Source organism: Macaca mulatta, chromosome 9 (genome assembly GCF_049350105.2).
Source record: "Macaca mulatta isolate MMU2019108-1 chromosome 9, T2T-MMU8v2.0, whole genome shotgun sequence".
NCBI lineage: Eukaryota > Metazoa > Chordata > Mammalia > Primates > Cercopithecidae > Macaca > Macaca mulatta.
This window is the reverse complement of record NC_133414.1, coordinates 61,748,804-61,866,144: the sequence shown is the minus strand read 5'-3', so window position 1 is coordinate 61,866,144 and position 117,341 is coordinate 61,748,804. Positions and strand designations below refer to the sequence as shown.

Genomic DNA, 117,341 nt, shown 5'->3' with positions numbered 1-117,341 from the left:
CTTCTTTTGAAGAATCTGAAGTTGAGCAGCCCTGGCCTGCATTCGTGCATGGCTGCCTTTGTGGGATCTTGGTCACAGCTGGCCCTTTGCGTGGGCACGCTACTCTTCAGTTAGTTGGACCCTCTTCACTAATTTTTAGCCCTGCTTGCTCCTGTTCGCAGGTGTGGACTTTTACCTGAGCACACAGATTAGAAAGAGATGGAAAAACCACATGGCCTTGCAGAATAAGTGAGATCTCATCTCCATGCAATGAAGAATCAGTGGCAGGCCTCTTTGCAGAACCTCCCTGGAGGGGGATTGCTATGGTTGCATGTGTCCCACAAAGTTTATGTGTTGGAAACTTAATCCCCAATGCAGCAGTTTTGAGAGGAGGGAGTAACGTAGAGAAAAATATCCAGAAATCTGTACAGGTGATATGGTTTGGCTCTATGTCCCCACCCAAATCTCCTGTTGAATTGTGGTCTTCAGTGTTAGAGGAGGGGCCTGGGGGGAGGTGATTGGATCATGGGGGCGGATTTCCCCCTTGCTGTTCTTGTCATAGTGAGTGAGTTCTCATGAGATCATCACTCTTCCTCCTGCTCCAACATGTGAAGGATGTGTTTGATTCCTCTTTCCCTTCTGCCATGATTTTGAGTTTCCTGAGGCTTCCCCAACCATGCTTCCTATACAGCCTGTGGAACTGTGAATCAGCTAAACCTCTTTTCCTCATAAATTGTCCAGTCTCAGGTCATTCTTTATAGCAGTGTGAGAATAGATTAATACAACAGGGTTCCCCATGGATCTGTTATAAAAATTAGGTTGTGGATGTCTATCATGAAACTCCAGGAGGATGGACAAAGGGTGACTGGAAAGCAGAGAGCGGGCACTTTCAGAGTTCATGTGGGGCATGGGGGGACTCCTGCATTCCTACCAGCCAGAGTGGAGCATCCTTGTAGAAAATCTGGTGCGTTCAGTTTAGATCCCAGGAAAGTCATATCTTGGCAGGAGAAGTAAAGAAGCCCTAAAATAAAGTCTAATCCAACCCCTTTCCTTCAGTCAAAGCTTCAAAACAAACCTCAAAAGCGTCAAGGTAATTTGTAAGTAACTTAGTTGGCTGCCAGAAAAATATCTACCAGTCTTTACAGGAGGACAACAAAATCCAGCATTAAGTAAGGTATAATTAACAATGTTCAGTATCATATAAGAAACAGAGACATGTAAAGATGCACAAAAGTGCAACTCCTACCAGGAGAAAAACCAGTCAATAGAAATATACTCAGGAATGATGGATGTTGGAAATAGCACACAAAGGATTTAAAACACCAATTACAGATATACACATGAATTTAAAGGAAACATGAAAGTAATTATCAAAGAAGGAGAAAAATTAAAAAGGAAATACTAGAGCTGAAAATAAAATATCTTAAATAAAAAATGTCTTAATGAAATGAACAGATTAGACGTGAAGAAGAAAAGATCAGTGAACTTGAATGTTGCAATAGAAACTTTCGAAACTAAAACTCAATCAAAAGAGACTTAAAAAATGTAAGTGAATCTTTAGTAACCTGTGGGAAAATACCCATACAAGTATGGGTCACATACTTGTAATTGGAAGCTGAGAAGGAAAGGAAAGAGGGAAGAGAAAAAAATATTTGAAGAAATAATGGTAAAAAATGCTCCAAATTTGATGAAACATATAGACCCACCCATCCACAATGCTCAATAGATCTAAAGCAAGATAAACACAATGAAAATTATGCAAGGTAAAACATAATCCAATTGCTAAATACCAGTGCTAAGAAATGTGGGTGGGCTTCATCAAATCTAATGAAGACCTGAATAGGACAGACAGACTGACTCTCCTGCAAGTTAGAGAGAAGTTCATCCTGACTGACTGCTTTGATCTGGGACATGGTTTTTTCCTGCCATTGGACTTGAACTGAAGTATCAGCTTTTTATGAGTCTTGGGCCTGCCAGCCCTTGAACTGGAAGTACACCATTGGCTCTGCTCTTTTCAGCTTACTAACTGCAGATTTTGGGACTTGTCAGCGTCCATAATCATAGGAGCCAATTTCTTACACACACACACACACACACACACACACACACGTTATGTATATGTATAAAATTATATATAATTATATATTTAAGTATAATCATATCTATCTATTCCAAAATTGGTTCTCTAATCTGATTACATTTAAAGTTGCTAATAACTTTATTTCCAGTTGTAAAGAGAACACTAATAGTCCATGGCATGATCTAGCAATAAAGATATCACCAATGGATACTCCTAATCAACCCCTTATAAGAGACAAGGAGCTGGGTGACTGTGTATACTTTCAATTATTTTCCTCAAACTAACAAATATAGTAAGACTGTCTAGGTGTTTCTAATGTGAAGTGATACTAAGTGGACAAAGGATGAAAAACACTTAATAGTAAGTATGTGGGTAAATACAAAGACTTTTCTCATTTTTAAATTTCCTTAAAAGATGATTGTTTAAACAAAAATAATAACGACATACTGTGTGGTTTATAACATATTAAAGCAAAATATGTAATGATAGCACGATGGACAGAATGGAGGAAATGGAAGTATATGATTGTAAGGTCTTACACTGTACATAAAATGTTATAATAGTATATTTGTGATGAGCTAATGATACATATTGTGTACCCTAATGCAACCACTAAACATGAAGCCAGAGTTATAGCTAATGAACTCACAGTGGAGATAAAATAGAACCATAAACATTTTAATTCCTCTAAAAGAAATCAAGAAAAGAGAAATAAAGGATGAAGAACAGATGAAATGAACAGAGAACAAATGACAAATGGTAGATTTATACCCAACTATACTGATAATTATATTAAATGAAACTAGTCTAAAAATTCCAATAAAAAGACAAATGTTTTTAGATGGTATAATAAGGCAAGATTCAACTCTATGTTGTCTAAAGACCCCAATAATTTAAAGGCACATGTAGGTTAAAAGTAAGAGGATGGAAAAAAATATACAATGTAGCACCAATTACAAGAAAGTTGGAGGGGCTAGTTAAATACCAGAAAAAGTAAACTTCAGAACAAGAAATAAAAGAGATCATTTCATAATGATAAATTTATCAGGAAGAGAAAAATTCTAAACATGTATTCACCTAATAATAGAACTTCAAAATACGACAAAGAAATGGACAGAACTGAAGGGGGAAGTACAGAAATCTATGCTTATATTTACAATTGTCATACTTGTCTCTCAGGAACTTATATAACAAGTAGAAAAAATGAAAAAGGAGTAGGACACTTGAACAATACTATTAACCAACTTGATTTAATTGACGCCTATAGAACCTTCTACCTAAATACAGATTTTTAGGTGGAGTGTTCTATATCCTAGGAATGCAAAGTCAGTTTAATCAACAGTGCAATAAATCAATCAATGCAATTCACCATATTCATAGAATCCACATTTTTTCCAACTGAACACAAAACATTCATTAAAATGGACCATATCTGGGGCAGAAAACAAGTTTTTATACATTTAGGAGGACCAAAGTAATATAGAACATGTTATCTAAATTCAATGGAACTAAAATAGAAATTAATAGCAGAAAGATATCTAGAAAATCCCCAAGTATTTGGAAATTGAGCAACATACTTTTAAATAATACATGGATCAAAGAGAAAATCACAAAAGATCTTTTAAAATAATTTTTTCTAAATAAGAATTAGAACACAGAATGTCAAAATTTATGTAATGATTAGAGAACGAATTTATAACTTTAAATAATTTTTATTAGAAAATATAAAAAGTCCAAGGTCAATGATTTAAGCTTTACTTTAAGAAGTTGGAAAAAGAGGAACCAATTAAACCTAATGTAAGTAGAAGAAAGGAAATCAAGTTAATAGCAGAAAACAATGTAATAGAAAAAGGAATAATAAAGTCAATAAGACAAAAAGCTATTTGAAAAGATCAATAAAATTGATAAACTCCTAATAAAAAGTCATAAAACAAATTACCAACATCACTAATAAAAGAGGGAATAAAAATTACAGACAATGCAGAGATTACAGAAATAATATGAGGATATTACAGAAGCTTTATGGCAACAAATTTGACAGCCCAAAGGAAATGGGAACATTTTTCCAAAGAAAAATTACTGAAGCCCACTGAATAAAAAAATAGATAACCTGAATAGCTCTATAACCACTAAAGAAATTAACTTTGTAATTAAAAACCTTCACACAAGGAAAATTCCAGGCTCCAATGACTTCACTAGTGAATTCAATCAAATATTTAAGGAAGTAGGAGTATCACTTTTATACAAACTTGCAGAAAGTAAAGGAGGAGGAAAGACTTTCTAACTTAATTTATGGGGTCAGCATAACCCTGGTATCAAACTCAGAGAAAAAATACTACAAGAAAAAAATCTTATAGGCCAATGTCCACAAGGAATATACATGCAGCTGGGCACCATGGCTCATGCCTGTAATCCCGGCACTTTGAGAGACTGAGGCGGGTGGATCACTTGAGGCCAGGAGTTCAAGACCAGCCTGGGCAACATGGTGAAATCCCATCTCTACTAAAAATACACAAAATTAGCTGGGTGTGGTAGTGTACGCATGTAATCCCCACTACTCAGGAAGCTGAGGCAGGAGAATCACTTGAACCTGGGAGGTGGAGGTTGCAGTGAGCTGAGATTGCACCATTGCACTCCAGCCTGGAAGACAGAGTCTTGCTCTGTCTCCAACAAACAAACAAACAAAGGAATATACATGCAAACATCCTTAAAATATTTTAGTATGGTGAATCTGGGAATATATGTAGAGGGTAACACACCATGACCAAGAGTGCTTATCCTAGAAATAAAAAGTTAATCCGTGCAATTGATCAATCAATGAATGCAGTTCTAGTAGTTTAAAGCTGAAAACCCATGTGATGATGTAGATAGATGTTATAAAAGCATATGATAATATGCAATACTCATTCATGATGTACTTTTTTTAAAAAATAAAATCCTCTTAAAATACTGGAGTAGAAGGGAACTTCATCAACCTGACAAAATGCAGTCATGAAAAACCTACAGGTATTATCAAATTTAATAGTGAAAGACATAATGTTTTCCTCCTCAGGTTGGGAGTGAGGCAGGAATATCCACTTTTGCCATGGTCATTCAACATTGTATCAGAAGTCCTAGGTGGTGCAATAAGGTAAGAAGAAACACCAACATAAGATTCGAAAGGAGGAAGTAAAACTGATTCCATTCATAGAAGAAATAATAATGTACTTGAAAATCCTAAGGAACTTACAAAAAAGTTACTAAAATAAGTGAATTTAGCAAGGTCATAAGATACAATGGTCAACAAACAAAAGATCAGTTGTTTTCCTAAATTCTGGCACATTGGAATATTAAATTCTATAAATAATACTGTTTATAGTGCCATTTGAAAATAGTTACAAGGTGAGCAAAACCACTATGTAAAAAACTATGAAACGTTGTGGAGACAAAGTGAAGCAGGCCTAAATAAAAGTAGAGATGTACCATATGTATGGATTGGAAGCTCAGTATTGTCAAGAAGTCAGCTGTCCTGAGTTTTGGTGGAAATTGGCAAAGCGATTCCAAAATCTACATAGAAGTAGAAATAATCTAGAATAGTCAAAGCAATTTTTAAAAAGAACGAATGTTGAATACTTACCTACTTTATTTCAAGATTATAGGAAAGTCAGTAATTAAGACATGTGGTATAGGTTTTAGTTTAGACAAGTCGGTCAGTGGAACAGAATCAGATGTCCTGTTTCTGGATATACATAATATGTTGATTTCTGACAAAGTTACCAAAGTAATTTGATAGGGAAAAAGATAGTTTTTGAATAAATGGTGCCAAAACAAATGAAGATCTATATGTGAAAAAAGTGAACTTCAACCCTTACCTATACCATAACTTGAAATGGATCACAGACAAAATAAAAGCTAAATTTGTAAAGCTTCTAGAGAAAAACATAAAAGAAAATCTTCACAACTTGGGCAAGCAAAGATTTCTCAGGGCACAAAAAATTTTCAAGGAGAAAAATTGATAAATGGGCCTTATTGAAATTAAAAGCTTTGGTCTATAAAAGGCACCATGAAGGGAAAATGAAAGGGCAAGTTGGAGACCAGGAGAAAATATACACAGGTATCTGGCAAAGTAATGGTATGCAAATTTAAAAAGAACCCTGGAAGATCAATAAGAAGAAGACAACATAACTTGATCAAAATGGGCAGAAAAGTTTGAGTAGACACTTCCCAAAACAACCAATAAACACATGAAAAGATGCACTGCAGCATTACGCATCAGGGAAATGTGACAGCCCCTCACACCATGAGCATGCCTGAAATTAAAGATCAACAATTCCGAATTTTTGTAAGAATCGGGAGCAACTAGAACTCTTGTACAATGTTAGTGGAAATTCAGAATTAATACTGTCACTTCGAAAAACAGTTTGGAAGTTTCTTATGAATTTAAATATATACTTACTATACAAACCAGAAATTTCCACATCAAGTTAAAAAGCTGCACAGCAAAGGAAATGACAAAGTGAAGAGACAGCCCACAGAATGGGAGAAAATATTTGCAAACTACCCGTTTGATCAATAACCAGAATGTATGCAAAGCTCAAACAACTAAATAGGAAGAAATCTAATAATATAATTAAAAATGGCCAAAGTATATGAATAGCCACTTCTCAAAAGAGGTCATACAAATGACACACAGGCATATGAAAAGGTGCTCAACATCATTGACTATCAGAGATATGCAAATCAAAACTACAATGGGATATCATGTCAACCGGGTTAAAATGGCTTTTATCCAAAAGAAAGGCAGTAACAAACGCTGGCGAGGATGTGGAGAAAAGCAAACCCTATACACTGTTGGTGGGAATGTAGATTAATATAGCCACTAGGATGAACAGTATGGAGGTTCCCCAAACAACTGAAAATAGAGCTACCTATGATCCAGCAATCCTACTGGTAAGTAAATACCCAAAAGAAAGGAAATTAGTATATCAAAGAGATGTCTGCACTCTCATGTTTATTTCAACACTATTCACAATAGCCAAGATTTGAAATCACTCTAACTGTTCACCAATAGACAAATGGATAAAGAAACTGTGGTACATATATACAATGGAGTACTACTCAGCCATAAAAAGAGAATAAGATCCTGTCATTTGCAACAACATGGGTGGAATTAGATGACATAATGTTAAATGAAATAAAAAAGGCACAGAAACACAAATTTTGCAGGTTCTTACTCATTTGTAGGAGCTAAAAATTAAAAATATTGAACTTATGGAGATAGAGGGTGTGATGGTCACCAGAGCCAGGAAAAGGTTGTGGGGGTTGGGGGGTAGGAAACAGGGATGGTTAATGGGTACAAAAGTATAGTTAAATACAATGAATAAGATGTGGTGTTAACAGGCTGGCCAGTCAATGATAATTTTTAGCATATTTAAAAATAAGTAAACGTGTATAATTGGAATGTTTGTATCACAAAGAAATGATAAATGCTTGAGGTGATGGACACCTTATTTACCTGATGTGATTATTACACATAGTATGCCTGTATCAAAACACCTCATGTACTCCGTAAATATATACACCTACTATGCACCCAAAAAAATAAAAATTAAAACCCAGAAATTCCACTCCTAGGTATTTATTTACTCAAGAGGAATAAAAACACCTGTGTTCACAAGGACTTATAAACAAATATTTATAACAATTTTAGTAGCCTCAAACTGGGGAAGAACCCCAAACAGTAGAATGGATAAGCAAATTGTGATATAGCTGCAGAATGGAACACTACCCAACACTAAAGCAGGAGAGATTACAGATACACATGACAAGGAGAATGGAGCTCAGAAACACTATGATGCGTGAAAGGAGCCCACACAAGAGACGACAGTCATAGTGATATAGTTTGGCTGTGTCCCCACCCAAATCTCATCTTGAATTCCCATGTGTTGTGGGAGGGACCCAGTGGAGGGTAATGGAATCATGGGGTCAGATCTTTCCTGTGCTGTTCTCATGATAGTGAATAAACTTCATGAGATGTGATGGTGTTGTAAGGGGGAGTTCCCCTGCACAAGCGCTCTCTTTGCCTGCTGCCATCCATGTAAGATGTGACTTGCTCCTCCTTGCCTCCCACCATGATTGTGAGGCGTCCCCAGCCACTTGGAACTGTAAGTCCATTAAATCTCTTTTTTTTTGTAAATTGCCCAGTCTTGGGTATGTCTTTATCAGCAGCGTGAAAACGGATTAATACACAAGGGATGCTCGATGACAGTGATGCATTCTCAGAAACACATCACTAGGGGATTTTGCCATTGTGTGAACATCATAGAGTGTACTTACACAAACCTAAATGGTACAGCCTACTACACACCTGGGCTCTATGGCATAGTCTACTGCTCCTAGGCTACCATGTTTTATTTCCTAGCATGTGACTATACTGAATACTGCAGGCAACTGTAACACAGTAATATTCGTATATCCAAACATAGCTAAACATAGGAAGGGTAGAGTAAAAATACAGCATAAAAGATAAAAAGTAGTGCACCTCTGTAGGGCATCTACCATGAATGAAGCTTGCAGGTCTGGAAGTTGCTCTGGATGAGCTAGTGAGTGAGTGGTGAGTGAATGTGAAGTCCCAGGACATCACTGTACACTATTAACAGATTTTATAAACACTATACCCTTAGGTTACACTAAATGTATTTAAAATTTTTTTTCTTCCTTCAATAATAAATGAACCTTAGCTTTTTTATGTTATCAAGTTTAATTTTTTAAATTTTTTGAGTTTTTTATAATAATAATTAGCTTAAGACACAAACACATTGTACAGCTGTACAAAAATATTTTCTTTCTTTATATCCTTATCCTATAAAGTTTTTTCTTTTTTTTAAATTTTAAATTAGAAAAAAATTAAAATGAAGACACACACACTAGCCCACACCCACCCAGGGTCAGGATTATCAATATCACTGTGTTCCACCTCCGCATCTTGTCCTACCAGATGGTCTCCTGGGGCAATCATGCACATGGAGTTGTCATCTCCTGAGATGAGAGTGCCTTGTTCTGGTATCCCTCCTGAAGAACTGCCTGAGGATATTTTACATTAACTTTTTTTTTTTTTTAGTAAGTAGAAGGAGTGCATTGTAAAATAATCATAAAAGTATAGTATAGTAAATACATAAGCTGCTAGCAGTCATTTTTTACTGCCAAGTACTATGCACTATAAATAATTGTATGTGCTAGATTTTATACAACCGGCAGTGCAGTAGGTTTGTTTACACCAGCATCACCATAAACACCTAAGTAATGCATTGCACTAGGCTGTTGCCAAGTGATAAGATTCTTTCAGCTCCATTATAATTTAATGGGAGCACTGTCAAATACGCAGTCTGTAGTTGACTGAAGTGTCACACAGCATTTGACTGTATGCATATTCACCTCCTAGAACCCAGACTCATATGAAGAAGTAGGGAATGCCCTACTCTCAACCATGATTTATTTCCCAGTTTCTTCCATTGGCCGCTTTCTTTTTCAGGCTGGAGACTTCCCTCCCATCCCCACTCGTGTTCCCAGTCTCTCTGCCTCCTAAGTCTTCCTCTGTTGCTCTCTGGTGACTAGCTTGTGCAGCAGTTTTGTATCACTGTAGGGTAGGGCTTCAATGAACCCTGTCCTGTGTCCTTCCCTGGCTCACTGTGCCCTGCCTTCCCTTCCTCGCACAGCCCAGGGCCTGACACTGCCTCCTGCAGTTGGTCATTCAGGAGCAGGGCATTCAGGGAACGAGAGAGATACTTGCTCTGCTTCGAGTATAGCCTGGGCACCATCCACAAATGCCCTGGTGTTTGAACTCACCTGTGCATCTCAGATACGGGTATAGTCTCTCCAAAAGAAAAGGTGTAAGAAATATTTTTGCTTTCAAGTATCCTTCCCTTAGTATCTCAGCAACCGTCCCCGGAGAGGCTGTTTGGGCTGTGGATGTAGTACCCAGCATCCTGGGCTACAGACTCATTGATTTTCTACGTTTGATTGGGTGTAAGGGTGCTCAGAGGAGCAGGGTTGGCTGTGCGTGGGCCACTGACATCAGCTTATGAATATTCATGATCTCTCTGGGCTCCAATTCTGACATGAACTTCCTTTTCTTTCCCAGAGGAGATAGATTTCAAGGTTGTGAGCCTGAGGATGGACTGGCATGCACATCAGTTGTGTCTCTGAGGACTAGAGATGGCCAGGACCCAGGACCCCAGCTAGCCTCCAGATGCTGCTGGCTGTTGGGGACCTGTGACCTAAGGCACTCCCCTCGACACATTTCTTTCATTCTTGTCAATCTCCTGTGCTGGTGACTGGGCTGGGACCTCCTGCTGGCCTCCAGGGCCCCACCTGAGCCTCTGGTCCCCGGTCTCAGTCAGGCCCAGGCCTAGGGGGCCGGCTTCTTGTTTCCTTTCCCCAGAGCTCTCTGTGGGTCCTTACAATAGATTCCAACCCGGGCACTTTTGACAGTGAAAGGAGATTTGTATTATTTTCTTAGTGCTGCCGTAACAAATGGCCACAAACCTCATGGTTTAAAAGAACAGAAATGTATCCTCTCACGGTCCTGGAAGTTGGAAGTCTGAAATCACGGTGTCACAGGGCTGTGTCCCCTACTTAGGCTCCAGGCGAGGTCCTTCTTTGCTTTCCTGCTTCTAGTAGCTCCAGGCTTGGCTCATGGCTCTGATCTCTGCTTCCAGCCTCCCACGGCCTTCTCCTCTGTGTGTGTCTCTCCTTTCTGTCTCTTACAAGGACTGAGCGCTCAAACTCATATCTAACAAAGCACTGGTATCAAAAACATAAAAATTACTCCTGTAATTCAATAACAAGACAAACAATTTAATTAAAAACGGCAAAGTCAGGATGAACTTACCTGAAGATCCTTAATTTAATTACATCTACAATGACCTTTTATCCAAATAAGGTTATAGTCACAGGATCCGGGAGTTTGGACCTGGACCAACCTTTTGTGGGGGCCACAATTCAACCCACTCCAGGATTTTAATAATAATTATTCCAGAACAAAAGGCAGAATACCACGACTGTCCCGCCATTGGCCCGCATGGCCTTCCAAACCTAAGGACACCTTAGAAGTGGCATCTCCGGCTCAGCATGGTGGTTCAAGCCTGTAATCCCAGCACTTCGGGAAGCCGAGGTCGGCAGAGCACTTGAAATCAGGAGTTTGAGACCAGCTGGAGCAACATGGCAAAACCCCGTCTCTACTAAAAATACAAAAATTAGCCGGATGAGGTGGTGCATGCCTGTAATCCCAGCCATGTGGGAGGCTGAGGCGGGAGAATCATTTGAACCCAGAAGGTGCAGGTTGCAGTGAGCCAAGATCGAGCCACTGCACTCCAGCCTAGGCGATAGAGTGAGGCTCTGTCTCAAAAAAATAAAAAATAAAAATAAGTGGCATCTCCACCACTGGCTCCCTGTGCCACAGACAGGCAGGGAGGAAAAGGACTTAGATCCCTCGTGTGTCTTCCACCGATGGCTTTGCCTCCTCCTCTAACAGGCCTGTGGTCTGATGTTGAATCCATGTGGCCCCCGGTCTATGCTGGAGGTACTCCCCGGCTTTCCCTAGAAGCCAGTTATATTAGTCCTTTTTCACGCTGCTGTGAAGAAACACCCAACACTGGGTAATTTCTAAAGAAAAGAGGTTTAATTGACTCACAGTTCTTCACAGGGCAGCAGGAGAGAGAATGAGTGTTAGCAGGAGAAATGCCCGGCACTTGCAAAGCCATCAGTTCTCATGAGACTCACTCACTATCATGAGAACAGCATGGGGGAAACCGCCCCCACTATCCAGTTACCTCTGCCTATCTGGTCCTGACTTTAACACGTAGGGATTATGGGGATCATAATTCAAGATGAGGTTTTGGGAGGGGATGCAGCCAAATCGTATCATCGATGTTATCCTCTCAGAACTCAAGAGAGGGGTGAGGGCTGGGAGAGGGCCGGTGGATGAGCGCATCTGAAGGGGCCAGTAGAAGCAGTTGACCTTTTAGAGAAGGAGGCAGGAAAGGCCGGGGAGGTAGGTGGCCTGTGAGGCCCAGAGGGTGGGGGAAGAACGTAGGGGTGGAGTGACAGTTGGGCATCCCGAGGTAGGGACTGGAAAAGAAGATCTAGGGAGTTCCAGATGTACCCACCTTTCTCTTTGTGACTTAATGCTGGTTGCATGACCTGTAGGTCACATTGCAGGGGATTGGGGGTACAGTATGAGCTCTGTGGTTCCCTGCTTTGAGAAAAGGGATCCTCCTTACCAACTTTCTATGTGATTGTGGTGGGGGTAATAATAAAGAGAGCTCTCCACTGCCCACCACAAGGGCAGTCAGAGGACCCCCATTGGCCAGAGTGTGTCACACATTGGACGTGCTTATTTGGGATCAGCACGTGGAAAACAGGGCCAACCAGGGTCTACTGTTAGGAAACTGAGTGCTGGGAGAGGAAATGTCTCTCCTTCTGCATGTGCTCTAAGGACTCTGAGCTTGGACCTGCTGAGCACCATAGCTGTCTCCTGGGGAGCCTGTGTCTGAAGCTGAAGCCCAGGAGAGCCCTGCAGAGGCCAGAGACGGGGAGGGAAAACCAAGGACCTTGCTTGGACTCCTGGATCCAACCTCACTTCAAAGTCATGATCACGGATTTCCCAGTTAGAGAGCTCACCTTGAGAGGTGGGGTCTCTGTCCCATCCCCTGGAATCAGGTGAGCTCTATGACTTCTCTGACCCATAGAGTGAGGGACATGGTGCTGTACCTGCTTCTAAGCTCGGGGCTAAGAGGCTGTCAGCTTCCACTTCCTGCCTTTCTGATCCAGATGCCATGCAGTGAGAAGCCCAAGCCACACGGAGGAGCCGTGCCTAGGCCTGCAGACCACAACCCTCGCTTGGTTCCCAGCTGCCAGCTATGTGAGGAAGCCACTTGGGATATCCAGCCCTGTCGGGCCTTTGGATGACTCAGACGCCATCTGACTAACCCAGGGAGAGACCCCACACAACACCTCCTTGGCTTAGCCAAGCCAACTCCCTCAACCGTGAAAGATAGTGACAAATTATTGTTTTAAGCCACTAGGTTTTGAGGTTGTTTATTATGCATTATTAAAAATAATTAAAATTATTTCAAAAATTGTTTATTGTGACTGATACGGATGCTTAAGGTCCTAGCATAAATGTGTCTTCACTTGATTTAGATGTCAAAATAGGAATCTGCACCTTGAGTCTCATCATAGAGCTCCATGAAGCTTTGGGTAGTCTCAAGAATTCTAAAGTGCAGGAGCTTAAATTCAAGTAACTCTGGCAGAACACTGACGGCCTCCCTCCTCCGGCTGTATCATGCACAGCCCGCTTCAGCTAAGGGGACAGAATGAGGGAGCCAGCATTTCTCTGAGAACCAATTCTAAACACCTTGGGGCAACTCTCGTGATCAATAAGATGCTTTCTGAGCATTGCTTTACGCCTATGCTAAGAAGCTGAGACAACAGTAGCCTTTTTTTTTTTTAAATAGGATATTTTATGTAAATTTTTATTCAAGTGAACAGACATATACAAAAATATACAAATTATAAGTATATGATTCGATTAATCTTTGCCAAGGGAACCATGTCACCGGCACTCAGATTAAAGAATTGAACACTGTAAGCATCCAAGAAACCTACTTGCACCCTGTGTTGGTCATGCTCCCCCAACAGTGATAGTCACCTCATTCTCCAGAGGCCTTAGGCATTGCCTCAGGATCGTGGTGGAAGCTTCTCTGGGTGGGGCTGCTTGGGGACCAGCCATCCTGTGGTGGGCCCATGATAAGCACCTGTGGCACCACACCCCTGGCCAGCAGGCCTGCTGGGAACACCTGTAGGAAGACCTTGGCAGGATCATTGGCCCTTGAGTCAGCTGCTTGCTCAACCACATGACCAGAGCTAAAGGTAAATGCAAATACTGTGGCCATGCCATGCTTAGGACTCGAGCATGGTGCAGCCTCTCTGTAGGCCAGGGGAGGACCATTAATATGGCTCCCAGTCAAGGGTCTCAGGGATTCTGAATGGCACAGTCACTGCAGACCTTGCACTGTGTGACTTCAGGTCATCCAGGAGAACTGAAATGTGTGGGCCCTGAGGGTGCCTTTGGGTGCTCATAGCCTCATTAAGGAGATGGAGAGGTGAGCAGATGTCACACATGCCAGGACAGTGGAAGCATCAAGAAAGGAGAAAGGATGGGGAGGATATCATCCCAAAGGGATGGGAAAGGGCCTGGTATGTCTGGAAAGTGAAGAAGGCCAGAGTGACTAGAACAAAAGACACCTGGCCAGAGAGCTGGGAGATGAGGGCAGGCAAGGAGGAAGGGGCTTTCCAGGCAAGGCTGAAGCCTGGATTTACCCAGAAGGCAATGAAGAGCCACCAGATACTTTAGGGGGCCCATGGTGTTGTAAAATGAAGAATTTGGGCTTTGTCCCAGGTTCCTGGAAGGGAGCTTCTGCACCCTTGGCATTTTCAGGGTGGCAGGAGTGTCTTTGCTATTCCTCGTGGGTCCCTGGGCCACACCGGAGTTTATGCTGACCAGGTGATTCATGGTGGGATTCCATAGTTTCAGGATGCAGGCTGGCCAACCTTGGAAAAACTAGCCATGTGAATAGAGGGTCAGGACTTTGAGCCACATGGTATCAGCCTGACCTCTGGGGAGAGAGTGGGTATCAGAATTGAGTACAAAGGTGTAAGCAATGATTTCATCAGTCATGCCTACGTAACAAAACCCAAATAAAAACTCTGGACATTGTAGCTCAGTGGAGCCACCCTGGTTGGTAATCCTATAACCACATTCTGGGAGGTTTCACATTTGGGAATCTCCCCAAACCTCTCCCTGTGCATCTTTTCATTTAGCTTGTCCTGACTTGTACCGATCAATAAAATCAGAATTGTAAGTACAGAGGTTGGTGAGACATTCTAGTGAATTATTTATTCAACTTGAAGCCCTGAGTGGGAGCCTCTATCTTGGCAGCCAGTGATCAGAAGTGTGGGTGCACTGGGAAAGCAGCTAGTGTCCTGCGGGGCCCTAAGCCTGTGGCATCTGTGCTAACATCCGGTGGTTACTGTCAAGACTTTCTTTACTCCGTCAGGTCTGTGCTTCAGATGCACTGCTCTGTGGAGTGGGGAGGGGACCTGGAGTGCATTTCAGCTCATGGGGCTCATGATTTGAACTCAGGCCTAATATGTTAATGAGCAGACACCTGGCCAAGCCCTGGGGGACCTCAAAAAACCAAGAGAGGGGAAGCATCAAGAATGTGATGAGAGAGTATGCGGCCATGGGAGTGTCACCTTTGCCTCCTCTTCTCCCTGTGCCTGGAAAGGCTGGCCTGTCTGGCTGCCCAAGGATAGATGGGGAGAGGTTTAATTGAATCACCTACTGTGTTGGGTAAAGTAAACTGTCGTCATTGCAAATATAATCAAGACTGTATTTTAACAATAAAAAAAAGTGATTACAATGACGTAATGACCTTTCACCTGGGTGGATCTGAGGACATTTCAGAACATAAGTGATTGGAATTGCTTGGCCTACCTCACATACACACACACACACACACACACACACACACTCTCACACACTCACAGAGACACACACTTATAAACACACACAGTCCTGTGCATGCACACAAGTGTGTACACACCCACACACATGTGTGTGCACACTCACATACACAAACACACAGAGACACATGCTTACAGGGCATCTGGCACTCCGGCCGGCTCTGACACGCAGCCCCTCCCGAGAGTGGGCAGTAAGCACTGGGGGGCCATGTAGATCCTCCCTGGGGAAGCTGGAAGGCTGACCACCTGGCGAGCAGCAGGGCCCACTCACTGGAGCCCCTGCCTGGATGAGCTGGCTTTGCTCAGCTCCAGCTGCGTTTCCCTCTGTAGACTGTGGGATCGGAAAGCCCTCATCACATGATGTAGCTCTCACAAGGCTGTAATCTGCTTCCCTGTCCAGGTCCCAGAGGCACCAGGCTCTTTGTGGAGTCACCTGCTTGGGCAGCCACGGTTCTGTGGGGCTGCTTGTCAGAGAGTGCACGGGCTCGGGTCAGTCAGACCTGGGTTTGACTGCTGACTCCATCTTTTACCTGCCATGTGGCTGTGAGCAAATGCCTATTCTCGCTGGGACTCAGTTTCCTTATCTACAAAGTGAAATGTGTTCATACTTCCCTTATGGTCAGTGAGGATGGAATGGGAGAACGTTCTGCATCCTGCCTGGCACCACAGGCGTATGAGGTGTTCCATAAGTGAATGTTTGATTGTGTCAGACAAGAAAGCTGCCTGCCCTCCTCCTCCTTGGCCCCGTGCAGGGGCTGGGGTGGATGAGAAAGCCCATGTTTCCTGAACACCTGTTGGCACCAGGCACCTCTTTGGCTGCTGTCTGAATGTCCGTCTTAGGTTCCAGCTCAGGTCTCTTGGACCAGTCCCCTGGTGTGGGGTAGGGATGCCTGGAACGGCTCTAGCGGCAAGGCCATATCTTGCCAGGTTGCCAGGATGAGCTGAGCATTGTGTCCATGGTGACTGTCTGAAGGAAATAATGTACACAGTGGTCCATTTCCAAGACCAAGTGCCTTGAATCGGCTTAGGTCAGCAAACTATAGAAGACACAGGACACACGAGGCCCCTGCTTGGATAGCCTCCTCCTTCCTCCTTCTTCCCCACCCCCTTAGTTGCCCTCACCCGAACCAAAGAAGTTTAAGTTAAAAGTTTACTAGTCTGCAGAATAGCTTGATTTGTCTGTTCTTGTCAGCCTGCCTCGCTACTTAGGTCATAAGTCAAGTACTTGAAGAGCCCCTGAGCTGATTAGGATTGCAATGCATTGTGAGCTGCAACAAAATGCAGCAAGACAACCCTAAAAAAAAACACCTAAAGCCCAATCAATTGGCAACATCTGGGAAGATCGTGATCCCATAGTACTCAGTCTATGAGCAACTGGGGGAGGGACCCGTACTCTACGGATAAACTACTTGTCGAAGCTTCTGGGCGTGCCTGTCCCTCAGACACCCCATCTTGCAAGACCATCATTAAAAGTTTCACTTTCGCTGCTCTCCAGGTCTCTGAGTCCATTCTTTGGGTTTGAATGGGTAAGTTTGTTTCTCACATGTACAAGCCAGAGGTCCATGGGTGAGAATCGGGGGCCAAGGAGCTTTGTCCATGGGGCTGTAATGGAATGAGAGGGCAGAGGTTATCCGACTCTGAGGGCTGGAGGAAGATATGGTTTCTACCTCTTGTCTCATTTCCTACTCATTTAGCCTTCGGAGGCAGGCGCTACTACTATCCCATCAAGGAGTCTGACACTGTGGGCGGGGAAGGCTGCAGTTACCCTGTGAGTAGCCGGGCTGGACTCCACCCTTGCTCCCTCCTACAATCGACCTCCTGCTCCTCCCAACAACCTTCCTGAAGGAGGCAGTGACCACTGTTCCCTTGCAGCCTCCCTGACAACCGACTTCTGAATCATCCCACTGCAGAGATCTCATTACCGCAGCGAGCGTGGCTCCAGCTTCCCCTCCCTTGGCCGCTAATGAGCGCCCTAATTTGATTGCCTCCAAATGAATGTGATGCAAAATTAAAAGATGCCAGAAGACATGACCATAAATCCAGTGAGTTGGCTTCAATTTATTATGTTTGAATTCAATTAGATTTCTCCTCCGATCTTTTCCGAATATTTATCTAACTGCTGACTACAGAGCGATAACTGGAAGGGGCTATTCTTGTTTAATTCCAGCCTCCTCCATTCAGCTTGGGCTCTGGCAATACCGTTGGATGGAAAATCTCAGCCTGGATGTGGGGAGGTCAAGGGAGTTCAAGGTCAGCTGCTAAGCCTTCTGCCAGTCAGCCAGCATATTTCCTGTTGGTGAAGAGATTCAAAGCAATATACTCGATGAAAATGTTTTAAAAATGATTTTTAGTGCATAAACACTTGAAGAGACTCCACAGAAGGGAGTGTTGGTGTCAAGGCCTTTGTTGTGTGACAGGCAGCCAGGGGGATGGGGATCTAGGGTCTGGGCTCAGCCTGGCCACAAATTTGTGTGACTCGGGAAAATCACTAACCTTTTCCAGCCTTGGCTTCTCCATTTGCAAAATGAAGAAGTTGGACTCTGGGAACTGTTTTCAGTGACCCTGGATTCTGCACTGCTACTCTCCTTTTAGTTTCAGGGTGTTTGCCCACTCTCCTTTCCCACCCCCACAGCCATGTGTCCTGTTTGACCCTGGGAACCTGACTTCTTTAAGCTGCCTCTCAGGCTTTCTTACTGACTGGACAGAGGTTGGAATTAGCCCGTGGGAGACTCTAGCTGGAAGGCAAAAGTATAGGAAGAGAGAGAGAGTGATCAGGGTATTCCCCCACCCCGTCCCCACTGGCCCTGCCCAAGGCTATGTCTCTCCAAGACATCAGCTCCTGCTGGAAGCCCCTTCTCCACATCTCTAGCTCTTACTGGCTCTGGCAACACTATTCCTCTCTGTCCCTTTAGTCCCATGGGTAACAGCATCCTAGAATTGTCTTCGTGCTTCTCAACATCCCTTGTTCATCCTCTTCACCTGGCCACACTTCTGTAAGGACTACTGACATTAAAGTCTCATCATCTGAACCATTCGATGCCATTTCTTGCCATGATCCTGAGCAATGCATATGCTAAATCCACTTTTCCACTGCGGTTTTCCATGGAGGGCTCCCTGAGTCTCGAGGGGAGATGAGACAAAAGCAGTCCTGGCTTGGGAGCCTGTTGTGCAGTTGGGGAGGTCCCAGAGCAAGGGAGATGCTGTCTCTATGGGCACGGCCAGGCCTCCAGCCTCAGGGAGGCGAGGGAGACGGTGACCGTCTCCTGGGAGTGAGGAGCTGGGGAGATGGTTCCACCCCGCCCCTCCCCCCACCTCCAGAGAGTGAAAGACAATGGGATGTGGAAGGAGGGCAAAGGGGAGGAGGAACAGGCTCCCTGTCCTGCTGGGTCCTTAACCAAGTTTGAAGTGAAAGAGTGAGAAGCCCCCACCTAGAGTAAAATCGTGTGCCCTCAAGGGAGGGGAGAGAGGCTGATGACACAGAAGGCTCATTGGCTCTGAAATGGGCCTCCCAATGGAACAGTGACGAGGAGGCAGAGTCAGCGGTGGCGGAAGAGCAGGAAGGAGAGGAGTCCCAGAGCAGGATGGAGGGAGTGGCAGGGAGATGGGATGGTCAGGGCTGGCCTATGGGGCGATGACCAAAGGTTGCAGGGATGCGTTCAGGAATGAGACCAATGAAGGCTCCTGATTTATGGCTCCCAGCTTTGATGTAAGTCGATGACCCGAACCCCTGGAAGAGGGTGGAGAATCTGACTCCGAATATGTGGCCCACGGCTCTGCATGAAGGAGCTGGGGCCTGAAGAGTAACTCTACATTGAGCACTAGGCCTGGGTCATGGCAGACCAGCATCCTAGGGCCACAGCTGGCTGCCTGGGGCCTCTGCTGGCAGGGCAGGCTGAGTTCTGCCTCAGTGGCTCCCACAGCTTGGACCTAGTGCTGCCCCTTGCAGGAGGGAAGCCTGGCGGTGAATGTTGATTTACCTGGAGACGTCTGGGGATGAGCAGCCACCAGGAGGATGGTGCTCCCGGCCTTCTGAAAGACCAGGGCTGATAAAGAAGGGATGTGAATGTAAGAGATGGATGCAGATGGGAGCAGGTGGCCTTAGTGAGCTTCCTAGCCTTGGGGCTTTGGGTGGCTGTGACCTGTGAGTCGGTAGGAAACTTGAGTACCAGGTAACCAGGCCAAGACTTCTGGGCAAGCAGAGTTGGGATCTAGGGAAAGAGTCTGGGCTCCAACCCAGATCCCAGAGATGCAAAGGCGAATCAGATCCTGGCCGGCTGCTCTCTCTGATGGCTCCCAGTCCTCCCCCAGACCCAGGGCTATAGGCCAGACTGGCAGGGGCAAGAGGCAGGAGCTGAGTGGGACATGTCCAGTGTCCTGACCAAACATACACTAGACGCAGATGAACCATATGCCTGGGAAACAGAGAAATGGGGCGAGGCCAGGTCTTCTTGTGAGAATGAATGTGCCTTACTCTCTCCTGAAGAGAGGGTGAGGACAAGAGTTCATTCATTCATTCGTAATTGCTTTTTGATTTAAGCAGGCGAGTTTGTTTAACAGGCTGGGAACATCTCTCTTTTATTGAAACATGTGACATAGCAGGTTAAACTCCTAAAGATTCAGCACAGCAGATGAGAATCGAGGAAGTTTCCTTCTTAAAAAGCGTAACTTGCATGTGAAGAAAGATGGTTCCAAATTATGTTTTTTCCCCATGACCCTAAAATTTTATCCCAAATGGAGTTACAATATTAGATATTGATCAGATCAGCACTTCATATCAAAGCTCAATCCATCCAAATATTTAAAAATCTTTCACTCTCACAGCACATCTTGTGATCAACATAAAACAAACAGATAGCAACAAATCAAATATGAGAGAAGGGTTTATGGTGAGAGAAAACAGTTTCTAACCTCTCCCCTCCCCAGTCCTGGCCTCACTCTCCAGAGCCAACTTCTTGTAAACATTTCCATTTTTAGTACTTCTGGTGGGTGCCTCCACAATGCTTAGTGGCATGTATAGGCACTTATTTTTTTATTCATCAGTAGCAAATGTTTCTACTTCCTATGACGGAACATAAGAAATGGCCTCATTATGCACCTCTTCTTCCTCCCTTCATCCTTCCAAAGTTTTATCGTTTTGGCATAATTATTTTTAGTTTTCTGTTATTTACTTTTAAAACTTTAAACCATATAATTGTACTTTGATTCTGCATTCCATCCACCTCAGGGAGGGTAACGGTCTGGGGCAGCCAGGTTGGGTCTGTTCCCATACCCTCCCCTTCTTCTGAAAGGACTCTCCCCTCCTTCTCAGGGGCCTAAGCCCATGACCGGCCAGTCACAGGGCCAGGCATATGTCCTGGGCCCTGGCCACTGTGGGATACAGGCATGCTCCCCAGTCTTGACCACTAAGAATCCTCCAGGACTTTCACTACGAAAACTGCTCTCTTTTGTTCTAGGATTACCTCTAGGAAGGAAATGTAAAATCGGCTGTAATAGGGTGCCTCCAGGCCCCTGACATGTGGAAAGATGGTGCAGGAGAAAACCAACCCAAAGGTCAGTGGAGGTGGAGAGGAAGTTGTGAGAGAGATCAAGCTGTGGTGGTGAGAAAGGCGGCCGCTCCTGCTCACTGACGCCTCCATTGCTTCCACACTGTCACAGTTACACTGGCCTGACAATTTCAGTATTAGCATAGAGAATTGTTTCAGCTTTCCAGTTAATGCAGGGTGTATTGTACACCCCACCTCAGGTAAGATGAGAATTAGCACATAGGCTGCCTGTGCTAGTTTTCTATTGCTGCTGTAACAAGTTTCTACAAATTTACGATTTGCTTAGAGCATCACACATCTTACAGTTCTGGAGCCAGAAGTCCAGCATGGGTCTCACGGGGCTAAAATCAGTGTCACAGGGCAGCTGTGTTCCCATGAGGCAGCTGTGTTCCCACGAGGCTCCGGGCAGAGACCGTTTCCTTGCCTTTTCCAGCTTCTAGAGGCTGATGGGGTTCCTTGGCCAGCCACCTTCTCCCTCCATTGTCACAGCAGGCGTGGCTTCACTCTGACCTCTTCTGCTTCTCCTTTCCACCAAAGGGCCTTTGTGGTTACACTGGGTACACCTGGGGGCTTAGCCTGTCTAATATTGCCACACCCTCTTGTGAATCTTCTTTTTTCTTTTTTAAGAGAGAGAGTCTCGCTTTGTTGCCTAGGATGGAGCAGAGTGGTGTGATGGTAACTCACTGCAGGCTTGAACTCCTGTCCTCAAGTGATCCTCCTGCCTCAGCCTCCCAAAGTGCTGGGATTACAGGTGGGAGCCACAGTGCTAGGCCTCTCATGAACCTTGTCTTCCAGAAATGTGTTGGACTCTCATCCATTAGTAAGCCATCTTTCTCTCTTTTTTAATGCTTTTCCCTTATAGATTTATTCCATTTCAAATTTATAAGCTTAAATTTCAGTGATGTCTTAGGAAGAACAGGAGAGGAGGAACAAAGGAACAAACCTCTTTAATGGGAAGGTGAAAGGACCCTTTTAAAAGTGTGCAGTGGGGACAGCCTGGGCTTGGGCTCTGGTAAGACCTGGTGAATGGTGGGTTAATACTCCCTCCCTCACTCGGTGTTGCTGGGAGGATAAAACAGAACATGTGGTGAGCAGGTGTCCAACAGCTGCCTCTTGCTTTGTGCAGCCGGCGCCACATCCAGGCCGAGTGCTGTGGGGAGTGTGGCTCATCCCGCTGGGGCCACCCCAGGCCTCACTCACTGGAGACTCTGGAATCAGGGCTGACTGAGCAGCCTGTGGCACCGCAGAATGTTCTAGGAAAGGAGGTGTGTCCTCCTTGGAGGGGGAAGCTTCATGGTGGCTGAGCTGAGGGTAAGGGGTGGGTGAGGGCCATTTGAAGAGTCACCGCCCCTACACTCTTTTATATTTTGGAGCCTCCACCCACGCCACTTCAAACAACAAAACACACACATTTAAGTCAGTAAGTGCACTTCGTGTATATCTATATAAGTGATGTGCAATTACTATACAATGGTTCACTAGCTGACCTGACGTTATTCACATATCGTAGACATGTGACTAATTGTAGGCGTGTAATGAAGTGTTCACATCTTATTACACATTTAATTCCTAAGGCATTTCTACAATTTTATTTGAGAATTTTAGAACTGCCAACCTTTTTTTCATGTTTCAAACCTTTTTACAGGTGCTGAAAAATCCCAAAGGCCCTATATTCTGGGACCGTAATGGACAAAACAGCCCTAGGAAGTAAGCTTGGGAGGATGGTGAGGGCTGGGCTTGCTGAGGGAGGTGCCAGCTAAGGTGCTGGGCACACCAGAGGCAGGGGATCTGGACCACAACTGTTAGTTTGATGAACACACTAACAGCGGAATGACCCCACTGGGAGTGGCCAGCAAGCAGGGTCCAGCAGGAAAGACATCTGGGAGGCCAGCAGGTGGAATCCTGGCTCTGCCACCTTCGTGCTATGTGATATCAGCCAAGTTACTTGTCCTCTCTGATTCTCAAATGCTTGGAGGCCCTTTGACCTCTAGAGTCTATGGGATCAGAGTGACCCCAAGGCTCTGGTGTGTTGGTGGCTGCCTCTTTATTTAACCCCTTTTCTCAAATATGGTCTATGGACTTTGCTTAAAGTCAGGTGTCCTGTGCACACTCTTCTCCCTGACTTTGAGGGCATGAAGAAGCCTGCCCTGCAGAAGGACTGAGGAAACTAGTGCTGGAACCTCCTTTCTTGTATCAGTGAAAGGAAGGGGAGAGAGGAGATAAAGTGCTCAGGTTACAGAATGTGAGGATCGTGCCCCTTTTCTCCAAGCAAAGACATTCCTAGGCGCTTTATCTCCCCTGTTGCAATTCCCACATCACAAAAGCCTTATGCATCCAGTTTGGCTGACATCCACCCCTAATGGGAGTGAGTGAGATTGAGCCACTCCTCAGGTGAATGGAAAATTAAGGCCAACCGAGGCCCACCCAGCGCCCCACTGTGGGGCCTAAAAGGAGCAGGCACTGGCCAGAAAGCTCTTTGGGGACCCAACAGAAAGAGCAGAGGTGGGGATGCGAGCTTCCGCCTGCATTTGTTCCAGGGTGGTCCAGTGAGGATTTGGGAGGAATGGTGTGGAAGGACCCTGCCCAAGAAGGTTGGATGCTGGCTGGGAAATGCCCAGGCTGCCAGTTCCCTACCCTGGGGAAAGGCCAGGCATTGCACAAGCCGGAGTCCAGAGTCCAAAGTCACAGAGAGGCCACACCTGGGCACCCCTGCCAGCAAGGGAGGGTCCAAGCTGGGAATTACTTCTCTTCGGAAAGTGAGGTCCCAGTATGGGGTCATGATGGGGGTGGTACAGAAATATTGCTATTGTTGCTGTTGTCCTGTCACCTCTGGCACTGGAAATGGTGTTAAGCTTCTATGTGACGGGCATTGGAGGTCAAACCTGAAACAGGGGAGGTCCATCCCTTTATGAGGCTCACATTCTAGGTAGGGAGACAGGTACCTTCTCCACCTAAGAAACAACAAGAGATACAGAATGCAATAACTGTCCTAAAGAGGAAAACCAGGGGATGGAGAGAGAATAATGGTGGTCAGGACGGGTCAGGCTTTACGATGGTAAATAAGGAGTGCTCTCTGAGAAGGGGCGAGGCAGAGGAAGTGAGGCTCAGGGAAGTGAAGCACTTGCCCAAGGCTGCCGGCTGGTCATGACAGAGCTAGCAAGCTCATTCCCTCCTCATTATGTCAACCTTTTAGGACAAGGGTCTGGGCAAGGCAGAAACTACTGCACCAGGGGTGTGTGGCTCCAGCAGAGAAAGCCAAGGTGCCCCATGCAATCCAGAACCTGAGCCTTCTGGGCTCAATCTTCAAAGGAATGACTCTCAGAGTTGTGTCCCCTGCCTTTTCTCCACCTTCCTGAGCTTTTCCCACCTCCACTCTGGTGGGCTTGGGGACAGGACCTGCCCTCTGCAAAATGATGACCGAGAATAAGTTGGGTTTTCAAGGAGACCTTGGAGAACACCACCTGCTGACTGTGCAAAGGAGGAAACAGGTCTGGAGAGGGTGCACCATTTTTTCAGCATCATACACCTGACCTGGAGCAGAGTTTCCTAAAGGCTCCCTCGGTGCTCTTTCCATTGCTGTGGCCAGATCCCTCCACAGGAACTTACAGGAACCCAAAGGAATGAGTCACTCATGGCAGAATCACTAATGTGATGGAGGATGGGAGTGAGAGATGGCATAACGTCAATTCTGGCACACACCTGGCACATGGGAAACTGTCCATGAGTGGTTGCTTCCCACCACTTCCATCGCCTGGTTTGGGACATGTCTAAGCTCCACTGCTGAGCTCAGGGTCTAGCACGTCATGGGAGCTCAGGAGCTTGCTAACTGACTGCATGAATGCTGAGGTGTGGGATGTGCTCCTTCTTGTTTTCTCATTCTCAAAGAACACTCTTATACACCTGGGTAGGGGTACGGTATATAGGCAATCGACTTTTGCCTACCCACTTCCATTATATGATCATGCATGCATGTGAGCATGCGCGCGTGCACACACACACACACACACACACACCTGCCTTCTCAAACTTATGGAACCAGAAAGGATGCTGCAAGGCCTAAGATAATAATTGCTGGTCTCTTTATTCTTATGCTTTAGCAGGAAAAACGCATTCCTCCAAGCACACAGCTGCAGAGGTCTTTCGGAGCAGCATGCAGTCTTTAATCACGTTGTGGAGGACAGGATGATCTGTGTCTCAGGAATCTGCTTAGTTGATAACTCAATTCCATGGTTGGGCCCCATTTGTAAGCAGTCATGGCACATCCCACGGAAACCTATAATCTAATTATGGCTGCTGCATCAGTCCTCATCCTTCATGCTGTCATGCACAGCTCCTCACTACCCATCTTACTTGGATGAAGGCTCTCTGAGGTATGAAGGGCAAACATCTGATCTTCCCACTGGAGGCCTGGGCTGCTTTCCTTATTCGCACAGCAGCCACAAGTATTGGGATCACAGCTTGAAAGGCTCTTCTTGGTCCCTGGGACTGGGGCAGTCAGGACAATTTCAGGCCTTTATGAATGGAGGCATTTCATTACTTCAGATCTCACCTAGTCTTCGAGGTCCTGGGCATTTTTAGAACTCACCCAGCCAGATAGCCACTCAGGCTGAGGCTACCTGGATTGTTTATTGGCAACGATTGTTGAATCAGAGACTGTTAGAAAACCAGAAATGAAGATTTTAACAACACACATAGCGGAACCTAAAGAGGTTTAATCAGTAGGATTGGTACCAGTTCTTCGTACGTCTGATAGAATTTAGCTGTGAATCCATCTAGTCCAGGGCTTTTTGTTATTGTCATTGGTAGGTTTTTTATTATTGGTTTAATTTCAGAGCTTGATATTGGTCTATTCAGGGCATCAGTCTCTTCCTGATTCAATCTTGGGAGATTGTATGTTCCCAGGAATTTATCTATTTCCTCTAGATTTTCTAATTTGTGTGCATAGAATTACTCACAGTATTTTCTGAGGATCTTTTGTATTTCTGCATGTATCAGCATGCCATACTGTTCAAGCACATGGACTTTGCAGTTGGACATTCCTGAGTACAAACTCTGCTTCTGACAGAGCATTTAGGTGACTTAGTCTGCTGACTAAGCTGCAGTATCTTCATCTGCAAATGAAGATAATACCCACGTCACAGGGTAGCTGGGGTCATTAAATGATATCAGATTTCAAAGCATTAGATGCTCACCTTGTAGTAATGATTACTATTGTAATTACTATTGGTGTGGAAACACATACAGGCCTCTAAACTGTCCTGGGTACAGAGAAGGCTCTACAGACAGGCCCTGTTTTAAATTACAAGAGATGCTCAGGCAGTCTTCAGTAGACAAAGGCAGAGGCCATTCAGTGCAGAGGAGGACATTCTGTCCCCTGGTTAGGAAACCTAAACTATGAAAGAGAAAAAAATATTGAGTTAATATTCAGAACAATTTTCCTGAAGTAAATAAATAAATAAAGGAAGACTTGAATTTTCAGACTGAAGGGAAAACTGATTTAGAGAAGTCAATGCTGAGATGACAGATCCGAACAAAATGAATGTTTGACTTTAAGGAAAAGAATCCTAGGGGTATCCAGTAGAAAACCATCTCTCCAAAAACCAATCAAGACAACAACAAAAATAAAAACAACTACCCCCACACAATCACATGAAAACTCAAACCAAGAGAAACACTTGCAGAATGTCAGAATAAGGATTTCTGAAAATCCTTCCTTAACAACGAGTGCACTAGCAAAAATGTCAAAATCAACCTTTTCAGAGTTCTGGAAATTAACCAAAGGCTTTCAGCAATCCAAGTTAGATTCATTCAAGAAACATAGCTGAATCTCAGTAAGAATAGCAAATTTTGTGGTGTTTTAATTTGCCTTATTCATAGTCTTCTTTTCTAAGCTCTATGATAGATTTGAAAATAAATGTTCTCAGTTAGGCATGGTGGCTCACACCTGTAATCCTAGCACTTTGGGAGGCTGAGATGGGAGGGTTGCTTAAGTCCATGAGTTTGAGACCAGTCTGGACAACATAGAGACAACCTCTGTCTCTACACACACACACACACGCAATTAACATTCTCACAACCATGGCAGCTGTGAAAACCAGCAGCCTGGTAGCCACTGGGGAGGACAGAATAGTTTTGGAGCCCTCCAAAAAATCCCATCCTCAGAAGGTTGTCACTACTTGATCCGTCTGACAGCTCCTTGGAAAAGGAACATTCTTAAGGAGTGTCTTTTTTTTTTTTTTTTTGAGACGGAGTCTCACTCTGTCGCTCAGGCTGGAGTGCAGTGATGGATCTCGGCTCACTGCAAGCTCCATCTCCCAGGTTCACCCCATTCTCCTGCCTCAGCCTCCTGAGTAGCTGGGACTACAGGTACCCACCACCACACGCAGCTAAATTTGTTTTTGTATTTTTAGTAAAGATGGGGTTTCACTGTGTTAGCCAGGAGGTTCTCAATCCCCTGACCGTGTGATCCACCTGCCTCAGCCTCCCAAAGTGCTGGGATTACAGGCATGAGCCACTGCACCTGGCCCTTGGGATTGTCTTTGCTTAACATGGTTCGGAGCTTAGTCTGTGTGAACAGCCCTATCCTGAGGGAATCTGTCAAAAACAATCAGCAAAAATTGTTTAACATTGCAACTGCCTGAAATAGCAGTACCAGTTGGGGCTAATGAGAGGCTGACCAAAACACTTGAAAGGGAAAACTGGGGAATGAGGTAATCATAGTGGCTTTGGAAAAGCTCTGACATATTCTTAAGAACCTAGAAGGCCATGTGCATGTGCAGGGTTGTACACATGTCCAAGACAGATCTAACTAGAGCTCAACTTTTGTTTAGCTTTGAGGCTCTGTGCAAACAGGAAGTAAACTCTGAGGCAGAGTTGTCAGCTGCTTGCTGAAGCATTGAAGGCATGGCCCAACATGCACAAAGCTTCTCAGGAAAGGTAGGGAGATTTAGTGGTGCAGGGAATTTAAAGAAATCTCTGTCCAAAAATTAACGGACAACTAAACTGAGGAAAGACTTCACTGGCTACACATGACAAAAAGTATACATTAAAACTTAGTCCAGGTAATTCACTAAACGGAGAGAAACAGCAGCATCAGCAACAACAACAAACAGAAGCAACAACAAATTGTGAAGAGGGGTGAGGTCTGATTTCTAGAGATGCCATGTTATTTATTTAAAACATTCAGTTTTTAAGAAAAAATTATGAGAAATGCAAATAAACAAAATGTGTGGCCTATTCACAGGGGAAAAGCAGCCATTAGAAACTTTTTCTTGAGGAAGCCCAGACATTGTACTTACTATCAAAGACTTTAGAACAAGTCTTAAAAACATGTTTAAACAACTAAACAAAGACATGTTTAAATAATTTTAAAAAGCATGACAATGATGTCTTACCAAATACAGCATATCAATAAGGAGATGGAAAGTTATATAAAAAAGGGAACAAAATAAAATTCTGGGTTGAAAGTGCAACTGAAATAAAAAATTATTAACCAGAGGGGCTTAACAGCCAATTTGAGCAGGCAGAAAAAAGATTCAGTAAGTTGAATATGGGTCAATTGAGATTATACAATTCAGGGAACAGAAAGTCAAAAGAACGAAGAAAAATGAACACAGCCTCAGAGAGCATACCAATATGTATATAATGAGAATCCCAGAAGAAGAGGAGATAAAGGGACAGAAATAATATTTGAAGAAATGATTGCCATAAACTTCCCAAATTTGATGAAGCACATTAATTTACATGCTCAAGAAGTTCAGTGAACTTCAGGTGGTATAAAAACAAAGAAATCTATACCTAGATACATCAGAGTCAAACTATCAAAAGCCAATGACAAAAATAGAATCTTGAAAGCTACAAAAGAAAAATAACTCAGCATATACACTCTAGTTTCAAACACTTCAATAAGATTAACAGCTGACTTCTTATCAAAACCATTCAGGCAAGAAGGCAATGGGATAACATATTAAAAGTATTGTAAGAAAATGACTGTCAACCAAGAATTCTATATTTAGCAAGAGTATCTTTGGAAAAAAAAAGAAGAAATGCCCAGATAAATGAAAAATGAGAGAATCCACCATGAGTAGATCTTACCCACAAGAAATACTAAAAGGAGTACCTCAGGCTGAAATGAAAGGACACTAGATGGTAACTTCATCCACACAAAGAAATAAAGAGCACTGCAAGGTAATTACATAATTAAAAAGACAGTATAATGTATTTTTATTTGTAATTCTTTTCTTATCTGATTTAAAAATAGCTACATAGATGAGTAATTGTAAAACTGGATTGTTGGGCTTATAATGTATAAAGATATAATTTGTATGATAATATTTACACAAAGGAAGGGGGCAGGAAATGGACCTATATTGAAGCAATCTTTTCATATATTGTTGAAATTAAGTTGGATTGATATGGATTAGATTGTTTTAAGATAAAATGTTATAATTCCCAGGGCAAGAAAAAGAAAATAACTAAAAATATATGGTAAAACAAATAAAAGAATTAAGATGATATGCTAGAAAATATCAATTGAATTCAAAAGAAGGTAGTAATGAAGGAATAGAAGAACATAAAAGATGTAGGACATATAAAAATAGCAAAATGGAAGGTGTAGAGTCTATCTTTTCAGTAAATCATATTAAATGTAAATAGAGTAAACATACCAATCAAAACGCAGAGGTTGTCAAAATTGATTTTTAAAAAATGAATCAACCATGTGTTATCTATAAGAGACATATTTTACACTCAAAGATACAAATAGGTTGAAAGTAATAGGATGGAAAAAGATAAACCATGAAAGTAGTAACCAAAGGGATCTGGAGTGTCTGGCTATACTAACAGTAGACCAAATAGACTCTAAGGCAAAAATTATTACAAAAGACAAGGAAAAACATTTTATAATTGCAAAGGTTTCAATCTATTAAGAATACATGACAATTAAGAATATAGAGGCACTTAATAGCAGAGATCCAAATACATGAGGCAAAAACTGAAGTGAGAAACAGAAAATTTGACAATTATAGTTGGAGGCATTATTACTGCACTTTCAACAATGGATAGAACAACTAGGCAGAAGATCAACAAGGACATAGAAGATACGAAAAAAACAGTAAACCAAGTAAAGCTAGTAGTTACCCATAGAACACTCCACCACCACCAACAGAATAGACATTCTTTATATGCGTATATGGAATGTTCTCAAGAATAAATCTTGTCATGAGAAGAACAGTGGCCCCCAAAGATATCCATGCCCTAATCCCTGGAACCACATTATATTACATGACAAAAGGGGCTTTGCAGATATGATTAAGGATATAAACCTTGAGATGCAGAGATTACCCTGGATTGTCTGGGTGGGCCCAATCAAAATACATGAGTTCTTAAAGGTGGAGACACTTTCCTGGTCATGGTAGCGAGATGAAATGGAAGAAGGAGGAGACAATTGAGGTGTGAGAAAGGTTTAAGTGACTACTAAACTGATGGACTTGATCCACCATTGCTGCCTTTGAAGATGGAGGAAGAGGACTATTAATAAGGGAATGTGGGTAGCGTCTAGAAGCTGGGAACAGTTCAGCTGACAGCCAGCAAGGAAGTGGGAATCTCAGTCCTACAACTTGCAGGAACTGAATTCTGCCAACAACTTGAATGAACAAGGGAACTCTCTGAGAATTTCCACAAGGGAATACAACCACACAGATTCCTATTTTTAGCCCAGTAAGACATGTCAGACTTCTAATCTTCAGAACCACAATATAATAAATTTGTGTTAGGTGCAAATTTGTGGTAATTTGTTATGGCAGCAATAGAAAACACAAACGTGTATATTCAGCCATAAAACAAAACTCAGTAAATTTAAAATAATTGAAATCATATAGAATATGTTCTCTTACAACAGTGGAGTGAAATTCAAAACCAAAAACAGAAAGAAATTTCGGATATCCACAAATATGTAGACATTAAACGACACACTCCAAAATAATCAATGGGTCAAAGAAGAAATCACAATGAAAACTAGAAAATTATTTGAAATGAATGAAAATAAAATAACAACATATCAAAGGGGATAAAATAACAACATATCAAAGGGGATGCAGCCAAAGCAACACTTAGGGAGACTTTTATAGCTGTAAATGCCTACATTAAAAAGAAGAAAGATCTCGATAACCCAAACTTCCACATTAAGAAAGTAGAAAAGGAAGTGCAAACTAAGCCCAAAGCAAGCAGAAAGAAGAAAATAATAAAGGTTGTAGTGGAAATAAATAAAATAGGGAATAGAAAAAACACTAAGGGAAAAAACAAGAGTAATTGCTTCACTGAAAAGAACAATAAAATTAATAAACCTTTAGCTTGACTGACAAGAAAAAAGTTATGTGTCCTATTTCATTCCCTATACATTAAATCATTAAATTATTAATGTATAGGGAATTAAATTATTAAATTATTAATGTTTAGAGAATGAAATAGGGCACACCACTACCACCTCATAGAAATAAAAGGATTATAAAGGAATACTATAAACAATTGTAAGACATCAAAATTTTAACTTAGGTGAAATGGAAAAATTCCTAGGAAGACAGGAACTACCAAAACTGACTCAAGAACAAATAGAAAATTTGAATAATAAGTAAGTCCCTTAGTAAGTAAAGGGATTAAATTAGTAATTAAGAAACTCACCATGCACAAAATACTCAGTACCAAATGGTTTTGCTGATTAGTTTTCCCAAACATTTAAAAAAAGATTATTGTCAATTCTTCACAATCTTCTCCAAAAATAGAAGAAACAAACTTCAACTCATTCTATGATGTCCTTATTATTATCATGATACCAAAACAAAAGACATTCTAAGAGAACAGAGCAATATCTTTCATGAATATTAATACAAAAATTATCAACAAAATACTAGCACACTAAACCCAGAAACATATAAAAATGATTACGCATCACAATCAAGCAAAATTTATTTAAGAAATGCAAAGTTGGTTTAACATGATAAAACAAATCTAATTAATGTACCACATTAATAAAATGAAGGACAAAATTCACCTAATCTCAATAGATGCAGAAAAAGCATTTGACAAAATCAATATCCTTTCATGATAAAACACTCATAAAACTAGAAATAGAGGAGAATTTATGAAATCTAATAAAGAGCATCTATGAAAAACCACAACTGACATCATCCCAAAGGGTGAAAGAGTGGATGCTTTCCTTCTAAGACCAGGAAGAAGGAAAGGAAGTCCATGCTCACCACTTCTATTCACCATTTTATTAGAGATCTGAGCTAGGGCAATTATGCAAATAAGTAAGTACATAAATTTTAAAAATAGCATCCAAATTGAAAAGAAAGATGTAAACTATATTTACAGATGACATAATCTAAGAAATTCACAAAATAACTATTACAACTAATAAATGAGTTCAACAAGATTGCAGATACAAGAACAATATGAAAAACAATTATATTTCTACACACTAGCAATGAATAATCTGAATATAAGATTAAGAACACAATTCCATTTACAATGGCATCAGACAAAATAAAAGGCTTCTGAATAAATTTAACAAATAAGCCTAAGACTTGTACATACTGAAAACAATAAAACACCACTGAAGGAAATTAAAGAAGACCAAAATAAATGAAAAAACATCATATGTTCACGGATTTGGAAGACTTAATATTGTTAAGATGTCAATGTTTCCCAAATTGGCCTACAGATTCAATGCAATCTTGATTGAAAGATTGTGTGCCTTTTTCTCAGAAATTCATATTCAGATGCAAGAGACCCAGAATAGCCAACATGATCTTGAAAGAGAGAGGACTATACTTCCTGATTTAAAAACTTACTACAGATTGGATGCAGTGGCTCACACCTGTAATCCCAGCACTTTGGGAGGCTGAGTTGGGAGGATTGCTTGAGCCCGGGAGTTTGAGATCAACCTGGGCAACATAATGAGGCCCCATCTCTAAAAAAAATAAAAAAAGATTAGCTGGGTATGGTGGTGTGTGCCTGTAGTCCCAGCAACTTGGGAGGCCAAGGTGGGAGGATCACTTAAGCCCAAGAGGTCCATGATGCAGTGACCTATGATCAAGCCACTGCACTCCAGCCTGGGCAACAGAACAAGACCCTATCTCAAAAACAAAATGAAACAAAACAACCCCCCCAAACCCCAAAGAAAACCAAACTTACTACCAACGTCTAGTAATCAAGATAGCCCAATACTAGAAATGTAATAGAATTGAAAATCCAATATTAAACCTTCACATTTATGGTTAACTGATTTTTGACAAAGGTGCCAAGACAATTCAAGAGGATTTAAAAAACAGCATTAACAAATGATGCTGGGACAACCGGATTTCCACATGTAAAGGAATGAAACTGGACACTTACCTCACATCATGTACAAAACTTGACTAAAAATGGATCAAAGTTCTAAATGTAAGAGCTAACACTATAAAACCATAGAGGTAAATGTTTATGACCTTGGATTGGTAAAAGGATTCTTAGATATAACACCAAAAGCAGAAGTGACCAAATAAAAAAAAATAAGCAGGACATTATCAAAATTGACAGCTTTTGTGCTTCAAAGGACACCATCAAGAAAGTCAAAAAGCAATCCACAAAATGGGAGGAAATATTTGCAAATCATATATATTTGCGTATATATCACATATATATCATATGATGTATGATATATATCATATATATAATTTGATAAGTGACTTGTATCCAGAATATATGAAGAACTCTAACAACTCAGCAATAAAAGATAATAACCTAATTAAAACATGGGCAAATAATTTGAATAAATATTTCTCCAAAGAAGATATACTCATGATCAAAAAGCACATGAAAAGATGTTTGACATTATTAGTCATTAGGAAAGGGCAAATAGAACCACAATAAGATCCAACTACACACCCATTAGGATGGCTTTCATAGAAAAAGACAGGAAATAAGAAGTGTTGGTGAAGATGCAGGGAAATTGAAAACCCCATTCATTGCTGGTGTGAACATAAAATGGTGCTGTCACTTTGGAAAACAGTTTGGTAGTTCCTCAAAAAGTTGGGTGTAGTATTATCATATGACCAAGGAATTCCACTCCTAGATACATACCCAAGAGAACTGAAAACATATATCCACACAATATCTTGTACAAGTGCATTCAAAGCAGCATTATTCATAATACCCCAAAAGTAGAAACAATCCAAATGTCTGTCAACTAATGAATGGGTAAACAATTGTGGTATTCCTTTCCAGTGGTAGGAGAGAGAATTGATTAGGGAAACGTGGCAGATTCACTAAACTCCACTAAAGGACAGACCTGAGCCAACAGTTCACAGGAAAACAACACAAAAGGCCTTTAAATATATAAAAAATACCATTTTTAAAACTTGACTTGTCATCACGGGAAGTCAAACTGAAACACTGAATTACTATACTTTGTCCATCAGATGAGTGAGGATCAAATTTTGAAGATGTACTGTCTTAGTAAGAGGTTTAGGAAATTGGTATTTTCCTTCTGTACTGATGAGAATGCTATTTTTGGGACATCTTGACAAAAATTTATCTTAAGTACAATTCTACATACCCTTTGATCTAAACACAGTATTTTAGGAGTCTATCGTATGGTGATACAAAGTAATATAAGAATGTTTATTGCAATAATTTCCAATAACAAGTTACCAAAACAGCCTAAACAACCAAAAACAGACTAAATGAGTAGAGATTGGTTAAATAAATTATGGTACATTCACAGTGAAATTTTACACTGCTATTAAAAAGTATTAATTTTTCCCAAAGATATATTAAATACATATAATTTCAAATCGAAAGAAGACTAGCATTAGACAAAAGCTAGAGAAGGAGGGAAAGTACATATATTTTTGCATATATCTAGAGAATTTCTAGAAGCATATACAGGAAACTTAATAACTGAGAGAGTTTGGAGAAGACTTCGGCTGGGGGTTCTGGAGTGGTGCAGATTTATTTTCACCATTTACTCTTTTGTACTTCTTGATTTTCTAGAAGCACATGCAAGATTAATTTCTAGAAGCATATACAAGAAACTTAATAACTGTGAGAGCGTTTGGAGAGGACTTTGGCTGGGGTCTCTAGAGTGGTACAGAGATTTATTTTCACCATTTACTCTTTTGTAGTACTTGATTTTTATCAAGTGCATGCATTACTTTTTTGCCTTTTAGGTTTTTATTTTAGATATGTTTAGACTTTTAAATTTTTAAATAATCGTAAATTGACAAGAATTTGTGAAGGGGTACCAATATCCTTCACCCAGTTTCCCCAATGTTTACGTTTTACGTTCTATAGAACAATATCAAAACAAGGAAACTGACATTAGCACCATGTGTGTTCTTCTATTACATTGTATCACATGTGTAGATTCCTGTAACCACCAAGACACAAAACCATCCCATCGCCCCAAGATCTCTCTTGCTACCTCTTTGTAGTCACACTTCCCCACCACCCCCTCTAACGCCTGCCAACCACTAATCTATTTTCCATGTTTATAATTTTGCCCCTGGAAGAATGTTATACAAGTGAAATCGTATAGTATGTGACTTTTTGAGATTGCTTTTTTTTTCACTTGGCCTAATGCTCTTGAGATTCATCCATTTAGTTATTTGCATCAATAATTTGTTTCTTTTTATTGCTGAATATTGGCATAGATGTGTCACTTAGTCTAAGCATTCACTTAGTGAGGGACATTTTGGTTCTTTTCTAGTTTCTGGCTATGATAGGAAGACACAGGAGAAAATCATCTGGACCTAGGAGATGAGGATGAGTTCACAGGCATGGCACCCAAGTACGATTCATTAAAGAAAGAATTGATAAATTGGACTTCATCAAAATTAAAAACTTTGCCTCTGCAAAATATTCTGTTAAGATGATGAAAGGACAAACTACAGAGGGGAGAAAATATTTGCAAACCGCGTATCTGACAAAGGACTCACATTTACAACGCGTAATGAGCTCTCAAAACTCAAGAGTAAAAAAAATAATCTAATAAGAAATTGGGCAATAGACATGAAGAGACATTTCATGGCTGAGGAAAATAAGCATGTGGAAATATATTTAACATCCTTAGGTTTTGGGGAAATGCAAATTGAGATCATGAGAAATCACTACACACTTATTTGAGCGGCTGAAATAAAAACGTAGTGATAAAACCAAATGCTAGCAAGGATGCAGAGAAACCAAATTTCTCACCCCTTGCTTGTGGGAATATAACATGATACACACAGCTACTCCCAAAAATAGATTGGCAGTTTCTCAAAAAACATGCACTTATCATATTAGTCAACAATCACATTCCTGGGCATTTATCAGAGAAATTATAATTTAAGTTTGCACAAAAATCTACACACAAATGTTCATAACTGCTCTATTCATAGTATTTTTATTGGCAGGTAATTTACATACAATGAAATGTAAAAATCTTAAATTTTACAATTCAATGTGTGTTGTCAAATGCCTGCATTCTTGTCCCTCCCCCACTGTAAGATTTAGAACATTCTAGCACCCCCAAAAAGTCCTTTCATGCCCCCTTCAGCTAACCTCTGCCATGCCACTCCATCCACAAACCCCGACGCAACTATTTTTATTTAAAAAAAAAAAAAGGCAAAAACCGCAATTACTTTTGCACCAACCTAATAGTAGTCTGATTTTTAAACCACAGATTTGTTTTCATATAAATGGAATCATACAATGTATATTCTTTCATACCTGACGTCTTTCATTCAGAAATACGATTCAGACCTTCTGCTGTGTAGTAGGTGGTATCAATAGTTCATTTTCTTTTTATTGTCTGCTAACATTCCATTGTATGGATTCAACCTAGTCTGTTTATTTGTTCTCCTGTGAATGAATATTTAGGTTATTTCTAGTTTTTGTCTTTTATGAATAAAGCTTCTATTTTCATTGTTTTATAAGTCTATTTGTTAGATATGAGTTTCACTTCTTTATCCTTGGATAAAAACCTAAGGATGGACTCGCTGGATTATATAATAGGGTATTTGTTTACATTTACAAGAAAAAACCAAACCATTTTCAAAAGTGTTTGCATTCTTTCCCTTACTCGCCAGAAATATACGAGGTGGGTTTGTTTGAAGTTTGTGGATGTGTATGCGTTTCTCATGTGTGTACTGGCATTTGTCTACGTTCCTTTGTGAATAGTTTACCCAGCCTTTTGCTCATTTTTTTAAAAGAATGAACTTTTTGTTGAGTTATAGGAATTATTAAATACTTCAGAATCAGGAATCAAGTCACTTGTTATGTTTTATGCATATTCTCCTAGCCTTTGACTTGTCTATTGATTTGTTTCTTACTGAAGTTTTTTTTTCTCACGGATTGAGTCCAAGGTGTGTCTTTTTCGTCCAGCCAGGTGGCCCCGGCGGGTCGCTACTCAGGGACCCACGTGGGCCAGGGCGGTGCAACAGTGACCCACAGGGGCCAGTGCAGTGAAGTGGCTTTGAAACCTGATTGGAGAAACAGACTGCTCAGCTGTGAGAACACACAGCGCTCCAGAAAACTGGTGTTCAACAGAACGCGTCACTCCGGCTTCCGCTGCTGCGGCGGAGAGTCAGGTTCTCGCGCAAGGCCCCGCGCCTCCGCCCCCGCGCGCCCGCTTCTCTGTCCGGAGAAAGCCTTTCTGCGGGCGGAAGCCGCTAGGAGAGGGCGCTGCGGGCGCGGGTTTCCAGGCACGCCTGGCGCCACTAGGCGGCACTGAGGCGGCGCTGCGCCCTGACTGCGGGTTGGAGGCGACACAGACTCTGGGGCAGGGTCCGCTTTTAAGAGTTTGCTGGTCACGAGGGGAGGCATGGGGACGCGACCTTGTCCAGGATCTGTCTGCAAGGGACCCTTCCCAGCCTCTGTGAACACAGCCCGGGGAAAGGGGCCGTCCGGGGAGCAAAGGCAGCAAAGGCAGCCCGGGAAGAGGAGGAGGGGCTGAAACCAAAGGCAGCCTGGGTACCCAGTTGTTCCCAGGGGACAAGTCCCCCAGTTAGCTGGGCACAGCGAGGCATGGGGAACGGCAGCGACTGCGTTGGGATGGGGCGGCTGCCCCCAGGTTGGGGCGGTGACCCGTGTTCCACCAGGCCAGGCACGGGGCTGAGGTGGCTGACTCCTGTTTCACAAGTGAAGACCTGGTCACCCCAGCAGCAAGGCATTCCGGAGTGGGAGAATTCCTGAGTCCTGGGAAGGAAGCTTTGGTTACAGGGCTGTGGCCCCGAGCAGGAGCTGGCTGGCCCAGCAGGGTGGGCCGAGCACGTTAGTCAAGGCTGAGCTCCAGGCACCAGGGACTCCGGTCTGAGAGACCTGATGTACATCCTGCTCCAGAGCAGATCACAGAGATGCGCCCGCATGAATCCCCAGGCTGAGCGCAGAATTCCGTGGAAGATGCCCAGGAACACAGGTAGTCACCGCGCTAGGGCATCACGCAGGGCCCACCTTGGCCAAATACCACGAGGGATCTTGGACACCTGCATGGGGCCATGGAAGTGCCTGCAAACTCACACTCAGGCCTAGTGCTCACCGAGGTATTGCAGATATTTGTGGCCTCAGAGTAGGAGCTTGGGGAATCAGTGTCTGCTCTTCACTGCAGGGACAGAGATGCAGTGACCTAGGACACATCACTAATATTTAAAACGACGTCCTTGGTCAAGGACAGAGGTAGCCAAGGCCAGCCTTCTCCCAGGAAATTAACCCAGGACCCCAAAGCGCAGGGCTGTTAGGTGGCAGGGAATTGGTCTGCATGTCTCCCTAGAGTGTTGCAACACTTTGGCGCTGGGCTCCCTGACGCAGACTCACCTTCCATACTTAAGCCAGAGGCTTATGAAAGCCAGGCTAAGATCATCCCCTGCCTATCCCTGTAAAGCCTCCCGACTGTCCCTGGAAATCCTTTGAGCTTCTTAGCCCCACAGCATGAGCCCGCTCTGACTCAGGCCCTGACCTGCTCTTTCTCTTCTGTCTCTCCCTCCTCTGTTGATATGGACACACCATTCCTTTCGCATGTCCAGTACAGACCAGACCCCCTGCTGTTGTTAGCATTCCTCCCTCTCCCTGGAATGTTCTTTCCTATCTGTCTACCTGATAAGCACTGAGTCGTCCTACAAAACTCTGCACAGCTTTCACCTTCCCTGTGGAGCCTCCCCTGGCCAGCCCCACCCTGTTGCAGGCAGAATGCTTGGCGGTGGTAACATTGTGGGTTGCTGACCACAAATCCATTCCCCCTTTATTCCTTGCCAAGGGAATGCTGATTTTGAGGTCTGTTTTCACTTATTGGAATAGTCCTGCATAAAATCTGGTTTTACTACTTTATCGTCTAGCTCTGGTTTTTCTTTGCTGTAGGTATTCCTTGCTTGTAGCCTTACCATAGCTCTATCATCGTTGCTGATGATAGTTGTCAACCCTCCGGAAGGTGACCCTAAACAAGCCAAGTCCAACATGCTAGCTCTACCCCCTGAGAGCATGAGACCAACATGGGTGGGCATGTGCCCGGTTCTGGCCTTGCCCTCATGGACTGCGGGTCAGGGGTGGGAAGCTCTTACAGAGCAGCTCCAGCGGCCATAGGGGCCATCCTGCTGGCCATGCCATGGCAGTGTCAGAACCCCAAACAGCACCTGGGGTGAAGGAGCTGCCGAAAGAGTGGAGCGACCCCACTTTGTCCTGTTAGATCTGTCTGGGAAGTGTTTTTATTAGGGTTGGCTGGGTAAGTTTTCTTCCACAGGGAGCCTAAGGGGGCCCAGAGAGTCTTCTCAGAGAACTGGAGGCCATCAAGGATTGGCTCAGGCTCACTGGCTAGTAGGCTCTCCTGTTCCCAAAGTCCATACTCTCGTTTGTTGTTATTCAAAAATATTCGTTGAATGCCTGCTATCTACTAGGCCCTGAATGTTTAAAAACAAGTTCCTGCCTTCAAGGGGCTCACAGTTTTTCTGAGGGGACACGTAAACAGACAAAATGTCGTTAGGGTGTAGTTCTGCGTAATCAAGAGTGTTCTTAGGTGCTAACAAGAGCATCTACTCTGTAGTTTAAGCAGAAAACAAATGTAGGAAAGGTTATTGGACAGCTCACATAATTCTGTGCGGCACAAACACTGTGTCTCAAATCATGCTGCAGGACAAACTTGGGGCTCAGTATGCTGGACCATGTTGTGCCTTCTCTCCCAGCCAGTGCTGCAATGGAAGAAAAGGAATTCAGCTCCTAGGAAATGCAAAACATTGATCTGTGGATAAAGAGGGAGTATATGTACATATCATCTCTTGGAGGGAATTAAAAAGCAATGATGATAGAGCTATGGCAAGGCTACAAGCATGGAATACCTACGGCAAAGAAAAACCAGAGCTAGACGATAAAGTAGCAAAACCAGATTTTATTCAGGACTATTGCAATAAGCGAAAACAGACCTCAGTATACAGTCAGGCTCATTCTAAGAACAACATGAGAAGTTGAGAGTTGGAGCCATGGGGCAGGTAGGAGTTGAAAGATGGAAAATTACCAAGAGGAAACGCCAGGGGTGAGGGTGATGCTGGCTAAACTGACCTAACAGGATACCTGCTGAAGAAAGGTCAGGGTGACCAGACATCACCTGGGAAGGTGGAGGATGAGGACCCTGATCAGATATTGGGAGTGGTCAGATAGGAACAAGGGGGGTTCTTGCTGAATTGACTTTGTGGGGTTCTTGCTCAAACTGGATTTTACAAGAAAGTACACAGATGAGCCTAGAAGGTTCAGGAGCCTGACTCTAGTTTGCTCAAGCAAAGAATCTTTGTCACTACTCCCTTATTTTTCCCCTATGCTGAAATTAAACTAGGCAGACTCCAAATTATCTTTAAAAATACAGGTGTGTTTTTAAAACATTCCAAAGAGCAATTGCAAAAGCACCTGTGGAATGTGTCTGCTTTACCAGAAGTGCCCGAAAGGTTACTCCAGCAAAAATGATTAGCAGGTGCTGTGGATGCTGCTGGTGTCTTGGCCAGGTCCCCTTTGCTTCCTTCCCCAGGTGCCATGGGGGTCACCTGGTGGGAGTCAGCACAGAGGGCTGTGACCCCCTACACCCATGCTGCTCCAGCTTTGACCCCAGGCAGAGAGAGCTTCCCTCTAATCTGAGGAGACCTCCTGCTTCCAGGCCTGTCCCAGCTTTCTCTGCTGGCAGGAAGGCAGTAAGGGTGATGTCCATTCTGCCCCATCAGGGGAAATTAATCAACTTTATGACTCTGCTTAAGCAGATCCCCTTGCTGGGTACGTACTTGGATGTGACCAAATTTCCTTGGCTGCAGCTCTTCTCAAGGCTCCTGTTTGGCCACATGAGGACTGTTTTGGGGTGGGCTGCAAAAGAACCCATCAAACCAGTGGTCAGGAGGGCTTACGGGGCAGAGAGATCCTCTAAGTCTGCTCCTTCCTTTTCTTTTCTTTTCTTTTTTCTCTTTTCTTTTCTTTCTTTCTTTCTTTCTTTCTTTCTTTCTTTCTTTCTTTCTTTCTTTCTTTCTCTTTCTTTTTCTTTTTCTTTCTTTCTCTCTTTCTTTCTTTTTCTTTCTCTCCTTTCCTTTCCTTTCTTTCACTCCTTCCTTCCTTCCTTCCTTCCTTCCTTCCTTCCTTCCTTCCTTCCTTCCTTCCTTCCTTCCTTCCTTCCTTCCTTCCTTCCTTCCTTCCTTCCTCTTTCTCCCTCTCTTTCTTTCTCTTTCTTTTTTTTCTTTTTTCACTTTCACCCAGGCTGGAGTGCAGTGGTGCGATCTCCGCTCACTGCAAGCTCTGCCTCCCGGGTTCATGCCATTGTCCTGCCTCAGCCTCCCCAGTAGATAGGACTACAGGCGCTGCCACCACGCCCGGCAATTTTGTTTTGTTTTGTTTTGGTTTGGTTTGGTTTTTTTTGTATTTTTCAGCAGAGAGGGGGTTTCACCATGTTAACCAGGATGGTCTCAATCTCCTGACCTCGTCATCTGCCCGCCTTGGCCTCCCAAAGTGCTAGGATTACAGACTGAGCCACCATCCCCGGCCCCTCTAAATCCTTTCTAAAGGGCTTTGGTGGAAAGCAGCTGGGCATTGGCTCAGCACTGAAAGCAAGTCTGCACACAGAGCTTGACTTGAACTGAAAGAAAAGGAAAAAGAATCCTCAGCCAGGGCTGGGATCCAAGAGACACACACTGACACAGCTACTAAAAGGTTGTTAAACTCCCGAAGGGCCCCTGCCTTGCTGTGTTGTGGTCTGATTGTGTGTTGTTGAAGCCTTTACCCCCAGTTTGATGGTGTTTGGAGATGAGCCTTTGGAAGGTAATTAGGGTTAGATGAGGTTGGGAGGGTGGGGCCCTCATGATGGTATAGTGATCTTATGAAAAGAGCAAGAGAGAGAGAGAGAACGCTTCCCCGCCGTGACCATGTGTAAGCACAGAGGAAAGGTCATGGAAGGACGTGTCAAAAAGGCAGCCTTCTGCAAGCCAGAAAGAGACCCTCCCCAGGAACTAAATTGATCTTAGACTTTCCAGCCTGCAGAACTGTGTGAAATAAGTGTCTGTGATTTAAGCCACCTATTTATGGTATCAGTCTGAAAAGACTAAGACATGTTGGTGAATAGCTGCTGCACTCCCAACACCCAGGAGCCTCCCCTGGGGCCCCACAGACTCCCTGCCATCCAGCACTAAGGGTTGAGGCCTGGCCCTGCAGGGGCCACTATTCAAGCTCTGCTCCACCCCTGCAGACAACAGCCATTCAGGTGAGTGGGTTGTGCTGCAGCAGTTGTTAAATATTCTGAGCACCACTTGTGGTGGATTTAAAAACAGTCCCCAGATTCATTGAAACTCTTCTCATTGACAGATGGGGTTTGTGTCCCCTTTCCTTGAAGTTGGGGTGGCTTGTGATGTCTTCAGCTGATAGGGCACCGGGGAAGTGATGCCATGTGACTCCCGACACTAACTCACAGAAGGCAATGTGGTGTCCTCCTTGTCCACTGGGAGACCGTGGAGCCCCACCCCTTGCTACCCTGAGGCCGTCATGCTGGAGAAGCTACATGTAGGAGCTCAGGGGACAGTCCCAGTTGAGCGTGGCCTTTCAGCCATCTCACCAGGGGCCCAATGTGTGAGTGAAGAGGCATCCAGATGATTGCAACCCTTTGCCCTAGAGTCACCCCAAACTTCAGGTCTTCCCAACTGAGACTGAGTCCTCTTATTTGTTGGGGCAGAGACAAGCACCTTACTGTGCCCTCCAGAATTCCTGACCCACAGAATCTGTGAACATTATACATGAGGATTTTACACCACTGGCTCTGGGGTGGTTTGAAAGGCGGCAGTTGTAACTGGGAGCCCTCCCTGCATAGAAAGGTGAGGAAACTGAGGCTGAGAGAGTAAGTGACTCAGTCACTGATACAGTTTGGATGTCACCTCCAAATTTCATGTTGAAATGTGATCCCCAGTGTTGGAGGTGGGGCCTGGTGGGAGGTGTTTAGGTCAGGGGGCGGATCCCTCATGGCCTGGTGCTGTCCTCACCATCTTGAGATCTAACAGGATCTGGTTGTTTAAAAGTGTGTGGCACCTCCCCCCACCTCTCTTGCTCCCACTCTCACTGCGTGATGTTGGCTCCCCCTTCACCTTCCGTCATGACTGTAGGGTCCCTTCAGAGGCCTCCCCAGAAGCTGAGCAGATGCTGGCACCATGCTTCCTATACAGCCTGTAGGACCGTGAGCCAGTAAATTACCCAGACTCAGGTATTGCTTTATGATGCTGGCACCATGCTTCCTATACAGCCTGTAGGACCGTGAGCCAGTAAATTACCCAGACTCAGGTATTGTTTTATGATGCTGGCACCATGCTTCCTATACAGCCTGTAGGACCGTGAGCCAGTAAATTACCCAGACTCAGGTATTGCTTTATGATGCTGGCACTATGCTTCCTATATAGCCTGTAGGACCGTGAGCCAGTAAATTACCCAGACTCAGGTATTGCTTTATGGCAACACAAGAATAGCCTAACACAGTCAAAGTCATGGAGCTGGCACAGGGCAGAGCCAGAATGTGCCTCCCATCCGAGTGAATTCAGAGCCCACACTGTTCCCATCTCCCTGATCAGGCTGGTTCCTGGGCACATGCTTACCCCTCAGGGCCACTTGAGGGGAAGTTCACAAACTGGAGCATGTTCAGGGGTGATGGCCCCAAACCAGGCTCCAGGAGGGACCACTGAAGGGACTGGGGACACCGGGCTTTGACAGAAGTCATCGCAGAATTTGTGGGGCTTCTTCAGATATCCAAACTGTTGTTACTGGGAATGAATAAGTGTTGTGGCCCCAGATGGCAGAGGTGTGGGCTTGATGCGGCTGATTTTGGTTCAGGTAAAGCAAGAACTTTGCCGGTCACATCCACTGGAAAAAGACTGGGCTGTCAAAGGATGCAGTGAGTCCCCATCTTTGGAGGCAGCCAAGTGCACCCGGAGTACTTAACTGCACCCTGAGTACCCCCAGTATACCCTGAGTACCCAAGTGCACCCCAAGCACACCAAGGACCACCCCCGGGTGGATGCCAAGGGGATAGTTAGGCTGCAGGTTGGAACAGGACCTGCTGACTTTAAATCCCTCTCTAACCCTGAGATATGAGGATGTAGCCTACACATCAAGAGGTGAATAGAATCTACCCTCATTTGCAAGGGATGTCCCCAGGGCAGCGGTGGGTGCAGCCCATCCAGTGTTCCCACTGGGAGATGCCCACGGGGTGCTCAGGCTTTGTGGCTCCCCAAAGCTGTTTCTGACAGATTAAATTGGTCCTACTCTGGTGCCTGCTAAACATCCAAAGACACTTTGAGTTGAATACAAATCTTTATTATTTTGAAAACCACAGCAAAGGCACTTCAGAATCTCCAGGTACCCAGTCTCAGTTGCCATTCAGTGGGGACAAGAGTGGTGCTGAGGGCATGGTCACGCCCTTCTGTGCTGCATGCAGAGGAGTGCGAGGCCAGGGCAGCTGACCTGGTCAGCCACCAGGGGAGCCCACGCCGCTTAGAACACAGCGTCCTTAGGTCAGGAATTTGTAGTTTGTTTTGTTATTAAGGTGGTAAGAGAATTTTTCATCCATTTAGAGCCTAACATTTTTAGATGAATGTTAATGGCTTCTTGGTTGGGATGGATACGTGTTCGTTTCTCAGCTGCTGAAGGATGTGTGTTCTAAAACAAAAGGACTCCCAGCCAGCTCTCCGGCTGCCTGATAGAGAAGCGTATCAGTAAGACACTTGTTAAAAACCCATATTCCCTGGCCCCTCTTGTGGAGACCCTGTCTCAGTAGATGGGAATGGGGCCGAGGTCTGTATAACCTGTGCCCAGGAGACTCTGTGACCGCTTGGGAAGCTCCTGCAGGGAGGAAGGAATGACCCACAAGCCCCCAGGCCCTTCATGCCGAGGCATCTGTCTGGCTGGAGAAACGCTAAGGTTGGCGTTGTGCTCACACTGGGAAATGACCTGGAGGAAGTTGGGAAGAGGAGCCCAGGCTGGTTCCACCCTCTGGGTCAGAAACCCAGCTGGAAAGCACTGGAAACAGGGAAATAGAAGACTAAAAGGCTGAGACCCCTCCTCCCCCACACCCAACCTGCGTCCATGGCTGAGGTTGAGTGAGGAGGCTTGGAGACTGCGTCCATGGCTGAGGTTGAGTGAGGAGGCCTGGAGACTGCGTCCATGGCTGAGGTTGAGTGAGGCAGCCTGGAGACTCTGGCTTCATGGCCTTTGCCCTTGTTCTTCTGTGCCTCAGGGGTCGCTGCCCACCAGGCTCAGCAGGGCGTTCTTGTAGTCACCGCTGGTGTCTTCCTGTGGGCAAGAGATGCATGAGCATGAGAAGGGGCTTGTTTGTGCCTGGCTTGGCAATGGCGGCGTGTTGTTATGACTAACAGCTGTGCCCCTGGCCTGCACCTGGCCCTGCCCTCCAGGGTTCCTAGCTGCAGGGGTTGTGCCGTCACCCCTCTTTCCTTGTTTTTAATTTCACGCCATTCCTTTGCATGTCCTTTTGATTCTCTTAGCAACTACATGCAGGAGTGATGTGGAAAATGAATCAGAGACAGTTCCACTTCTAAACAAGGAAGGGGTCAGCTGTCCCAGGGTTCTTCTATTCGGGAGCCAGGGGTGCCCAGCCATTCATTTACACAACACGATGCATCATTATTCAACACCTGCTGTGGCAGCTTGGGAACCAAGGCTGAGAGTGAGGCACCAGCACACACCTGGGGGCAGGGCCGGGGGTGGAAGGAGCCTGGACCATCGCGCCCTGGTGGTGTGGCTGAGGCAAGCCCTTCACCTCTGTGGGACTCATCTGTGAAATGAGATTGATGCTGCACTGCCGTGCATCCTGATGAGACGTGGTGAGGGCAGAGCAGGAGAAAGGCAAGCTGGTCTACCCTGCAGCTGACTCACATCGGGTCCACAGTGTTTGTCTCCTGATGAGACTGACCTTGTGGTCTGATGGCTGAGGAGCCCTGTTTCTTAGATACTGGTAGGTCCTGATGGGACTGGCTAGTCCAGGGTCTGCACACAGAGTTGGGAAATGGGCCAGGTCAGGTCACCCAGATTCTTCTTCATGCAGTTGAGGACAGTGGGGCCAAGAGAGGGGAGTAGATTCATTCACAGCAGCATGGTGAGGAAGGGGTAGGCTGGGGCTAGACTTTCCACACTCTGGAGCAGTTTAGGTCTCATGGTTATTGTCTGTTTTTCACCGCTTAGTAAAATTTGCCTGTTTTGAACCTGAAATCTTGTCACAGTTTTCAAACTACAATTAATTTTTTTTTAAACTTTTTTCTTTCTAGACACAGTCTCACTCTGTCACCCAGGCTGGAGTGCAGCGATGCAGTCCTAGCTCACTGCAGCCTTGAACTCCTGGGCTCAAGCGATCCTCCCGCCTTGGCCTACCAAAGCACTGGGATTACAGGTGTGGGCCACCACGCCTGGTGATTTTTATTATTTTGAAGACAATTTTCGTAATAGTTTTTAGAAAGAGAAGCATTAATTTTGTTTACTTTTTCAAATACATGAGTTATACTTGGAGTGTTTATACATTTGCCTCTTAATTTCAATGCAAGAGTTTTTAACTCATATCAGTATTGAAAACCATTTTTGCTTTAATGACATCTGTGGTCTACACTAAAAAGAAAATGTTTCGTCAAGGTATTCGTGATTCTAACTCAATTTTCTTAAGTTACAACATTAGATAAAATTTGAAGAGGGTGGCTTCATCTATCTCTAGAAATCTCTCTGATGCCATAAGTTACCATGTGTGGTTAAAAGGGTTAATGACAATCAGCTCAGACCGTCTGCAGGTGATAGCAGCAGTCCAGGCTGGTGTGTGCCTTGCCCTCCTGTCTCCCAACAAGATTGGCTGGGGAGCCTAAAGTGAAACCAAGAATAATTCCAACCATCCCTTCCCCATGCCCACCTGCTGCCCCATCTTGAAACATCTGGAAACAGAAATGTCTTTTCCATCTATGGTCAGCTATGTTTCTTGAAAAGTGCACTTAACAACGACATTTGCGGAAGAGCTAGAGACTTGACTTAGTAGCCAAAGAAGACTTAGGGATATATTTGTCCTAATGTGACTTCTGCTAATGAAATCATCAAGACCTCAATTTGCAGACACCCCTAGATGAGCTGTTTCTCCCAATTATCGCAGTGTGATAATCACTCTGTGTTTTGAAGGCTCCAGAACTCTTGCTAATTGGAATCGGGTTAGACAGTCTATTGACACTCATCTGACTTAGAAGTTGGCTGCCAGGACTACTTAAATCTGGATTTGAGCGGTGGGCCCGATTCCTACCGGACTAGTGCATCTCATTGACTATTCAGAGGTGGCTTCTTCTGCAAGGATTTGGTGTCTTTTCCAAGGAGCCACCATAACTCAAATGTGAAACCAACTTTCTGAGTGGGACTCAAGGCAGCCTCTGTGCCCTGGTCTCTGCATCTCCCCTCTGCCCCCAACTCCCCTTGGGATCCAGCCACACTGACCTCTGCTATTCCCTCCACACACCACATGGTCAGGAATGCAAGCTCGTGGTGCCCACTGGGAAGGGAGGGGCTCACGTGGCGTTGGCCACAGCCTCTAGGTCTCCCCGAATGTCTAGGTTTCAGGCTGGCCTCAACATTGGGAATGGCTGCTTACCATGATCATGCTGCTGAGGGTCTTGCCGTACATCTTCTTGAAGTGACACTTGATAAGATTTAAGTCAATCTCACTCCTTGAAACGATGTTTCTTATCAGGGTCCCATCGCGTGTCCCTGCTCCCTGGGCAAGACAGCGGCCATCAAAATCCTGCCTCACCTTTCCTGTCCATCTCTGAGTGATGGACGGATCTGTGTGGTTGGGTTCTAGGGCTTTTAGAGGGAGGGAAGGAGCCTGTGCTTCAGTCAAGGAAGCATTAGGAGGGATGCTTTGGTGGCTTAGGGTGTCCACTCCCTCAATCCCTTCTCACCCACTGCCCAGAACTCTTCCTTTATGATGCCAGGTGCTCCAAACTGCATTATGTTTGGTTTGCCATATCATATTCTAGACACGAAATACTGCTCCAACAAGACTTCCTACTAGAGCAACAGCAGCAGTCAGCTCAGCCAGGAATTTCACAGGCAGGGCCTTCCTGCTCACCTTCATCCCTGACCAGTCTCATGTCAGCTGGGGAATCGCATGCCCAGGGATTCCTGGCCAGGGAACATGGCCAAGGGAATCGCATGCCCGCTCTCATTTCCTAAGCAGAAGTGGCCAGAGGGCTTGGGTTTTGGGTGTGGAACTAACTTCAGGGGATATCAGCAACTATCCATCAGAGAAAACAGGCATTGGTTTTAGTTTCAGGGAATTATTCACCTCCGGACAGGCAGCATCCCTTTCCCAGACTCAATTTCACCCTGAGAACTAAAACCTTTCTGATCCACAACAGGTTGGGGTAAGAGAACTCCCCAGTGTGGAGGATGGTGGTGGCTTTGAGCTCCTTGACTTTGCACTTGGTGCTATGTAGGGTGACTGTCAGGAAGCAGAAGACAGGACAATTACCTTCATGGCATAGTAGAGTCTCTCTGCAAAGTAGCTGTGGAGGTTTCGGGTGCATTTCACTGGCAAACAAGAAAGCTATGTTAATGTCTGGAGCTGGTAGGTGGCACTGCCTACAACTTTATGTCTTGCCTTCGGTCTTAAGAGTTAGTGTTGTGCAAGGCTTGGCATATTTCTTTGTGCCCTGACTTTCCCAAAGTGAGAGGCTTTGTGTCAGGTGGTGTGGGACAGGGAAGGAAGCCCGGGGCACTGGGCACAGCTCCAAAGGCCCAAGCAGGCAGGCAAAGGGTAAAACGTGAAATGCATCGGACTCTGGGGCTTATCTGAAGACACCAGCTCAAACCCATCCAAGGGCAGCTCAGACTCAGGACAGGCCCTGGGCTCTCAACCCAGACTGCCCTCTCTCTGTCACTTAGCAGCAGGAACCCTGCATTTTGAATTCCCATGTGACATGTGGAGTTTGGCCCCAGAGGACTGAGGCACCTGGGGGCGTCTGGTCCAGAGAGTGGGCCCATGCTTGCTCCCATGGGTGCTGCTCAGAGACTTGGCATCTGAGTGGGGAAGGTTGGCGTTTTCACCCAGGGCTGTAGAAGGAGCGTGGGCTTTGAGTGAGGTAGGCATGTATTCACTTCCTGCCTTGATGGTGCAGTATAGTTTCATTACTTGACCTCTCTGACTCATCTGGTTAGAGAGACTGATGCAAGGCTTCAAGGGTAAGTAAACAGGAAGGCCCAGCATGACAGGGCACTGCATGGCTTCACTGTTCCCTGCTGGCAGACTTCATTCATGGCGGGTTCAGGCCAGATCCAGGGGTGAACTTTGGAAGCTGAGATTGGAGCAGGGGTGTGATTAGATGTCCTGACATAGACCGGATTGTGTCACAGCATCCAAGGCCAGCTGGGGTGTCTCAGATGGCCCTGTCCACCCAGAGAGGCAAGGACACAGCAGGGAGCCTGCTGGCTGCTGGCCTCTGCATGGAGGCAGCCTGGTGTGGAGCTGAGAGCTGCAGGCCAGGAGTCCGGACCTGGGCTCTGTGTGTAAGTGGGAGAAGAGACGTCCCTCTGCCCTGGGCCTCAGCTCTCTACTCTGCAGTGACTCTTCTCATTGTGATCTCAGCCCTGGACCCCATGAGAGCTCTGGAGTGGGTCCTCCTGAGTAGCCCTGACTTCCTGCCGTGGGGAAGATCCCCAGTGTTTCTCAGCACCAGACCATCTGTCACTCAATTTGGACTCAAGCTACACATCACTGTTTCTTCAACTGGCAATGAAGGCAGGGGCCAGGCCCCTGGCTCACGTCCAGAAAGGTGACGTTGTGCTGGCCAGGGCTTCATAACTAGAGCCAGAGTGCTCCCTGCATGGCTGCCATGAGTACACAAAGGGTTGGAGCTGGCATAATCACTGGCGTATGTATTCATGTGTGCACACACACACTGTCTCTCTCACACACACATCACACTGTCTCTCTCACACATACTCACATCCCACCCACACAGTCATGCACACACACCCTCAGGCACACTCTCATGCAAACACATTCTCACGCACACACACTCTCATGCACACACACACTCATGCACACACACACTCATGCACACACACTCTCATGCACACACACCCTCATGCACACACACCCACACAGCACCGGGCACCACATGGGCATCACAGAGACCAATCCTTGGCAGCACACACTGGGACTCTAGAGGTGGAGCAGTGCCTGGGTGAAGGGGACAGGCAGAGTGTGCATTGAGGGGACATCCCGTGAAGGTGACGTGGATTATTTCTCTTGCGGTCACATCTCTAGGCCCTTTGTTCTTTTGGTGCTGCCCCACGGTGAGCCCTGTGGCCTGAAAAATGTGCATGTCTGAGCTCTTACCCACAGTGAGCATGGCCTCCTCCAGCGAGCCGTGGGTCTCACTGTTGATGCTGTCCTCAATGCTCTTGTTGGCAATTTTCTCATACTCTTCAAACACTGTGGAGAGGGCTCTGCTCAGGGGATGGTCAGACCTCCTTGCGCTGCCCCTCAGTGTCTCGGATCAGAGACTGCACATCAATGTGCTGCCCTGACCTCCCGCTTGGTGGCCAGGGAAAGAGTCCTGACCTTCCTGGCTCTCTCCCTAACTCTAGACTTGGCAAGGCAGAAGCATGAGGGAGAGACTCATGACCAGGATACCTGCTGTGACCCCGGCCCCAGCCCCTCCCTTCTGGTACCTCTCAGCAGGTGAGTGGCACTGCGCGTGCACAGGATGGTGATGAATTTCATCTCATCAGTCCCACGGATCTTCTCACCTGCTGCATACAGATCCTAGCATTGGAACACCCACAATAAGCCGGTGAGGGAGACCAGGGAGGTGAGGGACTAAGCCCCAGAGTCCCAGAGCTGCAGCCATGGCCGGGCCCTGTCCACTCTGTCAGGCCAGCATGCTCCTCTGCTTGGTCATCTCTGACAGGGAGCTCCCCTTTCTCTAGCAGCTCTGGCTTAGAATCTTTTCTCCATCCTGGGCTACAATCTGCTCTAGGAACTGCCCGGTCCCCAGGCTTCCCTCTGCCAGCAGGCAGACCTATAAAACCCGGACACGTTGTGTCCAGCACTGGGGCTCAGCATCCCCAGGTTCATGGGCTGTTGCTGCCAGGACAGAGCTTTAGTGCTCCCCCATCCCCAAGTCACGCTCCCTACTCCCCAACACCCTCACTCTCCTCCCCAGATACCAGAGGGCAAAGGCCTATAGGGAGCTGAGCTGGGTGGGTCCCAGCTTAGTGTCAGAGAAAGCCCCCATGGGCAGAGGAGCTGGAGTCCAGATGGCAGGGTTGGGGCCACATGGCCAGCTGGGCGCAGCCTCACCTGTGCGTCTTGGAGGGCCAGTCCCGGGTCCACAAAGCTGCTCACATCATCCCTGCTGCCCTAGGAACAGAGGAGGTGGATCTGTAAGGCAGGCCAGCTGACGAGAGCATTAAGGGCAGAGGGGGCATCCTGGGCTTGGAGGGTAGGCATGGCTCTGCTGCTTTTTGGCTATGGAAACTTCAGCAAGCCAGTTATTCTCTTCAGCCCTCGGTTTCCTCATTTGTACAATGGGGGTGGTAAGGACTGTCTCATAAGGCTTGGGGGATTCAGTGAACTAAGGTAAGCAAAGTGCCTGGCATGAGGCCTGCACGAAGGCCCTGCTCTCCTCTCCCTTCCAGGACGCTGTCACATGGCTGAGTAAGGACAGGTGTGGGGGCTCTGCACTCAGGACCCTCTAACCATGCTGAGACACACGCAATGAGCCCTGGCTGCTGGGCTATCCCATGCCCCTGCCTTGACTCTTGTGGCTCTATTCAAGGGCTGCTCCCTGGGGTGGAGCTCTTGGGACCCCCAAACCACGACACTCCCAAGAGCCTAGGCTGTGATACCTGCAGGAGGCACACCAGGATCCTCTCCAGGTAGCCACTTGTGTCTGCTTGGATGTCCTCCTCCAGGCTGGACCCGTAGTCTGCAGGGAAACAGGACCATGAGGCACAAGCAGAGGTCCACAGCCTACCCAGGGCCTGATTTCTTCCTTCCAGCCCTGTTCCCCATACTTCTCCTGATTAAAGCCTTCTAGGAAAGAAAGTCCTTGGCACAGGGCATGGATGCAATGCCCGGGTGTCCAAGTGGCTGCCACCTGGGTGTTGGTTCACAACTAGAAGCGACATGCACACACAGCCAAGCGCAAAGCACAAGATGGACCAGATCAGAGAGCCAGGCCAGGGGCTGCCAGCCAAGCTCCATTTCATCTCAAGGCTTGGCAAAGCCAAAGCCTCCAGCAAAACTCCCCACTGGCTACACACTGTGGAGGACTGACTGGCCTCTGCTAGCCTGGGGTCCACACCCCCTACTAACACCGTCCTCAGCGCAGAGATTTGAGTTGGTCACGTGCCTCTCTCCGCTGTAAGAGGAGCTGGTGAGCTTACAGATCAAGTCTGAGTCAAGTTCAATGTTACCATCAGGCACAGATCTTGGCACACGGTAGGTGCTCAGCACCTGTGGGTAAAAAAGTCCCCAAAGGGTCCTTTCTAGTGTGGTCCAGGTTACTTCTTGATCCTTGTTCCCTGCCAGGCTGCCAAAGCTTGTGGCCACTCCCAAGCCCCTCCATCTGTGCCACCCCTTACCTTCCTCATACGCCTTCATGATCTCCTGCAGCTGGTTCTTGGTCCGAGAGGCCAGGATCTCAATGATGACGCCCTCCTTGGTTCCTAAGCCCTGTGGACAGAAACCTCTGCCTGCTGGAGTGCTCTGCCATGACCTTCTGCTCTGTACACACCTTCTTTTCTCAAGATGCCTAAGCCTCAGGAAGGACCTCACTGCCCTGTCCCACTTGGAGTGGGAGGATGTGATGAGAAAATCACATGCTTGTCTTCAGTGATGGACATTGAGGGCAAGTGGTGTGATGGGGAAGCCCTGTCTCAGCTCTCCCTCCTTAGCTGGGTGGTGTCAGACAGGCTGCTCCAGGTCCCACAGCCTAAGCATCCTGATCCATAAACAGGAATAATTAGCCTCCCCTGCCCCAAATGTAGATTAGGGGACACGGGTGTAAAATGCCTGGCAGTGCCCACGCAGCAAGTGTCTTTTCAAACAAAATGATGATAGTTACTGGGTCCCCATCCCTATTAATCTGCAAAAGCAGAGTAGTGAGAGGTAAAGGGAAACCCAGGGGGCTATGCCTGGGACTGTAGAGGCGGGTTTCCAATACCACTGTACACCTGAGCTTGTGAGGTTCTGAGAAGTACCGATTTTGGCTTCATCATGGCCACTCAACATGTCAGTCAGGGACCAGTGACCCCAGGTGTTGGGTGCAGTCTGGGCACCTGACTGCCTGCTCACTGGGCCCAGCTGTGGCCCATGTGGCCATTCCAAACAGTGGCTCAAGGGGAGCTCTGGGCTGCCGGTGCCCGTTCCCTGCATTGCCCCTACCCAGTCATGTGAGCACCCCTGCCACTTCCCTGCCCTGTTTGCCTGGTTACCTTCATGGCGTCATGCAGCTCCTTGGCTTCGTATCTGTATGGCAGGTACATAAGGGCCACAATGAGCCTCTCAAACTTGCCACTCAGCTCCGACTTCAAGGTCTCAGTGAGGTCCTAATGCAGGAACAGGGAAAGGTGGTATTTGTCATAAGCCAGGCCCACCTGAGTGCAGGCAGCGGCGTGGTGGCTGGGCCCAGGGGCTTGGGCTGGATTCCGCGTGGGCCCTGCCACGTGCTGGCTGGGTTTCTTGGGCCAGCTCCTTAACTTCTCTGAGCATCAGTATCTTTACCAGTTACACGGAGACAAACATGCTCCTGCTTCATCCCATTGCTTTGGGTGTTGATAGAGAGATGTGTGTGACTCAACTCAGCATTCAGTGCAGTGCTGGGCACATTATAAGCTCTCAGTAAAATGAAATTGGCATTGCTAGCTAGACTGCAAGCTCTGAGTGTGGCATCACCATAAAATACGTGTGCCTCCTTCGAAGGGCACATGTTGCTACGAGGAGCCATCAGGCTACATCAGCTGATCTGCAGAGCAGCAGAGAGATCAACGGCTTTGTCAGACCTGGATTTTAATCCCCACCTTGTTGATTACAGGCTCTGGGACCTTGGGCAACTTACAACCGCTCTGAGCACTAGTTTCTCCAAATGTTTGAAGGCAAAGAATAATGTATAGCTGTGAGGACTAAGAGAGGGAAACTGTAAAAATGCACACTGGGTTCTTCAAGAGAATATTTGAGCTGATCTTCCCTTGTTGAATCTCCAAACTAATGATTTGAGTCACTAGAGGCTTCAGGCAACCATGGCTATGTACATATTTAATCCTGTGTTTACTGTGTATCCCCAAATGTCAGGCTTTGCCCTAGGGGTGGAGGGCAGGTGGGAGGAGAAACAAAGGGTCTGGCATACTTGTTCCAGGCTCTCAGAATTCCCAGGTGGCAGAAGGGACGAGGTGTGGGTGCAAGCAGCTGGACCGAGGAAAACGTGCCCACACCCCAGAACAGAGCGAAGCCAGGCCTGCATGCCCGGGGCATGGGAAAGAGAAGGTGGTCTGGGCTCAGGGGGCAGGGCGAGATAGCCTGGGGACAGGGAGAGAGACCTCCAGTGGGGCCTGTGGGGTGCATGAGAAGGAATGCTGTGAGAGAGGAGGCAGGAAAAGAAGCAGGGAAGGCCAGCCCCTGGCCCAGGCACTGACACCTAAAAGTAGGTCTGCCAGATAAAACACAGGGCGGCCAGTTACATTTGAATTTTGATAAAGAACAATTGTTTTCGTGCAAACAGGTTCCATGTGCCCATGCTGCCAGTGTGGGCTGGCTCTTCGGGAAAGTCGTCCAGAATGGAGCTGCCTCCCAGGCTGTACCCCCAACCCCAAGGCTCACCTATCCCCACCCCCACCAGCCTTCCCCTTGCCTTGCCAAACTGAGCCTTGAAGGACTTGGCGATCTGCTGCCGCTGCGCGTTGCTTCTCTTGGTGAGCACATCGATGATAGCCTGCTCGTTGGTCCCTGCAGGGATACAGCGCGAGTGACCCTCTACCCCCAGGGTGATGCACTGGTGAGGGTGGAGGAGGGCAAGGTGAAGACAGCTGCTTGGTGGCTGAGCAGCTGAGACCCGACACCTGGATAGTTCCAAACCCCTGGACCATTTTCGTGGTATAAACAAGGCCCTTAGGAAATCTGCCTCCCCATTTCCCACCCCACACCACCACAATGCTGGGGTGTGCCCAGGGCCCGTCTCACAAGATGGAATCTGAGGTCTGGGTGGCTCTGGACATCAGCCCGGGCCTTTGGAGCTTGGCTGAGTGAGATCTCCGGCCCTGCCCTCCTTTGTGTTGGTTGCAGTAGGGGAAGGTCAAGACTAAGAGTCCAACCCCTGGATTCGAGGCCTGGCCCAGCAACTGCGTGGCATTGGGCAGCCAGCCTCATTTCCCTGGGCCTCCATTTTTTCTCATTTGGGAAGTGGAGATAACTTTCTACTTCACAGAAAGCAGAGGGCATGAGGACGTTTTCTGGACTTGTCAGGAGCGGCAGTTCTCGTTAATGCCCCTGATCCTCAGGCAGAGCCAGCTAAGGGGTCAGTCCCAGCTGGGGTGAGGTCAGGGTGCATGCTCTGCTCTCAGGTCAGGAGGGCTTTCTGGGCAAGCTATTTAAATCTGGCCTCAGGTCAGCCCTCGCCCACTCACGGTAGTGCTGAGGGCGGCACTGGGCAAGTGCTGGAGATGGGAAGGGAGCCGGCTCTGTGGCCATCGACATGCGGCAAGGGGGCCTTCAGTCAGCCCCACAAACTCCCCACACCTCACACTCCCAGCTCTGTTCCTGGCGTTGTACAGCACCATCCCCTTCATACTTCATGTGACACACGAGGCCAAGAATTATTGGGGCCACTTACAAGTGAGAAAGCTGAGACTGATGGGAAGTCACTCACAGGGACACACAGCTGACCTCCCCACCCCCATTACCCAGGGAAGAGCAGCACCCTCCTGTCCAGTCCTGCAGGGTGGGTGCTGACCTCACTGCAGAAACAGAAGGCTGTGTGATTCTCTGGGTAGTGGAGTCAGTCTCAGAGTATCACGGGACACCCCAGCTCCTCAGATGTCCCCTGGCACCTGCTTGCCAGGGCTATGAGCAGAGAGGTCTTGAGCAGAGGTGGCAAGGCTGCCAACACCCACTCACCGATCCCCTTCATGGCTTTGTAGAGGGTCTCTGCATCAGGGTCTGGGTTGAAGTGGGAGCTGCTCTTCACTGTGACACCCTCCTGTTCAATCTGCAAGAGAACCAGGCCTGCTCAAAGCAGGCAGGGATGGGGAGGGCAGAGCAGGCTCCCAGCCCATCTTGTAGCCTGCCCTGACAGGGTAAGCCCCTCCCCTGGACACGGAGATCTGCTCAGCCCTTGCAGGCCAGTACTCAGTCCTTCAGCCCTTTGGCCAACAGGGTGGAGTAGCCAGAGCCAGAGTTTATGGGGAGAAGCCACGAAACCTTTCCTGTCCCTGCCTGTGCCATCTGAGGGCAGATAGCAGCCCCAGCCACACCCAGCTCCTTCCAGCATCACCCACCAGCAGCAGGAAGGGACAAACTCACCCAAAGTTAGGGGAGAAAGAACACTTAAGCAAAGGCTTCCTGGAGCTGCATGCGCTGCCCTCAGAGCGTGCAGATGAGGCTGGAAGGCTGGGCATGGTTCTGCCTTTCTGAGGAATGGTTTGAGCTCAGTCTGCCCTCTTCCTGGGGAGTTAGAACTTACAGTAACTGAGAGGGCGGGGGCTCAGCTGAGCATCCTGATAGTTCAGGGTGTTTGCAAGTCCACAGGCCCATGGGGCTCAGAGCGTCAGGTTTAGAAAAACCCACAGGATGCTCTGCAGATTGTGAAATAAACCAGATAACCAGGTGTCTGAGCCCTTGACTTCCAAGCCTCCAGTTCAGGGCTTGCCTGAGGGCTTTTTAAACTGCAGAATTTCTCAGATGATTAAGACAGACGACTCCTCATAAGTATGTTTTGGGTGGAGGAATGGTAAAGAGTGGAGGGATATTGGAGATAGGTATTGAATTAGAGGGAGACTCAGAGATACTCCAGGACGAAAAAGAGTTTAGTCCCATCCAGTCTTGTCTTCCATTCACCTGTTCACTTATTCCTTCCATCACCTCCATCATTTGCCCTTCTACTTTCTCACCTACCCACTTATCCATTTGACTACCACATCCATCCATCCATCCATCCATCCATCCATCCATCCATCCATCCATCCAGGCCCTGGGTTAGATTCTGAAAATACAGAGATTCCCATGGATGGCATATCTGTAAGTATCTTTTCTTTGAGTAAGAGGTAAGGCATCTTTCTGAACCCTTTGCTTTAATTTCAAATGTCTGGTGACAGATCTTCGTGAGTCATTTCTTAGCACCATGTTGCACAGCAGAAATTGTTAGAAATAATTCCTATGGAAATTCCATCCAGAGACAGCCAATGTGGTCCCAGATATTGCTCATCAGTGTACACACACACGATATCCCTTGCTTGTGGAGTAACACTCTGCTATTACTCCTCTTAGCACTTTGAGCCCCTTGTGTGTGCCAGACCTGGGCCAGGTGCTTTAGATGCAATGCTTATGTCATGGCTTCCTCAACAGTTGTGCTAGGTAAGTACTGATGCCTCACTTTACAGAAAGGGAGCTGGACTCCCTTACGTGGATAGTAAGCAGTGCTACTGGGACTCCCCAGCCTGACTCAGAAGCTGAGCTCTATCTACCTCCCCTGCCCTACTGATGACTCAACCTTTCCCAGGCAATGAGTGTTTCTGGAACGTTCCACTGAAGGAAGCTTCACCCGCAGGAATGCAGGTCGTCTGGGAAGGTGGGGGGCATCTCAGCTCTCAGTGCCTGCCGGCTTCCCTCTGTCCCGGCTCTCTCGGGTGCTGTGGTGCACCAGCTAGTGGCCAGGTTGTGTGACTGCATCCCTCAGGAGCATGCAGTCCAGCAGGGGTGCAGTAGGGCTCAGGTGAAGCATTTGTAAGCAGCTCCCAGGCTGGTTCTTATTTTGCTGCATTAAGAAGCCTGTGTCTCACTTCCCACTCTAAGGTTTTAGAAAATAAGTGTTCTAGGAATTGGAGCCCTGGCTATCAGTGTGGGTTCCTGGAGCTCCAGAACCCCTGCTGAGAAGGAAGGTCAGCCTCAGGCTCCTGCAGGGTCTTGCCCAGGGCCATGCTAGTACAGACAGGCACATTTTCACTGAAAAGGTGATTCAGACCAGCCTGTGACTACATCTATTGATATAACTTGTTCTGTGACAGGCGCGGGGGAGCTGCCACACCTCGGCCTTCCCCCGCTATGTGGCTGCCCAGAGGCCTGGGAGATTGGGTTTGTCTCTATGAGACACAGAGGAAAAGACAACACCAAAAAGAGAGGTGCAAAGGGGCTCTGCCTGCAGACAGAGTCTCTCCAGTGGTTCCCTCATCCCCTCCCATCCCGTTCCTGGTCCAGCTTTGTGCCCAGAGGACACTGGGTCCTCGCTGGAAGCTCAGCTCTTGCAGGTGGGGTCTACCTGTGAACTTGCTGCCCCGAGCCAGCTCTCGCATGGGGCATGGACGGCCAGGGTACAGTTTTGGCCCTGGAGTCAGGCTGTTCAGATTCTCACCCAGACTCTGACACTTACTAGTGAGTTCGGGCACCTGCCTAGCCTACTTGTGCCTCAGTTTCCTCATCTGTGGATAAGAATACTGGTGTCTACTTCATAGACTTCTTTTTTTTTTTATCTTTTTGAGTCAGAGTTTCGCTCTTGTTGCCCAGGCTGGAGTGCAGTGGTGCTATATCAGGTCACCGCAACCTCCGCCTCCCAGGTTCAAGCGATTCTCCTGCCTCAGCCTCCCTAGTAACTGGGATTACAGGCGTGTGCCCACCACACCCGGCTAATTTTGTATTTTTAGTAGAGATGGAGTTTCTCCATATTGGTCAGGCTGGGCTCGAACGCCCGACCTCAGGTGATCCGCCCGCCCCGGCCTTCCAAAGTGCTGGGATTACAGGCATGAGCCGCCACTCCCGGCCTTCATAGACTTCTTGTGAGGTTCAAGGGAGATACCGAATGTGAGGTGCTTAGAGGAGGGCCCGGCACACAGTAGGGACTCAGTGAGTGCCACAGTGATCCTGTCAATTTGGCAGGTCCCTACATGGAGAGCCCTTTGTCCTGCTGCACTGGGTGCAAGGCCCAGTGTCAGACTACCTTGGCCAGCAACTGACTTTGGAAAGCACCCAGCACTGGGCTCTCCCTGCCATGTCCACCTCCTCAAAGGCAGGTTCCCAGCAGCCTGGTTGAAGTTGGAGGCTGCCATGGCCCCTTGTCCTGGAAGATGGCTGCTTCCCTGGGGGCCAGGACAACTGCCCCACCTCACCCTGGCTTCCTCTGTGTCCCACCTCACCCTGGCTTCCTCTGTGTCCCACCTGTCCAGAACCTAGCATGTCTGACCCTGAGGACCCTTGCCTGGGTTGTGACATCTATGATCTAGAGATTCCCTGAAGCTGGACAAGCCCGGTTCCCCACAAAAGCTCACAGAGAGCTTGGGGCTGGGCAGAGAGACCCAAGTGCTCTCTGATTGGAGCCTGCTGGCCATTGGACCCTAGCAAGTCACTCAGTGTCTCTGAGCTTCCATTTCCTCAACTGCAAAACAGCAAGTGCAGCCCTGACACCCTGACATCCTGAGGCTGCGTGGGAGGAAAGGAAAAGGGCGTGCAGAGCCGGCAGCCAGGAGATGTCACCTCTGTCCCCTCCTGGATATTCAACTCCTTAGCACAGCGATGGCCTCAGGCTCAAGCATAGATGAAAAGCTCCTGAGAACCCATCAGTTCTGCTGGGGATGGGCTGTCCTGAGCGCCGGGTTCCTCAGGGCTCTAGTAGGCCAGGTCCTCCTGCTTCCCCTCTTCCCTCTCCAGTCTTGACAAATGAACATCATTGATCCCGGAGGTAAAGGCACTGATGGGTCCCCAACAGCATGTTCAGGTTACTCTCCTGCTCAAAGCCCTTCAATGCTGTCCCACTGCTCTTAAGGTAAAGCCTGAACTCCTCAGCCTGCCAGGCAAGGCCTTTCAGGACCTGGTCCTGCCTGCTTCCCCAGGTCCATCTCCTCCGGAACCAGGACCCTCGAGCTGTGCTGAGCAGCTTCCCTCAAAGCCAAGCTCCCCGCCCTCTGACTCTCTGACACAGTTCCCTCTGCCGGGAGCAGTATGCCTGATTCTCCCCAAATGCACACGTGTGTGCACCCCATACACATTTACACACAAGACTCAACCATGACACCCCCTCCTTTGAGTGGCCTCACCCCTGCAAGGGTCTCCCCTGGACTCCTCTCAAACCTCAGCTTCCCCCTTGCATTTCTAGATTTCTTCATCGGCCTGTCTCCCGGCTCAGGTCCCATCCCTGCCATGGGCACTCTAGGCCTGGGACTGTTTCATCTCGGCCCCTCCCCACCCTCCATGCTTGGCCCAGGAGGCAGCCAAATGTAGAACGAGCCACTCCCAGCCAAGGGCGACTTTACATTTCTCAGGCCTCCCTGGTGACCAGCACCCAACACCATGCAGGAGCCCAACTCTCTTGCCAGCTGCCACTTACCCAGGCTTTCCACCAGGCCATCTCGTTCACCTCGGGAGCACCTTTCCCAGGGAGATGAAGAGACACAGGTCAGCCTCCACTGGGACTCCACACGTCTGGCTCCTGCAGCTGAGGAATGAGCAAGCCGCTGCCTTGGGTGTGGGGGTGCAAGCCCGCCCTGGGCCGCACCCAGCGCCACACCTGCCTATCGCCCCCTTGCCCCTGGGCTCTGCCTGGCTTTGGGCGTCTCCTGTGGCTCCCAGGCCCCACCCAGACACTGTCCAGGCCTGCTCTCGGGAATTATGCAACTCACTGTCAGATATTTGGGCTGTGGCTGTTACGCATACTGGAAATTCTTAGCTCCAGCCTGCGAAATCCCCACTCAGTAAACACAGCTCCATGTTGATCAGGCTGGTCACACACTCCCGACCTCAGGTGATCTGCCCTCCTCGGCCTACCAAAGTGCTGGGACTACAGGCGTGAGCCACCACGCCCAGCCAATTTTCAACATTCCTAATAGCCCTGGAGCATTCCATTTAATCAACTGTATATGCAATATTTTTTTTTCCCCGGGGGCAAGGGGCTCATATTCACCACAATTGGGAGGCCAGTTGGTGAGAAGGTGGCAGGCGGCACAGCCACCTTATACAGCATGCCATACTGGTCCACTGTCAGACAGGTGATGGCCTCAGTCCACCACCCCCCGGCTGACTCCGGCTCCTGCCTGACTCTGCCCGGCCACCACAACCCCTTGGGACCGTTCAGAGGCATCACTGGAGGGTGTGTGGTTAGTGGAGCGCTGGTAGTTCTCCCCATATCCCCTCTGGTCACGGGGAGGTCTCGTTTCTTTGGTGGAAGCCATTCCTCACTCCTCTCATGAACAGGTTTCATATTGCTTTGTGGTGTTCCTGGAGCCTGGAAGGAGTCGGCTTGCTCCCTGGGGCATCAGGAGAGGCTTCTCTGTAGCTTCTCTGTACCCTTCTCTGCTTCTGGCGGGGGCGCCCACATCTGAGCTTCCAGTGGTGCTTCTGAGCAGCTGTAGTAAGTATCCTCCCGTCCTCCCGGCTGTCAGGCCTCTGAGCCCAAGCCAAGCCATTGCATCCCCTGTGACTTGCACAGATACGCCCAGATGGCCTGAAGTAACTGAAGAATCACAAAAAAGTGAAAAGGCCCTTCCCCGCCTTAACCGATGACATTCCACCACAAAAGAAGTGAAAATGGCCGGTCCTTGCCTTAAGCGATGACATTATCTTGTGAAATTCCTTTTCCTGGCTCATCCTGGCTCAAAAAGCTCCCCCACTGAGCACCTTGTAACCCCCACTCCTGCCCGCCAGAGAACAACCCCCCTTTGACTGTAATTTTCCTTTACCTACCCAAATCCTCAGCCCGCCTGCACCCAGGTGATTAAAAAGCTTTATTGCTCACACAAAGCCTGTTTGGTGGTCTCTTCACATGGAAGCACATGACACCGGCTGGCTGGGGAGCCAGCCATTTTGCAGCACTTCCCCGGATCCATCCGCTTGTCCTGGAGCCAGGGCAACAAAGGCTGCCGCCATCCCCCGCCCCGGAGCCACCCCACACCCCTGTATATGCAATATTTGTTAACCAGTCCCTTTTGGTGTCCATCTAGGTACAGGTCTCATTTTTTGAGCTAAAGTATTTAGAATACACTGGAAGTAACAGATGTCACCTCCACATTGCACACCAAACCTAATAAGCAGAGCCAAACTTTTCATCCAAGTGATTTGGCTAACATTTTAGGATGTTTCTAATCTCTCAGTAATACAAATATGCTACAATAGATCTGTGTGTTTATCCTTTGGGCACTTGTGTGTACCTGTGCATACCTGGAGAATAAAGTCCTGGGAGAGGAACTGCCATCCAAAGAGGATGTTTCAGTCTATAATACTGCCACCAACAATATGCTCGTGCTTCTGAGTTTGCGTTTGGATCAGGAGAATTTGAAAGTCATCAGGAACCAAACGAGGCTATAAGATTCAGCTGTAGCTGGAAAGTGGCAAACGTTCCAAAGCTAAGACATTGGCTATTCCTGGGCTGTTCACAAACTGTGAGGCCAATTCTAGATAAGATTCAGAAATACGGTGAGCAACTCACTTATTTTTTAAGCAAAACACCTTTTCTTCTAATTTATGCTAAGAACAAATAGCTTCCAGCAGAGAAATAGGGGATGCAATATTTTTACAAATTACTTCTCTTTTTTTTTATTTAAAAAAATTTATGTTAAACGCTACTTAAAGATATGTTTAACCTCTGTGATACTGACTTGCTCATGAGAAGAAAGAGAGAGGGCCAGGCATCCGCCCACTACTACCCACTATCAACACGTAGGCCTGACATCAGTCGCTAAATATTCTGGGCCGGGCGAAGTGGCTCACGCCTGTAATCCCAGCACTTTGGGAGGCCAAGGCAGGCAGATGATAAGGTCAGGAGATCGAGACCATCCTGGCTAACATGGTGAAACCCCGTCTCTACTAAAAATAAAAAAATTAGCTGGGACTGGTGCCGGGCACCTGTAGTCCCAGCTACTTGGGAGGCTGAGGCAGGAGAATTGTTTGAATCCAGGAGGCAGAGGTTGCAGTGAGCCAAGACCATGCCACTGCACTCCGGCCTGGGCAACAGAGTGATACTCCGTCTTAAAAAAAAAAAAATCAACAGTGGCTTCTAGGATGACTAAGCAGTGACTCAGTCTCTCCTTGACCAGATTCTGTGACTGTCCAGCAGAAATGCTTATCTGATCTCTGCGAGAACAAGAAGCAGCTCAGTGGGGGCCTGCCTTGCTAAATTCTTGATCAAGCTGGTCTGTTATCTGCCCTGAGTCCTGTAAGAACATCTCAAGAAAAATCCCCCAAAACATGCAAGACAGATGAGGGTCCTTCCTTAGCGTGTTCCTGAAGCACTGAGGTGCCTGAAAGTTTGTATAGTTTCTGGGGAAACAGTTTTTTAGGAAATGTAGCACAGACACTAACTCTTCTTCCAGAAAAGCCCCTTCCTGACATGAAAGGTCTTAGCGTGAGAGAGAAGCATCTGATTCATCATGGGAGCCTATCCAACCAGCAGCAGGGGCCCCAGTGCCAGTGTCCGCCTCAGCAGAGGAGACAGGGAGGACATGCAAAGTGTTTCTGTTGAAAAATATTTCACCTAGGGTGACTATAGTTAGCAGGAATGTATTGTATGTTTCAATGTAGCTAGAAGGCTAGGCACAGTATCCCATGCCTATAACTCCAGCATTTTAGGAGGTCCAGGCAGGCAGATCACTTGAGGTGAGGAGTTCAAGACCAGCCTGGCTAACATGGTGAAATCCCATCTCTACTAAAAATACAGAAAAAAAAAATTAGCTGGGCATGGTGGCCTGTGCTTGTAGTCCAAGCTACTCGGGAGACTGAGGCTGGAGAATTGCTTGAACCTGGGAGGCAGAGGTTGCAGTGAGCCAAGATCACACCATTGCCCTCCAGCCTGGGTGACAGAGCAAGACTCTGTCTCAAAACAAAAAACAAACAAAAAAAAGTAGCTAGCAGAGGGGACTTGAAATGTACCCAACACATAGAAATACCAAATATTCAAGGTGATGGACACCCCAAACACTGATTGATCACCACACATTCTGTGCATGTAATAAATACTCAAATGTACTCCATAAATACGTAAAATATTTTATATCAACAAGAAAATACTTTGCCTAGTGTTTCCATCCAAATGGGAATAAATCCAGGGCTTGATGTACTCATTTCATGGTTTTTTATTGAGTCTCAGGAAGGGTGGGCCGTGGTAGCAGGTGCACTCACTGTCCAAGTTTGCCCAGACTCTCTGCTCCATGGGTGATGGCATTTGTGACTGTGTTGGTCACTGTCTCAGTGACTTCCTTCATCTTTTTGTCCGCTGACTCTTGGGCTTTCTTTACGGCTTCGGCAATGGCTGTTGGAAAGAAAGAGGAAGAATGTCCTAGTGATCCACCCGCTGAACTTGTGTCCCCTTGAGTGACCTGTGGGATGTGGCCATCTTAATGGATTAGTCCCTGGAGTGGCCCAATGGGACCAAGGGCAGCAGGACTCCTGGCAGAATGAATTTGAGTTTGGTTTTAATTTCCCCAACAAGTTGTATTTCTTCAACTGTGAGTGAGACTGAGTATCTCATGGGTACATTGCCTGCTTGTCCTTTTTTCTGGAAAATGCCTGCTCATGTCTTTTGACCATTTTTATATTGGGTTGTTATATTGGATTATCATTTTTATTACAAATATTTTTAATGAGTTTTTCTTTTGCCTTGGTTTATAATTTTTTTTTTTTTTTTTTGGCTATAGAAAATTTCGAAGTTTTGGGTTGCCAAATTTACTTAATATTTCCTTTATGGCCGCTGGTTTTTTTTGTCATGGTTCTAAAGATTCTCCCCTCTCCAAGATTAGGCCAAAGTCTCTTATGTTATTACAATGTCTAAATGTTTATGATGTCTTCCCCCTCAAAACTCCTATGTTGAAATCCTCAGCCTTAATGTAATGATATTAAGAGGTGCGGCCTTTGGGACGTTGAAATTAGTACCCACATAAAAAAGACCACAGAGAGCTAGCTCCTTCCACCATGTGAGGACACAGCAAGGCCCATCCACGAACCAGGAAGACGCCCTCACCAGATGCCAAATCTGCCATTGCCTTGACCTTGCACTTCCCATCCTCCAGGAGTGTGAGAAATAAATTTCTGTTGTTTCTAAGTCACCCAGTTTATGGTTTGTTTTTGTGATAGTCTTGCTCTGTCACCCAGGCTGGAGCACAGTGGTACAATCTCAGCTCACTGCAACCTCTGCCTCCCTGGTTCAAGGGTGTCTCCTGCCTCAGACTCCTGAGTAGCTGGGATTACAGGCATGTGCCACCACACACAGCTAATTTTTGTATTTTTAGTAGTGATGGGGTTTCACCATATTGGTCAGGCTGGTCTCGAACTCCTGACCTCAGGTGGCCCACCTGCCTTGGCCTCCCGAAGAGCTAGGATTACAGGTGTGAGCCACTGCACCTGTCCTATGGTATTTTATAATAGCAGCCTGAGCTAAGATGGTTATCTCCTAGTAAGTTAATAAATTCATATATGTAAATTTAAGTCCTTCATCTACCTGGAATCTATTTTGTTGAAACGGAATGAAATATACACATGCTTTGTGCATAGGTTTACTCATAGCTCACACACATCAATTTAACATTTAACATAGAATTTTACAAGTTTTTTTTTTTTTTTTTTTTTTTTTTGAGATGGAGTCTCACTGTCACTCAGGCTGGAGTGCAGTGGCTCCATCTCGGCTCACTGCAAGCTCCGCCTTCTGGGCTTATGCCATTCTCCTACCTCAGCCTCCCAAGTAGCTGGGACTACAGGTGCCCGCCACCACGCCCAGCTAATTTTTTGTATTTTTAGTAAAGACAGGGTTTCACCACGGACCTCGTGATCCGCCCACCTCGGCCTCCCAAAGTGCTGGGATTACAGGCGTGAGCTGCTGAGCCCGGCCGTGTTAAATGTTTTGTCCCAGTGTGCTGTCACATAGTCTTTTGTGACTTTGTCTTCTTATCATTCCACAGAGAGAACCATCTAGACAGTGCCCTAACGCAGTACGCTCTGTGGCCTCCGATGAGCATAGATAACCGCCCCAGCCAAGAGGCTCTGAAAGGCTGCGACATCAGGGGCAGAGTTTGACCTGGTTAGTCAAAGAACAGGTTGGCCCAGCACCTGGCTTCCCTTCCTCCCTCCCTGCTTCCCTGCCCGACCTCAGCCGACTGTACCTTTCTCTCCAGTCTCCTTGGCATGTCCCACGACCTCCTTCACCACTTCCTCCACGGCATGAACTGAACAGAGGAGACAAGTCCAGGGTGAGGACTCAGAGCAGGCCCGCTGCCCTCCCAGTCCAGGGAGAGGGCTCAAAGAAGTTCCACTGCTCCCCAAGTCCAGGGTGAGGGCTCAGAGCAGGCCCATGCCCCCCGAGTCCAGGGTGAGGGCTCAGAGCAGGCCCATGCCCCCCGAGTCCAGGGTGAGGGCTCAGAGCAGGCCCATGCCCCCCGAGTCCAGGGTGAGGGCTTAGAGCAGGCCCACTTATCCTCACAATGGACCTATACGTCCCTGGACATCCAAGGTGGGGCTCTGGGATGCCACCCCCAGCCAGGACAGACTGACTCATGAGAAGGAACTTCCCCCACAGCTGGCTTCATTCGGAGATGCCAGGGCCCTGGCTGCCTGAAGATGAGCTCAGTGAGTCCCGTGAGGGCACAGGTTCCCCAAGCCCCTTGGCCTTGCCCGGCCTGGAATGGCAATGAGCAGACCATCTTGCCAGCTGAGACATGAAGCCCAGGCTGGGCCTGTGTGCCAGGTCACACCCCTTTCAGGATGTGCTGGTGCCTGCCCCAGGTCGGTTTCCAACGCCTCATCCAGTAAAACCACATCTCTCAAAGCAATTCCTCCAACAAGAGGGAATTCTCTGCCTACTTCAGGGTTTTTAAAGTGTGGGTGGTAGCCTGCTAGAACTGAAAGATTTCAGAGTCAGAAGCAATGGTTCTTACTCTAACTCTACCTTCCACCTCTGGGTTCCCTCATCTTTAGAATGGGAATTTGTTGGGATGATGAGACCAACACCAGGTCGTGGGGGCGACAAAGTCCCACGGAGACAAAGAAATGAGAAAAAGTTTGAGAGAGAAAATAGGACCAAGAGATCATGGTGAGTGTGGAGGTTGCAAAGGCCCCGAGCTTTGGGAGCCCATGCTATTTATTGGCGATCTAGCAAGGAAACAGGTGGTGAGGATGTGAGGGTTGAAAGGAAAAGATGTATCAAGTGGATGAGAAACGTATGGCTACTTGAGATAATGGGAGTGCTGGAAGCCAGGAGCCAGCAAGTCTAGCAGACATGCAAGCACCGCCTCAGTTTCTCTCCCAACACTCAGCTTTTCTCCCAACAGGAATCACAGAAACTCAGAGGCTAGTGAAAGGTTAAAGCAGGTGGTCCACACTAGCTGCAGAGTCAAAAACAAAATACGCATCTACTGCCATTTAGAAAGAGGACACAAACTCAGGCAAGACGGTTTTTCACACAATGACCCACGGGTGGGGTCTGGCTGGATCTCCCCACACACAGCTGCTGACTTCTGCCTACAAAATACACTTCGGGACCGGGCGCAGTGGCTCACGCCTGTAATTCCAGCACTTTGGGAGGCCAAGAGGAACGGATCACTTGAGGTCAGGTGTTTGAGACCAGCCTGGCCAACAGGGAGAAACCCCGTCTCTGCTAAAAATACAAAAATTAGCCGGGCATGGTGGTGGGTGCCTGTAATCCCAGTCACTCAGGAGGCTGAGGCAGGAGAATCACTGGAACCCAGGAGGCAGAGTTTACAGTGAACCGAGATCCCACCACTACACTCCAGCCTGGCGGACAAAGCAAGACTCCATCTCAAATACAAATACAAATAAAAATAAACATGCTGTAGGGGACTTGGATGACATTGAAAATGTCCTTTTTGACTTTGAACAGATCAGACTTGGTGACTTGTTAAGAAATCTCTGAAGCTTTAAAGCTATGGTAAAAATAAAAATCCATCTTCTTTTTCCTGCATAGGTTATTCAGAATAGGCTGTTTTGACAAGAAAGGTTCCCCAGATTTCCAGAGGGAAGGGTCCAAGCTGCCAGTGTTCACCCAGCATCCAGACTCATGCCCTGCCCCCAGGAGACCTCCCCAGCTCTGCACCCCTCAACTCCGTGCTGTCCTGGTGGTGCTGGAGACCAGGGTTCCTGAGGGACCAAGGCCTCCCCTCAGGTCCTCACCTGCCTACTAAGATCCGCCTCCAACAGACCCAGTCTGCCCCAGATCCCCCCAGCCCAGGTAGAAAGGAGCCCCAGGTCCTCACTGGCTCCCTCGGTGGCCTTCTCGGTGCGGTGGGCCATGCCCTCAGCAGCCAGCTTCCCCAGGCCTCCCAGCATCGTGTGGCAGCAGACAGTGGCCAACTAGGATGCTGAGGACTGGCCCAACGTGCTTTTATAGCTGCCTCTGGTGCCTGTCTACGCTCTGGCCCCAGCCCAGTAGGAGGCTGGATAGGTGAGTCAGAGAGGGCGGCAGCAGGAAGGGGCTGGGTGGAACCACCCTGGCACTGGGTTGGCAGCATCCCCTGACAACATGAGACTTCTGTAACCCTGTCCTAGGGACCCCGTGACGGATAGGGGCAGGGAACAGGGCTGAGGCTGGACAGGAGAGATCTGGACATGCCTCTTCCTTGAGGCAGGGGGCGTGAGTGCCAGCTCCCGGAGACCAAAGCTTCCCAAGCCTGTGGGCACGGATATGTACCTGGAGACAAGGCCTAGGATTCCAAGCCTGCTGCTCCATGTCTCCAGTATGGCCCAGTGGGGGGTTTGGGGGTTCTATGGTCCTGGAGACCTGGGCAGTGCTTTGAGTCGTGAACACAAGTGGAGTGAGGGTGATTGCCCTCCCCATTCCTGGAGACCCTGGCTCTGCAGAGCAGTTTGCAGCCTCCATGGGATAGGTGGGGCGTTCAGGGTGGTGCCTTGCCCAAGGCAGAAGGGGGACAGCACTGAGGAGAAGCGTAGTCATCTGGCGCCGCTCAGCTGATGCTCACTCACCCTAGAGGCTCTGTGACGTCAGCGGTGCCCTCCTATCCCCTGGCAGTCCTGGAGGAGTAGACAGAGGCCTCCACCACCACTCAGGGAGATGCTTCTGGCTCTAGTTAGAATCCCCAAGAAAGCAGCTTCCCTGGCTCCTGGCACATCGCATGAGGAGTGGCAGGGCTGCTCCCTAGTCACTCATGATGGACAGAGATGCCTCAAGCCACCTGCCACATGCTGCTTCCCTTAGTCACCAGCCCAACCTGAGCCTCCGTTTCCTCATCTGTAAAACGGGGATAGCGTGCCTTCCTGGCTGTGTCACTACTCATCCCTGAGACAAAGCATGCCAGCTCCTGGTAAACACCTGTTCCCTCCACTCGTCACTGAGGTGCTGGGAGGTGCCCTTGGGCAGTGAGCTCTGACCAACCAGTGAGGTGGGCCAAGGAGTGACTGGGACATGAGGCTGCCTGGAGCCAGAGGGCTGGGGATGTGACTTCCGCTGGCCGGGAGCCAAGGAGAGGTGTTCCCATGCTCCTACTTCTGGGGTGCAGGCCTGGGGCAGGGGTCTGAGGCTCTCTCCCCAGTGCAGGCTCCCGGAGCTGCTCTCCTGGGTGTGGCAGAGCTTGATTAGTTTACTGGACTGTGGGCCCTCCCAGCCTGGTACTCAGGAGATGAGACCCTCTTGCATGCCTGCATGGTGTTTGGGGGCTCCCGGGCTACGGCCAGTCCCCCTAGGGTGGGCAGTGGGTATCGTGGGGCAGCAGGACCTCTGGGTCTCAAGGCCACGGCCCCACACATGCCATTGTTGTCTCCTTTGGCCAGGGGTGAATCGGGGCTTAAACAATTTAGAGGGGCCCTCTTTATGAAAGGGAATACAATCATATGATTCCTGCACATTTTTCATTTATATATGTACGAACTTCTGGACCCAGACGGGGCTGTGAAAGTGGGGGGCCTGGAGCTCGGGTGGGTCCAGATGACCCTGTCCTCCTTTGTAACAGCCAGAGTCCAGGATATTTTGCCCAGGGCATTGGGCTGGCACTGCAGAGGGTTGGGGGCAGGGGGACCCCTGGGACATGGCTGGTGGGAATTGTGCTAGGAAACCTCAGGGATGCTCCCTGGACCTGTCAAAGCCCCTTCCCTGCTCCTTCTGAGGTTGTGTGTCCCCCACCCCCACATGGGTCCTTTCTATGCCTGTTCCCCTGACAAGTGTCATCTGCCTGCTCTAGAATGGTTTCCACACCCCACAGACCCCTCCTCGTGAGCTCCCACCCTAGGGTACTCTGCTCCAGTCCCCTCTCTCAGGAGCTCACCAGCCCCAGACAGCCTGTGGTCAGAGCTCAGCCACACAGCAGACCCTGGCCCACTGCCCGGCCCAGAGCCAGGCCCACCACAGCCTCTGGGGACAACTGCCCTTCCCCCCACCCCTCCACATGGTCCCTGCCCATGAGACCCTGCCCTGCTAATTCAATGCACTGCCTTGGTGTGAGCACTGTGATTCTAATGACAACACCCCATGGCCCTAGACCTCCTGGGCAAGGCTGGGTCCAGACACAGATCCCAAATGCCCGCGGGGGAGAAGACAAGAGGCCTGGGGAGGCCCAGGACCAGACATGGGCCCCAGGCCCTGGTGCCCTCCCATTGGCCTTCCAGCTGCTGCTGCTGTGACCAGATCCCCGTCCACCCAGCCCAGCCCATGGGCCCCAGCAGGCCCTCTGTGCCCCATAGAGGGCAGACCCCTAAGAGTGGGACCCCTTTGTAGCCAAAGAACCTGAGATAGCCCCAAATCCTCCTAACCATGATGGATCCTGGTCTGAGGGGCTGGGCTCAGGTGACTCCTGCAGGGAACTTCACCTGCCTGGATGAGGTCAAGGGTGAATTAGGTGGGGCCTGCCCCCCCACCCCATCATGGAAGAGGTTCAGCCCACAATGGCCCAAGGGGGCCACCCTTGGGCCCAGGGACCCCAGTCACCATATCCTGAGTCAGAAGGTCAAGTCCAGCCTCAGGCAGGGAGAATCTGGTTTTGACAGGAGCAGATACATTCTCAAGGTGGAATTTGCCCAACAAACTAGCTTGGCAAGGGACTAGCTGGCTGAATCACTGAGTCAAGGAGAGCCAGTGTTTCAAATAGCAATTTGCCAACTTAGCAATGACCAATTCTGAAAAACAATTTGTTTATCTGAAGTACTTAAATACTTAGGCTGTCTCATGTCTGAAGCCTGATGATGCCTTGTGTGATTTAAAGGACAGACGTCACGAATGCCGAGAGTTTTGTGGCAGTCCATCCTGCCGGTGCCTTCTCCCACTTTTGTTCTGTGGATTTGAGCTCACAGCTTGTGCTGTGCCCACCGCCTGCCCCCACTAACGAGAGTCCCGGAAACTTGGCTGGCCAGTCACCAGAGGAAGAGGGGCCCGGCAGCGCGCCAGCATCCACCCACCTGTGGGTACCAGTCAGGCTCCTGGGGGAAGCCAGAGGACGTATTCGAATGGGTACTTGAGGAAACGGGCTGTTCACAGAAGTGTGGACAGAGTTAAGGGAACCGGTGAGAGATGAGGAATGCCCTGGAGCAGCAAGAGGGGGAGCTGTTCTCTCCCTGGGTCTAGAGGGACAGGAAAGGTGTCCGCAGACCCCAAAGACAGCTGTGGGTGTAGAGGAGGATCATCAGGAGCTGCAGTCATCAGTAGAAAGATGTGGCCACTGCCAAACCAGCAAGGAAGAATCTGAGCGAATAACTACCTCTCCTCTCTCTCCCACCTCCTGTGACATCCCCCACTGTCTGAATTCTACTAGGGCCAGAGAGCGAGGCATGCTGGTGATGCAGCCCAAGAGGGAGCGGGCAGAGAGGAGCCAGTGGGTATGGAGGCGAAACAGAGAAACAGAGAATTCCAGCTCACTCTGCGGGATGTCTGGGTCTGATAGAAACATGGCAGCAGCTTTATTATTATTATTATTATTATTATTATTATTATTACTACTACTACTACTACTATTATTTTGAGATGGAGTTTCACTCTTGTTGCCCAGGGTGAAGTGCAGTAGCACGATCTCGGCTCACTGTAACTTCTACCTCCCAGGTTCAAGAGATCCTCCTGCCTCAGCCTCCTGAGTAGCTGGGATTACAGGCACACACCACCATGCCTTGCTAATTTTTGTATTTTTGGTAGAGATCGGGTTTCACCATGTTGGCCAGCCTGGTATCGAACTCCTGACCTCAGGTGATCCACCTGCCTCGGCCTCCCAAAGGGCTGGGATTACAGGTGTGAGCCACTGCGCTAGGCCTGTAGCAGCTTAATTTTACAGTGTCCCTTTTCTCCTTCTGGAGCAACAACAAGACTGAGGAGGAGGAGGAGGAGGAGGAAGAAAAAGCCCTACATCAACACACACATCAAACTCAACTTCAGAGAAATTAGGAAGCTGGGAAGCCACGTAAACCCAAAAGCAGGTGACACCAGCAGAACCAACACAGGAAGCCAGGGAAGTGCAGAAGAACAGGGCATGGGGGGCGACCTCGGGGGGATCTTCATTGTTGCCAGCAACACACACTCCCAGGAGGAGAGGACCCTCAGAGTGAGAACGGAGAGCTGCGGAAGTGAAGAATGAAGGAGCAGGTGCTGCCCAGGGAAGTCCAGGGGTGCGGAATCTGAGAGCATCCCTTCCCAAGAGAGGCGGGAACACTTGGGAAGGCAGGGCTGAGTTCCTGGAGGCTGTATCTGTGAAAGGAGGCTGGCAGTAGAAACTGCCTGAAGCTGAGTGGGTTCTTTTTTTTTTTTTTTTTTTTTTTTTTTTGAGACGGAGTCTTGCTCTGCCACCCAGGCTGGAGTGCAGTGGCCGGATCTCAGCTCACTGCAAACTCCGCCTTCCGGGTTCACGCCATTCTCCTGCCTCAGCCTCCCGAGTAGCTGGGACTACAGGCGCCCGCCACCTCGCCCGGCTAGTTTTTTGTATATTTTAGTAGAGACGGGGTTTCACCATGTTAGGCAGGATGGTCTCGATCTCCTGACCTCGTGATCCGCCCGTCTTGGCCTCCCAAAGTGCTGGGATTACAGGCTTGAGCCACTGCGCCCGGCCAAGCCGAGTGGGTTCTGAGAGGCAGAGGGGCAGCGCTACAGAGGTGAGGCTGATGCTTCTGTGCAGGAAGGGCAGGCTCCTGAGGAAGGGAGCCCTGAATGCTCTCCACTAGATTCCCAGGGAGCCCCACTCCCTCCACAGGGACCTCGCACTGACATCTGGGAAATGCCATTCATATTGGAACCTCCGACACACTGCCGTGAATGTGAGGGTTTCGTGACTGATGGGGTAGGTTTCTCTCCCAACTCAGTAGTATAATTTCCATTTATTCCTCCCCCAGCCTCCCTGAACGTTCACCTCTTAGATAGCCACAGTACGGTGATCAGAACCAGGAAATCCACATTCTCATATTTAACCAGATTAAAATTATTTCACAAAATAAACAATTTTATTAATTTAATACATTTAAATAATGTTTAAATATATTTAAATTATTTAATTTAAATTGAACATATTAGCTAAACTAAAGTCCTTATTGGAGTTTCACCACTTTTTCCACTAATGTCCTTTTTCTGTTCCCAAATGCCATCCAGGATCACGGGGCATTTAGTTATTTCTTAGTCTCTTGCCATTTTGTAGGACTGCAGTGACAGTTCCTCAGTCTTTCCTTACCTTTCCTAACCGTGACACTTTGAACCAGTACTGATCAGTATTTGTCAAATGTTCCTCGATTTGGGTTTTTCTGATGTATTTCCATGATTGGACTGAAGTTATGCACTTTTGGCCATTACAGTACAAAAATGATGTGGAATCCTTCCCCGTGCATTCCATCAGAGTTATGGCACTGATAGTTCTTCTTACTGATGATGTTGAACTTGTTCACTTGGTTCAGGTTTCTGCTTGAACAGGGACCTGGGAGGCAGAGCCTGCAGGGAGCCGAGATCACATGACTGCACTCCAGCCTGGGCTACAGAGAGAGACTCCACCTCAAAAAAAAAAAAAAAAAAGATACACTTTCTGTTATTTGGGTAGTATATTTACTCATACTAGCTCACTAACTAAACAGAGCTGCAGATCAGTTCTTATTCCAGCACATTCTTTTTACAACACTTAAGATGACTAAATGTGACATGAAACGGGGAAGATTTTTAAAAAGATGCCTTTGACTTCAGCATGAAACAGATACAAGTGTATGATGAAAATACAACCGCAATAAAAGCGCCACTTACCGTAAATGAGTATAACTTCTCATCAGATATGCTCAAAGATCCATCTGCATCTCTATAAAATAAGAGTGTGCATTACTTCAAAAACTGTTAATATATTAGTATCACATATGTTTAGTAAAATACTGCCTCCTGTGTGCTTTGCTGTTTACTTTACCGAAGCAGTTTTTACAAATTTTTCTCCTGGATCCTGACTTGCAGAGGGTTTCCTGACTTCTTCTTTCTGAGGACTTCATGTCCTGTACTGTGAAGTCTTTTATATGTAACCAGTCAGAAATGCCCGTAAGTACTGACTCTCCCTAACAGGCAATGGCAACAAACCAAATACATTTTCACTCTTCTAACCACACACTGAAACACAAGAATGTTTTACAAAGCAGTAGTGATTAACTTTAATAAATGTAAACGTGATTCAGATTTTCTAGCTTCCTTTCTCTTTAGTTCTCTGTAGTATACTCTCGTGACATATTTATGTATTTTCTGTTGTTTGAATTAAAAACTCATCTGCCTTTTTAAGAGGCCAGTCTTTGATGAACTTTAAACTTTGTAAAGCTAATGCATTGTGCCTACATGATAAACCAGTGGTTCCCCAAATGTGCTCTGTGGACCTCTCAGGATCCCCAAGACCCTTTCCAGAAGGCCTAAGAGGCCAACTGTTCTTTTTTTTTTTTTTTTTCCGAGACCGAGTTTCACTCTTGTTGCCCAGGCTGGAGTACAATGGCACGATCTCGGTTCATGGCAATCTTTGCCTCCCAGGTTCAAGTGATTCTCCTACCTCAACCTCCCAAGTGGCTGGGATTACAGGCGCCCACCACCACGCCCAGCTAATTTTTGTATTTTTAGTAGAGATGTGGTTTCACTATGTTGGCCAGGCTGGTATTGAACTCCTGACCTCAGGTGATCTGCTCGCCTTGGACTCCGAAAGTGCTGGGATTACAGGCCTGAGCCACTGTGCCTGGCCAACACTGTTCTGAATCATACTAATTAAACCTGAGAAAGCTGATTTAAAAATTTAAAAATTTGTAAAAGTAATACAAAGTCATTGCCTGCTTTTTCGTTGACATTTGCCATGACTGTATAAAAGTAAAAGTGGGTAAAACTGCTGGTTTCTCAGCATAAATCAAGGCAGTGGTACCAATTACATTAGTCACTCTATTCTTTACTATCCCCTATAGTTAAAAAAGGTAGCCTGAATTACTTAAGAATGTCTTTGATGAAGCAGTAGAAATTAATGTTATTAAATCTTGACATGTCTCTTTACGATTCTGGTAAGTGGAAAGTTAACAAGAAGCGCTTCTGCTGACTGCAGTACAGTCATTGTTGTTGTTTTTTTTTTTTTTTAAAAAAAAGAATTCGTGATTTAATTGTGAACTGAACAACCAATTTTTTCACAGAACATTGTTTTTATTTAAAAGTACAACTGGGCCGGCGCTGTGGCTCATGCCTGTAAAATCCCAGCACTTTGGGAGGCCAAAGCAGGCAGATGGCTTGAGCTCCTTCAGCAGTTCGAGACCAGCCTAGGCAACATAACAAAAACCTGCCTCTACCAACAACACAAGAAAATTAGCCTGGCGTGGTGCCACACATCTGTGGTCCCAGCTACACAGGAGCCTGAGGTGAGAGGATTGCTTGAGCTGAGATCATGCCAAAGCACTCCAGCCAAGTGACAGAGTGAGACTCAGTCTAAAAAAAGAAGTAAAACTATCATTCTCAAAAATAAATGAAGTGAGAGTTTGTTCCTTCAAGGAAATTGAGTATTTGTTCCCAATGATGAAATTTAAGCTTTCCTGAGAACTTTGAAAAACTTGTTCCTTCTACTGTAGCCTTGACAGCTTTTCAATACTTAAAGGCGTTTTAAAGTAAGATTGGTGATTAAACTAAAAGTGATTTTTGACATAATAAAACATAAACCAATATATTCCAAGTAACTAATGCATAATATTGTAAATGCAAGTATGGGGGAAAGATCCATTTACTGTGCAAGAAAGATCAATGAGTACTGATGGAATAAATTTATTAATATGGAAAATGCCACTGTAACTAATTTAAGAAACTAGCACTTGTGAAGTTTTGATTTAGTATTAAAGAATACCCACAACTGTCTGAAAACTTTAAAATACACCTTTTACCAGGTACCTATTTGCATGAGTTTGGGTCATCTTATTGCTTCTTTTTTTCTTTTCTTGAGATGGAGTCTCCCTCTGTCACTCAGGCTGGGGTGCAATGGCGAGATCTCGGCTCACTGCAACGTCTGCCTCCCAGGTTCAAGTGATTCTCCGGTCTCAGCCTCCCAAGTAGTAGCTAGACTACAGGCATGCACCACCATGTCCAGCCATTTTTTGTACTTTCAGCAGAGGCGGGTTTCACCATGTTAGTCAGGATGGTCTTGATCTCCTGACCTTGTGGTCCACCCACCTTGGCCTCCCAAAGTGCTGGGATTACAGGCGTGAGCCACCGTGCTCAGCCTCTTATTACTTTTTTATAGCAAATTGTAAAGAAACATCTAGAGAATCCAGTTGTCTCCTATTAAGCTCAACATGAGAGACTTTAAATAATACAAATACATGACACACTTTTTACTCAACTTTTGATTGTAGAAAAGTTATTTTTCAGTGAAAAATTTCTGTTAATAATATTGTTCTCAAGGAATATTTTCTGGTATTACAACCTGGGCCATGGGTTACTACTGACATCTAGTCGGTAGCGGCCATGAAAGCTGCTAAACTCTCTGCAATGCACAGGACAGTCCTCACAACAAAGCGTTATCTAGCTCATAATATCAACAGTGGTAAGGCTGTGAAATCTAAACTAAAAATAGATTTTGAAAAAAATCTCAATGTTATATTTCTACCACAGTAAATATCAGTATAATCAATATAAACACACACTCTTTGAGATGCTCAATCATTTAAGAATTAAGAGTCTTAAGGAACAAAGAAAACACAAATAATTTGCTTCGATATTTTAGCAGGCACAATACAGCTTATGATGTCTAGAGCTGTGACCTAACACTGAGCTTGGTATCTTGCAAAGCAATTAGCTAGAATAACAAGACAGATTTCTAAAAAGCTCACCTTTGCGTGATATCATGATGTATCTCCAAGGTCACTCTGTGGAAAGAAAAACAATTCATAACAATAGATGTTACCATTTGTTAGGCCTGAAGACACTTTTTAAAAGCAGGGCAGAGGAAACTCTCCTAGCGGCCCTGAAATTCAAATCTTCTAGTTCAGAACAGCACCATAAGGGCACTTTGTTTCATTTCTTGGTTTTTCACAAAAATACGAGAACTAAAATGTGAGGCAATATGCTGTTAAGAAGACGTGTTTCTGTTGATGATTATAATATATAAATAATAACAGATTTCCCTGTTATATGCTCTTCTACCCACAAAACCTTTCGTCCCATCCGATTTATTTTATGTGTTTATTTTTTGACCCAGAATCTCGCTCTGTTGCTCAGACTGGAGTGCAGTGGTGGGATCTTGGCTCACCACAACCTCCACCTCCCAGGTTCAAGCGATTCTCATGCCTCAGCCTCCCAAGTAGCTGGGGGTCACTGCAACCTCTGTCTCCCAGGTTCAAGCGATTCACCAGTCTCAGCCTCAGCACAGTTTTGTGCCACTATGCCCAGGTAATTTTGTGTGTGTGTGTTGTTTTTGGGATAGAGATTCACTCTTGTTGCCCAGGCTTGAGTGCAATGGTGCGATCTTGGCTCACCACAACTTCTGCCTCCTGGGTTCAAGCCATTCCCCTGCCTCAACATCCTGAGTAGCTGGGATTACAGGCATGCACCACCACGCCCAGCTAATTTTGTAGAGTGAGGCTGAAAACAACTGAGGGAAGGCAAATCTCAATTTTAGTAATAGGTCTACACAATATTAGCACTTTTTAAAAAGCCTGAAACATTAGCATGTAAGATGGATATGTCTATAGTGCTTCAAGTAGTTTTCATCTCTGAAATAATTTTAAAATCACAGAATTTAAAGTTACATGCTGGAAAGGACCAATGACCTTACATGACATTTAATTCAACACTCATTTTACAGATCAGGGAAACAAACCTTAAAACTGACTTGCCCAAGGTCCCACCAAATAGGAGCAGTTTCTCATCCTAAACTCAAATGAAGCCGTGGTTCTCAAACTTTGCTGCATGTTAAAATCACCTGAGAAGCTTTAATAACTGCCTCATCTTCAACATGAGACATTTCAATGTAATTAGTGTTGGGTATGACTCTGGGCATCAAGGTTGTTGGTAAAAGTTTCCCAGGTGTTTTCAATGTGTAGCAAAGTTTGGAATGATAGAGCTGGGGTGAAAATCAGAATCTTCTGGGATGCCTTTCTCCACATAAAGATGCCTCACATCCATCCCTATTTTCCTAAAAGGCTTCTCAGTGCCTAGAGATAGAGGGAAGGTGAAGATGGGAAGATACATGTGTTTGCAGACCTGTATTTTGAAAAAAAACCTTGCATAAGTGATCTCAGTGAGTTCCACCTATCCCACTGACAACACTGCACTACTGACTCGTGATAAACATTTTTCAAAACCTTTTCTTGAAGCCAATTTGCCCTATTAATTTGCTCAATAAACCTTTATTTCACCAATAGTTAATATACCAAATGATTATTTCTCAAACTTGCTGATGGCAAATTAAAACTTACTTTACTTTCAAAAGTAGACTTCTAAAAAGTAGAATGAGGAAAAAAACATGAAATATGTTTGAGCAAGATTAATCTTCAAAGCTATTTTTGAATTGTATGCTAACACATCAAAATCTTTTGAACTCAAAAGAAGCCAGGGACTCTAGGTAAAGCAGTTTTGGTGTATGTGTGCTCAAAGATTTCAGAGACTTGGCTGACCACAGACATTTAGTGATTACTCAACAGGTCCCAAAGCTCAGGACTTGAGACAGAGTTTGAGTCCAGTTTTTGCTGAAACACAATTTCATCACAACTATTGTTAAAAGGGAGGGAGGAAAGTGACATTATTATGAGTATAAACTTGCCACTTTTATTGAAGTAAAATTGAATTAGCTAAAAAGGCTTGTGCATTTGAAACGAAATTGTTTATAAGCTAGTTATGTTTACAGAATGAATAGTAAAATTAAAGATAAAAATATTAATATTCTAAATTACTACTTTCCAAACTGTGTTCTCAAAATCAACACTCATGACCCAGGAGATGATAATAATGTACACTGGACAGCCCCTGTGGAGCTGGTGCTGGTGTTGGTTGTTGTTCCTTTTAAAATAAACTTCATCTCAGGGTGCTCTCAAAGCGCATCTTTGTAGCCCATGAGGTGCTCATGCACAATGGGAGAAATTCAAATGCAGATACACTGTGGTGCCAGAAGAGGAAAAGCTGTTCCTTCTTCTGAGTCGAATGTTGAAAGTAGTACACACTGATTTAGGCCTATAATGCACTGAACAACTAAGTTTTCATGAAAAACATTCAATAAAGGGAACGTATCCTTCTCACTGAGTTCAACAGTGTCTCAAGGCATAAAGGCATTAAAAAAATATATGCTTTTTCTGGGATTGTTTCTTTGCTGATTTTTCCTTCCACCAAGACATCTAAGATTAAAAGAGAAATTGATACTTAATATTTAGAATCTGGATATCAATATATAGTTGACTCCAATTTCTTAAACTGATTGCTGAAGAGGAAAAACAAATGACTGAAATAATTTTAGAATAAAGGAATCCATCCCTTGGCAGTATAGTTGTACTCACGATATTATTGTCATTGTAAGATAAGGCTGGCTGGCTGTGCTGTCATCAAGGAGTATTGTCGAACATGAGCTGTATTGTTGACTGAAACGCACAGTAGATACCTGAAGGGGAAGGGAAGTGTAAGCTAAACTTATCAAAGTGTATTTTTTCTTGGTTAAAATGTGAAATGACAAAGCACTAAGATATTTCTTACACTCCATGAACTGCCTGAGTGCGGTATCATGTGCACTCTACAGAAAATCCATTGGAGGCTCTTAACTTCCAGAGACGATGTTTAAGATATGGGTTATAAAATGCTGCCCTTAATATGGTACCTGTCATCAAACCTAACAAAGATTTTATGAATTCCCTTTAAAAATCATGAGAAAAGTTTAAAATAAGATTTCACTGGTTTTTTTCTACAGCAATATAAAGCAGCCAAGAATTTCTATTTCTATGATTTATTTATTACAATAAAATGTAATGCATTAAATAATACTGGTACAAGAGCATTTTATTGCAGTGAATACAAGACTAATGCATTTACTAAATTGCTCATCCTAAATGTATTATTTCAGGTGATATTGTGACAAAACAAGTGTTTCAGATTCAGAGGCTCTGTGTGCCAGGGCTGCTAGGCCACCAACAAGTGAGGAAGTCACAGGTTTCTCTAGTCCTATTTTCTTATGTGGAGGATAAAAAAAGTATCACTTAAATATTCTCTCACACCCTGAAAACAGATGACAACTTAAAAAATCTAACTTTCACTTCATGTTTAAATAAGACTGCCATGACATGACTCAAATGAGACTCAGAGAATACTTTCCATTCATTTCAAAACTTGATCAATTTCATTCTATAAGTCATCTGACCTGCACCTAGCCATTTTCCTGCTCTACCCCTGCTCTCTGCCTAGAATACTGCTTTTCTCTTTCCTTGCTTCAGCAAGCTCGACTCCATCTACCCTCTTGGATCTCTTTGTTGGCAGCCACGCCAAAAAAATTTTTTTGTACACTAATTAGTAGCATTCACCACTGCTTACAAGATATGAATTCTTGCAGAGTATTCCCCTCATGAGAAAGTATGCCTCTCCATAAGAGTAACGGAGGGCCCTTACTCTTCCTACCTCCAGCTGCTGAGCATAGAATTTTGAGTAAATCCAAAACTTTGACAAGTGTTTGACAATTCAGTTATAATTTGGAAGATAAGTCTTACTACATTTAATTATAGCAGAAACATTACTAACGGTTTACTGTTTATAGGTATTATTTAAGGTAGTCACAAAATATAAACAATCTAACATCAGTCAGCATAAATCAGAGCTTGAAATGTTATGATCTTTAACAAGAAATGGAAGGGGTTACTTAGTAGTTTTAAGGTTTAATAACAAAAACTAGAAAATAATTGTACCTAGTAATTTAGTAGCCTTACCATCAAAGGTCCAGTACCCATTGGACGCCGATGCGCACCGACTTCTTCCGCTGTACCTGCTGCTTCTCATTTTAACCCATTAAAAATACTAAAGTTGTTTTCCTTGTAGAGGTCTTTACCTCCTTGGTTAGGTCTATTCCTAAGTATTTTATTTTATTTTATGTTATTTTATTTTATTTTATTTTTGCAGCTATCATAAAAGGGGTTGAGTTCTTGGTTTGATTCTAAGGTTGGTTGCTGTTGGGGTATAACACAGCTACTGATTTGTGTACATTAATTTTGTCTCCTGAATCTTTCCTGAATTCATTTATCAGTTTAGGATTTCCTAGGTATATGATCATATCATCAGCAAACAGCAACAGTCTGACTTCCTCTTTACTGATCTGGATGCCTTTTATTGCTTTCTCTTGTGTGATTGCTCTGGCTAGACCTTCCAGTACTATGTTGAATAGAAGTGGTGAGAGTGGGCATCCTTGTCTTGTTCCGGTTCTCGGGGAATGCTTTCAACTTTTCCCCGTTCAGTATTATGTTGGCTGTGGGTTTGTCATAGATGGCTTTTATTACATTGAGGTATGATCCTTGTATGCCAATTTTGCTGAGGGTTTTAATCATAAAAGGATGCTGCATTCGGTCAAATGCTTTTTCTGTGTCTATTGAGATGATCATGTGATTTTTTGTTTTTAATTCTGTTTATGTGGTATATCATATTTATTGACTTGTATATGTTAATCCATCCCTGCATCCCTGGTATGAAACCCATTTGATCATGGTGGATTATCTTTTTTTTTTGAGATGGAGTCTTGCTCTGTCACCCAGGCTGGAGTGCAGTGGGGTGATCTTGGTTCACTGCAACCTCTGTCTCCCAGGTTCAAGTGATTCTCCTGCCTCAGCCTCCTGAGTAGCTGGGATTATAGGCACGCACCATCACACCCGGCTGATTTTTGTATTTTTAGTAGAGACAGGGTTTCACCATGTTGGCCAGGCTGGTCTCAAACTCCTGACCTCGTGATCCACCCACTTTGGCCTCCCAAAGTGCTGGGATTACAGGTGTGAGCCACCGTGCCCGGCTGGATTATCTTTTTGATACGCCATTGGGAACTATAGAACATTGCTGAATGAAATCATGGACACAAACAAATGGAAAGACATCCCATGCTCGTGAATGGGTAGAATGAATATTGTGAAAATGACCATACTGCCAAAAGCAATCTAAAAATTCAACCTAATTCCCATAAAAATACCACCATCCTTCTTCACAGAACTAGAAAAAAACCACCCTAAAATTCATATGGGACCAAACAAGAACCCACATAGCCAAAACAAAACTAAGCAAAAACCACAAATCTGGAGGCATCACATTCCTTATTTCAAACTATACTAGAAAGTGAGCGGAACAGAAGCGAGCCAGTTTGTCTTGCAGAACTAATGGCAGGTTGTGAACTTACAGGGAAATGGCACTTTGGAAAGTAGGGTAAAATGTAAAACAGTAGGCCATAGTCACCAAAATAGCATGGTAGTGGTACAAAAATAGGCACATACACCAATGGAACATAATAGAGAACCCAGAAATAAACTCAAATACCTATTGCCAACTGATTTTCAACAAAGCCAACTAAAACATAAAGTGAAGAAAGTAAACCTTATTCAACAAATGGTGCTGGGATAATTGGCAAGCCACATGCAGGAGAATGAAACTGGATCCTCAACTCTCACCTTACACAAAAATCAACTCAAGATGGATCAAGGACATACATCTATGACCTGAAACCATAAAAATTCTAGAAGATAACACTGGAAAAACCCACCTAGACACTGGCTTAGGCAAAGATTTCATGACCAAGAACACAAAAGCAAATACAACAAAAACAAACAGGTGAGACTTAACTGAAGAGCTTCTGCACAGGAAAAGGAACAATCAGCAGAGTAAGCAGACACCCCACAGAGTGGGAGCGAATCTTCACAGGCTATACATCGGACAAAGGGCTATGATCGAGAATCTACGAGGAACTCAAACAAATTACAGCTACAAAAATATGGAACCAGCCCAAATGCCCATCAGTCAATGAGTAAAGAAAATGTGATATACATACACACACCTATATATATATAAGGAATACTACTCAGCCATAATAAGGAATAAATTAATGGCATTCCCAGTAACCTGGATGGAAGTAAAGACTATTATTCTAAGTGAAGTAACTCAGGCATGGAAAACCAAACATCATACGTTCTCATCCATATGTGGGAGCTAAGCTATGAGGATGCAAAGTCATAAGAATGATACAATGGATTTTGGGGACTCGGAGGAAAGGCTGGGAGGAGGGTGAGGGATAAAAGACTACAAACTGGGTTCAGTGGATACTGCTCAGGTGATGGGTGCACCAAAATCTCACAAATCATTACTAAAGAACTCAGTCATATAACCAAATATCACCTGTTCCCCCAAAAACCTATAGAAATAATAAATAAATAAAGTACAGCATTTTTCTCAGCAAACATAAATAAAATAAAACAAAGACTAAAGTTCACATTTTTTGCTCTCCTTTTGGGCAGGACAAATTTTAGATATGTTTTGAAAGAATTAATAACTTTTTTCCTTTTTCTGAGACAGGGTTTCCCTTTGTTGCCCAGGCTGGAGTGCAGTGGTACAATTACAGTTAACTGCAGCCTCAAACTCCTGAGCTCAAGCGATCCTCTGCCTCAGCCTCCTGAGTAGGTAAAATGAAAGGTACATGCCACCAGGCCTGGCTAATTTGTTATTTTACCTTTTTGTAGACATGAGGTCTTGCTATGTTGACCAGGCTAAAAATGAACAAATCTTAATTAACTTAAATATTTCTAACACTTTGGGCGTTCATGAAAACAGCTCCATCTCTGTTGTGAAGTAAAGGGAAGTATATGGCGGTGGATAAAGTTTGAAAGAAAATATTAAACAAGGCCTTAGGAGAAAAGTGTAATATGCTTATTATAGATACATTAGTTTTAAAACTTCTCTGGGTTAATATCATTAATTATACTCAAATTAGACTTTGATTTAAACATAGGTCCTAAATTTGGATTAAATATAACAGACTGACCACGAATTTATTTCCTCTCCCTCCAGAAGTCTCATTAGTCATAAAATAAAGGTTACACACATGACCAGGAGAGAAGGTTGACAGAGATAATTTTTAATAAATGCTGTGATATAAAAAGTAGATAAAGGAGTGGTAAACAACACGGAAGCGCAACTTTGGTCCCTACAGAAAGTGACTGGAACAGAAGTGAGCCAGTTTGTCTTGCAGAACTAAAGGCAGGTTGTGAACTTAACAGGCAAATGGCACTTTGGAAAGTTGGGTAAAATATAAAACAAAAGCCAGCAAGGTCAGTTGAAAATCTCTAACCAGAGTCCCAAGTCCACCTGTCCTTCCATCTGACATGAAACTTAGATGTGTGTTCTCTGGATATATCAAACTTGAGAATTTCTGGCTCAGAGATACCATGACTTAAACCTGAGATATAAAGAAAACTATATACCAAAAATGGATTTCCACCTTCCTTTGCTAACTCTGCTTTTGGAAAGCAAGTGGCCACGCTTTTACTTTCCAGGCAGAAAATTGGGAGATCCTTCTCAGAAGAAACTGAAATATCTCAAATAAAGATCCCCAGATAATACACTGAGGTCCCCCAAATGAAAAGCTAGTTTGGCTTCCAACACCTCACACTGAGTGCTACCAGTTAACAGAAGTCCTACTTCCAAATAAAGCAGGCCAGGGACCACCACATATTGGAGGGAAGCCTCCAACAACAGAAATCAGAGCAACAGAAAAAAGGAATTCATGGGAGCAGTTAAAACCAGGAGCAAAACTTAACAAAAAAAATCTTAAAACACTCTCAAAAATATAAAATTCAATAGAAATAGTAGAGGATAAAGTCACAGAATATACCAGAACTAGAATAAAAAGACAAACTGAAAAAAACAGAAGGGGAAAAATTAAAAACCAATGCAGGTGTACTGGTCTAAGCAGCCTAGCGTCTGAATAACAAGACTATCAGTAAAAGAAACAGAGAAAATAAAAAAGTTTTCAAGGTTTAGTAGCCTAAATAAAATGAAAAGATCCCCAACATGCTGTTATTATAAAATTTCAGAACCTCAGAGAGAGAGAAGATCCTAAAAAGCTTCCACAGATACCTAAAACCTGGTTGTAAATAGTGTATCACACACTGGCAACAGATTCAAGAACAACACAGTAATGACAGCACAACTGCAAAATGTCTTCAGAACCATAAAATCTAGATTCAACCTAGAGGTGTCCTCTCTATCAAAGAGGAGGGATTTTAAGACTGGCCAGCTCTCTAAACATCTCCACCCAGGAAAATGTGTTCAAGCACAACTAGAGAGGATAACAGGACAGAAGGAAACACAGAATCAGGGACTCAGGCGATCCCACACAAGACAGCAGTTATGTGAGATCCCAAAAGACTTTAAGGAGATAGCGCAGAAAAGCAGACATCGAGCCTATCTAGGGAAAGCCACTCCATATTGAACTAGGATGACAAAAGGCCAAAGAAAGTTGCCCCCGACACACACACAAAAGGAACAGATGTGTTTTCGCAGACGGAAAGTATCTTTGAAAGGCATGTGATAAATGCTACAACACTTGGGGGAAAATAGCTGTTAGAAAATAAGCAAACGAATATAGTCAGAAAATTAGCTTCAAGCTAAAAAACAATGGATGTGAAAGCAAACAGACCACCCAGAGGCTACTTACTATATTTGGATGGATAAACTAACATCGGCTAGGAAAAAAGAGAAGATCCAGGAGAATTGCAGAAGTGCTCAGATTTCAGAACTGTTTCAGAGACAAGATGAAGGACATGCAATGCAGAGGCACAGTGAAAACACCATATGACTTAGCAGTGAGTAATATTTGCAGAGTCATAATCATGTAAATATTACTGATTTAATGAAAAAGTGTGCTACAATTGGAAGAAACAGAGGGAGGAACATAAGACCATGGTGTAGCGAGGAAGGTATGCTTTCACCTGCTGTGATAGAAAGTCAGTAGACTGTGCTGGCAATTAACTTAGCTCTTCTATTTTTGTTATTTCATTAAAAATAAGATTAAATATTTAAGGCAAAACTTTTTTTATTTTTATTTTTATTTTTTTTTTGAAATAGAGTTTCACTTTCTCACCCAGGCTGGAATGCAATGGCATGATCTCAGCTCACTGCAACCTCTGCTTCCCAGGTTCAAGTAATTCTCCTGCCTCAGCCTCCTGAGCAGCTGAGATTCCAGGCATGCACCACCGTGCCTGGCTAATTTTGTATTTTTAGTAGAGACAGAATTTCACCATGTTGGTCAGGGTTGTCTCGAACTCCTGACCTCAGATGATCCACCCGCCTTGGCCTCCTAAAGTGCTGGGATTACAGGTGTGAGCCACTACGCCCAGCCTTAAAGCAGATCTTTTTACCACAACCAGACTATTGAAATTTAACTTAAATATCAGAAATCCTTAAAAGGACACCCTAAGCTAAAGACTTTTCTGGATACATTTAATACTTAGGAAAATAGAAGAGATTTAGAAAATCCAGGCCGGGCGCGGTGGCTCAATCCTGTAATCCCAGCACTTTAGGAGGCCGAGACGGGTGGATCACGAAGTCAGGAGATAGAGACCATCCTGGCTAACACGGTGAAACCCCGTCTCTACTAAAAAATACAAAAAATTAGCCAGGCGCGGTGGTGGGCGCCTGTAGTCCCAGCTACTCGGGAGGCTGAGGCAGGAGAATGGCATAAACCCAGGAGGCGGAGCTTGCAGTGAGCTGAGATCCGGCCACCACACTCCAGCCTGGGCGACAGAACAAGATTCCATCTCAAAAAAAAAAAAAAAGAAAATCCACAAAAAGGGGTCCATACTATCGCCACTGGGTCCATATTGTAATTTAAAGAAATCAAGAGAGAGATACTTTTATGTCAAACTATTCATTTCTTAACTATTTGACTGTTTACTTACGTGGTTTGTATAGTTGCTTCTTCTTATTTCTACAACTAAGAATAAAAAAAACCAAACTGGTCACTTCTGATACAAATACCATAAAATAAAAGTAGTTACTAACATCTTACTGATTACTCCTATGTAAAATGAGGCAAAATTCCATTTAAAAAATTATTTTCAATAATTTATAATTTAAATTATCTGGCACGATTAATTTCATAACGTTTCTATTATGTACAAATGAAAGTTTCTATTTCATAAAGTTTATATTACATAAAAATGAAAGAATCCTCATGTATAAAAGAAAAGGGCAAAAAAATTAGGCCAGATGAAAATCTTAGCTAATAAAAAGGTTTAACTGTTGCATATATGAGCCATGATCCATTAGTATTCTCTCACTCGGTATTTACACATAGCTTACTTTAATTATCAGAAGCTAAGCGCTAACAGCTCTAAGAACTACTTCCTGACCAGGCACCTATCTCTAGATGCAACAGAATCCCTGTAAGCATCCTGAACCACACTTAGTGGTTACCTACTAATATGTCACTAAAAACAAAACAAAACAAAAAGGGGTCTTTGCACAACTGGAAAGTAACCTGTCTTAAATTTTTTTTTTTTTTTTGAGACGGAGTCTCACTGTCACCTAGGCTGGAGTGCAGTGGTGGGATCTCAGCTCACTGCAACCTCTGCTTCCCAGGCTCAAGCAATTCTCCAGCTTTAGCCTCCCCACTAGCTGGGACTACAGGCACACGCGACCACGCCTAGCTAATTTTTGTTTTTTTATTTTTAGTAGAGATGAGGTTACACCGCATTAGCCAAGATGGTCTTGATCGCCTAACCTCGTGATCCACCCACCTCGGCCTCCCACCACCTCGGTCTCCCAAAGACCTGGGATTACAGGCGTAAGCCACAGAGCCTGGCCTAAATTTTAATTTTAAAATGAGTATACAAACCTAATTGGACATGGTGTCTGCAGCACAAAAAATCATTTTTTTTTTTTCTAAAATAAGGCCATAATAATAAAAGCCCCAAGAGGGACTTGGGCCATGCTTTGTTTCCTACACTACCTCTGCCTTTGATGCTGGAAGGGCCTTGTAGGCAAAAGTTCCTACCACTGAAGAGTGAGGGACATGGAATAGCTTTTCTTTTACCGCTTCCACGCTCTCTAGGTGTCAGAAGCCCATGGCTCTGGAAGGAGCTGGGAAATACAATTCTGATATGTTTTGGATATGTTCCCCCTCCAAATCTCATGTTAACATATGACCCTTAATGTTGGAGACAGGGCCTAGTGGGAGGTGTTTGGGTAATGGCGGGGGATTCCTTATGAATAGCTTGGTCCCATCCCCATGGTAATAAGCAAATTGTCATTATGGTAGTTTAAAAGACTGTAGTACCGGCCGGGTGTGGTGGTTCAAGCCTGTAATTCCAGCACTTTGGGAGGCTGAAGCAGGCAGATCACCTGAGATCAGGAGTTCGAGACCTACCTGGTCAACATGGTGAAAACCTGTCTCTACCAAACATACAAAAATTAGCCAGGTGTTGTGGTGCCCGCCTATAGTCCCAGCTACTCAGGAGGCTGAGGCAGGATAATTGCTTGAACCTGGGAGGTAGAGGTTGTAGTGAGCTGAGATCACACCATTGCACTCCAGCCTGGGCAACAGAGCAAGACTCCATTTCAAAAAAAAAAAAAAAAAAGAGTGCGGCACCTTCCCCCTTCCCCTCTCTCCTCCCTCTTTCACCGTGTGGAACCACCTGCTTCCCCTTTGCCTTGTATCATGATTGTAAGCTTGCTGAGGCCCTCTCCAGAAGCAGATGTTGAAGCCATGTTTGTACAGCCTGAAGATCTATGAGCCGATTAAACCTCTTTTTGTTATAAATTACCCAGCCTTAGGTATCTCTTTACAGTAATGTAAAAAATGAACACAAATTCTAACCAGAAATAACTGACTCAGGATGGGCAAAGTCTACTCAAACTATAAAAACAAAGTTTACAAACTCCCATGTTTTACTGTGCTGCATTACTTCGCATATTATTATGGAACCCTCACTTGTATTCTTGCTGTTTAAGTCAACTGGAAAACTTGGCTGTGTATGGCTTTTTAGCAAATAAATGAGGATTTAACATAACATTAACAAAAATAAGCAAGAGTAGGGCATGTTTAAATTGACATTACATCAAATGAAAAGGTTAATAACTTAAAAGTTTTGAGTAGCATGAACTTGGATGTGGTAAATGAATGTGGTCAGAGGACTGTGTGAGAGGAGACCCAAATCACAGATTCAATTCCCGATGATAAACAGCTATGTTTTTAATTTGTTTAAATGAAAACCAAGCTGAAGCCTAAGTTCTATCATTCATCTTTAAAATGTACTCTTTGGAGCAAAGGAAAAGGGACCAAGAATTATGAATAAAGAGAAATCCATGACTCCTCCATCACATGACAAATTAATTGTGTTGATAAAAAGATGGCAAAATGCATAAACAAAAAGTTTACATGTTTTCACTAAAATGGTAACAACTAAAGGAAAGTATATCACACATTAAAATAAGACAAGTGAATATGTGAAAAGTTGAAAAATTTAAACCAGTGTGAGTTTTTCTAAATACTTCCTATAATACACCTGATCAAACAAGAGTTTTTACTCTTTCTCTTGGTGGAAAAAACAACATTGTCTCACCATCTGTTTGAGAGTTCCTGTGGAATATTGTGGTTGCCTCTGGATTGGCAGGAGGGTTAAACTCCAAAGCTATATGCATAGAGGGAGAAAGGAAAAAAAGATGTAATCATTTATAAGAATGTATCAATTCATTTATTCAACTGCTGCATTTAGGCTATGTCACTACCTCTCCTTTTATTCTTATCCATTGAAATGAATGTATGGATATAAGAGAGAGCCAGGCAAGATGGCACATGCTTGTAGTCCCAGCTACTCAGGAGGCCGAGATGGGAAAATCACTTGAACCCAGGTCAGGAATTTGAGGCCAGCATGTGTAACATAGTGACACCCTCCTTTATTTAAAAAAAAAAAATGAAGAGGTAAATGTCGGCTTTGAGTTGTGTAAAATCAACTTTGCATAAAATAAATCGAGATGGCAGTAAGTTTTAAAAGACAAGTCTATTTTACAGGCAAAATATAAAATGTATTCTAGAGTTTTAAAAATTTTTAAAAAGTAAATTCAGCATATCTGTCACTTCCATGTCATTCTGAGGACATAGAATGTTAGTTCTGTTGAGTAGCTGTCTTCCACAGACATGCGATATCTCTAAGTCTTCATTTCTTCATTAGCAATACATAGGGAGAATATACACAGGCCTTATTTGTATTGGAAAGGGCCAAGTGAGACATACATAAACTGTGTTGTAATCCTAAAGAATGACAATAAACAACCATTTTTGGGCTCTCATCCAATACTGCCCATCTACTAACTGGTGTGTAACATCAATCAGGTTTTCCTTACATCACCAGACTGTAAGTTTACACAAGCACTTACATGCTTTGTAAGTACTTTAATTCACATATTTGTTTATTCTAAAGCAATCCTTAAATATCTTGAAAAGTGAAGATAGTACTTACAAGTTACAAAGTCATACTCATCATGAGTCTTAATTAGCCTACCTCTTAAAAAAATTAAGAGCCCAACCAAAGTTTAAATAGAAGAGCTATAAGATATCTCCTCTACAGCAATGAAATCTCTGGCATTTAAATGAAACCAACAAGCTGACTGGATTTAATATCTTTATGATGCAATGCTTTCTATTTTGAAAATTTTAGTTTTTATTCAAGAATCATGTTATTACCCAGAATTACTTTTACCTAAAGTCATCTCTTTGCAAAATTTTAGAGGCAAACCAACTGTTTTCTCTCTTCTACTGGCTCCCATCCCCCGCCTCTCCCAGCAGTGTAGATACTTAAAAATCTCCAACTTTCTTCCTTTTCTTCTTTTTTTCTTGTGAGACGGGGTTTCGCTCTGTCACCCAGGCTGGAGTGCATTGGCATGATCTCTGCTCACTGCAATCTCCACCTCCCAGGTTCAAGCAATTCTCCTGCCTCAGCCTCTCGAGTAGCTGGAACTACAGGCATGCGCCACCACACCCAGCTAATTTTTGTATTTTTTTAAGTAGAGACGGTGTTTCACCATGTTGGCCAGGCTGGTCTCGAACTCCTGACCTCAGGTGATCCACCTGCCTCAGCCTCCCAAAGTGCTGGGATTACAGGTGTGAGCCACCATGCCCAGCCAAAACTCTGACTTTCCTATCTTTGAACAAGATGCTATTATCAGGAGGTGAAAGGACAAAGGAGGAGCCACGGCAACAATCACTCTTACAGGGAAGGTGTGACATTGTAACTTGCAATCTTTATATTACACATTAAAAGTCTACATTGACGTTTCATGTCTTTTGAAAGTTTTGGCCATGAACCAATCCCCACCTCTCTTTTAGAACAAGGAGGTAAATAAAGTCTGTTAAGTCACCAGAATAAATCTGGAGACACATTTTGTGTTAAAGTAAGAATTTTAAAGTAATCAGAGCCTCATGGGTAAACTCCTTTGACAAACCCTCCCCCCCACAACACATAACAATTTTTCTGCAGTCCTGGCGGTGACGTTTCACACCTTTCACAATTATTTTAAGCACCCTCCTTTTTTTTTTTCTTCTCTGTTCAAATTACAGTTAGAAGAAACTAAGCAGCCTCTATTAAGGTGACTTACAGCAGCCCATTAAGAATACCATACAGCCTCTCCCATGGCAACCTCCATTCTGATTTTAAATAAGAAATCCCCGAATATCTGAATACGAACTGTCCTGAGATTTAGCTACTTTAACAAAGGAAACAATTAGGCACTTACCTGGTTCCTTCACTTAGGTACCATGTGGACAGGTACAAAGAAAAAATAAGGTGGGTGCTGGAAAGTTGGGATATTTGAGTTTTTATTGAGAAAAGGAAGAAAATGGTCCAAAGCCTCAACAAAGTCCCACAGGTTAATAAACAGAGCTACAGACAATGTTGTCTCACCATCTGTTTGAGAGTTCCCATGGAATATTGTGCTTGCTTCTGAATTGGCAGGTTTAAACTCCAAAGCTATATGTATAGAGGGAGAAAAGAAAAAAAAAAGATATAATCATTTATAAAAATTTATCAACTCGTTTATTCGACTGCTGCTTATTCGACAAGAATAGCCAGAAATAAATGGTCCCATGGCAGCCTGGGAGAATGAGATGAGAGAGCAAGAACTGGGCAATTGGGAGGGGAGGCGAAAAGAAACTGACTGGACTCTGTGGGGAAAGACTAAGGGGTGGGAATGCAAGGCAGAGTCAGCTTTTGTTCCTGGCCAGCCCGGGGAAAGCTGGCTACAGGCAGAAAGGAGCTCGAAGTGCGCAATGCCTCCCAGGGGACCTTGGGGACCAGAGGCAAGACGAGGGCAGATGGCACCCGTCACCTCCTTACCTTCAGGCATCTCCCGGTCATGGATGTGGTGCATGTGGAGGTCCTCACCAACTTCAACAGTCACTGCAGCAGGCTGTACAGCAGCAGCTATGGGCACTCCTGCCTCATAGATCTTGGACTCCGAGGGGCACACTGACCCCTGCTGCTGGTCAAACTCAGGGCTGTCCCTGGGGCACACACAACAGGTCAGTATGTTCCCCATGGGACGTCTCTACTGTCTGCCACCACCTGTGCCTCTGCTCACAGCTTTGGCCACACACTCCCGCTGTCCTAGGCCGAGGCTATGCTGCACTTGCAGAGATGGTCTTGCCCACTGCTCGCCTGACTACCTCACAGCCCAGCCCTGGCCCCAGATGGGGATGTAGGCCAAGGCCTGTGCCCTGCCGCCTCCCCTGAGTTGACTTGTCTGGGAGGGTGAAGACCAGCTGGCTTATTTAATAGGTTGTGAACCCAACAAGCGCTGAGAGACACAACTGCCTGAAGAGAGAACAGACGGAGCTCCTCCTCCTTCTGTAGTCACCTACAGACTGAAGCCCACTGGCCCAGGTGGGAGACTAGGCATGTGGCACACAATGCCCCACCCCACACATCACAATGCCCTCCCTGACAGCTCACAGTGCCCCACCCTGGTTGCCACCCCTCCCCAACAGCTCAGAATGCCCCACCCTGTGGCTTATGAGGCTGCTGCTCTCCTGGCCCCTCGTGCAGTGCCAGTGGGACTAAGGTTTTCATCCATCACCAGCTTCCTGAGATTTTTAGTCCTAAGAAAAGCACAGGGTAGTTCGTTGCTTGAAGCCATCTTCCTCTATGAGTTCTACACAAAGCCTCAGTAGAGTGGGTCTCATTAGCAACCAAGTTGAATGACTTTTATTTGCTGACTGAATGTAGATACACCTGAATTACTGACTGCTTTTGTAACTAAACACTCCTCTCCTGTCTTCCAGTGGGTGGTCGTTTTTGTCTGCAAATTGACCACAGCAATCCCTGGGGCCCTAGCTCTATTCTCAGTAAAGAGTTACGGCTGTGTGTCTTGAATGACACCTTAGGACCTATCCTGCCTCCACCTCCTTCTCCATAAAATAGAAACCTAACTTGTCCCTCCAAGCTCTGAAATGCTGAAACTTACCAACTCCCTTTTCTCCCCGCTATTTCTTCCTTCCACGGCAGGGACTTTCAGATTTTCTTTCTTTTACTAACAAATCACTAAGCATGATTTTGTCATAGAAAATTGAGAGCCATAAAGTGGGTTACCACAGTCCTAATTTAATAAAGATGAATACTCGACATCTGGCAAGTAGTGTGTGCCTGACAGTGTCCCCACTGTGCTACGCTCATTTAACCCTCAGAAACAATCTCATTTACAGATTTTACAGAAGAAGTGGAGATGGAGAAGGTAAGTAACCTCCCCAAGGTCACATGACTGCTAAGGGTGGGGCCACAATTTGATCCCAGGTAGTCTGAATTCCCCAATTCCTCAAGCATGATTATCGGAAAGTATATTAGTCTGTTTTCACACTGATATAAATACCTAAGGTTGGGTAATTTATAAAGGATAGAGGTTTAATTGACTCACAGTTTCACATGGTGGGGGAGGCCTCAGGAAACATACAATCATGGCAGAAGGGGAACCAGGTCCGCCTTACATGGTGGCCACACAGACAGTGTGAACATGTGAAGGAGCAACCGTCAAACATGTATAAAACCATCAGATCTCAGCTGGGCACAGTGGCTTACACCTGTAACCCTAGCACATTGGGAGGCCAAGGCAGGTGGATCAACTGAGGTCAGGAGTTCGAGACCAGCCTAGCTAATGTAGTGAAATCCCATCTCTACTAAAAATACAAAAATTAGCTGGGTGTGGTGGTGCATGCCTGTAATACCAGCTACTCAGGAGGCTGAGGCAGGAAAATTGCTGGAACCCAGGAGGCAGAGGCTGCCGTGAGCCAAGATCATGCCATGGCACTCCAGCCTGGGCAACAGAGCAAGACTCCATCCCCAAAAAACAAAACGAAATGAAACCCTATAAGATCTCATGAGAGATCACTGAATATCACAAGAAGAGCATGAGGAAAACTGCCCCCATGATCCAATCACCTCCCTCCAGACCCCTCCCTTGACACATGAGGATTATGGGGATTACAATTCATGATGAGATTTGGGTGGGGACATAGCAAAACCATATTAGAAAGTAAAGGTAGAAGTCAAGCTTGGACGGGAAGTGGCACTGTAGATTATTATTATTATTATCTTTTGAGATGAAGTTTTGCTCTTGTTGCCCAATGAAATTGTTTCTCTAATTTCATTTTCAGATTGTGTCTTGCAGATGTACAGAAATACAATTGATAAATGATTCTGGCTAATAACCTTTTATGCTTCTGAGAGGTGACAGCATGCTAGCAGCCCTGCTCTCGGCACCTCCTCGTCCGCGGCATCCACTCTGGCAGTGCGTGAGGAGCCCTTCAGCCCGCCATGTCATAGTGGGAGCCCCCCTCTGGGCTGGCCAAGGCTACGCATGCTGCTCCCAGGCCAGCGCGAGTTTTGGGTCGGTGTGGGCTTGGCAGGCCCTGTACTCAAGAGTGGCTGGCTGGCACCGCCGGCCCTGGGCAGTGAGGGGCTTAGCACCTGGGCCAGCAGCTGCAGAGGGTGCGCTGGGTACCCCAGCAGTGTCGGCTCGCCAGGACTCAGCTGCCTCCCCGCGGGGCAGGGCTCGGGACCTGCAGCCCGCCATGCCCAAGCCTCCCCCTTTCTCCCCACCCCGCCCGTGGGCTCCTGCTCAGCCCAAGCCTCCCTGACGACTGCCCAAGGGCTGAGGAGTGCGGGCACACTGCCGGCACCAGTGGGCAGGTCCGCCTGCAGCCCCTCTGTGTGATCCACTAGGTGAAGCCAGCTGGGCTCCTGAGTCTAGTGGGGACTTGGAGAACATTTATGTCTAGCTAAGGGATTGTAAATGCACCAATCAGCACTCTGTGTCTAGCTCAGGGTTTGTAAATACACCAATCGGTACTCTATCTAGCTAACCTAGTGGGGACTTGGAGAACTTTTATGTCCAGCTAGAGGATTGTAAATGCACCAATCAGCACTCTGTGTCTAGCTCAGGGATTGTAAATGCACCAGTCAGCACCCTGTCAAAATGGTTCAATCAGCTCTCTGTAAAATGGACCAATCAGCAGGATGTGGGTGGGCCAGATAAGGTAATAAAGGCAGGCTGCCCCAGCCAGCCAGTGGCCACCCTTGTGGGTTTGGGTCCCCTTCAACATTGTGGAAGCTTTGTTCTTTTGCTCTTTGCAATAAATCTTGCTGCTGCTCACTCTTTGGGTCCATGCTGCCTTTATGAGCTGTAACATTCACCGCAAAGGTGTGCAGCTTCATTCTTGAAGTCAGTGAGACCAAGAACCCACCAATTCTGGACACACTTCAACCTTGCTGAACACATTTTTTTTTTTGAGATGGAGTTTCACTCTTGTTGCCCAGGCTGGAGTGCAATGGCGCAATCTTGGATTACTGCAACCTCCACCACCCAGGCTCAAGTGATTCTCCTGCCTCAGCCTCCCAAGTAACTGGGATTACAGGCATGCACCACCATGCCCGGCTAATTTTGTATTTTTAGTAGAGATGGGGTTTCTCCATGTTCGTCAGGCTGGTCTCGAACTCCCAACCTGAGGAGATCCACCCGCCTCAGACTCCCAAAGTGCTGGGACTACAGGCATGAGCCACCACACCCAGCCTGATTAATATATTTTTAAAACAACTTTTTTTTTTTTTTTTTTTTTTTTTTGGAGACAGAGTCTCACTCTGTTGCCCAGGCAGTGACACAATCTTGGCTCACTGCAATTTCCACCTCCTGGGTTCAAGTGATTCTCATTCAAGTGCCTAAGCCTCTCAAGTAGCTGGGATTGAAGGAGCACACCACCATGTTCAACTAATGGTTGTATTTTTAGTAGAGATGGGGTTTCACCATGTTGGTCAGGTTGATCTGGAACTCCTGAGCTCAGGTGATCCACCTGCCTTGGCCTCCCAAAGTGCTGGGATTACAGGTGTGAGCCACCACTCCTGGACAAAAAAAACATCTTTTTGATGTGGATTTTAAAATGCCTCTCCTTCTTTCAACATTGATTAAGTCCCTTCTACATGCCAGGGATGGTATGTGTGAAATAGTCCCAGTGCTCAATGAGTGCAGGCAGATACACAAAGGCTTAAGGAGTTCCGTTTTCTGAGACCACACTGCTGGACAGTATATGAACCTGGGATACAAACCCACCTCTATTTGACCTCAAATTTGATGCTGGGGTGGTTTTAATTTTATTCTGGGAATTTCAGTCATTGAACCATAAAAAGGTGAGAAGTCTCTGTCAGATGTGTGTGTAGTGGTCTGTATAATAAGGAAGAACTGAAGGAAGCTACCAGACCAATTAAGAGACTATCTAAAGGCAGAGTAATGCTAAGGGCAGTGGCAGTGACAAAACTGGAGGAAAAAACCTGTGATCATTTGGGAGAGAGAATAGGAAGTGCTTGGTCATGAGATGTGAAAGAAGAGGGGAAGCAGAGGAAAAACAGAACCGCTCAGGCTCTGCTGGCGAAGACTGGGTATGTAGCGGTGCCTTCCTCCTGGCAGAGAATGTAGGAAGAGAAATGGGTAAGGAAGAAAAGATAGTTTTTTACTCTCAGTGTCACATTAAAATGGAACTCTCTGATCAAAAGTTGAATATAGGCCGGGCGTGGTGGCTCATGCCTGTAATCCCAGCACTTTGGGAGGCCGAGGCCAGTGGATCACGAAATCAGGAGATTGAGAATATCCTGGCTAACATGGTGAAACCCCATCTCTACTAAAAATACAAAAAAATTAGCCAGGCGTGGTGGTGGGCACCTGTAGTCCAAGCTACTTGGGAGTCTGAGGTAGGAGAATGGTGTGAACCCAGGAGGTGGAGCTTGCAGTGAGCTGAGATGCGCTACTGCACTCCAGTGGGGAACTGAGCGAGACTCTCTCAAAAAAACAAAACAAAACAAAACTACTGTGGGAAAAAGAATATTATGTATAGAAAAGTCTACACTTCTTGATACAACTAATTAAAGAAAGGCTGACACACTAAACAAAACCCCAAAAAATACCTTCCCTAAAAGTGGGTAACTTGAAAAGTAATTTGAGTAAAAATCAAGGAGTTGAATTATAAATAAGCATATCAACAAAGTGAAAGATGGATTTAATTTTTCCCACAAAAAGTTAAAAGAAATAACAGCAACTTTAGAGGAAGAGGAAAAAATAAGAAAATTATATGCAATTGCAAAATGTGTGAATATTTACAAACTCTAACATATAACTACAAAACGGACCAGAAGAATCATTATTAATGGAAACAAAGGGTCGTTTCAAAAATCAGAAAAGGAGGGATGATTCATATTTAATTTAATTCTGTGGAAAATAAGTAATGTTTGAGGATAAAACTCGGTGATATGTTGAAATGCAGGAAACCACAGTGGAAGGAAAAATAATTCAAGAAAGCTCAGTTTCAGTAACCAATATCTAGTAAAATCTTCAAGACCTAGAGGCTCCAATCTGTGTTAAGTGTCTGAAGACCTAGAAATGTCATTAGATACCATTTTGGATAATTCTTGTAGACTTGAGATAATGTCTATTTAAAGTTACAAAATAGTGCCTGTATTTCTGTATTCATTACAGAAAACAAATGGATATGGAAAGGAAACTAGCATGCTATGCCACAATCTCTAAAGAAAGATTAGGGAAGTTTCAGCTTAAAGGAAAAATAATCACAACAAAGTTTTACAATTCTTTGCAAGCATATATGAAAAACATACAAAAAGTTTGTAATGATCTTTTCCTAAGCTAAGAGACCAGAAAAAATGAGAAAAATTAAATTATAAAATGAAACTTTGGTTTAGAGGTAAGAAACATTTTATGACAGTCAGGAGATCAGGGTTGCACAGTGTATTATGTGAATGTTGTGACTTTTTGGTTTCATTTTGGATATCATAACTTGACATTTTGTAAAAGTGATTTTGCTTGGGAATTTTTTCAGATGCCCTATAAAGTCCTTTCCCATGAGAAGCGAATAATAATCTTCCATATTCTTGAGATATCTTAATGGCATCTTTTACAGTCTTCCATTGTTTAGGTAAACCTGGGAATCATGTTTGGGTATCGTCTCATCCAACTTCTTTACCCATCCCCACCATAAGTCAGGAAGGTCTTGGATATTTTCTGCTCTAGCAATTAATTCATCATTAATCCTGGAGTTACTTGCTATTCCAGTCATTTGTTCTACTTCACTTCCCGTAAGCATGATGAATTTACCACCATTAACTCCTAAACCATATTGAATTTGTACATCTGATTTGACTTTGTGAGCAAAAGTTCTATGTATATCCTGTAATTCTTGCCTAGTATGAAACTTACTTTCAGTAGAGATTGTATTTCTGCACTCATGCACCTATGCCACTTGCACTGTTACTGCTGGTTGGGCTTTCCAGGGGTCATGATAACCTCCTGGGTTCTCTGGAAGAGGGACATATTCTTCAGGATGACGTTGTAATATTTTATTAGCTAAAATCATCTATCTAAATGGACAGTTCCTAATGTCTTGAGTAATAAATCTGGTACTTTTTATTTTTCTTCGCTCTTCGAGTTGATGTGGCCAATTCCTGAGGTTGGATAATCAGACCAGTATCAGACTGGTCTTTGCCAGAACTTTTTGCCTAATACATTTCTCTACTGCTTTCTACAGGTCACTGGATGTTAATATGGGTTCTGGAATGCAATTTTTAAAAATGTCTTGTGAATGACTTGCAACATGGTCATTTAATTTTCAAATATAATTTGCAAGTGAAATGTGTAGGACTCCGATAAGGCACAATGACCTAGGTCCTGGGTATGATCCCCTCCAAAGAGGCAAATAGTGAATTGAGCAAGCTCACTCATGTCTGCTTATACCAGTCACTTCTGAATTGCTCAATGGCAGGCAGGGGGAATGACCCCTGGTTGGCAGATGCCCACTCACTATGACCCTGGATTGGACACATAGTTACCTTGAGTCAGGCCAGTCATGTGTTGTTGGACTATTCCTTGGAGATACACTCATTAGTGACTGTTAAGGTACCTGAGTTATTAGGTGCCTCTAGACTATGCCCAGTGATATGTGCATTATGTACAAACTCCCTGGCTGTGCTGACACTGACTGAAGCTGTGAGGTTTCACAATGACACATCAGCCAAATACAGATGTTCAGATTTGCCATTTATCAAGAGGTCTTCACACTATTAATTATGCAATTATCATTCTACACACAGGCAGTGATAAAGCGAGTAAAAAGCCACAGCCATGGCTCGGGAGACCAGTGTACCTCCAGAAGAGTCCAGTGGGTCCAGAAGCCCTTTGGATGCTGGTCAGAGGCTCCTTTTGGGCAGCAGACAACAGGTCTGGAGAAGTCCTTAGAGTTCTCACAGACAAAGCTTCTGAAGGCATCTGACACAAGACCTTGTCTTTGCTGGTTTTATGATCCTCTGCAGATGGGTCTATTCTCATTATCTCAGCAACCTTTCACTTCCTATCAGTTCATTTCAGGTCTGTCATGATCCCAGGCAGCAGTAGTTGTTATCACGTGAGTACGTTCATATATGTTTATCTCTTTGGGGATGGGGGGACAACTTCACTGTGGACTTATTTCTACTGGAGATGAGTGACCCCATTTTAAGACAACAGGATCACAAATTAATATCACCTATCGTCAGGGCAGACAATAGCTACCACCTGGGGCTGAAAGCAAGTAACTCCATTTATTCTGAAAACATTCTGTCTTGATTATGGCGCCAGTTGCCGCGAGGGACTTCCTTTCCACCACCTGTTTTTCACAAGGTTTGAGTCTGAACTGCTAACATTCTACTGATTTCTGGGTGAAGGGACTGACTACACCATCCTAGCCTGTCACAGCACTTGCCCCAGTACTTCCACTTTAAGAGTTTTCCACCTTGTCCAGAACCACAGTCCATTAATCCCCTCATTTTCCCTCTTAAGAGAATAAACAGGCTGGGCGCAGTGGCTCATGCCTGTAATCCCACCACTTTGGGGGGCCAAGGTGGGCAGATCATTTGAGGTCAGAAGTTTGAGACCAGCTTCACCTACATAGTGAAACCTTGTCTCTACTGAAAAAAAACCACAAAAATTAGCCGGGTGTGGTAGTGGGTGTCTGTAATCCCAGCTACTTGGGAGGCTGAGGCAGGAGAATTGCTTGAATCCAGGAGGTGGAGGTTGCAGTGAGCCAAGATTGTGCCACTGCACTCTAGCCTGGATGATAGAGCGAGATTCCCTCTCAAAAAAAAAAAAAAAAAAAAAAAAAAAAAATTACCTTCATTCTGAGAAGGTATAATCATCAACACATTCTTGAGCACAACTATGCACACATGCACTTCCGCATTCACAAGCCATGCTGCGTGCACACACTGATGCCCCTAGATTCCTTTTTTGAAGAGATGGTGTCTTGGTTGTCACCCAGGCTGGATAGCAGTGTTAGGATCACAGCTCACTGCAGCCTCAAACTCCTGGGTTCACATGATCCTCCTACCTGAGGCTCCTGAGTGGCCTGAACTACAGGAATGAGGCACCATGCCCAGTCAATGTTTTCTTTTTTTTGTAGAGATGAAATCTTGCTATGTTGCCCAGGCTGGTCCTGAACTCCTGGCCTCAAGGAATCCTCCTGCCTTGCCCTCCCAATGTGCTGAGATTACAGGTATGAACCATTGTGCCCAGTCACTAGATTCTTTATTAAGAACAAAATTTGTTTGCTGACATGTAGGCAATGAATTGCTAAATAGTAGTTCATAAATTGCTAATTTACAAGTCAATATAAATGAGTTGAGTAAACACAAAAATAACAGCATAAATTAATAAACAGTTTACGACTTCAAGTTTCTTTTTTTCCTTTAAAATGTAGTTCTGACAGAGACTACTACTTGTCCATTCCATGGAACAGTCAGAGGTGGTTAAAATCTCAGAGGTACACTTATTAATACCTTGCTGCCTTTTGTGTAGCTTCCTCTCAGTACTTCACCAGTTGGGACTGACACACCTCTCCAGCTGGGTTCGGGAGCTAGACAGGAACACACAGAACTGGGAATCCAAAGCCATCTCTGACACTAAAAGCAATGAAAACATAAATAACCAAATATATTACCAAGAAATGAACAAGAGATCGGCATTAAGTACGGTAGGAAGAAAGCATTTAATTGGCCAGGCTTTCATTCTGACAAAATAATTTACAGCACACATGTCTCTATCTGACATGTGTGAATAGAAAAAGAAGAGGTGACAACAGAGTAGAGGATTACTCTTCCAATTGTCTCTGATCTATTCAACCTTTGTTACAGGTCAGAGAGTTCTCCAATTTATTAATAAACAACAGAGAAAATGTGGCAACCAGGACACAGAGACATACTGAGAGTACTGCTCAGCTCTCTGCCTAGGCCTGATTCTGCTGATCCCTGACAATGAGCGCTGTGAAATTTCGAGGCAGATCAATACACACACACAAACACACAAAAGAGATACTTCATGGGCAAAAAGCACCAAAGATATAAAACAAAATGTCTGAAAGACCATAAGACAATCTCTGATGAAATGCTGTTTGCATTTTGCAGAAGCAAAATATTCACCACCAAACCTACAATTAGCTTAAAAATTACAATAAGTACAGTACTTTTGGATCCCATCTCCAATTCATACCTTATCAACATGTAATAATCACACTGCATCTACAACAAAGCTGGATGGACTTTATATGCTGAATACAACTTGTATAGTAAGAAGGAAAGTTTTTGAAATACTGAGAATACAACGTTTGTATGCCATGCTCTACTTCACAAGTTAAAAGAAAATACAATCATTTCTATTCTTAAAATGTGTTGAAATAAAATACAGAAAAGAGTATTCTAATACTAATTAACATTAAGAGAACATATCTCTAAACCAAAGATCTTGGATCTTCTAGAAAGACAAAATCAACCTGTATATGTCTGGGTAAGAAAAAAAAATTAAGAAACCAAGAAAGGAGAGAGGATGTTAGCACATAATCATCTCCCAAAATGGCTTTCCGACACATTCAACCAGTTTTCAAGTCCATTTGTTTTTCCTCCTTTGGCATCAACAGCATATATTACCAAGGAAACGCAAAATAATTCAATTTGTACATTGATCAGCTCATCTAGAAATGGCAATATAGTCAATGAAAATACAAAGAAACAGAAAACGTCAAGGAATTGTTTAAGATGTTTAAGATGACATAGCATATTGAAAAAATGATCTGATAAACACTGGAAGAGTTAATAAGCAAACTCAGGCATGGTTCCCTAACACCACACTTCAAAAGAACTTATAGAGAGAATAAAGGAATAATCCTTTAAAAAAATCTAATTTTAGAAAAAAATTGCTCAACAGGGAAGTTAGTGTTTTGTAGATCTTTTGGAAAGCTGATTAATTTCTAAGCTAAACACACATGATCCTTAAGAGAAATGGCTGAGTCCAGGCCCAAGGCAGAAAGAGGGCAAAATGAGCCTGGATCCTGTTGTTCTGTCAGAAAGGAAGAAATGCTCAAGACTAAAAAAGACAGTTGAAAGGACACAGGAGACAGGCTGAAGGCTCCCGTGGCCGAATCTGGGACACCATAGGCATCAGAAAGAACAATGACAGTGATGGAAAATAACCCATGGAATAAAACGCAAGTGCATTTAGTCAGCAGTGATACCAAAATAAAGGGAAGAATTGAAAGCTCTTTGCTAAAAATTCCAGCTAACAAATGTAGGAGGAATGACAGAGGAAGAACATCCAGTTTAAGTCACCAGTGCCATAACTGATAGAGATCATAAGGAGGCTAAAATCACTGGATGAAAGAAAACTATGCGAAGCACAATAGATAAAAATATGAAAACATAAATTAGAAAAAACTAAAAATTTTACCATAAGAGATGGATAAGTTAGAATACAGGAATAATAGGCCAGGCATAGTGGCTCACATCTGTAATCCCAGGATTGTGGGAGGCCAAGGCGGGAGGATTGCTTGAGCCTAGGAGTTCGAGACCAGCCTAGGCAACATAATGAGAACTCGTCCCTAGAACAAAACAAAAAAAGTTAGCTTGGAGTGGTGGTGTACTCTTGCAATCCCAGGTACTTGTGGGGCTGAAGCAGGAGGATCACTTGGGCCTGGGAGTTCAAGGCTGCAGTGAGCCAAGATCATGCCACTGCACTCCAGCCTGGGAGACAAAGTGAGACCTTATCTCAAAACAAAAACAAAAACAAAAACAAAGAAACCACAATAACAAAAAAACACCGGTAACAACAAAATCATGACTACATAAAGACTGTATAGAAAAAAAAAAATGCTCAGAATATAGAAATAAAATTATGTATTTTACCTGTAACTATATTAGAAGAGAGTATTCTTGTATACAAGGATAACTAGAAGGATATGCAAAAATGAAAATAGCTAATAACACTCGTTATCTTAGGCACTGCGGTAGGTAGTTTATGCACATTGTAACAAATTACATACTAGATTATCTCAAAATTGTCAGATAAATTTTACTGGGAATCATAAATCAATACAACAAAACTAATGTTTTGGAAACATCCACTAAGCATAAAGGTATACAAATTCTTAACCCAGGCTGAAAAATAATTCACATAAGCCATACATCAGTGGAAACTTACCCATGGGAGATAATACAACATAATCTAAATAAAACTTTCAGAGACAAGGCATGTGGCTTCTGGACAGCCACAAATTCCCTGACTCTCCTCTAGTGTTTTGGCCACCAAAAGAAAGCCAAGTGGCCTCAGGTCTCTTAAAAAACAAAAAAGCAACCTATGGAAGATGGCGTGGTATTTAAGGAACATTTGGGTCTGTTGAAAAATGCATCCTGTATTTTATTTCTAGAAAAGACTCCCTCATAATGTCAGGTAAGTGAAGAGCCCTCAGAGACACATGCATACACAAAGAAAAACAAAACAACATAGAATGAATCCCACCAAAATGTGTTATAATGGCAGAATTACAGGTGATATGATCTTCTGTAGTATATCTTTTCATTAAAAATAGAAAAAAAAGCAGACTTCCCCTTGATTATCTATAGCCTCTGACCCAAGTGGCTTGGAATCAGAAAACAGCGTCACCTGACTTGAAGTCATCTTGGCATCAATGGTGGAGATGAGACTCTGGACCAGCTCATGGGTGGGCCCCACCTCATCCTGTAAAGACCACCAAGAAAGGGCATGTGAGGAAAGCACAAAGATCCTGGAGAGACACTGGTTTCACTCAGTTCTCAAAATTATCTTAGACACATTTCCTGAGAACTTTCCTAAGGCCTCAAAAACCAGAGAAGAAAATCCTTACAACAAAGCTTGAAATGGATCCCCATATCCATTAAACTTTTCCAAAGCTCAGTGAGTATATAACCTGATAACCTAAACACCTAGCTAGAAAAATCTCAGTTCCAGTGCTACAACAATGCTAGCTTTTCTAACATTTTAAAATAACCCTGATTTTAACCCAATAAAATTCCACGTGAGAACTAAGAAATAAACATTGGAAATCTGCTTTAAAAGGAAGAATGAGGAGACCATTGTGAATGAGAAAAAGAAAAAGACCAATGAGAGCTGGCAAGCACACTGGTTTTGTAGAAACAGAGATAAGCCGTGCAGGTGCCACACTGGCAGCAGGGCCCGCGCCGGGGCCACAGATCAAGGAGGCATGCAGGACAGGACGCTTCTGCTTGGTACAATGAAAAAAAGGTATTCTTCTTATTCTACATATTTACAATATGCATTTGAGCCTTTATTACAAGTACAAGAGAAAAATCTTCAATAAATAAAAGCTGAGTACATTACTTTTTTTGATTAAAAAATAGACTCGGAAAGAATAATGAGAGTTCAGAGCAATGACCCCCATCTCACCGATGCCTGAAAACCGTGGCTGCCACTAAGGTCAACATAGACAGCGTCTTTGTCATACAGCACACGCCCAACTCCAGAAAGAGGCACATAAACCACCTTCTCCTTCTCATTTAAACAGCGCTTCTTTCATTGTTCAGGAGGAGTGCAAGGGTCTGGGAGGAAACTGATGTCATGCATGGCAAAATCTTCTATTCCTGGAAGACAGGACCCAAAAAGCCAGCTTCAGCTGACAGGAAGTAAGTATCTACTGTTGACTTGGGGGTTAACAACGATCCACAGTCCAAGGGCTTAACCCATGACCCTAAAGAAGGGCATCATGCCACACGGGAATAGTGTCCCTCTAGCTACAAGACAAGAGGTCAGAGAAGAGGGGATTCAATAACACTTTGCAGGCCTACACATAGCTGGCTTACTTTTAAAACCTCCAGCAAGGCCATCTTCCCTTATATGGTCATTTTTCAGTTTTCCTGAGAAATGAAGCCATTCCAAGAATCCTATGTGTAATTCTAGTATGTTCTACAACAAGAGAATACTTGCCATGTGAATTTGGCTTTTATTTTTCAAGTGTGCTACTCTTAATAACATAAAGTGACACCTGCCGGTCACATTTGATGTTTGTTTGGATATTCTCTGGGTTTGTCAAATCTTCCATCCTAGAAAAATAAACACAACCATACAGCAGAAATGAATGCCAAAAGTTCCTATACCTCCTTTCATGTGTCAATGAGTCATCACACTCTTGTCCACTAAGCACGCTGTTTAGAAAACTAGAAAATACAGAAATAAGGAAGCACCGTTCACCATCCAGCAGCGGAAAAGGGGCAGGCACACAACTGTGTCTCTAGGCTGAAAGTGACATTCATTCCTTAAGACACCAGACAGGGAGATGACGTCCACCTGGGGTCAGGGAGGAGTGAAGAACATATTGAGAAAATCCGTTTCTGGAAGAGGGTGAGCCTGTGCTCTGGGATTTTTACTGTGGTTTGGATTCTGGCAGGTGGAAAAAGGGTATTCCAGGCTGAGAAAACCACAGCACAAAGAAGAGCACAAAGGAAGGAAACTGAAGGCACACACGAGGACTCAAGCACCCGGACACGAAGGCAGCATCACTGAAAACTGAGGATGAATGTAGGATGGGGCCACATCCTGTAGCCTTAAATGCTTCCAAGTCCTCCCATTCTCCTAAACATCTCATAATTAATTTACTTCCAAAGGCACAGCATCTTTGAGCAATGATATAAGTAGACATTTTCCATCAACTACACTTCTACCTCCGACTATTCAAATAGGCACAAAATAAATCCTATCACTGTTCTTTTTCTAGCCTTTTTAGCTTTGAAATATATGGCCCAGGAAGAAAAAGTTTACAGTCACTTTTTACCTGTCTGCCAGGACATAAGGGTGACAAGTTTGCCATGTGAGAGGCCTAAACTTCATAACTGTAATAAAACGGCCCAGATTGTGCATTTCTTGGTTTTGATATTCTCCATGCACCATTCCAGAAAGGTAGAACAGCTTGGTACCCTAAACATTAAAGGAAAATTAAAAATTAAATTTCAATTAAATTCTCGTCAATACTGCAACAAAATAAAAGCTCTAAACAAGAGGCAATTCTAAGAAGGGAGACTTCCAGCAAAACCACTGTCTTGAGGCTTCCAGAGCCTTGCTGGCTTCTTTCAGGACTTATTAGAACCCCACAGAGGCAGACTGCTCTGCAGCCGAGCAGGTGCATCCATCTAAGTATGGTGAGGAGAGGGAGGTGAGGCCTCTGAGCACAGAAACGGTTCTGTGGCCGATGGACCAGAGCAGTATGGAAAGGAAGGGGCAGTGCCTGGTCCTGTAACTGGGAGAAACTTCTGATGTACTCTATTAAGTCCCCACCCCAAACACCCAGACACTGCCTGTTGCAGCAGGTACAGAGACAAATGAGATACACCAAGAGGCCCAGAATAAGCACTCTCTTGAGGGAAACCTTCCAGAGACTGGAAACACATACACAATGGGGATTCAGGAGGCAAATTCTAGAGACGTTTAGTAACGTCTCTTCAGTCTTTCTGTTTGTTTGTTTGAGACAGAGTCTCACTCTGTCACCCAGGCTGGAGTGCAGTGGCGCAATCTCAGCTCACTGCACCCTCTGCCTCCCAGCTTCAAGCAATTCTCACATCTCAGCCTCCCGAGTAGCTGGAATTACAGGTGCGTACCACCACACCCAACTAATTTTTGCATTTTTAGTAGAGACAGGGTTTGGTCATATTGCCCTGAGCTCGAAACTCCTGGCCTCAAGTGATCCGCCCAAGTCTGCCTCCCAAAGTGCTGGGATTACAGGCATAAGCCACTGTGCCTGGCCTCTTCAGTCTATTTTAAAAGGATTACACTGCTGGTGTCTAACAATTATTTCTCTTCCTACCGGGTAAACTTCTGTCCAGAACCTGTGTTTTAATCGCTTCTTTGTCTTCTTCCGTTTCTTATTATGCTTGGAGGAGTCGAGGTGGGTGAGAACTCCCATAATTTTAGGAAAGCCATGTACTTGACAGATGTTTAGAAACTCAGAGGTTTCCATTTCAAACCCAAAGCTGGCATCTATAAGCATCAGTACCTACAAACAGAACACATCATTTTTCAAAGAAACTACCAAAACAGACCACCTACACTAGGGATTGGCAACTGGCCCACGTGCCAAATCCACCCATCACCTGTGTTTGTAACTAAAGTTTTATTGGAACATAGCCACATTAATTCATTTGCATATTGTCTATGGCTGCCTGGGCACTACAACTGCAGAGCTAAGTAGCTGTAAAAGACATGATCCACAAAGCCGAAAATATTTACTATCTGGCCCTCGACAGGAAAGTCCCACTCCAGACTAAATCTAATGACTACACAGGCATCTCCCAGAGAAACCACCACCCTCTGACTTGCTCTAAAAGGCAACCATAAGACAATGCCCACTAGGATATAAACTTGCATTTTAAGAATTCTAATGCGTGAGAAGTAACTCAGAAAAGGCTGGGTCTAACCTAGTCCTTACCTAAGAAATCCTAATTTAAAAAAATGAAGTTTTCTATAATATATTTTTAAGCCAAATAACAGGTCTCTGACACCCAAAGAATGGGAAGAAAGTGATAATCAACGAAATATATTAAATAGGTACAGAAAACCAACCTCTTCTTTCAAGCTCCTCACACACACACACACACACACACACACACACACACACACACATCTGTTTTTTGCTAGGAAATATGCAGTGTACACCTCTATCTTGTATGTTAATTTGTATAACTCAATTGCTCAGAAATTTTTTTTAACAGCTACCAGTTTAGAATTAAGTCAAAAAACAGTAAGATTATGATGAATGGTAGTCTATAAGAAAATATAAGCAGATAAGACCAATTTTTTAAATTTAAGACACTTCAAAGATGCAAAATAATTTCAGAATTGATTCCTGGAAACTTCTAGTTTTAATATTAAAGATAGTTCTGTTCTTATCTTTCCATGGATAACTGAAAATAACACAACATGGAAACAGAAATGCCCACCTTTGATTAAACTAGGAAACATTCAAAACCCAAAACCACAGAATATATGAAGTCGGGCTTGCAGGAAAGCACAGCTGCCACTGCAGACCGAGGCAGCAAGCAGCTCTCCAGCAACACTGGACCAGCTCGAAGAACAGGTGGAAAATCCTCACACCACATCTGATGTCAGAGTGCCAAGGTGCAAGCAGCTGGTTGTAGGGTCAGGAAGAACAGGGAGCAAACAGGCCCTCAGCTGCCAATCTTTGTCATTTAAGCCAGTGTTACTCCCCTAATCCACACACACACGTACACACCCAAATCCACGTACTGTGTGTGCCTTTGCCGTAGTCAGGAGGCTCTAACAACCCAGAGCAGAGCAATCAACATAAGCTAGGCTAAATAAATTATGGTGTATCCATAGAATGGAATATTATATTAAAAAGAAGGAGGCAGAGCTACAGTACTTACTGATTATATACCTCCAAGATACGTTACAGGAAAAAAGCAAAGCACAGAATAGTGTGTAAAATAAGCTACCATTTGTGTTTTTAAAGGGTGGCATGTGTGTTTATATGTATCTGGAAGGATACTGCTCTGCAGGGCCCTGAGAGACCAGCGGTTAGAGCAAGGAAAGAGAAAACGCGCATTGTGTGTACCCTGCATTAGTCAGAGTACTTTACCAAATGTGTGCGCTCCTTTTGAAAATCTGAAAAAGATTCACATAGGCATCTCTCTCAATGATGGTTAAGAGGCTGGGAAGGGGAGCAGGGAGGGAGGGACAAAGAGGGAAAGGTTAACAGGTACAAAAATACAGTTAGATAGAATAAATTGTAGTGTCCAACAGCACAATAGGGTGACTATAATTTATTATATAATTCAGAATAACTAAAAGAATGAAATTAAAATGTTCCTAACACAAAGAAATTATAAATGTTTGAAGTGATGGATATCTGGCCAGGCGTGGTGGCTCAAGCCTGTAATCTCAGCACTTTGGGAGGCCGAGGCGGGCGGATCACGAGGTCAAGAGATCGAGACCATCCTGGCTAACACGGTGAAACCCCGTCTCTACTAAAAATACAAAAAATTAGCCGGGCGTGGTGGCGGGTGCCTGTGGTCCCAGCTACTCAGGAGACTGAGGCAGGAGAACGGCGTGGGCCCAGGAGGTGGAGCTTGCAGTGAGCCGAGATCGCGCCACTGCACTCCAGCCTGGGCGACAGAGCGAGACTCCATCTCAAAAAAAAAAAAAAAAAAAAAATTAAAAAAATAAATAAATAAATGAAGTGACGGATATCTGAATTACCCTGATTTGATCATCACACATTGTATGCTTCTATCAAAATACTACATGTCCCCTATAAATATGCACAACTATTATGTATCCATAATAACTCAAAATAAAAAAGTAAAGGTATCTCTTAATATGTATGTCTTTAAAATTAGAAACTTGCTACATTTTAAATAAAAGAGAAACAAATGACTTCTATGAACTGTTTCAATCTTTTCAAGTATACAAGCTTTAGTAATCTTTACACAACTTTACATTAATTACACTTATTTTTACTAATAGTAGCATTACATGTTCAAAATTTGAATGATATTTAGTTGTCTGACATTAAATGGCACAACTTTAAAATCTGTATTACTTTTTCCTTTATATTTTAGGAGTCTTCCTGGGCCAAAGTATAAAATCTGTAGCTCTAGAAAGAAGTAAATAAAAATGAAAAAACCAAGGTATCTGTCACCCCACACTTCCTAATCAATATGGCTTATTTTTTGCTTTTTTTTTTTGAGACAGAATTTCACTCTTGTTGCCCAGGCTGGAGTGCAATGGTGCGATCTCGGCTCACCACAACCTCCACCTCCCAGGTTGAAGCGATTCTCCTGCCTCAGCCTCCTAAGTAACTGGGATTACAGGCATGCACCACTTCACCTGGCTAATTTTATATTTTTGGTAGAGACAGGGTTTCTGCATGTTGGTCAGGCTGGTCTCGAACTCCTGACCTCAGGTGATCCGCCCACTTCGGTCTCCCAAAGTGCTGGGATTACAGGTGTGACCCATCGTGTCTGGCCTTTTTTTTTTTTTTTTTTTTTTTTTTTTTTGCTAATTTGTATTTTATTTTTGCTAATTCAAAAGATAGTTAATAGAATATCAGAAATAGTGAACATTATCATTTCCATAAATGCAAGAGCGTGTACATTTTCCACACACTGAGTACTATCTACATTTTCTATTGATAAATTCTGACCACTTCTTCAGGCAATTCATGTACTTACTTTAGCATTATCATTAAGGATGAAGGTTCTAGAACCATCAGGAACAAGGGTCCCATCTTTACACAAATTACTTAACTGCTGGGAAGCTCTGTTTCATCTTATGTAAACTACAGATAATACCTACTCACCTCAAGTGTGTATCAAGGGTTTATGTAAGCTAAATTTATAGAAAGCAGTTAGCACAGTGCCAGGAAGGGTCCATGATATATTTGTACATATATATGCATGCATGTTAATGAGCTCTTATTAGCTGTGTTCATTAAAGGTTTTCTCCATGCTGTCATTTGCTTTTAGATTTTGGAATACATTTCATTGTGTACATTCCATCTGTATTATTAATATAACAACATTTATTGCTATTATTATTGTCATCATCAATTCAGTCACATCTACTGTATCCCTGATATTGACCATGATTCCTTTAATAATCATAAAACTCTCTTCCCTTCATGGGGTAAATAACCTATCACAACGCTGTAAGTCTCTATCAGCACCCCAGGCTGCCCCTGCTGACTTACCAGATCTGCTACTTTAGCCAGATCAATCATCATGTTAATATCACACCCACATTCAATAATGGTGAGTCTGCGCTTTTTACCTGTAAGTGAAAAGATGAAAATTTTACTTTAAAAAGACCCTGAAAAAACTCTAACCATCAACTCTTAATTTTCATTTTTTAATTGCATCCAGTGAAACACCATATACATTTACAGGAGTATACCAGAAGTTCATTTTTATAGGCAAAAACTGGTAAAATAAAATAAATTCCATCCTGTTTTTTTCCCTGTGTTCTAAATTTAGATAATATCAAAAGTCTACCCAGATGAATAAAAGTGCTCAAACAGGGAAAATTCTGGCTCGAAAAGCTCCATGATAACCATGATCTTGCTGTTCAGCTGCAGGCCAATGTCTTCACCTCTATCAAAATTTCCTGTATTCCCACTATCGCTAAAAACATCCTCAAACATAATGCAACAGAATACTTATAACGATAATTATTTCTAAATTAAGGTAGTAAGAAAATGGTCAAGAAAATATGGGCTGGGCACAGTGGCTCAGGCCTGTAGTTCCAGCACCTTGAGAGACCAGGACAGGTGGATCCCTTGAGCCCAATTTTGAGACCAGCCTGGACCACATGGGGAAACCCCATCTCTACAAAAATGTAAAAAAAAAAGAAAAAAAAAAGAAAAATTAGTGAGGCATGGTGGCATACACTACTCAGGAGGCTAAGGTAGGAGGATTGCCTGAGCCTGGGAGGTTGAGGCTGCAGTGAGCTGTAATCACACCACTGCATTCCAGCCTGTGCCACAGAGTAAGACACTGTCTCAAAAAAAGGAAAAGAAAATGCGAAAGCTCCAAAGATAAAGAAAAGACTCAATCCAACTATATTACTGCAATCACAAGAGATTTCAGAGTGCGCATTGCCATTCTACCACTGGAAGTTTGTTTCATCTTCCCTCAAACTTGGAAAGGTCACCATCTCCCAAAGCAGACAAATTCTCATAGGGAAAAGAGAAAAGGCCCACTTCCACCAGCATGTGGCTTCATAAGGGCAAGCATGTGCACCTGGCACATAGGAGGTACCTGCTCTCTGTTAAATGATGTGTTCACAGTGACCAGGCCTGATAGGCCCCTCCGAGGAACATGCTTGGCAAAGCCATAGAGCAGTCAGGATAAGATACGTATCACATCCTTATCTCTGGGAACTTACCCTTTTCTGAAGTTATAACTAACTTAGTAAAAGTATAAGAGAGGTAACATGATATAAAATATTTAACATGTTCCACTCAAGAAAACAACAAACACACGCATGTCCGTCAGATAACAATAGTCACACCAACTCTGTGTCTGCAGCGGCATCTCCTACCTGACGCGACCATCACAGGGCCTGTGATCTCGGTCAACTTCTGCAGGGTGAAGTTCCAAATGAGGCATTATATCAAAGTGCTCTTTCCAACTTTGGAGGCTCCATCACCACTGCCACTATTGATGGGGGCTCTAGTGGAGTTCGATCAACCACTGGAATATGATGCTTTTTTGTCTTCAAATCCTGAGTCCTATTTATTTAAAAAAAAAATAATAAACTCACTTTCAAAATAGAGTAAAAGGTATCAACCTTATAAGTAAACTTTTTAAAGTATACTTACAGATATGAGTACTTTAGTATATTTTATAGAGAATACAACAGACAATATACAAATATAAGTAACTTGTCAATTATTAACTTCTGACCCCCATCCAGATCAATTGCTGTTCAATAAAGATGTAACAAGATGACTTCAATAGTATAGAGTTGAAAATTAAATACTCCTTAAATCTGACTATTTTATGAGTGATTTTAATAGTTTTTTAAAAACCAAAAGGTAAATACCGAGGCAGTGCATCATAACAGATAAGAGCAGAGGCTCTGGAGTTAAATTTGGCTCTCCTACTTACTGGTTATATGATTGGAGGTAACGTGTTTTCTTGACCTCAGTTTTCTTGTCCATAAAATGAGGGCAGGAATGATCCTACTCTGGTAAGGCTGCTGGAAGGATTTAGTTGAATAATGTTTAAAGTATACTGCTAAGAATATCACAAGGACTCACTAAATAAAGCTATGTTAGTATTACATACTGTAATTTTTGTATTTTATATTACAACTTTGTAAAACATATCCAGGGGGAAAAAGCACACTTATCACCATAGAAACAGTTTAAAGTTTAGGAAGAGACAAATTTTATAAATTCTTGTATCTTGGGCAAGAAACACCAACCAGTGTACAGATGCTGGAGGCAAGGCAGCTTCTATGGCAAAGCTTCTCACATTTTAGTGAAAGCCACACAACATGCATCTGCAGGTCCTTTGGAGCGGGACTAAACTCGTGAATCCAAATGTCACCTGTAAGAGGCTCCTACTATTTAAAAAGAATCAGTGGAAGAAGCATCAGACTGTAGCTAAACATAGCTGTGAAAGGATCGAGCCATCCGCACAGCAGACTGAACTGCAAAAGCTTTGGGATTTCTCTTCCAGGCATCTTCTTCGTCTCCTAGCTGGAGATTCTGCAGATGCCGCTTCTTTTTCTTTGCAGCTTTGGGTCCACTGTTTTTCTTTCTGTGTTTCTTCTGGTCTTTAGTCTCCATAGTGGCTATTTACCAATAACAAGTCACTCTAACCTACAAGGAAGAAGGTTGGGGTAAGGAGGTGGGAGAAGCATTTTACAATCCAGGCAATACCCAGGCAAAAACATTAAATTTCACTTATTTCTTTATGAAGAGATGATGTTATTTGTTCACTGAACAAGGGTAGAAACTGCTTAACCATCCCCAATTTCATTTCTCTCTGTTATGCTATAAATTAGATGAGTTACCTCTGCTAAGGTTACATTTTATGGTTAAGTTACTTTCTATTCATCTTAAGTGTCAACATCAGCACTATCTATTTCTGCAAGGATGGAAATATTCTATATCTGTACTTTTCATCCATTTAGCCTTTAGCCACATGTAGTTACTTAAAATGTACTTAAAGAAACTGAAAAAAATGAATTTTTAATTAATTTCATTCTAACTCTAAATAGTCACATGTGGCCACTTGACAGCTCAGACCTAGATATCAACTGGACTAATGAAGTGGTTTCCTAATTTAAACTGAAACTTAGATTTTAATAAAATATTTAAAACGTTTTTATGAACTTCCAATATGATCGCAGTATTAGTTTTAGTACCTGTTGACTCTGTAAAACTCCTAAATTACAACTCATCTACACACATTTGAAAAATAGCGATATCTGTATGTGCCAGATATGAATGGTTCGAGATGATGCCTGGAGACCCCATGGACTTACAGAGACCCAGTGATTTCTGAGGTACCTGGGAAGCTGTGGCCAATAAATTGGTAATCACTGAATTAGTGAGTTTTTTTTAGGATATCGGGCTGCATAAAATCTGACAGTTTGATTGAAAAAAAGCGGGGCAGGGTGCCATTTCATTCAATAAAGGTCTTATATTCATTCCGTTCAATAAATATTTGTGTCTGTCTACGATGCGCTAGCCACTGTGCCAGTAAATGGATATAGCTATGATCTGACTGGCAGAGGAAATCCAAACTAGTGTCTTCCGTGCCATGCAATAAGGGCTACATTGCAAGGCTGCACAGGGTGCTACTGGAGCACACAAGTGAGTCAGAGGCTTCCCACAGACACACGCACGAGCGGAAACAGAAAGTCTTTATATATCACCATAATGTCAAGGAACACTGGCCGGGAGTTAGGAGAGCTGGGCACTAGGAACGCTTTGAAACTGAATAGCTGTGTGATTTCAGAGGTTATGTTGCTTCTCTACTATGTTTTAGTGCCGAACTCGTACTGTTTCTCTCCCTTCTCTTCTTGGTGGGAAAAGCACAATTTGGGCTCAACAGATTCGGCTCAGGTCTAAGTCGCCTGCCGGGGCCACGTCGCCAGGAAACGACGTCTCCCCGACACCCTCCCTCCCAGTCCGGGCCTTCTGCAGGGATTCATCCCGTCACTCTCCCAACGACCCCCGGGCACACCTCCGGCAGATGCTAAATATGCTGCTCCTCGGGAGCAAAGATGACCCGGAGGACGGGCGGAGGACCTTCCCACGCGCACGACTCGCGATCTTCCCAGTGCCCCAGAGCCAAGGACCCCACGGCCGCCTGCCCCAGCCCGCGCACCGAACCTGCTCACAACTACAACTCCTTAGGGCCGCTTGGACACTGCCGGAAACGGAAATTCACCCTCGTGCCGACTCGCTGGAGGGAAACAAAAAGGCAGAAAAAGAGAGACCGCCGCCTGGACGACTTTCAGGGGTGAGCGGGAAGAAAGATTAGTCAACAGCTGAGTGCAGGCGCCGGCGCTGTCTGCGCGGAGCGTTCCAGCGGATCCCTCCCGATTCAGCCCCACCCCGCTCTCGGAATCCGCCGCCTCAACTCCCGCGGTGGGACTCCCTAGCAGCGTGCACCGCGCTCGCCCCAGTCCTCGCCGAAGGCC

General features: G+C 44.8%; 2 protein-coding genes, 1 long non-coding RNA gene and 1 pseudogene across 27 annotated transcripts; all 4 read right to left on the bottom strand.

The window, feature by feature from the left end:
* Positions 1-37,771: 37,771 nt before the first annotated feature.
* LOC100424697 (uncharacterized) lies at positions 37,772-44,389 on the bottom strand (annotated as a pseudogene).
* Positions 44,390-44,963: 574 nt separating this feature from the next.
* Positions 44,964-62,745, bottom strand: LOC694628 (annexin A8). Of its 3 annotated transcripts, none has more exons than XM_015146952.3 (13): positions 61,812-62,745; positions 61,239-61,346; positions 56,825-56,915; positions 55,563-55,657; positions 54,151-54,264; positions 53,299-53,389; positions 52,561-52,640; positions 52,013-52,072; positions 51,382-51,475; positions 51,047-51,142; positions 49,178-49,236; positions 48,296-48,418; positions 44,964-45,960 (listed from the first exon to the last, which is right to left on the bottom strand). In XM_015146952.3, the coding sequence occupies exons 2-13, from the start codon at positions 61,257-61,259 to the stop codon at positions 45,901-45,903; spliced, it is 984 nt and encodes a 327-aa protein (XP_015002438.1). In that variant the 5' UTR covers positions 61,260-61,346; positions 61,812-62,745; the 3' UTR covers positions 44,964-45,900. The 3 variants fall into 3 exon arrangements, with proteins under 3 accessions (XP_015002438.1, XP_077801695.1, XP_028682207.1); XM_077945569.1 differs by lacking the exon at positions 61,812-62,745 and adding an exon at positions 61,531-61,739; XM_028826374.2 differs by lacking the exons at positions 51,047-51,142; positions 61,812-62,745 and having other exon boundaries at positions 61,239-61,530.
* A 2,131-nt stretch (positions 62,746-64,876) lies between these two features.
* Positions 64,877-69,243, bottom strand: LOC114669955 (uncharacterized). Its single transcript, XR_013397839.1, has 3 exons — positions 69,100-69,243; positions 66,994-67,056; positions 64,877-65,150 (listed from the first exon to the last, which is right to left on the bottom strand). It is a non-coding gene; the product is annotated as an uncharacterized LOC114669955 (long non-coding RNA).
* A 5,004-nt stretch (positions 69,244-74,247) lies between these two features.
* Positions 74,248-117,086, bottom strand: LOC696192 (ribosome biogenesis protein BMS1 homolog). 23 transcript variants are annotated; one of them, XM_077945564.1, is made up of 16 exons: positions 116,882-117,086; positions 114,791-115,509; positions 114,222-114,411; positions 112,873-112,952; positions 107,944-108,086; positions 106,563-106,756; positions 104,571-105,857; positions 102,632-102,754; positions 93,614-93,780; positions 93,182-93,247; positions 90,845-90,913; positions 88,181-88,215; positions 80,777-80,877; positions 78,119-78,154; positions 75,048-75,099; positions 74,248-74,804 (listed from the first exon to the last, which is right to left on the bottom strand). In XM_077945564.1, the coding sequence occupies exons 9-16, from the start codon at positions 93,645-93,647 to the stop codon at positions 74,676-74,678; spliced, it is 522 nt and encodes a 173-aa protein (XP_077801690.1). In that variant the 5' UTR covers positions 93,648-93,780; positions 102,632-102,754; positions 104,571-105,857; positions 106,563-106,756; positions 107,944-108,086; positions 112,873-112,952; positions 114,222-114,411; positions 114,791-115,509; positions 116,882-117,086; the 3' UTR covers positions 74,248-74,675. The 23 variants fall into 23 exon arrangements, 4 of the variants coding, with proteins under 4 accessions (XP_077801690.1, XP_077801691.1, XP_077801692.1 ...); XM_077945565.1 differs by lacking the exon at positions 106,563-106,756; XM_077945566.1 differs by lacking the exons at positions 104,571-105,857; positions 106,563-106,756.
* Positions 117,087-117,341: the final 255 nt, after the last annotated feature.

Coding starts and splice junctions, on each gene's coding strand:
- LOC694628 (XM_015146952.3), bottom strand. CDS start 61,259: ATGGCCTGGTGGAAAGCCTGG. Junction 56,916..61,238: donor TGGCCTGGTGGAAAGCCTGG/GTAAGTGGCAGC, acceptor GTTCTCTTGCAG/ATTGAACAGGAGGGTGTCAC. Junction 51,143..51,381: donor TGCCACTCACCTGCTGAGAG/GTACCAGAAGGG, acceptor CCCTCTCCACAG/TGTTTGAAGAGTATGAGAAA.
- LOC696192 (XM_077945564.1), bottom strand. CDS start 93,647: ATGCACCACATCCATGACCGGGAGATGCCTGAAG. Junction 88,216..90,844: donor CAGGAACTCTCAAACAGATG/GTGAGACAATGT, acceptor TTTTATTCTTAG/TTGTAGAAATAAGAAGAAGC. Junction 75,100..78,118: donor CATCATGATATCACGCAAAG/GTGAGCTTTTTA, acceptor CTTATTTTATAG/AGATGCAGATGGATCTTTGA.